This window comes from Ursus maritimus, unplaced genomic scaffold (genome assembly GCF_017311325.1).
Source record: "Ursus maritimus isolate PB19 unplaced genomic scaffold, ASM1731132v1 scaffold_23, whole genome shotgun sequence".
NCBI classification, from domain to species: Eukaryota; Metazoa; Chordata; class Mammalia; order Carnivora; family Ursidae; genus Ursus; species Ursus maritimus.
This window is the reverse complement of record NW_024424786.1, coordinates 19,325,166-19,469,344: the sequence shown is the minus strand read 5'-3', so window position 1 is coordinate 19,469,344 and position 144,179 is coordinate 19,325,166. Positions and strand designations below refer to the sequence as shown.

Sequence of the window (144,179 nt, the reverse complement as noted above, 5' to 3'; positions counted from 1 at the left end):
TAAATAAAATCTTTAAAAAATAAAATAAAATAAAGAGGTTGCCAAATTTTAAAATGAAGCTTCGATACTACTGGTTACTTAATTTGACCAAATGATTCTTCTTGGAGCCTCAGTATCTTATCTGTAAAATGAGGGAGATGGGTTAAATGATGGTCACCTGTCTACCCAGCATTTATTTTTGTTCATTTGCTTCGGGGGGAGTCTTCCCATGCTCCGATGCCTGGGAGTGTTTCTGTGACCAAGGTTCTCCCAGCCTGAGCCTAACCTGTTAGCGATGTTTATGACTCTGCCCTAACACCTGACAACCCCTCCAGATAGCTGGCTGCCAGCAAATGTTTGGGGGACAGCTGAGCGCTGATGGTCACCCAGAGGTGGTTAGCAGAGTCAGCGGAGAAACGGGCTGGACGAGAGGTGAGTGTCCAGGAGAGCACAGCCCTTGCACACAAGAGGCACTCAGTAATTATTGTTGAATAGATTGGTGATCTAAGAAATCTGGAAATTTTTTAACTGAGCATATAGATGCATGAAATTCTCAATACCCATCTCAGATCCAGTTCTCTGGTATAAATTTATGTGAATTCCATAAAAGGTAGCTGGAAACCAAAACATTATTTTCAATATTGCCGGCATAAGCCGAGCCCACAGTGGTCACCGAGGGCAGGGAAAATGACGAGTCCCCAGACAAAATCATAATTCACAGAGCTCAGAGGGCAAATTCAGAACCGTATCCCACGGCATCTAAATTTTATTTAGATGTGGCCACAGTGTGACTCACGCCTATGCGTTTTTTTAAGGGCTGAAACGAGACCAAAGGCACAAATGATTCAATCCCTACGTGTGAGCTGCGGAAATTTCTATAAAAATTCGTTTAGAATTCTTGCCAGTGTATTTGAATTTCAAGCACTAGGGGGTCAAAACCCAGTCTAGTCAGTTCTCATTATCCCCAATAATAAGAGCTTGGAAATAAATGCCATATAGTGTGTATCTGAAATCTGAAATCCGGAGACACAAACGTGGATATGCTTGCGGCCAGAGCCACGCTCATACCCGCTTTGTGGCCAAATCGTACTACAGAGATGGCGGATGTAAAAGCTCTCTGTAAAGCATTCAATATGCGCCTATCGGGTAAAACTGCTTTATTTTAATTTTGTTTGTATTTTATTCACACAATCACAGGGAGCACTCAGCAGAGCAGTGGACAGAGCATAGGTCCAACATCGTTATGCTCTGTGGTCCTGGCAAAAGTCACATTGTCCCTCTAAGCCTCAGCGTCCCCATCTGTAAAACAAGAATCATTATATTTCACGCGTCCCGTGAAATGGCTGTGAGGGTAAGATGCTGTAATACGCACGTCAGGCCCTCAGCACAGAGGCAGAAACACGGTAGGCGTTCCCAAGAGAAGCAGAAACCATTGCTGTCACTGGAAAGTCCGCATCGCAGAGTTGCGTAGTAAAAATATCCTACAGTTTCAGGTAATTCAAGTAAGAACAGTTTAAAGATAACTTTATTCCACAATTTCCACTGTGTCTTGTGGTCAGAAGTAAAATGCCAGCTTCTCTTTTAAAGATTCTGTTGCTGGTGCCTGATTCTCTAAGACTTGCTCTGGTAAAAATCAATAATTCGGAAGTTCCCAGAGGGCCTCTAGCACCATCCCAGACCGTGGGATCCCGGATCCCAGACACTCAGCAATCCTTGCTCTTTCAGACAGCTTCTCCACAGCAGGGACCCACCAGTCCATTCCTGTTGGAACCCAAAGCAAGGTAGATGGAAACTTGACAGCGCAGTCCATGAGGAATAAAAATGAGACAAATTCTTTTAATGTCCATTCTCCGCATCACTCACTTCGCATCTGAGTGCTTTATCTTCCATATTTAATGAACTATCTTCTTGCAACCATGTATGTCCTTGTGTATATTTCTTAAAAGCATTATTGGTACCACTTTGGAAACCTCCCCCTACACCGGCCTTCCTTAGCACATCGTGCGTGTTCTGCGAACATCTGATTGGTTGATTTCTACACATTTACAAATATCATTGACTCATGAAGATGTACTCTACCTAAAAAGCCAGAAACCAACAAGACTGCCAAAATCATTGTCAAAATAGATGACATTATGTCAAAATAATAGAAATTATTTTTCTACTAATTAATACTAAATTCAGACCAGATTATTAAACATCCTTCTTAAAGATGGCTTGAGATAAACAACTAACTAAATAGAAAATCAGTTTCCTATCAGCAGGTGGGGGATTAGCTCTTTCCAACAAGGGCCAGCTTTATGAAGCTACAAGCCAAAAAGCTGAGCCCACAGGCAAACGACCCACAACGAAGAGGAGCTGGAATGCCACAGCCTATGACAAAACCTGGCCACGTCCTCCTTCCTTCTTCATCTTTGTCACTCTGAATTACTAAAACTGAGTGAGTACAATTTGGAACCATTTCTGAGGCTTAGGAAGAGATTTTTAATGAATAAATAAATAAATAAATAAATAAATAAATAAGACCAAGGTGGGCACAGGTGACTCAGAAGAGATCGCATCCGTCAGCACGGAAAGCCAAAATAAACCCTGGGGTGGGGGAGAACAGATGGCCTGTGGGCAGTGGACAGAGCCAGGGGGATTCAGAACCATGGCCCTGTGGATGGCATTCCACCATGGGAGATGCCTGTTTGTAGGAGGTGATGACCATTTTCACCAGATGGCCCGCTCACCGCCTGCAGTCTCCACCACCAGGTAAGCTGGGTGACTTGCGAGGGTTTAACCTCACCTGAACAGAGAAAACCACCAGAGGACAGAAAACGCATCTTCTATAATCCTTGGGCTTAGTGAGAGTCAAATACTGCAAAGGTAAAGATGCCTGCATTATTGTCTAGCTGTTCTTGTCTGCATAAACCAAAAACATTTAGAACAGAGAGGAAAAATACCTTCTTCCCCTCACCCTCACAAAAATCTCAGGATGTTATAAACCTAACTGGAGCCAAAGCAGCTGAAAATTCCTTTAAAAGGAGACAATCAGGAGATTAAACTGATTACTAAATCATTAACTCAGACTATAGATGAATCACAAAAATGGCGCATGACGTCAACTAGGAACCCGCGTCCGAAGATGCAGACACCGTGATGGATGATGGTTACGATAATGGTGAAAGGTGTTCGAAGCGAAAGGATGAAAGGAAAGACAGCAATCCCGAGAATGGTTGTGTTCGACTGCTGGGATTAGGGGTGATTTTTCTTCTTCTTCTAACTAGACTATGAAGAGAAGAGTAAGTGATAACTTAATAGCAAGCGGTGTGGAACACTATCCATGCCGAAGCACTAGTGCTCTGTGTGTTCGTTGGTTAGTTGGCTGGGTGGTTGGTTTTCACTTTCTAGTCCATCACCTACAGCTCATCACATCTGCAACTCACCATGTGGGTTCGATCCCACCCAAACTGGACTAGTCCCTACACTGTGGGACAAGTCCAGCAATCACACACATCTGATGTCCCACAATGTCTAACTGCGACGTTTCTATACCTTTCGTCCCTGTTCCTGTCTCACCATTCACTGCTAAAAAGTCACGTGAAGCAGTAACTCTGGTGTAGAGAGGATGCTGGCCTGACATGAGTACCTCACAGCCGACCACCATATTGGAACTTTTAGTTTCCAACCAGATATCAATTGAGTCATTAATGCAAGGAATCTGTGAGTGATTTTTCCTTCTTTCAAAACATTCCTTTAATATTATTAAAAGGTTGCCTTGCAAAAAAAAAAAAATTTAAGGTTGCCTTGTGGTGCATTTTTTAATGGAAAAATGTACATTTTAATGGAAAAATAAGTTTTAACTTTTAAAGACATTATGATGAAATTTAGAAAGAGGAGGGAAGGCCTAAAACAAGCATTAATTCATTACTTGAAGCTTTTAAAAGAAAGGAAAAAGATAAAAAGTGAGTGCTAGTGGTAAGGCAGAGGGAGCAAAAAGAATGAGTGAGTTTGAGTGCCCTTTTCACTCAGGTTTTCCTGAGTTTCCCACTGTGGCCGGAAATCACTCAAGTCAAACTCCTCCCCTCAAAACTGTTGAAGGCCTTCCCTCCGATTAAGTCCACTTCTCAGACGTCCTCCCAGCACCACCCCGAGTCTTCCTCCTCTCACAATACTTCTGTAAATATCTAAACGGTCTACTTCTATGAGGTCTGTGTTCATGCATTTCTATTTTCACTGCATCCTTCCCACTTCTTATGGGCAGTGTTCTGGGAAAAGGGACTCGAGCAGAGTCTGGGAGACACAGGTACCTGCAGCCAAGCTGCTGCACCCCAGGGGCCCCTTAATAAACGGAAATACAGATTTCCAATAGCTTGATGGCCACGTGATAGGGTATACTTCATGCAAAGGGAACTACGCTTCCTGCTGCGCTGAACGCTGTGCCATCACCTTAAATTGCTCTGGCTGAGGGCTTCGGGCCGTAGGGTCCCATGATAACTGACAAAGATGCTGTGCCAGGGATAACAAGATGTGGAGGATTTTACCTGTACTCTTATGGGGAAAGAAAAAAATGCAATCAATTCTTTCTAGTTAGGCTCAGACTTCCTCCCAAATAAATCAGAAAGGTACAACAATGACAGCAACAAATTGGAATTTGTTACATACGGAAAGGAAAGTCTCCCTTGAAGTAGGAACCTCCTGTCTACCAAAGCTACGGAGGTTGAAAACAGCTGATCTGATACCCCAGCAATCAGTCAATAAGAAAATATGTTAAATTTTGTCATCAGTATCTAGATAGAGGGAATCCCAGAAAAACACTGAAAGTGGGAGAGAAGAGAAAATCACATTCACCCTTCATTCTACTTCTGTGGCCATAATTACTGTCCAAATCCCAGCACTCTTTTCCTGAGACAGCACCCAGCCTACCAACAGAATTAAGTACATAACAAGCACTAAGTAAATGGTAGCTATTATCACTGCTTGGGACAGAAAAGGGACTTGTTCATATAATCCACAAAGACCTGTTGAAACACCTTCTGTGCGCCAGGCACTGGGGATACAGCAGAGACCAAAACAGAGTAAGCCTCTGTCCTGCTAGAGCTGACGTTATAGTGACTTGACCCTAAGGTTCCTTGTTCCCACGGACTGCAAACTCAAATGCCTAAAGGGGCCAAGAAGGTAAATTAAATGAGTTGGATCAGAGACTACCTGGCTGTTCACCCAACCTCTTTTCTCTTCCTTCTGGGCCCACTCTTAGATTACATTTCCCAGCCTCTTTCTGCAGGTAGGTGTGGCCAAGTGATGGAGCCCTAATCCATGGAATGTGAGCAGAATGATGCATAGTCCTTTGGGTCCTGTTCCCCTTTCTCTTCCCCCTTCCATCTGATGGATGCAGACAAGCACAGTAGCCTCGGAAGCCACAGACTTAAGACGGCAAAATCACAAAAGAAGGTTCCTGGGTCCCTGAATCACTGCTGTGAGCTCCCCGCCAATCAGGTACGCTCATTGGGTCTTTACGCGCATGAAAAATAAACGCTATGGCTTTGAGCCATGATAGATTTGAGTATTGGATTAACTAACCCATATCAGCCAGTATGGGATTGAGGTGGGACAGGCAGGGGCCGTGACAGATGCCCCATAGATATCACTTTAGACTCCAGCTAATTGTTGCCATGCAAGAATGTAATTTACTTCACCAGTGTGGTCAACCTTCTGGTCGTTTCAAGAGAACCTAGAAATCCTGATTTTTATGGAAAAGCTCCTGATTTTTAAATGATTTTTATTTTTGTCTGACAAGTGTTTGATTTTTGAAAACACATCTGTAGACAGAAGTGAGTCCTCTGGGCTATGATCCCCACACACCATTCCACCACCAGTACTGCGCTATCCATAAGTAATTTTTGGCAGAATAGTCAAGAAAGGTTCTAAGAATAGAAATAACAGAACAGGATTTTATAAGTAGGGTGAGAATGTACTAGGAAATTCTCTTCCTGCCTTTATACATACCACGATTATCCCATATCTATTATGTATGTGTAAGACGCTGTGCTAAGACAAATAAGACATGATCCCAGCCTTTGTAACTTCAGAGGTTGTCTGCACACCTTCATCTGTAGAGCTGATGCTGACTTCACAGTTACCCCAGCTTTTAGCAGTTAAGTGGCATTGCTTCCTGCCCCGACAGCTCTGTCCACGGTCTTCTGTGTTCAGGAGCCCATATCTTGGTTGTCCCTTAGAACGGGCTTGACTTTGTTGTATATTCTTCCCTCTTGCTCTGAGCAAGTTGTCTTACTAACCACTGAGCTCACTGTTTCTCCGAATGGACATGGACTGTAATAGCATGTGTCCTCAGTTATCATGAAAATAGATTTTGCACACGGATCATAGTTGTTGTAAAAGCATTTCCAGGACCCCAGTGAACCTGAGACTACCTTTAGAAAATTGCTCAAAGGAGCGCAGTCTGAGATAGGAGCCAGATCAGTAGACCATCTCAGATGGGACAGGGGTTGGGAGTGGGGAGAATGGCTTCTAACTCCTGTGGAGGAGGGCAGACTGTGTGCCAGGAGAGGCTACTTGAAGGAGGCAGGACTTGGACTGGGTCTTCAAGCAAGTACAGCTGCTAACCAAGCAGACAGGGCTGAGAAGTGTTTCCCAGGCAGAAAGAAAAAAGGTAAGGGCTTTGGGGGAACTGCAAGTCTGGCTATGGTGGCAGGTAGGAGTTGGAGGCGGTTCATTCAGAAAGTACCCAGAGTGCTAAGCAATGCTGAACTGAGTTACAGGGCACCACTGGGTAGATTTATGCTTTATAAAAACCTCTGGCTGAAGGATGAGATGGGTTAGCAGGGGCCAAGACTAGAAGCAGAGTAGTCAGTTAGCAGGCATGGCTTTGACAAGAACACCAACCACACAAAGGGAAGGTCTGAAAAAAGGGCAGCAGAGACAGAAAAGGGACAGAAATATAACAGTTTTCAGAAATACAATAAAGAAGATTTAGTGGCCAACTAAATGAAGGGAAGGAGAAAAAGGAAAGAACCTAGAATGATTCTCGGATTTCTGGGTCCAAATCTCTGGTTGGTCAACCATTGAAATAGTAAATCCTGGTGAGGAGCAAGACTCCAGAGAAGATGAGCTCACTTTGAGGGAGAAATGCTGAAGTGTTGATAGGCAGGGTGGAGCTATCCAGTAAACAGCTGCACAGATGGGTCTCAACCTCGGGACAGAACGGAGAGTCTTTTACATCATCAGTACAAAGGTGGTTGTTAAATCCATGAGTTTGAAGGAGGCCACCCCGGGAGGGTCTACAGAATGACGGAGCAAACAGGATTAGACAACGGCTCCAGGATTTAAGCGATCAGGCAGTCACTGTGACTCTAGCAGGATCCAGTGGAGGGGAATTAGTTAAGGAGCGGAAGAGGCAACGAAATAGAGGCAGTGAGGGTGGAAGGTACAGGCAAACAAGAGCTCAAGGTACCGAGGATGTTTATCTCATGGTTATTACTGCCCAGGCAGGCAGACAGGTGAGGAAGAACACGATAAGGAATCCAAAGATCTCTGTAGGGTTCATAATGTGAATCATAAAGCTCCTAAAACTTGGAAATTTCATGCCTATACTATTTAATTTTTGTTATGATTCCAGAGCATATAGTCCATGTCTTCTCTTCATCCAACTCAACTGGTTGGGCAATTGAATGTCAAGGTCACACAATGGCTTCCTAATTTAAAAGCTAGAGTCTATGGCCCATCTCCTGTGTGATGTGGCCCCTGCCACCTCTCCTGCCTAGTCCAGCACTCACTATCCTCTTGATTCCTGCCCCCCCACCCTCCTTCTCTCTAGTTCCGGAATAAACCACGCTTCTTCCCAACACAGAGGACAGTACCCACACTTCCCTTTGCTCTAAATCTCTGCCTGGTTGTCTCCTACTCATTTTTTCTGATGTTGGCTCAAGTTTCACTTGAGGAAAGTCTTCCCTGACCACCCTCCTCCTTACTCACCCAGACTCCGCCGCACCTGAGGTTTCCCTTCACAACTCTCACCTCTGTTGGTAAGTGTATACTTATTCCTATGGAGAACTGACTGATGTCTCTCTCTCCCCTACAAACCAATGTCTGCTTCCTCCCCACTATATCCCTTACAGCCAGCACAGTGCCTGCCACATACCAGCTGCTCAATAAATACTGTCTGAATTAATACATATAAGGAAGAGTCCGTTTAGAAACAACAGGCATCATTATTTAAGACTAGTATTAAAATTAAAACATGGTGAAAAAAATCAAACCATGATGCCTGGGGAGAGGGTGGGTAGAGATGGGGAAGGAGGGAAATGTCTACAGAAGAGCAAGAGGAAACTGATTTCCTGGGGTGATGGTCATGTTCGAAATCCTAACAAGAATTTGGGTGCATTTGTCAAAACACAGAAATATACACTTAGGATTTCCATATTTCTCTGTACATAAAAGTTACCTAAAAAATTAAAAATAAACAAATACTGAAGTTTAATCAATAGCATGCATGCCAAAGTGTTTAGGGATAACATGTACTGATGTCTGCAACTTACTTGGAAATATATCCAAAAAAATAAGAGGACTTAATGGATGGACAGAAGTACAGACAAGATAGATGATAAAACAAATGTAACAAAATGTTAGCGGTATCATCCAGGTGATAGTAATGGCTGTCCACTGTACAGTACTTTGAACACTTGTGTATGCTTAAAAATTGACTAAGATGGGGGGGGGAAGCCTGCAGAGTAGAGCTGAAAACGGATTTACATTGTAGTCACTGGTTTCAAATCCCATCTTCACCACTTACAATGTGCCCTGAGGCAAGTTGGTTTCTTACATGTTCTCTCAATCCTGGCTTCCTCCAAGAAAAATGGGCAAGAATTACCTCACAGCGTCATCATGGGGGTTAAATAAGGTGGAATTCCTGATCCGGTGACTCGCACGAGAGCAGCTATTTCATCAATGTTAGTCCTCCTATTCAGAAGTCAACATAGCCACGAACTAGGACAAATCTCCAGTGAAACAAAAAAGAAGAATCTTGTCAAATTTTTCTCTCACACAACCCCTGGGAAATTAAAAGAATAAATTAACTGTGCTATTTTTATAGGTAAAGACGCTGACCTTCCATCAGTAGGACACTTGGAACTCCATGTCTAAAGGAGATCTACGCTGTCAACACTTCCTCATTCCATCTCCCGGCGGCCAACACCACTCTTTAGAGCTGGCCAGAGTTAGTGACATAGTCACATCAGGCAGAAGGACGGCGAACGTCGGCCGAACTCTAAGTAGTGTACAGAAGCCAAGACTCCCAGTCCCCTCCCAGATGTGCAAGGGAGAAGAGCCAACCAGACGAGCCTTAAGATCTGTGAAAGCATCTGACATGTCGTCAGGGGTGGCAGTCCCAAGACTGTCCTGGCTTTTAGCATAATTATATGAACTGAGAGATGGCCTTATGACCATAAATAAAAGCCTCCGGTCAAGAATAATAGTGTTGATTCTACTGGAAGACGTGTAACAGGCCACCACATGGCCTTCACCTCTCTAGGTCTGTAAGGTGGAAGAAAGGAATCCGTTGATGACGACCTGAAATGAGAAGGAATTGCTGACCTCGAGAACCAAGGAAAACAACAAAACCAATGCGCCTCCAAGAAAATGAGGCCTGACATCTTAAAATCGGTGGAAGTGTTAATTCTATGTCACAAGTGAGACATTACAGGCGGAGGAAATTGTGAGTTTTTAGAAAGCATCCCTGTGTGCCTACTAGATGGCACATTTAGGACTATATAATTCAAGCTATTTTAGGCTGTGCATGCCCAATCTAACTTCCACCCTCTCTTCCTTGAAATAGTATTTCCTTTTACATAACTCGAAACCCACCTAGTTCGTTAGCCTCTTAAGCCTAGACTTTAAACTTCTCGGAGACTTGCTGCATTTACTGGGTACACTGCATGGGTCGTGCATGGAGCCTACGGATGGATAGGATCCCATCGGCGCTGAGCCAACTGTGCACATCTCTTCCCGACTCCACCGTCACATTAGTAGTCCGAAATCAGCCATGGTGGGAGTATCTATACTATGGAAATTGGCCAACACTATAAATCAGGCCACTTATCCTTGATGTGTTTCATAGAGCCAGCTTACGAGAGCACATGAACTTGTTTTTCCCTGCTATGGAAGAGACAGATTTGGGGAAGCCCGCCCTATCCACACCACCTTATTGAAAACTGCCCTCTACGGTAGGCTGTGGCTAGAGGACGGGTCAGCCTAGGAAGTCATTTTTGTACTGCCTGCCCCTTCTCCCCTGGCCTCTGCTGATCAGACGAGGGGTACATTCCTCACCCCATTGGTCAGATGATGGCAGCCTGATTTTCCTTCCTGGGAAATATGGAAATGGGACAGAGACTGGACGGTAGGCCCTGAAACTGAAAAGTCTTGCCAACCCTAGCTGCGGTGAGCACCACAGCAAGAAAAAGCACACTGAAGATTTAGTTACAGGCGGATCGAGTGGCTGTGATAAGCAGAGAAAGCCAGTCTGCAGGAAGAGGCAGAGAAGGACAGACCCAGCCTGCGGGAAAAGCGAGAGGGGCCCTGAGACACAAGGCCAGTAACCTCTTAGTGTCGAGGAAGGCAATATCATGCAGCAGAGTGAGGGCTATGGAATCAAACTACCTGGGTTCAAATCCCACCTCTGACACTTACCCAGTGATACTGGATGAAAAACTATAAAGTTCCTCTGTGCCTCTGTTTCCTCATCTGAAACGGGGAGATTATAACAGAACCCACTTCCTAGGGTTGTTGTGAAAAGTGAAACGGGCTGATACAAACAGTAAACGCTCCAAAATGTTAGCTATTATTTCTATCAATTAATTATATAGTGCATACGGCCCAGTTATATTTTATTCCTAGTCTGAATCTGTCACGTGAGAGTCCCCTGTGGCCAGAGGCCCCATACTTGGGCTAGTTTTAGTTAAGTAGCTAGGTACTGTAATAGAGCAGTGTAATCGTCCAAGCAGAGAACAACACAGAATTCCTGAATCATAGAACGATGTAAAAATCCCTGGACCATTGTGTGACCTTTAGCAAACCGCTTCCTTAACCCTCTCAAGACTGATATGAGATTCAAAGAAGGGAGTGAGAACTTCAGCAAGTGTGAGGTGTGACGCCAAACTCCGGAGACTCTTATCCCTGTNGGGAAAAGTGAATGTATCACATTAGCCATAGGATGGGAAAATACTTGTTTAAAATGTTGTTTTTCTCGTTGGACTAGAGACAAGAAATTATTCTCCATCCCACTGCGAGGAAGGTTTTGTTCCTGCAGGATTTTCCGGGTTGACACGTGTGTTCACCTCCAGTGGTAAGTAACATAATAACAGGGAACTGGCAGAGACAGCTCTATGGCACTGATTTTTTAATACATTTCCATCTGGCTTAATTATATTCAAAATAATGCTCGTAATCCAGATCCTCCTATTCTTTTCAAAACAAAGACTCGTTATTTGATAATGAAGTACGTAGGTTTAGAGATATTTTTGCTCAGCTCTTTTAGACAAGGACTTACAAAGCAGCACCATTAATTTCAACACATTTTCTTCTCAGACTTCACATTTTTGCCAGTCCTCCTTGGTTTGCTGTTGACATTTGGTAAATAAAAAGACAAGTGACAGAGGCGCAGCATTCATTACCAGAAACCGAGGTAGAGGGGTAGGTCTGGGAGGCCTGGTTTCATTGTGGCACTTAATTCCATATTTCACGCTACAAGAGGAAAGTTAGAAATATTCTAGACCTTCCTATTTACTGGTACCGCATAAATAACAAAGCCATTTTGTGTTTCTGACGTCAAGGGATTTTATTTCGGGCTAAGAATAGATTTAACATATATAAATCAAAATCAAAATCAAATTCCCCTCTTGTGGTTAGGATGCATTAGGCGAAGACTCGCCTGAGTGGACAGATGGCAGGTGCAGCAATGTCCTTGGGCTAAATACTTGGGGCGGCCACTTGGCCTTATTTACATCCTCATTAGTTGGTTTAAACACAGTGTTTCTCCCTATTCTGTTTGGTGTTTCAGGGGGTTTGTGATTTTTCATCAGCATCTGTGGAAGTTTTTTCCAAGGAAGGAAGCCAAGGAGTAGAGAAAATAGGAGAAATGGTCTAAGGAGAGGTTTTAACTCTATAGGTTTGAATCCAATCGGTGGTTTTAAAACAGTTTTCTTTTATAGTAAAGGCTTTTCTATGTTTCAGGGAGAAGTCCAAATTCACTTGTGACAAAATTTACTTAACATGGAAAAAGGGTCATGATACAGTGTCAAGTTACAAAAATTCTGAATAGTACACCCTTAATCTTTTTAATTTTTTTCAGATTTTTTAAAATTTATTTATTTGAGAAAGAGAGAGAGAGCATCAGTGGAGGGAGGGGCAGAGGGAGAGAGAGAAGCAGACTCCCCGCTGAGCAGGGAGTCCAACCAAGGGCTCAATCCCAGGACCCTGGGATCATGACCTGAGCTTAAGGCAGACACTTAACTGACTGAGCCACCCAGGCGCCTCCACCCTTAATCTCTATAAAAAATTAAATGAGGATATGTGTATGGATATAAATATGGTATGAAAGAAAGGTCTGGAAAGACTCATCCTATTTGCTTGACAGCACCACTCTAGGAAATAGCAATGGGGCCAACAAGGCCTTTTGCATTTCACTGCATACACTTGTGTACTGTTTGAACTTAATAAAGTATATATGACTTTTACAATTTTTAAAAGCCAATGAAGATTAAAGATAAGCCAATGTTTATCTGGGCTTCAAGTTGGAACCATGAGAGCAAAATAAGGGAAAACTCTTCCCTTTTGAGAATGAGAGTCCTTGACTGGGCTCACCACTAATGTAGGAAGAGATAAGAAATGCAAATGGTCTAACCCACCAAAACATTTGCCCAGGGCTCATAAACACACAGCCCGGGGAATGCGGGGAAGAAGGGAGGAGCCTGAGGCTCTTACTTACTGATGAGAAGACTAAAGTCCTGAAAAGCGAAGTGAATTGATAAATAGCCAACAGCCAGCTAGGGGTGACCTGTCTCCTGAGTACATCCAACACAATTTCCCCTCACCCAGGCCACTCGCCCTAGACCTTAAACCAAATCAATGTCTTAATGTCTAAGAAGTGTCCCCTGTTAGCCCCCAGAATGAGGAAATGTACTAGAGGTACCTGATACTTCTTAATTTACTAAAGAAACCCTTAAGCAATCTTCAATCTCATCTATAAAACCATAGGCCCTAGGGGAGAAATAATACCAATTCTATCCAAACACTTAATATAAAATTGAAGAGAGAATGCTTTCCAACCATTTTAGAGATCAGCATTACCCTTATTCCAAAACCAGACAAAACATACCAGGAAAACAAAGCTACACACCACTCAATATTCTTCATGAACATAAGACTTTATAAATTTCCAATAAAAAGATTAGAAAATCAGGCCCAGCTGGAACATACATCATGACTAAGCTGGAGTTTATCCCGGGAATACAAGGTTGGTCCAACATTCTAAAATCAACCAATGTCTTTTTACAGACTGAAAAAGAGAAACCTTGTGGTGATTTCAACAGATAAAGAGAAAGCATTTGACAAAATTCACTACCCATTTATGATAAAACTTTCACAGCAAGTTGGGTATAGAAGGGCACTTCCTAAACCTGATAAAGGGCCTCTACAAAACAAAGCAAAACAAAACAAAACAAAACTACAACCAATATCATACTTAATAGTGAAAGACCGAACGAGATCAAGGCAAGGATGCCCACTCTCCCCATTCCTACTCAACAATGTACTTGAAGTTATAACCACTGCAATGAGGCAAGAAAAAGAAATAAAAGGCATAAAGATCTGAAATAAAGAAAAATCCCAAAGATTCTACAGAAAGCAGCTAGAACTACTGTGAGTTTGGAAGGGTCACATGATACAAGGTTAATCTTCTTAAAAACATATATCTATGTACTGACAAAGAATTTTTTAAAGTACTGCTTACCAAAGCATTGTAAAACATGAAATACATATGTACAAAATTTGTACGCTGAAAACTATAAAACACTCATGAAAGAAAAAGAAGACTACCTAAATAAATGGAGAGAAACATGTTCATGGACCAAAAATTTCAATATTGTTAAGATATCAGTCTTCTCCAATGAAATCCCAGTAGAAATTCCAGCAAGTCTTTTTTATACAGATTGCCAAAAAGATATTAAGCTCTCTAGGGAAAAACACAAGACCTAGAATACCCAAAAAGATTTTGAAAAAGAAGAAAAAATTTAGAGGATTCACACTATCTGATTTCAAGACTTACTAGAGAGGTCAATCAGGGGTAATTTTACTTCCCTAGGGGCCGTTTAGCAATGTCTGAAGACATTTTGGTTGTCACAACTGGGGAAGGAGGGAGCTACTGGCACCTACTGGGCACAGGCCAGAAATGGCACTAAACATCCTATAAGGCACAGGACAGTCCCCCACAACAAAGAATTATCTAACCTAGAATATCAGTAGTGCTGCGATTAAGAAACTCTGAGCTAGAGAAATCAAGACAGTGTTTTATTGACATAAGGAAAGAAGTATACATTAATAGAACAAGCTAGACTCCAGAAATAAGCCCATACATATAAAGCACCAGGTAATTCAACAGAACAAATACAATCTCTTTAATAAATGGAGCTGGAGCAATTAAACACCCATATGCAAAAGACATTAACCTCAACTCTTTCCCTGCCTCGTATATAAAAATTAACATGAAATGGACCACAGATCTAAAGGTAAAAATAAGACTATAAAACTTCTAGAAGAAATCATAGCTGTTTGTGACCTTGAATTAGGCAAGTATTTCTGTCCTCGGATATAAATAACTACAAATTTTTTATTTTAACGTGGAATGAAGCCTCCTTAATTTTATTTTTATTTATTTTATTTTAATTCCAATGTAGTTAATATACAGCGTTGAATTTGTTTCAGGTGTACAATATAGCAATGCAACAATTCCATGTATCACTCAGTGCTCGTCAAGGAAAGTGTACTCTTCGTCCCTTTCGCCTGTTTCACCCCACAACCACAAATCTTACATTTAAATGCTGGTAAACTAGAGTTAGCCAAAACCTGAAACTTCTGTTCTTTAGAAAATACTGTTAATGAAACAAGAAGCCACAGGCTGGGAGAAAATATCTGCAAAGAGCATATCTGATAAACACCCTGCATCCAGAATACATAAAGAAAGCTCAAAACTCAATAATAACGAAACAAATACTCTAATTTTTTAATGGGCAAAAGACTTAACAGACACTTCAAAATAGATACATATGCCAAGTAAGAAAATGAACACACACGTAGCGATGACATCATTAGTAGCCAGAGAAATGCAGACTAACACTACAGTGAGACACCACTAAAAACTTTTGGAATAGCTGGAATTTAAATTTAAAAAGAAAGCTGACAAAACCAAGTGCTAGGGAGGCTACCAGGGAACAACCAGAACACTCACACATTGCTTATGGGAATACAAAATTGTACAGCCACTTTGGAAAAGAATTTGGCAGTTTCTTTTTCTTTTTTGTAGAGGGTGGGGGAGGAAAAGGGAGAGAATTTTAAGTGGGCTCCACGCTCAGCACAGAGCCTGATGTGGGGCTCGATCTCACAACCCTGAGATCATGACCTGAGCCAATATCAAGAGTTGGACACTTAACTGACTGAGCCACCCAAGCGCCCCAAGAATTTGGCAGTTTCTTATAAGATTAAATACATATCTAATGTAAGATCCAGAAATTCCTCTCCTAGGTATTTACCCAAGAGCTGAAAGCTGCTCAGACAAAAATTTTTATGCTGAAAACTGGAAACAAGCCAAACATCTATCAACTGGTGAATGGGTAAGCAACCCGAGGTGCTTCCCAATAAAAATCGTACAGAAACAGAGATGCCTGCACGCAATACCATGTATGATTCTCAAGAGCATTGTGCTAAATCAAAGAAGCCGGACATAAAAATGTTACATACTGTACGATTCCATTTCTACGGGCCTCAGTTAAAGGCAAAATTATAGGGACAGAGAATAGATTAGTGCTTGTCAGGGACTGGATGTGTCGGGGGGAGAAGACTGACGACAAAGGAGCAGGAGGAAATTTTTGGAGGTGACAGAAACGTTCTATATCTGAATCGTGGTTGTGGATCCATGATTATATACTTCTGTCAAGACTACTCATGCAGTACACCTAAAAAGGGTGAACTTTACTGTATGTAAATTATACCTTAATAAACTTGACTTAAAAAAAGAGAAGAAGTGGTGGCTCATGGCTCATTTTCTTTGTACGGCATGACATTTCAAAAATGTGAATTAGTTGGTGACATTTGAAAACAAGATTTTACGTAAAGACGCAGCTTTTCTTGAGAAGTCAGAACTTTGGCGCCCTGGGCCCCATCCCCTCCCAGGCTGCAGGTAAGCGAGAGCTGCCTCTTTGCACAGAGCAAATACTTTACGTCTTGCTGCACCCCCCAACCTGAACCAACTCACATAGGTATTTCATTGACCTGCCACTCCACCCACTGAGTAAGGGCTGCTTACCCTTGGCCATAGACGGTTCGAGGCCAGAGGCCAGGCCTAGTAGTTCTGCAGCAGACCGCCAGTATCTGGTGAAGAGCTTGGCCCTGCCTATGCCAGGTGGTTGATAAACATTATCAAATCGTTGTGACGCACTTGCCACCTTCCCACCAGCTTCAATACTGATATTCACAATATCCAGATTGCCAACTGCTCCTTTGGACCTGCAGTCCCCAAAGGGTCACCATCCAAGGCAGCCATCTAGTGACCTAGAATAATGTGTCCCTCTGTGTGTTTAGAAATCCCCTGGAATATGTTGTCAAGCAACGAAAATGTTTTAGGATCATTCCAACTATTCATTTTTGTCTGCAGAAGAGTAGAGCTGTTGTTTGTTTTAAAAAAAAGAAAGAAAGAAAGAAAGAAAGAAAGAAAGAAAGAAAGAAAGAAAGAAAGAAAGAAAGAAAGAAAACCACAATACAGACTTCACGGGTAGTGAAAATGAAAAAGGAAGGGTGCACATTTGGAATATTCTCAGATCATATTCTAGTAATTTAAGACTTAAGATAAGTAGGCTTCTGTGAGATTCTCTGGTTGTCGTCAGAATGCAGTATCTCAAAGTTTTCACAGTGACGTTCAGTTGTCGGGAGGGGGTAGGGCAGGGAGGGGCTTCTGACTTCTGTCTGATGTCAATATTAAAAGTAGAGTGTTACTATTCCCCAAATCTTCTTTACTTGTGTGCTTCTTTCCCCAAAGAAGCAGCAGCAAGGTTTAGGACATCTTGCAAGTATCTCTGAAGCACTGATAATTAACAGAGAGAGTAAAAACCCAAATACATTTTATTGGATCGTCTATATCTGGGGGGAATAAACACCAAATCAAACACTCTTCCTTGTACTTCTTTAAAGTTAAAAAATGAGAAAGTACAAACGTAATACAATTATATCCCATCTTAACCCTCCCTTGACCCTCTCCTCTTACCCTGCTTTCCTTGACAGAAAAGACTTTTAAAGAGTTGTGGGGTTTCCTTACTATCTCTGATTTCTCTTTTTCCTTTCTCTCTTGAACCCACTGCAGTGAGACTTCCATTCCCTCTACTCTCAGGGCACCAAACACGTCCACAACTCCAAACCCAACGTCCACTGCTAGTCCCCCTTTCTCAGTCTCTTTTGCTGGTCCCGCTTCCCCCATGAACCCCTAAATGCTGCAGTATCCTACGGCTCATTGCTTGGATCACCCCTCTTCTCTATACTTACTCTCTAGGTTTCTCAACCAATCTCATGCTGATGGCTTCCAAATTTATATCTCTGGACCCAATATCTGCCTGGAATTCCAGACTACTGTGTTCACCTGGCTCCTGGACATCTCAGCTTAGATGTTTAATAAACATTTTCAGCTTAACATACCCCAAAGCAGCTCTTTATTTCCTCCCACAATCCTCAGCCTCTTGCAATCTTCTGCATCTCAACTGATGGTAACTTCATCTTCCTAGTTGCTCAAGCCAAAAATCTTGGCGCCATATTGGTTCCTCTCTTTTTCTCCCACACCACCTCCAGCTGATTAGAAAAGTGTATTAGCTCTATCTTCAAAAGACGTCCAAAATTTCACCACTCTCTAAGCCGCACTACCTGGTCTCCCTGTTTCTACCCTTGACCTTACAGTCTTTTCTCCCCACAATAGTGAAAGAGATTCTTTTAAAACTGAAGTCAGATCACATCACCTCTTACTTATTCTCATTCAAAATAAAACGCCAAGTTCTCACCATGCCAAAACGTCCTACACAATCTGGCCTCAGCCTGCTCAGCCAGCAATGGTCATATCTTACCACTGTCCCCTTGTTCACTCAATTTCACATGGCCTCCATGCTGGTCCTCAACCATCCCAAACACAATCTCTTCTCAAGGCCTTTGCACTTGCTTTCCCGTCTGCCTGGAATATCTTCCTCCAGATACCCACTTTTAGGTAGCTACGCAAATGTCATCTGATCATGGAGGTCTTCCGTCCCTGTTCTACCCATAAGCACATGCGTGAGGGCACACACATACACACCAACATCAGCCTCTTGCTATCCCCTTACCCTGATTTATGTGTTTTACCACCATCCAACCTACAGTCATTTCTGTCTTGCCACTTGCTACTTAACGTGGGGGTCAACGAACCCCCGGTGCTTGCAAGAAATACAGAACATCAGGCCTTATCCCAGACTTGCTGAATCAGAACCTGCATGCTAACAGGATCTTCAAGTAATTCACATCCGCAGTCAAGTTTGGAAAGCACGGGGCTTGTTCCATGAGAATGAGAGTTTCTTTTCGCTCATTTTGGTGACCTCAGAAAGCTGAGGCACTCAAGATACACCGAGTGAAGGAAAAAACAAGTGAGCGATTGCACCTGTTTCAAATGGAACTCCAAGTTGATGATGTGGTACAAGGTTGGAGAAGGACAAGAAAGACATCCTAGGTCAAAATTAACGCCCCTAAATTTTGTGCTAAACTAGAGATTCCCCGGGAACAGCAAACCCTCCTTCCAAAATGCAAAATACATTCCCCGGCTAAAGCAGTCATTCACAACTGACTGTGGGTTATTTAAATGAGATACTTACTCTAACAAAAACAGAATCAGCCAAACTGAGGGAACAGGAGTGTAAGAAGGCTGAAACTTTACTAAGTGCCTACTGTGTGTCGGGCATCATAACAGGCAAGAGGGAAACACAGATAAATCAGGGAACTTACAAGTAGGTGGGCGAGGCAGAGGGCCTTTCAGAGAAGGGCAAAGACGGTGTGGTGCCCTGGGAGGAGGGCTTGGGAAAGCCGCAGGGCACGGAGAAAGTCTGGAGAACTCCTCCCTGTGGGCATCCTGTGCTCCGGCCACAAAGAACCCTTTACTTTTGCTCAGCCGGAAATGCCACCATCAATCCTACCAACACCGACTCATGCTTTAAGGGGCCTCCCCGCTCCCCAGAATTAACTGTTCCTTCATTTTGTGAGCTCTGATCCCATAGCGTCAGGAATCAAGGGTGCCTATCACTCTCTCCATGGGGGGCTTCTACTACTGTCTTCTCCTTATTCACCTCTGCAGCCGCAGCCCCTGCACTAGCGCCGGACGCAGTAATATTCAGTCCATTTCTGCCATTTTGTAAGAACAGCTAGTATTCCTGGAGCATTTACTATGTGTACCAAGCACCGTTTGAAACACTTCACATGAATTAACTCATTCGAGCCTCATGACAACCCAATGAGATTAGAGCTATTATCTCCATTTTACAGATCAGAGAACTGAGGCCCAGAGAGGCAAGGTCACAGAAATGAATGAGCCCTGTACCTGCGCCCAACCGGCACACGGTGAAGGTTTACGGATGTGAACTGCAGGGAGGATCAGTAGTTAAGAAGGCTGGGAAGGCAAACTTGAACTTCACCATCCTGCCTGGAGCCCCTGAGGGCAGAAGAGGCTAGAGGAGGTCAGAGCCCGCTGTTCTAAAGAAACTCCTTTCCCACACCAGTCTCCCATGTCCAAAACAGAAGTTACTGCCTGGGAGCAAGAGCGCCGTGGAGATGGAAGTTAGGAGAGGAGGTCCAGGGGAGGACACTGAAGGCCTTTCCTTTATAGGACAAAGAGAAGGGGCTCCAATTCCCCAGGAATGTTAAAGCAAAAGCACTGGGAGGAATGGGTGGAGGGAGGCTAGAACAGACAGTAGGGGCTTGGGAACACAAAGGTTCTCAACCGCTGCTACAGATTTTCCTGAAACAAACTATTTTCACCCATTTTTCAACCCAGGGAAATGTTTACCTTGGCCGTGCTTAGAAAACAAAGCACAGCAAGGGCATGACTGCAGCAAACTAGCACCTTTAGTCAGATCTTAACATCATAGGTCTGGCTTCTCAGGCAACTCGGGATCAGACACATCGGGCAGCGAGTAACACCACCAAACTGCAGCTACCCCTCCCAGAAGTCCAAAACCAGGTTGTCGGGAAGTTACAGTTCCCAGAAAAGTGTCATCCAATCCCCTGCCTCCCTCCAGACACTGCTTCCTTACACAAATCCCTGAGGATGCCTTGCGTCAGTCCCAGGGCTCACCCACCCTGCAGTGGTGCTGCCTCAATCGGAAATCAGAGAACAAATGAAAGCAGGTAGGAGGCAGGACAGGGAGCCCAGGAATGACACTGAATCAGCAGCCAACTCACAGGAAACTGTGGAGCCCAGTGGTACACTCTGGATCCACAGGTGAGCTAGACCACAGGAAACTGGTCATCAAGGGTGACAGCAGAAAGGGCACCGCCAAAAAGCACAGAGGAAGCAACAAGTGATTCCAATGAGAGGGGAAGACAGGAGACTTTGGGGAACAGCATCCATTTTCATGATTTTACCATCATTTCAATCAAAGCACCTTTCTTACTCATCCCCGTGAACACCACACTAAGAAGAAAAAGAAAAAGGACATCAGGGCTAAAACTTAAAGATACAGATCAAAAGCCCCCTATGTCAGGCTCTGGCAGTCTGAAGGAAGAGCCAAGTCAAGTCGGGTCAGAAGGGTCAGCGGTCCGAAGGAAGAACAGAAATTCAAAACTGACCAGAGGGGCTCACGCGACATCAGGCTGAACAGGAACAATACGTAAACTCCAAACTGCACATATTCCAGATGGCTGAACAGTTTTTGGTACATGCGCTCAAATGAACAGCATCCAAAATTACCATCTCATAAACAGTTTACAAACCTACCAGAGATCTGATTTATTTTAAATGAAAACTCAAAGTGTGTTTCTGATCCAAGGAATACTAAGGTGTTTACATGTGTCTGACTCTGGACTTAACGTTTAACCATTATGCCAAATACACATCACCGAAAACTGCCAGAGGCATAAAAACTGGGGGCTAAAATTCTTCAAAGCTTTTTCTCGGGTCTCAGGCACCCATCCAAAGATTACCAAACTTTGTCACCACTATAATCGTAACAGAAAATTTCTGGACAGTAACTTGTACACATAGACACTTCATGTTAGGGACCCTTTAAATGAATCCCCCCCCAAAAAAATAAAATGGGCTTTGAATTAAGCTGTTGAAGACAGGCAATAATTTAACCTGAAACCCTCTTGCCTATATCCTTCATAATTAGGAAATTTAATCTAATTTGGGGGAAGGTGTACTCTGGGAAAAAAAGCAGTCTTCATTAGTCCTTGCTAGAAATCACATAACTACAGGATCCCATTTGCTAAAGTGAGAACTATAGTCCTTGATAAATGAAATGTACCAAGAGCCCAGAACTTCATCACAAACAAAAGCCTGACCTTTACAAGTGCCATAGTAATCATTCTTATTTCAAAGACCATTCCTGACCTCACAGTAAGTTTTGAAGCACATTAGCAAAATAACCCCCCCCCCCAAATAGTTACAAGAGATTTCTCAAAATCGTCCGAGGAATTACAGAAATCTATTTCCTGGGGTTCTTGGGAGTCTAAAAGACAAGCGGGATTATTTTTAACTACCCTCCTGCAAGCAGTGGGTTATATACTTGGTCAGTGACTGGATACCTTTGCGATGCAAGCAATTATTTTAGGTACCTCTATCCCAAAAGAAAATGGGTCTTCTGTCAACATGCAGGGAAAAACGCTATTTGGGAAGCAGGGAATTGCCTAAAACTCTCTGGCCATTTCATGCAGCTAAAACAAAGTGGACACCCAACAGGGAGCCCAAAATACAGTGGACGTCCCCACCCTGAAATGTGTCCTATTAAAACACATCCCTTTTAAGGTGCCTTTAACACACCATGTCTTTATCTAAATGAAGCGTGCCTGCCGGGACCACTGGGAAGGATCTGCAACTTGTCCAGAAAGAAGATACGAATGCACCTCTTTTTACTTCCCCGCCCAACGGTGCCTTCCCGGGAGACAGATTCCTGACAGTTCTCCTGCTGTGGCAGCAGCAAAGGGCGGAGAAAATCCCAGCGCCGGTGCTGCAAAGACCTCTCCATCCACCGCCACCCCGCCAGGTGCCGGCCCCGACGGGCGGCCCCGCTCCTCCAGAAACCTCCATGGGCGCAAAGCAGCCGCCAAGTGCTTACCGGTGTCGGCCAGGCAGTGCTCGGAGAGGGCCGCCAGCAGCAGGAGTCCCAGCAGCAGCGGCGGCGGCGGCGCATCCTGGGACGCGGCGGCCCGGGGACCCCGCGCCGGCCGCGAGCCCCTCACGCCCGGGCCGCGGGCTGTTCCCCCGCCGGCCCGGCCCCTGCGCCCCCGTGCCGCCGGCGCAGCTTCCCTCGGGCCCTCGGGCTTCGCCTCCTGCCGAGCCATGGGGACGCTTTACACATCCAGGCCGCAGCCTCGCTCCGCACCGCGCCGGGGAGCCCAGCCTTCGGCGCCCCGGTCCTCACCGGGCATCTCCGGCCATAGCCCGGGCGCCGGAGGGCGGGGGCGCCGGGCGGCGCGACTTGCTCGCTCGTCCTGCCGCGCCCGGGGCGGGCTCCGCGGAGCCGCGGCTTCACCCGCGCAGGGCCGGGGGCCGCATGGAGCCGCGGCAGGAGCCGGCCGAGATGCCCACGGTGCCTGTCGCCCCGCGCCGGCGCGCCCGGGCTGCGAGGGTGGGACGGGCGCCGCCCGGGGCCCCCACCCCGGGGCCGGCTCCTGCGGACTGAGGGGGCGAGGCGGCGAGGAGCGGGCGCTGGCGGCCGCGGGGCGCGCTCGGGACCCTCCCTCCCGCCGCCGGCTGCTGCCTCTCCGCGCGGCTCTCCTCGCTCGCTCGGGCTCGGGTTCCAGCTCCGGCTCCGGCTCCCGGGCCGAGAGTGTTACTGCAGCTCAGAGCGGCGCCTCATTGACAAAGAAAGCACGTAGCTACCGGAGCGGGCGAGGGAGGCGAGGCAGGCGCGCGCGCGCATCCCCGCGCGGAACCACCGCGCGCCCCCCGCTCTCGCGCGCCCCGCCGGCCCCTGCCCGGAGGGGGACCCCTCGCGGCCGTTCCCGCGCGCGGAGGTCCGGACCCGGGTGTGGAGGCGGCGGGAGACGCCGGAGGGGACTCACCTCTCCTCCCCCTCATTTCCCTGCTAGTCTCCCATCTAGAGGAGGGGAGATGGCCAGGAGAGCTCCTCCGGCCCCAAAGGGGGGGGGGGTAGATGGTCATGGTCAACGTACTGAAGAGGCCAGTAAGCTCCTCAGCCTGGATTTTGGAAACCCATGGCAGATAGGCGCGCGCGCTTTGTGCTGTTTGTTCACTGCTTCTCCTCCGAGGGGCCGGCGGACACCTGCATGTCCGGCTTACTACCCCTGAGGAACTAAAGCGACTATGGCCTAGTTGCAGTAACACGCTGGACTAAAACACATCCTGAATATTTACTGCAGCCATACTATGTGCAAAGGAAAATCTTTTCATGAAAGTCCCTTCCCGCAAGTAGAATTGGGCAGTCACTACCCAGTAGAACAAAAAGCCTCCGCCGAGTCAGCCGAATTGGCCTGCTTGCTTGTCCGCTTGCCAAGCTTGATGACCTTAGGCAAGTTACCTCGTTCATCAGAGCTTCGTGCTTCCCTCAGTCAATAAACATTGAGAGCCCACTGCCAGCCAGCTACTGTGTTAGGTACTGGGGATAGAAATGGTGAGCAAAAACACAGGTCCCTGACCTCAGGAAGCTCAAACTCTATTCATTCCACAGTACTTACTGATTGCCTATTGTGTGTCAGGCACTGTTCTAGACACTGAGGACAACAGCCACAAACAAAATCCCTGCCCTCCTGGAGCTGACCTTCTAGTGGAAATACAATGGCAATAAACAAATAAGTGATAGATAATCTGTCAGCCCATGATAAATGCTATGGAGAAAAATGAGTATAAAAGAATGAAAAGCAGGGAGGGAGTGTTGCAATTAGATGGGGTAAAGGAAAGCCTCACTGAGAAGGTGACATTTCAGCAAAGAGCTGGAGGAAGTGAGGGAATAAGGCGCACAGGGAGAGCATTCCAGGTAAAGGGACAGCAAGAGCAAAATCTCAGAAACAGAGTGTGCCTGGTGTGCCCAAAGCACTTCGAGCCAGCTAGTGGGTGTGGAAAAGTGTTATATCTCACTCATTGTGCATCAGTAGGATAGAAATAACACCATATTTCATCTAAGACACTCATCTTTTTTTACATATGAACTTCTCAGACGTCAGATGTGTTTTATAATGCATCTAAGATTTGTTGAAATACAGAATGCCTTCTTTGGGTCATTATTATTTAAGTTGCTGTTCAATTAAATTAGTTCTGCTGTTTTTAAGAAACTTAGTCTAGTTGAGGCAAGAAAACAGCTCAAAGAACCAGTTTGATCCACTGATGAGGAAGCCAGTTCATGGCCATGATTCAGGCAGCATCACAAGGCAGGAGGAATGGTCTTGGCAGCAAGTGGTGATCCCAGGGAGAGGGAGGGGGGCGTTGCTGGCCTGAGATAGAAAAGATCCAGAAAGGGAGAGGCTGTGGGCAAGAGATAAGATCAGAATACCGCTGGGTTCTCCATGAGCATTTAGAGAAAGAAGAGAGGGGCGCCTGAGTGGCTCAGTTGGTTAAGTGTCTGCCTTCAGATCAGGTCATGATCCTAGGGTTCTAGGATGGAGCCCTGCATTGGGCTCCCTGCTAAGCTCCCTGCTGGCCTCCCTGTCTCCCCCGCCCCCCCCAGCCTCTCTCATCCTCTGCCTGCGGCTCCCCCTGCTTGTGCTCTCTCTCTCTCTGTGTCAAATGATTAAATAAAATCTTTAATAAGAGAGAGAAAAGAGACATTTGGGGGGGCAAATTCCTTGGGGTTGAGATATAACAAACGTGTATCTCGAAAGCATGTCTTCTATGTGTTAATTGGGATTTTCCCTTCAAAATTACTTGCCAGACTTAGACAAGATATAAATTTCCTTTCAGTGATATCGGTTGTTAGACGTGTTTCTTTGAGTTTCTCTGCCAGATGAAGCTGGCGTCCAGAGCAGACACGATTCTTGTCCTTAGGAAGCCCGCAGTCTAGTGAAAGGAGCAGACGGGGCAGCATTAACTGTCGGGAGACAGGAGGGCACCCGGTGGAGGCACCCACCGCACCCCCATCATCGCGGCAACGTGGGGGAGGGGTGGCTCTTGGGGCCTGGAGGAGTTTGCCAGGCCCAGCAAATGGCAAGGTGGAAAGGCGGGAACAAATTTGTAGCGTTTTCAGAGGAAGAGCAAAGTACCCGGTGAGGGCCGCGCAGAGGGCACTTGGGGGGACCCGGCTTTCAGGCGGGAGATCCACGTTGGCGCCGAAGTGGAGAGGCCGAGTTTGTGCCTCATTCTCATCCAGTAGGAACAACTGCGGGAAGGTTTCCTGCCAAAGCAGGAAGCTTGATGAGATCCCTGTCCTTGCTTGATAATGAGCCAGAGCCCAGACTCCGAAACTCGACTCCTTGGATATGTAAATTCAGGCTCTGTCATCCACTAGGTGTGTAACTCTGGACAAGTCACGTATTCTTCATATAACTCGCCTATAACCCTGGCATGATAAGACTGCCTACCTCACTGGGTTGTTTTCAGGACTGAGTTGATATATGTCAGACATTTAGAAATTTACACACAGCAAGCCAGTCAATCTCAATCTTATATATTATGTAACAACTGCATCTCTCCTAACCCATAAACCCTTTAGTTAACTTTAGTCGGTTGAAACTAAGGCTCTGGGACTTTCCCTGTGTGGGATATTGCTACATAGCTTAAGAAGCCTGTGTCTCTATGCAAAGTGTTTTGTTGGTCCATGGGTAAAGATCAATCTCCAGATGGTGGTTTCTGGCCCTCAAAGGAGATTTCCGACATTGCCTTAGAGGGGAGGTACCTGGGCCTCTGTTTCGTTCTTTTTGCACTAAGCAGACCTCCCTGCTCTAGCCCTAATCTCTATCCCTGACACTCCTTGCTTGTTCAAAGCCCACGTCTACACTGAAGTCCTTCTTTTGTGTGCCCAGGATGATGCTAGGTCCTGCGGCTGCTACGTGCGCCGGGCCCTTGCCTCACTGTCCCTATCCTTTGAGTCAAGTGAGGGAGACACACAATTATGCCACGACCATATAACAATGTTATACGAAATGGACCATCAACGGGCCCCCTCCTGCATCTCAGTGTACCCCACCCTGAGAAAAGTGTTTGACTCACTAAGTGGGTTTCTGCAGACAAGAACCGCCCTGAAGGACAGGATGTGGTTGAATTAACTACGCCCGAGGGTAGTAGGGAGCTATGGGAGAGTTTGAAAGCAGAATGAGTGATCAATTGTATGTTTCAGGAATATCACTCTCCAGCTCACAGAATGAACTAGAAGAGGGATGAGAGGGGAGTGAGGAGCCCAGCTAAAAGTCTGTTGGAGAATTGTAGATCATCTTGTTTCCCTTTCTCTCTTCTCTCAACCTACTTTTCTGAAAGCAGCTTCCAAATCCTGCTCCAGGCCCCCACACAACGGGCCCCACGGCGTGGTGCCAGCAGCCACGAAGGCCAACTCCGAGGGCCCCGGTGGGCGAAGCTGATCTCAGACCTCACCTCGGCCCCACAGCAGCCTCGCAACTCAGTGCTTGTTGATTTGCACTGGTCTCCTGTTGACAACATTTCAACGTCCCAGGTTCTGCCTAATTATTCTCCAAATCCTCCAGTGGGAGAATGCAGTTCTTTAACCATGAAGGGCTAATTTGTCTTAATATTTCTGGGGCTCCTGGGGCTCATCTAATCACAGAGCGGGGGGTATGGTCCAGGCTTTGACACTATGGGACTAGCTCATTTTTACTGCATCTCTTTGCCTTCAAGTTCCACTTAGCTGTCTTAAGTCCTTTTCTCAGGCCCTTTGCAGGCTGGGAAGTAGGAGTGAAATCATTGAAAATCTCAGGGATTTACAACCTGGGTTCCAGTCCTAATCTATCACCTAATAACTGGAGACCTTAGGAAAAAAGTAAAACTCAGTATCCTGCTCTCAGAAAACCGGAGATGTCTACCCAAGATGCCAAGGTTATCTACCCAAGATAAACAAAAACATATGTCCACAGAAATACCTGGATATAAATATTTGGAGCAGCATTATTCACAACTGCCAAAAATGATAAAACCCAAATTTCCACTGACTGATGGGCAGATGAGTAAAACGTGCTACAACAGCCCATTATTCATCGACGAAAAGGAAACAGGCTACAATACGGGTGAGCCTTATGAATATCCTGCAGAGTGAAAGAGGCCGGTCACAAAAGGCCACATATCATATGATTCCATTTATACGAAATGTCCAGAAAAGGCAAACTCAGAGAGACAGAACGGGATTGTGGTTGCCCGAGGCTGGGGAGTAACAATGGGGACTGGCCGACTGTAGGTGGGCACAACGTTTCTTTTTCTGGTGATAAAAATATTCTAAATTCGATCATGGTTACGGATCTATAACTCTGTAAACACACTCAACTTCACTTTTTAAAGATTTATTTATTTTAGAGAGAGACAGAGAGCACCAGGGGAGGGGCAGAGGGAGAGGAAGAGAGAATCTCAAGCAGACTCCCCAGTGAGTACGGAGCCCAACGCGGGGCTCCCTCTCTCGACTCAGAGATCATGACCCTGAGACCCCAACCTGAGTAGAAACCAAGAGTCAGACACTTAACTGACTGACCCGTGCAGACGCCCCGTATACCAAACTTCATTTAAGTGAGTACCAAAAACTAGTGAGTTTTATGTTATGTACATCTTCTTTCAATGAAGGTGTTAAAAAAACTGAATCTGGCACAAAGTTCTCAATGAATCTTTGATGTTATTGTTATATATAGTGTTTTTCTTAAGCAGGTAAAGGATATTTATATTTAAATTTTCGTTTTAAAGGTCTATCACTTCTTGTAAAAAAGAAAACCCACAAAAGACTCAACAAAATTTGCATTGGAAAGGGAGGTGGGTGGGGGGATGGGGTAACTGGGTGATGGGCAGTAAGGAGGGCATGGGACGCAATGAGCGCAGGGTGTTATAGGCAACTAATAAATCATTGAACACTAAAAAAAATTGCATGGTTCATTGTAGCACTATTGGTAATAAAAGAACAAATGTTTGTGTGTTTTTACTTGAAAATCCTTCTCCTATTTCATTTGGGAAGATGAAAAAGGTCTGCGTCCTTCATTTTACTTCCCCTTCTGTTTTGGAAAGGCAGTTTTGCCAAGCTTAATGCAAGAATATCTGACTGTTTAGAAGAGAGATATGGCCACAATCTCTGGACGGTTTCCAGCGTTGCATTATTGCTGAGCTTCGTCTTTCCAGAATGGACAAAACACTGTCCGGTTTTTGTTATGACTTTGTAATAAATGTGCACATTTAAAAAATTTTTGGACATCACAGGAATAAAGGTATGTATGTACGAATGTGTATATATTATATATATGACATCTATTTTGGAAAATGTTTGCCCTGGTGTACCTCATTTTTAGGAGGTGTGCACGGGTGCAATATATGAAAATGGAACATTCTGGAACTGCTGGTCATGGGACTTTATCGCCCTGTGCACTAAAGGGCCAGATTTTCAGGAGCCAAGGACATCCATACCTACGTGAATATGATGGGACTTAAAGAAGTGAACTGAGAAGATTCCCTCTAGCTGTTGGAATGGCAGCGTTTCATAGGAAGAGAAAAAAGGATCAATCCTGTATTTTCTGACCACATAAAGGCTTCTTTTTGTGATAAAGTAGAAAAGCTGTCCTCAAAAAAATATAATAAAATAAATAAATGTCTATCATTTTTGAAAGTCTGTAAGACATGTAATATAAACAACATTCTATCAGGGGTTCAGCCCACCAGCAATAAATGCCAACCCTCCCAACCAATCAATGCCCCTTTTTGTTTGACAAAAACAGCGTTATTCTATTAGGAAGTCCAATCAAATGCATCTTTCCAATCAAATGATGAAACCGTCGCTCCTTTAGAGGCACCATGCACAATACTAAAAGCATCTTCCATTCCTACGTACCTGTTAGGTGCCCGAGTAGACTTTTTTTAATATAAATCCAATCCTATCTATCGTTTCTTCACAGTGTTGGGTTTAAGCCATTTTAATCTTTACTATTTCATTCGATAAACCTTTATTGAGCACCTACGATGTGCTCAACCCTGTGCTCACTGGGGCTATGAAGATGAGTGAGTCCTCAAGGGTCTCAGGATATAGCAGCAATGGAGATCTAAGATCATAAACCAATTACTCCTGCCGGAGGCGAAAATGACATAAGGAAGGAGAGAGTACATCTCTTCCTGAGCTAGGGGAAGCTGACGGAGGTGAGGACACCTGAGCTGGGACAGAACAGGCAGATGAGATGGAGGCAGGAGAGGGGGCATTTGAGCCACGCAAAAATGTGGAGTTACACATCAACACGTACCCTCTGCAGAGACCAAGTAGCTGATATGGCTGTTCAGTATGAGGAGAAAGGCAATGAGCGATTCCGCTGGTGAGTCAGACAATGGACATGTCATAGAGAGTTTAACATCCTCCCAGGAGATCTGGACATTTTCCTGAAAGTGATAGTAAATTTTAAAGCAGGCAAACATCCATTGGCTCCTGGAGACACCAGGGTTTCCACATGAGGAGCTTTGGGGAAACTGGTCTAAGACTTGCCTCGAAACTGAATAGGCTAGGCAGAGCTCTGCTTTCACTCGTGTGTTTACTTGCACTCCCTCCCCTGCCCCAAGCATCTCCTTGTCACCTCCACTGCGACGACGATCTTAATGGGAATTGAACTCTGGTAAGACCACAGGGCAAGTAAGAAGAAGGCTGGCTGGAGTTGGGAGTAGGGGTGGATGGGAGGCAAGGAAAGCAGACCGGAGCCTTAGTTTAGTTCCTAAGCTGAACCAAGACGGCACAGTGGGGATGGTGAGGACGAGACAGGAATGATGTCGAAGTGGGTCTGACAGGGGTGACGCGATAGGAGGGGGAGAAGTTGAGGACAACATTCAGTTTGGGGGTTGGGGTGAATGAGGATGCCGTTTCCCAAGATCCGGGAAGAAACAAAGGGAGTTTGGGGGATCAGGAAAACACAAGCTAGAAAGGGCATCTGGGGGGAGATGTCTGTTAGGCCTGAGCTTCACAAATTTTAATGTGTACGTGAATTTGTAGTCATTGTTAAAAAGAAGATTCTGGTTACGTTTGTGGTCATCTGAGTCTGCTTTTCTTTTTCTTTTTCAGGTTTATTTTAGAGAGACAGCAAGAGCATGCATGCGTGTGGAGGGAGGAGTGGAGGGCAGGGAGATTAGTGGGGGGAGAAGGAGAGAAGCAGACTCCCTGCTGCGCATGGAGCCCGATGTGGGGCTCAATCCCAACACCCTGAGATCATGACCTCATGATCATGAGCCAAAATCAAGAATCGGGTGCTCAACCCACTGAGCCACCCAGGCGCTCCCTGAGTTTCCTTTCCAAGAAAAAAAACTCCTAAGTGATGCTGATCCTGACTGATAGGCCACTCTTGGAGTAACAAGACATTAGGCCATCGACTACAGGGCTTTTTTCTTATCTCAATAACTGAATTTTTAAAAAATCAAGTCCCTGAGCTTTGGTAGTTTTTGAGAAGCTAGCTCTGTCCCTTCACAAGGAAAAACAAAGACCAGCTTTCTTTCCATTCTTCACTTCCCCCTGAAGATTATACTTCCCCACCCGTGACTGTGTGACTTGCAGTATTTTTCTGTCCGGGCTCTTTTTCCCTCCCCGCTGATATTTGGCACGGCCGTGTGACCTTTTTGGCTAACAGAATGTGACAGTAGAGACGGTGGGCCGGTTCCATTCATAAGCTTCAAGAACCATTGCAAAGTCTAACTCTGCGTCTTTTCCCTCCTCCATTAGGATGGCGTGTCCTATAGTTATTATTCCTTCAGTCCAGACATAAAAATGAAGGAGACCCATGGACTAGACGTGGCCTGTACCCAGGAGCAGAGCTGCCACCAACCTGGGACCGATATGGCACAAGAGCAAGAGATAAGGCTGTGTTGTTTGCAGCTACTGAGATGTGGGGGTCACTTGTGACTGCAGTGTAACCCAGCAAAAACTCACCATAGATTATCTCCGCTATTAACGAAAGAAATGAGGCGAGGAAGGAATCAGAGGAGCTAAAATAAATGTTGCATTCTTTTAAAATTAAGTGTTCTCAGAGATCCTCTTTCTGGATATTAGGAAGATCTAGAACAAGGGCTTATGGTCACTCTCGAGATGATTTGATTGAAAGCTATCAGGAAAGTTGAAGGAACATCATCAGCCTTGGAGTGATCGCTCTGGCCATGCCATTCTTCTGTGAGCTTGAACAATGCACGGCCCTCTGCTGTTCACAAAAATGAGGGACGTGAAAGTGTGAAACGCTTATGGGTGTGCGGGATCTGGCTTGTACCAGCTCATTAGAGTCCATTGTTAAATTTGCAGGAATTTTGTGAACCAGTTGTTTAAACACACTCATTATTAAAAATGGAATTACATAAAAGGGCGCCTCGGTGGCTCAGTCGGTTAAGCGTCTGCCTTGGTCTCAGGTCATGATCCTGGAGTCCGGGGATCAAGCCCCCAGTCAGGCTCCCTGCTCAGCGGGGAGTCTGCTTCTCCCTCTGTCCCTCACCCTGCTCGTTCTCTCTCTCTCGCTCTCACTCTCCCTCAAATAAACAAATAAAATCTTTAAAAAAAAGAGATTCTCTCTCCAAAAAAAAATTGAATTATACAGTTACAATTAGGGGCTCCTGGCTGGCTCAGCCTGTAGGACGTGCAGCTCTTGATCTCGGGGTTGTGAGTTTGAGCCCCACGTTGGGTGTGGAGATTAGTTAAATAAATAAACTTTAAAAAAGAAATAAAGTTACAATTAAATTGTGTTAAAAACTAAAGGTAGGCTCCCGGCTGGCTCAGTTGGTAGAGCATGGGGCTCTTGATCTCAGGGCTGTGACAAGCCTACTTTAAAAATAACAACTTCCCCTGCTGTGTTCCCTCTCTCGCTGGCTGTCTCTATGTCACATGGATAAATAAAATCTTTAAAAAAATAAAATAAATAAAATAAATTAAAAAAAATAAAAAAAATAAAAATAACAACAACAACAACAACAAACAAAAAACCCTTCTATTTGGGACGCCAGCTGCCAGTCGTTAAGCGTCTGCCTTCAGCTCAGGTCATGATCTCAGGGTCCTGGGATCGAGTCCGCATTGGGCTCCTTGCTCAGCAGGGAGTCTGCTTCTCCCTCTGCCTGCAGCTCCCCCTGCTGTGCTCTATCTCCCTCTCTCTTTCCCAATAAATAAAATCTGGGGGAAAAAAGGTAATAAATACAAGCAACTGTCACTTTACACAGTTGCAATATGCACGAATTTCAGTCACCACAGTTCAGTGAAATAACACAGTCCGCCGCCAACGTGGTTCAGCTTCTAGTTACCACAGTGTATTTGCCACGAGTGACGGCGTGAAGTTTGTGCTTTGCTGTCGGCTCTCCAGTCCATAAATCACCGTATGAATAATAGATGCGCTTCATCGTCAGTGACCGGTCACACCCGTCTTTCAAGGCCTGTTGGTGATTGATCACTGCTCATCTGTTAATAGTTCGTGCAGACGGGGCGCCTGGGTAGCTCAGCGGTTAAGCGTCTGCCTTCAGCTCAGGGCGTGATCCCGGCGTTCTGGGATCAAGCCCCACATCAGGCTCCTCCACTAAGAACCTGCTTCTTCCTCTCCCACTCCCCCTGCTTGTGTTCCCTCTCGCGCTGGCTGTCTCTCTGTGTCAAATAAATAAATAAAATCTTAAAAAAAAAAAAATAGTTCGTGCAGACACCAAAGCATGGACTTGGGTTCCCTACTTGTCTCTTGTGACAAACCCGTGTGGCATTTTACAAACATGGATGATGAAGAAAGGGAACTGTTCAACAAAGATGTAAGCGCGGCAGAGAAATGAAAATTGATAACGCTGGAAGGCACATCTGAATCAAAGGTGAAGACACTCGTGGAAGAAAGAGCTGGTTGTGGGGATGCTGACAGGCTGCGGTCTGAGAGACGGAACAGATAAAGCCAGGGGAAGTCAGCAAAGGCGAACGCGTCGGTGGAAGTGAGCAAAGTGTTCGTGACAGAAAGGATGAAGAGATCCAGAGACGTGATACCGGCAAAAAAAATAAAAACAAAATCACATTAGAAGGATTCTCAGAGATGCTTCACGACGTTCGAAGCACAAGGGATAAAATGTTAGAAGCTGATCCAAAGTGAGAAAGAGGCGTGACAATTCACCACGGTGTAGAAAAAAGGCATTGTACGTTAGACAACGAGAGGTATGCAAGCACCACTAAACCTTCGTTCTCGATGTTTCTAATGTCTAAAATTAGTATACTATCTAAGTATTAGCCTATTTTTTCATTTCCCTATATACATTTGTAACCAATAGCACGAAAGTTTGTAATGTCTTAACAAAAAATATTGAAAGTCATGCAACAACTGCGATTTTCCCCATTGATTATTAAGGTCATTTAGCATGGTTTCAGTTTGCACGGTCATTTTTATGGTCCCACAGTCCTATCCAAATGAGGCCTGCTTGTTCGCAAAGCTCACCACTCCCTAATTACTTTACTACATTTTATTATTACCTGTGCTCCTGCAGTTACTTCTGTCTATTGTATCGATACAGTGGAAATACTACATAATGGTACACGTCGCTTCCCAACTTTATGCTCACGGACACCATGTAAGTAGCATGAAATTGTCTGTGGTGGGAGCATTTACACCACAGAAACTGGAAACACTACAAATCAGAGTTTGGCTTATTGCTTTGTGGATTTTCTAGACTTAGGTGATGGAGAAAATGTTAATGCAAGTTTAAAGTGTTTCATGTCTGCAGCTGTCCACTGTAAGCAGCACAAAACAATTAAGAGAAGGCATGTTTTCCAATATTTGAAAACTATCATCAACTTGAGCAAAGAATTCACTCATGGCACTGGCAACAAGTGAAGTTCCAAGACCTGTCTTTGCTGTTTCACTTTGGTCTTAAATGTAAAAGAAAATAACAGCGAACGTTCAGGTCAGAACTGCCCTTGTTCATCAGTAACATAAGCAACTTCTTTGCTAAGTGAGATAGCGTTCGAGTATTCACAGCCTGATTTTGTCAAATTGTGATTTAACTAGAACCGTAGGTTGGCTATAGATACAAGAGTTTGGCAAAGCTCAATGAACGCATTCTGTGAGAATTAATTGGATATATGGAAATAATCATAAAAGTATTGTATATTTTACCATCATTTGTGTGCCACATTCTTTTTTCAAAAAAGATTTATTTATTTAAAAGCAAAAGAGGGGGGAGGGGCAGAGGGAGAAGAAGAGGAAGAGAAGCAGACTCCCCGCTGAGCACGGAGCCAGATGTAGGGCTCGATCTCATGACCCCGAGATGGGATCTGAGCCGAAATCAAGAGTTGGACACTTATCTCTCGCTGGCTCTCTCTCTCTGTCAAATAAATAAATAAAATCTTTAAAAAAAAATTAAAAAAAAAAAAAAGAGTTGGACACTTAACTGAGCCCCCCAGGCGCCCCTGTGTGCTACACTCTGTAATGAAATTTACAACAAACTCATGTAGGTACATATACATGCAGCCCTCTCCCCCTCCCACCCCCTCCCCTGCCCCACCTCCTTCCTCAGGCAGTTCTCAAACATTTACCAGTACTGGGTTTAGAGAAGGTGGGGAGGTGGAATTTTCACAATCTTTGGAGTCAAATGGGGCCTTGCATTTCAGCACTGCTCCTTTCTGTGTTATCTGAAGTAAATTATTGAGCCTCTCTAAGCCTTTTCTTCCGCAAAATTAAAAAATAGATAAATAAATAAAAAATCTTGGCACAGGAAGGGGTTGTTGCGAGGAGGATGCCATTTCCCTCCCCTTCCGGCTGCCAAATCCTCTGAAGTCTGATTTCCTTTGCTGGAGATGAAACGGCCCACACATTATTGGACTACACGGCGGGTCCTAGTGGCAGCAGAGGAATGGATGGATGAACGGATGTCCTCCTTTGATTCCATGGTAAACCAACCAGGCTAAGTAATCTAAAGATTTGCTGAGGCTTGGAATCCTCCCCCACTTTTTCAAAATCTATCTACAAAAGTTAGAAACTTCTCCCATTATATTATCAGTGTTCATGGGACACAGCCTCCCCTACCCACTTCTGATTTGTTAAAGTTATGGGACCAAACTTGAGAGAAAAATTAGAGAACACTTTCTCCCCCTGCTGGCCATACCACAATGAAGCAACACGGAAAGGAACAGAATTATTAAATGTCAAAACAGACAGGAAACTCAAAGAATAACTATTTCAGCAGACTGGCTACCCACAGACTAACTCTGGCCTACAGACAATTTGTATTTATTTATTTATTTATTTATTTATTTATTTATTTTATTAAAGATTTATTTATTTATTTATTTGACAGAGATAGAGACAGCCAGCGAGAGAGGGAACACAAGCAGGGGGAGTAGGAGAGGAAGCAGCAGTCTCATAGCGGAGGAGCCTGATGTGGGGCTCGATCCCAGAACGCCGGGATCACGCCCTGAGCCAAAGGCAGACGCTTAACGACTGAGCCACCCAGGTGCCCCGACAATTTGTATTTAAAATGAAAAAAAAAAAAACCAAACCTTTAATTAGTTGTATTTCACCAACATCCATTTTCTCAAAAATCTAGAAGTTGGTACACATTGGTCTATCATCCTGATGCATTTCCCACTCCCTTGACTCTCCGCTGGGCCACAGTCGCCACTCTAATTCACATACTTAGGTCGTTGGCCCAGCCCTTGCTGCTTGAGTTTGCACCCCCAAGCTCTCTCAATTTACCAGTGAATAAACTGAAGCCCAGACTTGCTCAAAACCATACCACCTAATTAGTACCAAGGCAGATGATAAAATTTGAGCCTCCTAAATTCTATTCAACAAATCTTTGTTCATTTCATTCATTTATTTTGCAAATGTTTTAGTGCTTACTATGGCCAGGCACATAGTAAGTGCCAAAGATACAGAGTATACAAGATAAAAATGGTCTTTGCATTCAGAGTTTAGTTGGTGGGAAAAGCAGCCAGGGAATTACAAGAAATATGGCAAAAGTGACATATGAAGGCAAGGACGGGGACTATGGTGTTGGGGCAACACAATCCCTGCTCCCATCGCCTCATCGCCGGGTTCAAGTCGATCAGCAGGGTGAACACAATGCAAATATTACCAAGACTTACCGAATAACGCCCTCCAAACCCAGGGTTCACATTTATTGCACATTCACTGGCACAACTGCTAACCATTGGGGAAACAGCTATAAACACAGCATTTATTAGATGAATCCTACTTACATGCACGCCCTCTAAATTGTCATTCATTCTTCTCTGCATTCATCCTGGCTTTGAATTACCATCTGCAATCAATGCACAAGGCCAAGAGGGAGTCAAGATCAGCAATAGTCACAAGATAGTTAACAGAGGTGGGCAGCAGCTGCTGGGCAAGCGGCATCTGTCCACAGAAAGAGCAGTCAGATTTGAGCTTCAGTAGTCAGATTTGGGGAGACAGGATGAAAGCTAAACTAAGAATTGGTCAGCAACACCCATGGCACCGTACAGGGACGGCACTCCGAAAGACAAGGAACTACCTTATGTGTAGGATAGAGCCATTACTCAAACTGGGTCCTTTGAAACCTGGGCTCTTTGGAGAAATGACCAATTCCAGATCCAAGGCCAGAAGAATACAAGATGAGCCTAAGACACCTTATTGGGCCAGAGAACAAGGAAATATTTGAGACTAATGCAGTGATATCAAAAGGATTCAGTGAATTAAAATTAACTTACTGAATAAAGCAAAATCCATGAATCCATAATGATGGGGGAGGGCAGGGTACAAGCAGGCTCAGGGAGAAAACCAAAAAAGTCTTTCTTTATAGAATGATGAATGATGCCAGGTAATGAATGTATAAGGAATGACAGAATTGAAAATCAGCATTTGTAACCCCAATGTAATAACTGATTCAGACGACATCAAGGGATGTTAACCCCACTGAGTAAGATGTTACTGATTCTGCCACAGCCTCCCCCCACAGATGACAACCTCTTTATCCCAGTGCCATTACTGATAATGGACAACCTGGAAACTATGTGCTTCTTGCCGTGATGCAATAAGGACACATCTCCTATAATTCTTGTGATGAACAAAGAACTCAATGAATAAACATTGAAATTAATCAAGCCATTAGACCCAACTTGTACTTTACAGAAAATATAGAGACGAACCAGTTAGCATGAAAAAACAGTGAGACAAATTCAGAATGTAGGACATTCCAGCCTAAATTCTTCAAAAATGTCATAAATATGGAGGACTGCTCTGAATTAAAAGTAGTCGAAGATGTATGTCAAAACCAAATGTAATGGGTGAATCTTGATGGGTTCCTGGAGTTGAGGGGAGAAGGGAAGAGGTATAAAAGATATTGAAACAACGGGGTAAATTTGAATATGGAATGGATGCTATAAAACCATTAATTTTGCTAGGTGTTATGAAGTTTTGTGGTTAGTTGAAGAATGTCATTCTTACAGATGCATGCTTAAGTATTTAGGGGCTATGATTATCCACAAACGGTTCAATTTAAAAATTATATGTAGAGATGAAGCGTTAACAACTAGTGAATCCAGGTTAAAGTTTTATGTGTGCTCATTGTACTATTCTTTTGTTCCTGTTCATATTTTCTTAAATTAAAAAACTGGCTTAAAAGAGTATAAAAATCTGATGTGGCAAGAAAGATAAGTGAATTCTTTGGATTCTCCAGGGTCACTGAGGAAACAAGCAATGATTAGATTACAGTTGATCATCTCCAAGTTTCACATTTTGGCATTTGAAATGCAAGATGCTCATGTTCCAAGTTGGAAGTAGAAACTATCAGGATCTAAAATTGCTTACAATGGGCACCTGGGTGACTCAGTTGGTTAAATGACTGCCTTCAGCTCAGGTCATGATCCTGGAGTTCCAGGATCGAATCCCACATCAGGGGGATTCTCCCCCTGACCTTCCCCCTGCTTGTGCTCACTCTCTCTCTCTCATTTTCTCTCTCTCAAATAAATAAAATCTAAAAAATAAAAAAACTAAAATTGCTTATGTTATTTTAACTATCTGAACACTTATATTTCAATGAGTTTTCAAAACCTGCTTTTCTGCATTTCCCAAATACATTGTAATAATGTATTATTCTTACAGTGGAAAAATACGAAACATTAACTTTTTTTCTATTTCAAATGACCAAACTTCTAATTAGGGAAAATACATGGGTTCTCATAGGATAAAATGATGTCGTAAAATAAAAAATTGACACAAAAATTAACATGAAATGAATCACAGACCTAATAAAGCTTAAACCATAAAACTTCTGGCAGAGAACAAAGAAGAAAAGTCTTTGCAACTTTGAGAAAGGCAAAAATTTCTTCGGACACAAAAGCACAAACCATAAAAGAATATACGGAGAAACTGGACTTTATCAAAGTTCAAAACCTTTGCTCTTCCAAACACCCTGTAAAGAAAATGAAAGGACAAGTCACAACCTGGGAGAAAATATTTGTAATACAAACGTCTTGACAAAGGACTGGTATCTGTCATCTCTCATCTGAACTATTGCAACAACCTTGTCCTATCTGGTCTTCCAGCTTCCCCTCTGGCCCTGCCTGTCTGCCTGCTTAAAATCTTCCCAAGGCGTCCCATAATGTCTGACATTAAATCTACACTCCTTTCTTTGGCAAAGGCCTGCATGCTCACCCCTCTAGTTCTATCTTCCAGCTTCTGCTCCCAATCGCACGCTTACTCTTCAGCCTTACGGGCCACTTTCTGGTTTGCCCATATTAAAAGCTCATTCCTGATCTAGGCCCATTGCCCCTGCTGCTCCCTCCACCAGACACTCTTTTCCTGCATAGCTGACCAGCATCCTCCTTGTCGCAACCCAAACGACATCTTCTCACTGTGGCACTCCCTGACCTGCCCTGTCCAGTCAGTACACCGTATTTATCCCATTCATCTAAGCAGACTTAATTGCTTTAAATCTTTCCCTCCCACTAATAGGAAAGATCGAGAAGAGCAAGAGAACCTTCTGTTTTGTCCACTGACATATGCCTAGTATATAGCGCTTGGAACATGGTAGATGCTTCAGGATGCTTCAGAAGTGTTATTGAATGACTCATGAGACATACTGTGTGCCCGGCACTGCGCTAAGTACTGACTGAATGGTTTATACATGTTGCTCAAAGACTTTTTTCACCTCTTTAAAAAACAATTTTGTTATGTCCCTTACTCCATGTAAAATGGCTGAGTACTTCTTGGTACAGGTATCCCCCATTTTTCAAAAAGTTTGGATTACGGCACTTCACTTTGAAGGCAGACTTGTATCAGTACCTGTTCTTACTAACCAAAAGAGGATTTCAGTTTTTATGAAGCAAAAAGCGAAAAGAGAGTTCAGCAGCGTTTGTTTTGCAGAAAGCCATTGCAGAGGCAGCGCACCCGGAGCAGAGAGAGCCGCCCCACCAAGCTCGTTCCTGGGGAGCTACACTCAGCATCCTAGCGCCAAGCAGCCATAGCTTTGAACTGTGTTTGTAAACGTCTGTGCTCTAGCTCCATTACTAGCTCCATTATTTTGTACGGCTGTGTCCTAAGGGATCGGAAAAACCTCAGAGAGCTTATTTTTGGTGTCTGGGAAAGCTCAAAAGCTTCTCCATTAAAATGAACGGTGATTGCTTCTTCACATCATTTGGCTTACGAAAGGTTTCACAGGAATGCCCTACTTTCACATAGTGGAGAAACTTGTCTTCTTAAGAAGCCAATCGACTCTCCTTTCAAGTAAATTGCAAAATCTGGATCTCATCTATATGTAGGATCAGTGCTTTGGGCTAAATGAAAATCTTCACATTACTTTGAAAAACTCACACCCACAAGAATGACTAAGATGAAAGAAAAAAATATAATGTGTGAGGACATAAAGTAACTGGAACTCTCATATTACTGCTATTGAGGGTAAATTGAACTTAACTACTTTGGAATATTGTTTTAGTATCTAATAATGTAGAACGTCTGTAAGACCCTATGATCCAGCTCCGTGGCTGCATATATGCCCACAGGAAATGCATACACGTGTTCTCCAAAAGATACAAACAAAACACCATCAAACAAAGTATTACATAAGCACACAAAAGAACAATCTACAGCAGTGGGAATAAATAAGCCACTGCTAAACACAATGTGGATGTATCTTACAGAAAAATGTCGAACAAGAGAAGCCAGCTACAAAAGTGCGTATGTTATACTTCAATTAAAAGTTTGCCGAGAGATTATGTATTCTCACTATTCTGGTAGAATATTCCTCCCAAAAACTCTCCTACTGATGTTCCTCTAAAGCTCAATCCTTGAAGTATGAGATGGTATCTGAGGACGTAACTTAACTTGGCCTACTACGACTACATTCTCCTGAGCTCTGTTTAGAGAGAGAGAGACAGAGACCGAGCATGAGCGAGCATGGGGGCGGGAGGGGCAGAGGGAGGAGGAGAGAGAATCTGAAGCAGGTTCCGTGCCCAGCACAGAGCACAACACGCCGCTAGATCTCACGACCCTGAGATCATGACCTGAGCTGAAATCAAGATTTGGATGCTTAACTGAGCCACCCAGATGCCCCTTGAAGTCTCATGTTTTGCATCTTAAAAATACTTGTGAATTCTCTACTCTTCATTCATCCATATTAAACAAGTATTTACCTCAAAAAATATTGAAGGAAACGATATTCAAGGAAAATAGGCTGTGGTTATCTTGTGGGTGCAGGACTTCTGACACACCGCCTCAGGCCTCAGTTTAAGAAGAACCAGTGGAGGGGCGCCGGCGTGCTCGGTCGGTTAAGCATCTGACTCTTGATTTTGGTTCAGGTCATGATCTCCCGGTCATGAGATCAAGCTCCACACTGGGCTCCATGCTCAGCAGGGAGTCTGCTGGACATTCTCTCTCTTCCTCTGCCCCTCCCCCTGCTCCCACACACGTTCTCCCCTCAAATAATCGTTAAAAACAAGCGAACAGAAGAACTGGTGAAAAGCAGAGGAGTTGTGATGAGACAGCCGAGTTCATAGATGAGATTCACCACTGAGCGGTGGGACTCTGGACAACTTCCCTAGATCTTTCGAACCTATTTCTTCACTTATCTCAGAGGTGGTTTTGAGAATTAAATGAGATGATGGATGTAAGTCAGGTGCTAAGTGTTACTAGCCTTTTCCTTCCCTCCCCTGTAAGAAGTCCTAGGGTGGAAAAAAAGCCAACAAGCTGTTTGCTGCAATATATATATTTTAATTCAAAGTGAATCGACAGTAATACACCATAAATTCTTATTTTGACACTCACCAAAATAGTCACCTGGAAAACCCGCTTTTTGTGACAAAGTACAGAAGGCTTGGTCACATTTAAATCACTGAGAACTAGAGAGAAATACTAGCGCAAACCGTAATAGACATTACATCCATAAAAATTTTCCCAGTCCTTATTGTAATATTGCACAGTGCAATTGCTACATGGCAAACTAGTGTAGCATAGAAGTAAAAGCAAAAACAAACCAAAGAAAGAAAGCCACAAGTCTAAAATTGTTAAACAGTTAACAGTTCAAACTCAGTAATCAAATCTATTATCATTGGGTTCATTAAAACAAATCTTCCTACACCTTGCAGTGTATGATTTAACTTTTACTTAAAACAAACCAAGATTAAAATTAGTAGTAGAGATTTGAAAAAGTGAAAACGCTTTGCTATTACAGTAACATATTTAAACACCCTGAAGGAAAAGGAAAAGTAAATATCAGGGTATTTGGTTAAAAAAAAAAAAATTGCAAATTAAAATAGTATGCAAATATGCAACTTGGAAGTCATGCAGTGTTTTATTTAAGAAAGCAGTAAAATCAAAGAAAACTGGTAAAATGGTTTTAAAGAGGGTATAAATCCAAATTCTTTTGTCAATAGGCCAAATTCAGAAGTTAGCAGGATTCTGACATTTTTAATTTTTAAACACATTAAAAAGCCCATGATTAGAATCGGTTAAGAGCAGTGTACTCGACTAGGGTACGCCTTTATCAAACTTTACTATTACGAAAACATTTACCGTCCACTTAACAAGACCATCTGAGTCTTGGAACTGAAATACAGAAAATACGACATTTCAGGGTAGTCAATATGGCCCTGAACGAAAATAAAACTGCGCCAGTTCTGTACCTGTGGTACAAACAGAAATCGATCCTTTGCACTTGGTGTTTCTGAAACATCCGCTGCCAGCACTGATTCTTTTCCAAGAGGCGAGCAGACACCGGGGATCTGCCGGACCGTATAAATAAAATTCGTAAGCTGTGGAGGGCAGCAAGTTTACTTAAATAGTGACTCCATAAATTTGCCATCTGTAAATAATCTTTTAAATTAATCTTAGGCTACTCCTTTTTTCTGTGTAATATATATATGTATATATATATTTCTATTTATATAAAATGCATAGAATTGATTACTAAAAACACTGAAACTTGTGGGGAAAATTAAGTCCTTCATTTTCAGTGTGACTAAAAATGTACTGCTGGTTTTTTATTTTATGATCTAATACTGTAATTTTAAAATCAATTTCAGGCACATTTATTTCATTGATGATTATTAAATAAAACACTGCTTGTGTTAATGGAGTAAAGAAAAGTTTATCCATTATTAGCTTATTGTCAACGCTGTATTAGAGCTGTACTAGTGGTATACAATTCATTTATCAAAGAAATGCTGTAAATCCAAAACATTTGGAGAGTTTTACACTCAAATGCTTTGTACTGCTTATTCCAGTAAATGCTGTAAGATTATATTCCAGATTTTTAAGGAAAAAAAGTTAAGTCAAGCCTGCAAGATACAGCTTTCTCAAGTGTCTACAATGCCAGTATGAAAATAAAAAATTAAGTTACATTGATACATCCAAGTTTTTTATATGCAGTGATGAGCACAAACATTAATAGAGATAAAATACTGATGCAAATAACACACCCCAAAATAACATATGCAATTATTTTCCATCATTTACAATACAGTAGTTACAATGACACTCCAAACAGAAAAGCAAAGTAAAAAATCAAAACCCCAACTTCTATTTCATGTAATTAGACTTATACAGAAATTAGAAGGCTAAATAACAACTAGTTAATCACCTAATTTCACAGCTATCTGAAGTGGCAATCGTTATATAGCAGCTTATCTATGATACATTCAAGATAAATGATACAATTTATTACTTGTCCATAAGCTAAAACACAGCCTGTTTAATACCTTTCCTTAAATTCCACCTCTACACTACAATATACTTGAGGTCTATGCAAAAAAGTAGCTACCTTTTATATAGGAAATGGATGATTAAGTCTTTGGTGCTGTAAAAGCAACTTCATTTAAACATAACCACCACCGCCACCAAAAAAAGAAAAAAAGAAAGAAAGAAAGAAAATTAGAAGGAAAAAAACCCAAGACACACTTCCTAGGAAAGAAAAAGCATGTAATTTCTGTCCCTGACGGAATGTATTAAATAAGCAAACACCACCAACAAGCAAAACAAGTACTACAATGTAAAAATACTTAAAAAAAAAAAACAAAAACCCCTCTCACATGCATAAATGAAAAATTGCACACAAAGAACTCACATCTTTTCAAGCTTCAATAGTAAATATTCCGCTACTATTTATTAAATACTGCATGGTTTGCCCAAGCTAAGATGAAACCACATCATGAATCAATGAGCATTTTGCATTTTCTTTCATTATCTACTCAAAGTCATGCCTACTGCACCTCTAAACATTTTATTAAATCCAATTATACAGCAAACACTCCCAAAATAAACTTAGATTGTATTGCAGTTTCACTTAACAGTATATAAAATGCTGTGTTGTGACAGATATCAACTATCCATTAGATACTGAATCAATTTTTCTTAAGCACTACGAACTGCTTGCTTTTCTTGAAGCTAGATCATTCGGAAAAATCAGACAGCAGAATTCAGCTATAGCAAACATGCTGCCCTCTTAGTAAGGAAAAAACAGCTACAACCTGAAATCATACCACACAAAACCAAAAATGAACATTACTCTATCAAAAGAAAACTAAAGAATAGATCTGAATTTTAAGTGCTGCAGTCCTCAACATTTATATATAGGTAATAACATTAACAACCTCAAATATTTAAGGCACTATGTGTGGGAACGGTTTACAATGCAGCTGAGATTATTAGAACAACATTTAAGAGCAAAGTCTAGGCAACATTTTGCCCATGCAAAGACACATGCAAATGTAAAGAACAATAGCTCAATTTCTTAGGTAAGTGACCCAACATTTATACACTAAGACACAGATAATACAATTCACTCGTATGCTGTAATTCTGACATATGTGCATCTGTTGCTCTAAGTCTGTACACAGAATGGCTTCCCAAATGTGGATGTGTCTTGCACTAGTTAGAAGGCAATTTTATAAAAAATAGCAGGAGCAAAACTGGACTTCTGCTCCCATAAGTCACCTGTCTAGAGTTACTACATAAGAAGATAACATGACCAAAGACAAGTTATACCAAATGTGCAAAACACATTAAAAGTGAGTTTTTTTTTTTAAAGCTCAAAGTTGTTTAAATTGCACCCAAGTCTACATGATTCAAAAATAATTTTCTTGTGCCATGGCTAATATTTATTAAATACCATGTTTTTATTTTTAATCAAATGTTTATATCATTGAGCTTCCTCAATATACTCTTTTTGAGTTTTCACATATATGGATACTGGCTGAGTTTTGTTGGACTCAATGGAAATCCAGTATATGCAGGTGATGCTGCAATGTAAGAATGTGGTGGGAAGATTGGTTTGTACGGAGTCTGATGAATGGTTGGGGATGGTAACAGACGGGGATTTATGCCCACTGGGACTTGGTGAACTATGCCACCGGGATGAGAGATATTGTAAGTTGGATGCTGTAACATAGGTCTTGAGGTACATGGAGAGGCTAAGAGGTGGGCCACTGGTGCAGCACTACTGAGGGTAGCTGATGATGGGTATGGAAGTAGAGTAGGCTGTCCTCCAAGATGCGCATTTCCGGCCAGATGGGCATGCACGGCTGTGTGATTGGGACTTCCATGAGAAAGAGTGAATGGATTACTGGTAACACTAGTAGGTATATAAGCTTGCTGTCTTCGATGTCCGAAGTTTCCATTCCACTCCTGATGCCCAGATCCAAAGTGCTGAGCCTATCCAAACACATAAATGAAAAAAGACTGAATGCATATTTTATAAGTTAAAAAAAAAAGGAAGACAGGGAAATGACAACACACTCTGGGACTGATCATCCACAGAGGACCTCTCCGATCTCCACTTCTACTCAACACACAGAATTCTGAGTAAAATATCAATTGTACGCATATTAACAGTAAATGTGTTGATATTTATTACTATGTATTATAATAATATTAACATTGCCACTACCACTGCTACTAGTATCACTATCCCCCCATCACTACTAATCACTACCATTTGTGGAGCATTTATTTTATGGAAAGCTAACGCCGTACATATGTGACATTATTTAATTCCAAAACAACCCTACAACATAGCTCTTATTCCCATTAACTATGGTCCAGATCTGTTGAAGAGATCTGGCCGAGGTAATATACATAGTACTTGGCAAAGGCAGGATTTGAACACAGGTCTGACTCCAATACCTGTGATCTTTTCTCTCCCAAACTGAAATACAACTGCTGAGCACAGTACTGACCAGATGGAAAGTACTCAGTAAGGTGTGACTATTACCACAACTGACACAACAAACGCAGCCACCAATCCATTAGTGTGCATTCTGAGTGGAAGAGTCTTAGACAACAGACACACTAGAAAATTATCTGAGAGAATCTAAAAGCTTAATCTTTCTGACAAACTCAGGTTCTGCTTCATTATCCTCTTACAAGGCGGATTTCTCCTTAGTCACATGGGATGATGAAAAGGGATACATTTTTCAAGACTGTGTACAGCATTAGAATCTTTCTTCCTCCAAATGAAACACTGCTGATATTGAATCCCAAAGACTCTTGTGACTTCACAAACATACCTGACTGAAATTCAAATGCTGCTGCTGGAATGCTGATGTCAGTTTCTGCTGACGATGACCCACCGTGGAAGGCTGGTTTAATCTCCCAGGAGCGGATCGGCCTTTTATTAATGGCTGGCATATAGAATCTGGTAACAAACAAAAGAGTAGACAGCTGACGCTTTTCCCTTCCCATATAAAAGTTAGAAAGGTCTTAGATATTTTACACAGTACTGATCTGACAACCTTAAAATTAAAGAGAAAAGACATCTCATGGTTTCCAGCACCAAATGACATTTGGAAAGATTTCCCTTCTAGGATAGGTTTGGCAGGATCAAGCTGGAATTTCAGAGATGACTTCTGGCAATGTTGTTCTCTAAGGTTCCCAAATTAAGACTTTTTGAAGGGCTAACAGGGAACTAAGGCAGACTCAGTTTACCTGTGTTTGCCATATGCTCGTCGGCATTTAATCCATTCTCCAGTCCCACTGGTGGCACCACGACAGTACAAACAGCTGGTTTGGTTTCCGTGCTGGCAGAGGTCACTAGTTCTGGGTTTTGATGAGCGTCCTCCACAAAGCTGCTCTCTGCAAAGGGACTGTCGTGTCCCGAAGAGTCTGATGTTGGAGAGCCATCCACGGTATCACAACCACTTTCCTGCTCTTCATCTGACATACTACAAGAAAGAATTTTTATGAAGAGTATGTTTTTCAACATTACATCCAAAGTTAAGTACTATCCAGGCTCCAGTACATTAATGAGAATCTTATTGTTATTTCACATCTAATTACAACTTCTTCCTTATCCAATAACATTTTTTTCATAGACTTTCTAGACTCTCACATTAATTCTCTATGCAGACTGTTAACCCTAATTCTATCCCGTTTAGGTACATCATTTTGGCACTTTATTTTCTCTCCTTTCCCTTCCCACTTGATTCTTAGTAGCGGTTCACAAAATTCCACTTTATAAACTCCAAAAAATCTCATCAAGACACTACAAAAGATCCACTATTCTGGATAATTTAAATGAAATGTAAAAACATATAATCATGTGACCTGGATATTTCAAATTAAGTTCTAATGTCAGGATTCATATCTTCAGTGGTAATTAGGGTCCTTTTAACTGGACAGTTATCTGAAAGGTCTTTCCCATCTCTCCAAAGGCCTAGCCAGAGTCCCATATTTCCCTTCTCTTCCTGGCCCCCTCAGGCCATGACAATCTCTCCCCTCTTGGAAAGAGCAGTGATGGTCTATTTCAATCATTCATTTCATACTTAACAACGTGAAGCATCTCTTTTTATATATGTACTTTTAGTTATGTTTCTTATTTGTACATTTATACATATACATACATATTTTATATAGACATATATATTTACATAGATGTATATATATGTCAACTGCCAAACCATATTATAAGCAATTCACAAAAAGATGTGTTAAAACCTCTTTACATCTTCCAAAGTATTCAATACCATATTTCCTGACTAAGGAAAAAAGAGAAAACAAATATATACAATTAAGACTTAAAGGATTTTTCAAATTCTGTTTCCACTAAAAAAAGGAATTTCTAAGAGTTGAAATCAAATGTATTTCACTGAGATCTTTACGGCTAATTCCCTTCATGTGTTGGTGTATCACAATGACGAGAAGCTCACTACTTTAGTGGCAACGCATGTCCCTGGCCCAAAAAAGAGCAGGAAAGGAAATATGGATAAAACCATGCAAATCAATCACCAATGAGAGAAAAAAATCATATTGGATACTTGACAGTGGGTTATTACTTTATTATGCAAAAATTCCTTTTATTTTGCCAAAATGTTTATTTTGCTCTATGTTCTTATTCCAAATTTAAGTAATGACTGTAGTCTATGGAGAACTTGAGGACATGGCTTTTTCTACCCTTTCAAAAACAAATCATTCTTTAAAAATCATTTATTAGAAGCTCAATTTTCCATTTAGATGTGTTCTACAACAATAGAAGAAAAGTATTACTTAAAACCCAAGTTTCTAAAAAGTGGTCTGGTTAAAAAATTATGTTCCAGAGAGAAGCCACTGTGGTAAATTGACAGGCACTTATTAACGTAAACAGCAAAAGAAATGACGGGCTTTTTAGCAGACCTAGTATTTACGGTATGCCACCACTGAAATGCCCTTACCTGTTCGGTCTCTTGCAAGGGGATGGGCTGGACTGCCCTGAGGAGCTGGTGCTCAGAGTACTGTCAGGACTACTTAATGAACACATCCGATCGATATTCAAAGTGCTCTGGCAAGCTTCACAATCTAGACTATCTTTACATCTAGTGAAAGAGGCACGGGAAAACCACAGGTCAAAAATGAGAAGGAGCCAAAATTTGCATTATTTAATTAAGGACATGAAGCAGTTCAGAGTGCCCCACATCAACCAAAATCTAAAGCTTACTAATACAGGAGAAACGCTGGTAATAAACATGTTAATTACTATTCAGGATGTTTCCTCCAAAGGTACACTGACAGGCCAGAGGTAAGTCCCAGGAAGGTGTTTTTCACACCAGAGGGCGCCCTCATTATTTAAGGATGTGCCACGAACACAAGGAAATGCTTCCGGCACTTACTCTCTGAGTGAGTGTCTCTGCGATGTCCCCTCGTCATCAGTGTCACTACTAATAGTGATCACACTCACTGCAGGGCTCGGGGAGTCAGCAATGATGATGGTTTGCCGCTGCTTGTCGGAAACTGAGGAATCAGACTCCTGCCGGACAGATGTTTCACAACAGTCTCTCGCCTCTCCTACTGAGTTATGATTGTCCTGTGTTTCTATACAACGTACTTCCTCGACATCTTTCCCATTTACTATCTTTGGAGAAATAAATGTTGAATGTGGGACATTCGTATTCTGCAACGAATTACTCCTGCAATCAAAGGAATAACGTGTCATTTCTATAATAAAAAAATGTACCTGACATTTTTCTAAGACAGCTTGTTAAAATGAACAATGTGAAACTTCACTTGTTTAAGATCACGTATATAACATACTAAACACATAGATCATTTTATAAATATATTATCTCTAGAAATATCAGTGTAGGCTGCAGTTATATACATTAAAATGGTCATTTCTTGGTAAATGTGATATCTGAGTATCTAAAATTGTCTAAAATTATATGTAGATAATAAATCAAAAGGGCAATAAAGACAATCTTACCAACTGAAAGCATTTATTTCCTCTCTTCCTGGCTCCCATTCCATTAGTTTTACCAAAATACCTCTGAGAAATTGAGAAGGGAGCTGGCTTAGTGTTTGTAACAAAGCTATCAAAGAGGTCATTTTGAATAAAACAGTGTGACCCTTTAGTGTACATGCAAAATTTACTTTAAAGACTAATCTTCAAAATGCAGAGGAAAGTTAAAATATTGATACCAACCTGTTCTGGCACAGTTTATTTTTCTTTGCAGTGGCAGGCTGAGGCCAGACAACATGCGCAATGCCCACACTAATTGGCTGTGGGGCCGATAAAGTTATCTGATTGGTTAGAAGAGGTTGTGGCATCACTGAGCTATAATGATTACTGTGCGAAATCATTTTCCTAGGGAGAAAGTTTAGAAAAATTGAATCCCTTCTACACCCAGCTCTATTTTGCAAACTTCACAAACTAGTATTTTTGTTTTTAACTTACCCCCAGTCTCCAAGCCTTTGGGAACCAGCCACCCCCTCAGAAGTTAATGCAGTAGTAGCAGGAGCCAGGGGTGTGACCTGCTGCCAGGCAGGTACGAGCATCTGCTGCGTTCTGCCAGACCATGTCTGCTGCACCAAAAGCAAAAGAAAAGCTAGGAAGTTACAGGTAATTCATCATCACTACATCTTAAAATCAAAAATACATTGCAGTAACAATCATTAATAATTACGTAAAAGTTAAAGCCAATAACTGCAAAAGATCAAATTCCCATCTAGATAATTTTTACTATTTCTCAACAGCACAGGCTGATATATTACAAGTGGATCAGTGCCTTACTTGAGAATGAGGAGGACGGCACATATGCAAAAGTAATAAATTATTACCAACCTGAGAGAGAACTCCCGGTCGGATCTGTAGTGGTTGTACAGCTGGGGCCTGAGTTACAAGTGGAACTGTATTATCTACTCTTATTGAATAACTAGTAGGTTTACCATGTGTTGCAGGAATACCTGTGAAAAAGAAAAACAGAACAAAAACAGTTCTTAAATCAAAACTATTTCTCTGAGTTAACTTACAAAACTCTTAAATTCAAAGAATTGCTAAAATTCTGATTAGGATTTTAAGACCAACTCCTACATAAAATGTTCATAACCTTAACAAAGCAATCTGTTAGGAAAGTGAGGTTCTTTCTATCTACCCTATTTACATCATTCTAAAAACATCTAGTGAAAGAGGCACGGGAAAACCACAGGTCAAAAATGAGAAGGAGCCAAAATTTGCATTATTTAATTAAGGACATGAAGCAGTTCAGAGTGCCCCACATCAACCAAAATCTAAAGCTTACTAATACAGGAGAAACGCTGGTAATAAACATGTTAATTACTATTCAGGATGTTTCCTCCAAAGGACACTGACAGGCCAGAGGTTTCCTCCAAAGGACACTGACAGGCCAGGATGTTTCCTCCAAAGGACACTGACAGACACTGATACAAAGCGACTCCTTCTACTGCTTTAAAATGCATACCACCAAGTTGAATCATTTATTTTTCTTGAAACCTCCCATTCCTTTTAAGGTTTGCTACTCTAGCTTTATTTCCTTCTCAAATAGTTTTGCCACTATGCTAAAGGACATGGAAGGTGAGGGGATCTAGCCCAACATCCTGATCTTCTAGCAGGCCACGTACATCTTCTCATACAAACTTAGCTATGCTTAGTATTCTCCTCTTTAAAAACTGTAACAGGATCTTAACACTTTTGGCACCGAAGGGGGGAATGTATCATAACTTCACACTTCAATGGCCATGATGGTTTACATGATTCAAGAAAATTCAGAGCTGACACACTCATTCCAACCTCCAAAGGAAAAGCAAAAATAACCTTTCATGCCTAGTCTGACACTACAGCTGAGCTTTGGCCAATGTGGCTTACTCTACTAGTACTCCTAGCAGAGAGCAAACACGCTCCACTTTGCTCATCCACTAGGAAAGTTTGAAAGTAGGACTGCCAGTCTTGTTAATCCTGTTAATACTTCTGTGTCATATACTGCAAAAGTACCTTGCAAATACTGTCTTGTATTAAACTCTGAGACAGTGAAATAGTATCACCCCAAATGAGAACTCTGACTCAACAAGATTTTAGGGATCCCCGAAGCTCAGAAAGCTCGGTTATGAGAATAAATTCACTACTTCACAGTTCAGGTCTCTTGCACTGACTTTCAATATATAGGCTGGCAGATTATTTAGGTACCATCAGTTTTTGCATAAAAGTGATCTTAGGTGTTTCTGATCAGCCATAAGAGAAAAATGTAACAATTTTTTTCTTTTACTATTTAAAAATAACCTTATAATTTTATTGCACAAATATATTACAAGTGTTAATCCTGAAGAGAATGTGAATTTGGTTGTGTTAATTTATCTTCATAGAGGCTTTTCTCCTACTACCGGGGTGTTCTACCCCCTGAACTCCACCTAAAAAGCTAGGATTAAGTTTAACAAAGATCTTCAGATTATTTTTTTAAAACTGACCTTCTTACCCTTCCAAAAAGCATGTCTTGATCAGCAAATTCCCCAAGAAATGGAATATAAGCACACCCAGGCAGTGCAGATGTATGGCAGCAACAGACAATCTCATCAGAGAAAAAAGTAGAATTCACTTTGACAAGGAGGAAAGGACAGAGCGAATTCTCAAATCCCAACAAAAATCAAGTTGCCCTTAAACTCTCCTCATAACTGATGTCTTATAATGAGACAAATTCTCCTATTATCTTCTCTCCTCGTGAGGTCCAATTTGTTTTTATCAAGTTCAAGGTGGTTAAGATCCCCATTTTCTATATAGCTATTAGATTAGCTAAAACTTCATCTTTGTTTGATTAGATTTGCTGTAATACCTGCACAGCAGGGCACAAAAGCTTACAGATTGTTCTAGTACAACAGGAGAATTTTGTTGAAACGTAGTTGATTCTGAAATAGCAGTTTTCAGCCAGAGGGGATGAATAACTAGCTCTTCAGATTGCCAAATAATGTTAAATGCTTGTTTAATACATACTCAAGTTTGTTAAATAAAAGCTTGGCAGTCTTTCTTAACCTAAAAAAGGTACAATGTCATGGCTACAGTACCTCTATTTCTATGTCTGCATGTTATATGTATAAGATGGAGAATGTATGAAAGGCATGACGAACCTATAGACACTGTAGCCCCAAAGTAAAAAGTGTAAAGTGGAACAGACATAAAAGTTATTCAAAAATACAAACTATAATGATGCCCTAACTGCTGCCCAACAGCTGCCCAATAACCACTTAAAATGTTTCTTCAGAATGGACTGGCAGCCCATTATGAGAGAAAGCAGTAAGAAGACCCACACTGGGATTTTCTACAGAGATACTGAAGCAGATTAGAGGGAGAGCTTTCATTTCCAAGCAGACACTATACTAAGACAAGAAACACTGAACCAACATATGCAGAGAGCCTACATGTCCTGCTACAGCTGTACCTGTTACATAAGCTAACAAGTGTTTTGCTTTGTCCGTTAACTCTAATTCCAAAATACTGTTCTTGACATTTAAAAGGTTAATGACTCTGAGGGTATCTCCTTTTTTTTTTGGTACCCTTATTATGAACCACTCATTAGCTGTTGGCTTATGTATGGAAAGGTTACTAATCTTTTATCAATTATAAGGCACATTCAAAGAGAAAAGATTTATCTGACGTCTCACTGTGTTTAAAAATGTGTCTTGCAAGCCTCAAATTTTTGCTACAAACAGATGATAGGCTCTGAAAAAAGAGCTGCTATTCTAAATCTTGATGAGATACACCACACTGTAGGTGAGTGACCCTCCAGCTGATTTGGTACACAGGTGGAAATTATTAGAAAAGAATCTGGGGCGCCCGGGTGGCTCAGATGGTTAAGTATCTGCCTCTTGGTCTCAGCTCAGGTCTTGATCTCAAGGCCATAAATTCAAACCCCACATTGGGCTCCACACTGAGTGTGGAGCCTACTTAAACAACGAAGAACTCAGATTAAGAATCTGTTAGTACAGAGTAAAAACTCATCTAAGTGCAAACGCATCTGTCAAGACCCCCCTTACATGATAACTGATTAAAAAACAAAAAAGCATCAGTCTTGCATGCTCAAGTATTTGGAAGTGAGATGTCTACCACTTACTATCAAGCAGCTATGCATGTTCGGACAGAAAGAGCAAATATGGCAAAATGTTAACACTTGCTGAATCTAGGGTAGAAGGCATTAGGTTATTCTTTGAACTTTTCTCTAGGTTTGAAATTTTTATAATTAACAAACAATTGAGGAAAAACAAAGAAATAAACACAACAGCATCTTTAAGAGCACTGACATCGTGATGACGTGGGTATTTTTATTACCCGCCGCCATGGGTTACCGTCACAGATAATTACAGACCACCTTGACCCACAAGTTCATCTTAAAAATCAACCATCTAAGCTGTTGTTTTTTATCTTAAGCGCTACAAATCTTTCTCTTGATGAAACCTTACGTGAAAACCCAATACATATAAAAGATGAAAATAAAGCTATGCTGGTAGAACAAAAGTGGCTGCAGAGTTGACATGTTTTCACATCTCTTACTACCAGTCAATCAAGTCAACAAACATACCTCAGTGCTTTATTAGGCACTGTCAGAGATATCAGAACTTTAGAAACGTTGCTCAAATCCTTAAACCACATAAAAAATTCAAATAACCTTCAGAATCCAGAAATATTAGAGCTAGAACTCACCAAGATATTATCTATTCAGCCCATTTCCTTTGACTAAGGCTGAAAACAGGTTAGCAGACTCATCTAGAATGACACCGCAAACGGCAGGGAACAGAATGCTATTCTAGGTGTCCTGACGGAGCATAAACTGTTTTCACCAACCGTATGCAGTACTACCACCACACTTTCAAGAGTCATTTAGGGCCTCATTTGCAATTAACCTCTTGCTTTGAGACAGAACTAGATGTTAAAGCCTAGCAAAGACAAAATGCTAGGAAAGGAAGGACCTAGAAAGTCAAGTTTTATTCTGGTTATTCCAGCCATAACGCTGGCTGCTACTGTCCTTTAGGAACCACTACCAAGTGCCCCGGTTTGAGAATTTATGGCCTCTTCAAAGGTTTTCTGCCATTCATCTCATTTGAGGTTTTAATTTGCTTTTTATCTAAATAAGGGACATAATCTAATTGAGTCAAAATCAATCTCTCTCTTTTTCTAATCCTAAGGTGTGGGCAAAGAACAAGACTCTAAAATTTGGGGACAGAATTCCTTTGACCAGTCATCAAAAAAAATGAAATCATGCCATTTGGAACAACATGGATGGAACTAGAGGGTATTACGCTAAGCGAAATAAATCAATCAGAGAAGACAATTGTTGTATGATCTCACTGATACGTGGAATTTAAGAAACAAGACAGAGTATCATAGAGGAAGAGAGGAAAAATGAAGCAAGATGAAACCAGAGAGGGAGACAAACCATAAGAGACTCTTTCTTAATCATAGGAAACAAACTGAAGGTTGCTGGAAGGATAGGGTGACGGGGTGATGGACATTGGGGAGGGTATGTGTTGTAATGAGCACTGGGTATTAAATAAGACTGATGAATCACAGACCTGCATCCCTGAAACAAATAATCATTACACGTTAATGACCTGAATTTAAATTTTTAAAAAATTTTAAAAATTAAAAAAAAAGAATTCCTTTGACCAAAATTTAAAGAACTGATCTCAGTCACTTTAATGTCTGGTAAGAACAGACAGATAAAAGGTACTTACCTAAACATCTGGAGCTGTGATAACCACTAAAGGACAACCCCACAGCTTTCCAAGCTGATTAATTTCTACTAAGGTATTTCATCATGCTAGACTCTACAGGAAATTTAATTATCATATTACCCATTTTGTTAGTGATGATTACAGTAGAGCTCCGGTCAAGAGAGGAGTGTCACTTGTCTAAAGGCTACCGACCAACTTAAATTAAATTCAAATGTAGCACCAAATATACCAAAAACTATGCAACATATTTAATTACTAGATGCCTAAATTTGTTTAAAAATAACTTCTGCCTAAGTTCAAAGTGTAATTTAAATCAAAGAGTACCTTGAATAGCTGGGGGACAGATAATCAGGGTCTGCTGAAAAGCATCACCACAACCAAAATGAGCACTTCCGGCCTGCAGAGGAATTCCATGGTGCACCACTGAATGAGCAGACGTGGTTAATGCCTGAAAGACCAGCACAGGCCGCATTATCCCGAGCAGTCTACCAACTGCTACATGCATGCTTTACAAATGCAATTCCAATATGCTTCTTAATATCACACATCTATTGATAAAAATGGACCCAGAAACTGATTTTACTCAACTTTACCTTTCGTAGAGCTGCTGCACAGAAGGGCAGATAGGGGATACTGAGAGTGAGAGGTGATAAAATAAATGAGCTTCAGTAGACATGCTCTGATTGTTACCCTGAAATACTCGAGGTTTCACAAAATAACCAGTGAGACCCTCACTAGCACGTGACTTTTAACTGCTGACATGAGGCTTCTATATACCTCAAAAGCAAAATGAGCAATCATAAAAAAAGAAGTATAAATTATTAAATACTCTAAGTTCTTACCTGATTTCTTAATGTGCCAATTTTAGTAAAATTCGCTGTCAGATTAGCAGTACTGCCTGAAGCAACTGGTCTTAAAAGTGAAGTTTTATTGTGATTATTTGTGTCACATGAATTTGGGTGGGACTTACAAATATCCATAATATGAAAACAGGACTTTACACTGCAAAAAAAAAAAAAAAAAAAGGGAGGAAAGGTGATTGTAATATTATTTTAAATGTTTACAGTAGTTAAAGTTCCCAAAAAGAAAAAAAGTTCTACCGGAAATTTCTACCAGAAAAACCTACAAAAGGTTGAATTTTAAAGCAAGTGAAAGTATCTTATATCTGCAATATTTTCTAAGACTTCAAAGCAACAGTAAGCATTTTTTGACTAGCACAATTAATTTTATGACCCCTGCCTGAAATAATTTTTCCTAAATTTCTAGATCTCTACATTCCTAAACTACTGGTACAAAGTATATAGCTATCATGTTATTTTCAAAGTGCTTATAAATGGAAATCATTAGATATTTTTAACCTTTGGGGATAGAAATGGGGAGAGTAGTTGGGCTTTATAAAAATACCAATTTCAAGGGTAATCCATAATAATGGATACTGGTTCATCCCTATACCTTCTTTACTCAGTCATCTACAAATATTAATATCAGTCATTAAATAATATTAAGTTGTATTAATATATAAAAAATACTGAAAATATTTTATAAAATATTATAAGGAAAGGTGTGGGGTTCAAAGAATTCATAAGATTTGTCTAAGGTAACTCTGATAAGACCTTCTCAATTTCAGAATATATTCTTCTCCGCTAACCCATAAAAACCCTCCTTTCCTTCCACAACACAGAGGAGAAGGTGTGAGCAGGGAAAGCAAAAGGTGTGAAGGCAAATTAAAGATGGAGTTTGCAGAACTCAAAGAGGGTGGAAAACCATTAACACTTTCTTTTATTATATATATGCCTGGTTATTAAGGTAAGAATGTCATGTAAAAACAAAATCGCTCAGTCATTTCAATATGGTATTTTGGGAAAAGAACACTGGAATGCAACTCAGATTTATATTCTAGTACTAGCTGCCACTTACTAGTCTACATGAATTTGGCCAAGTTAGCTTAACCTCTTCTGACTCCCTTTACTTAATAAATATACTGAATCATCTCTTTAACACACAACTTTTCTACAGACTTAGTATTATTTCTCTAGATCATTTTAAAAGATTTTAAAGTAACATACTGGTTGCTATGAGGGAAATCTAGAAGATGTTTCATGTTAACAAAAGGATGGTTCAAAGTCTCAGCTGGAGTAATTCTTAAATCTGCATCGATTAGCAACATTTTCTTCAACAGACTAACAAATTCTCTTCTATCAGCTTTCTCAGCCAAAAGATCACTTCCTTCCAAATCCATCACTGTGTTCACCTATAAGATCAAAATTTTAAATCATCAAAAAAAAAAAAAAAAGCCACAGAAAGTAGTATATGTTAAGGATTCACAGTTAAAAAAAAAATACAACAACACAGGAACAGGAAAGAACACAGAACTACAATTATTTTGAAACAAGAATGAATAACTGAATTTAACAAATTCGCAGAATGTTTCAAGGTACCAAATAGTATTCAAAGCAAGGGAAAAAAAATTTTAACAAATATCCACTTCTAACAAAATATAAGGAAAAGAAATTTGTACAGCTAGGATTTTCCCTCTTAAAGAAAATACTTTTTACTAAAGCACAGGATAGTATAAATTAAATATCTGATAAAGACAAATGCAAGTTAGTTCCTGAGAGGCTGAAGCATTAGAATCAATTTTGTTTGAAAAGCTTAAATCCAGCAAGTACTCTATAGTGCTTTAGAAGATGATTAACATGAACTGGCATCCTTGGCATTCAAGTCCATCATCGTAAGCAGAGGAGACTAACAACATGTCTGTGGTACTCACATGCACTATATCATCCAGACTGTTGAATATGTACTTTCTGGCTTCTTTAGACTTCATTCCTGTCTCTGCCTCATGCTCTTCTAGTGTCTTATTGGATATATCAAAGAGGGAAAATAATATATTATTACCCACCATTCGGAAATTCTTTATTTCTTTAGTTCTGGCACATTTAGTCAAATACACTGAATGTTCTAAGGCAAGGAATTCCGAAAGAGTAACTATCAAAAATGTACTTTTTAAAAGTACAAAAAAAAAAAAAAATGAGAGAGAGAGAGAAGTGCTTGGTTCAGGTTAAAAAAAAAATATATATATATATATATGTATGTATATATATATATAATACATGTTTTTTATAAAATATACATATATTTAAAAGTAACTGGCTATAAAGTTAATCACTGAGAATTTACTAATCTCCCAAAGAGCCTAGGAATAAATTAGGTACTTGGGTTATGGAGTAAATGGTGAAATTTAGTCCCTGTCCTATAAAGCTTAATAATGGGAAACTGGATAGAGAAGATGCAACACACAAAAGTAATTCATACATAAAATTTAAAAAACCATTTAAGATGAGTTAATAATTATGTTGCCAGGTTAGAGAATAAGCTAAGTTATTCAGAGAAGGCTTCCCCCCACCCCATTAAAAAGGGGGAAGGTCAAAAATGAAAATTCAAAAGAAGAAATACAATAAAATAAAAATAGGCATGGGGATATTATCCACATGATGCATCTTCAAAAAACTGTTTCTCTAAGTATTTTTTTAATGAATTACCTTTAATCTCCAACCAGAATGAGAAATATCTGTTTCTCTGCAAAAAAATCTTGTTGATTTCGTGCCCACATTTAACAACTGTTCTCCTGGTAAACCTTGAGTCTGAGAAATATATCGAATCTGAAAAATAATTTATAAAACAGATGAGTTTATTCTTTCATACAATAGATATTAATTGAACACCTATTCTGTATCAGACACAAAGCTAGATGTTAGGTCAAGAATTAAATGACGTAGTCTATGCCCTCAAGAAATTCTAGTGGGGAACATACAAGTTAACAATTATAATACAGGGTTGTAAGTACCAAAATAAATACATGCTTATGGAAAGACAGAGAAGGGACACCTAAAATAATTGTAGTCACATAAAGTTCCAGAAGAGGTGAGGCTCAAGCTGAGTTTGAAAGGACGTTAAGAGTTCTTTAGCCCTGGAGGAGTGGGGAAAACCTGATCACGATTTATGCTAAGGTTGTAATATGAGTAAATATGCAGAATCAGGAGAAAATACCCACACATTGCGATTGTGGAAGCACAGAGGTTCACTCAGTGAAAAATGACAAGGAGTAAAACTGAACTAGCAGGCAGAGGGCTTTATCAGTAAGGTAAGCAGTTTTATCTGTCCTCTTTCCCTCTATAAGCCCCAAGTGCCCATAGTTTTGTCTCTGAATCTGTATCTACATATGTCTCTCTAGCCCTGGAGCCGTAGACCCAACTGCTTACTGAAAGTCTCCACCTGGCTCGACCTGAGGCACCTCAAAGTGAACATCTCCTGAACTGAATGTTCCCTTAAATCTGTTAATACTTATGCATTTCCCAGCAACAAACACCAACACCAACTACCCAAACCAGAAACCTGAAAGGTAGACCAGACACATACTCTCTCCCTCATCTCTCTCCCACAACATCCAAAACCCTAACAATTTTACCTCATTAGTATTTTTCATAACTGTCCCTTCTCTCCATCCCTCTTTCCGGGTCTTCTTCAATTTCACAAGCCTCCTAACGTAGTTTATCTGCCTCCCTGATACTATCCATTCACCCTCAATTCATTATTCACACTGCTAACGGCCATTTTGGTAAAACCAACCGTGACTGTTACTCCCCTGTATAAAATCACTTTACCACCTACAGGATCAAATCCAAACCTCCGATCATGGCACGCAGGCCTTCTGGCTTTATCTCTTCCCTGCTCTTTACATGGTCCTGTAAAGAGCAGCCCCATCTAGCACCATGCTGAACTTCACATGGGCTGGTTTCTTCTTCGTAAACTGCTAACTCCTACTTAAAGTCCCTGTGCACCTCCCCACTCAACTTCACCAAGTCCTGTGACAAATCTTACCATTCCTTCTTCAAGACCCTGTTCAAGAACTTCTCCTCTGCAAAGCTATGACCAACCATCTCAAACAAAGGTTATCACTTTCCTGTTTCCATCACACCTAAAACATAACCATTTTAATGCATTTATAATACTATTTACAATTCTTTTTTACATGTCTGTTCTCCCTACTAGACTGCTGAGTCTCCTGACAACAAAGATGTTTATACATATTTGCATCCCCAATTTTACATGAAATAATATCTAAAATCACCACTTTACAAATCAGTTTCATTTCATTAAAATGTGGTGCCTTCCCCTCACTCCACATCCCTTAAGTGGCTGAGTTCCTTGTTTTACAGAAACAGAAAGTAAGAAGTACCAAGGGTCCAGTAACTAGATGCTACATCAGTCTCTCAGATGGCAGGAAAGGTGTTCAACAATTCAACAAACATACACGAAGCATTTATGTCAGATGCTAAAGATATGCAGATGAATAAAACATGGTGACAATCTCCAAAAGCAAATAATTCAGCAGAATAAATATGTAAGCACATAATATGCAATTAAGCTAGGAAGTGCCATTATGAAGAAAACAAAGTGCTAAAAGAACAGAGAATAGGGCAATTAATGTACCTATGAACCAGAGAGGTCACTGAAAACAAAACAAAACAAACAAAATGGCAAAAAAAAACTTGTGAGTTTATTTTTGGTCATAATGCCTGTCCTGTTTCCTGAAGAAAAACTGTTCCATCTGTACCCCCTAATACATGAAAGGACTCACCCTTTGCCTCCTCTGTCCCCAGTGAATGAAGGGTGAAAACCTGACTCCGAAACAATTAATTCATAAATTCATGTTGTCAACTTGACTAGAAATAAGTTAATAAGCAAATTAGACTTAAATGTCAGGAATGTGAATTAACAAATATCAATCACTGTTGAGGGATGAGCTAAAGGGTTATAAAATGGGGCTGGAGTTTGGTGGCCATGCTAATCTAACGAAAGTTCCAAGTGAGCAGAAACTCTCAGCAGCAAGTTGGAACGAGAACAAATACAAGCGCCTGAGCAAGAGCTAAGTCACACATACAATCCAACACCAAAGTGAAGTTCTGTCAATGTCCATTAATTCCGTAAGTGTTGCTTTGAATCCAAAAGCACCTTCAACTTCAGACTTCACAAAATCCAGTCATATTGCAGGTCCATTCTTGGATTTTTGTGACAGTCTACACCTAAGTACAGGAACTCTTACTTGAGCCAGCTTACTGGAGAAGGTCTCTACGTAACCCAAACAGACTGAAAAAAAACTTTAAAGATTCCCACTCCCTCATCACACACAGGAGCTGAAATAGTCAACTTTATTTTTCTTACATAGGATATGACTTGAAATTACCAAGTAAAATAATTTGAATACAATTTCAGACTTTTAGCTGTTCCGGATGAGATTCTATCTACACTCCAACAAACATTTTGCAAGAACAATGAACATTTACCAAGTTAATACTGTCCATCCACCCATAAAAATATTATTTAATTCCCTAGAACGTTTTTGATATTTCTCTGGTAAAAAGAAGTTAAATCCAATACACAGAACACTAGTAAGACAGTATACCTACAATTAAGACAGGAAGGGAGTCAAGCACAGTACTAATTTGCAGGGCAGCCCTCTCTAAACACACATACCATTCGTTTGTGTACGAATGGAAATGAAATGCACATATGAGAAAATATGACATGTAAGACATTCTCAACAAGGTCAGAGCCTAATTGTAGAATCTAAAATTCAAAGAGGAAACTGACTTGGAAAGGCTTTAAGAAATAGATGATAAAGATGATTAAAGAGCTAGAACACAAACCCCACAATAAAGAATTAAAATAATCTGCATATTTTTTCCTGGTGACTCAAATGTGGCTTTTAAGTATATAATAATTAATAAGTCTACTGTTAATTCTTTTTCACCTCCTTTGGGAAAAAGAAACCTGTTACTGCATTGCAGAAGGTTAAATAAAGGTTAGATACAAAACATACCAACAAGAGTAAAGAAAGAGGTAAGTTATATTTCTTAGAAAGTCTTTATTTTTGTAAATGTTCCATGTGCACTTGAAAAGTATGCATTCTGCAGTTCTGCACGTAGTACTGGATGTAGTACTCTATGCCTGTGTCATTAAATCACCTTAGTTAATCATGGGCTCAAAGCCTCTACACACTGATCATTTTTCTATTTTTGCTCCATCAATTATTGAAAGAAATGTGCTAAAATGTCTACCTATGATTGTGGTTTAATCTATTTCTCTTCTGGTTCTGTCAATTTTAGATTTATGTTATTTTAAAGTTATTACTACATGTATAAAATATAGAATTGTCATATGTTCGTGTTGAACTGAATTTCCTGAATTAATTGGCTAAGCTTCCCCTATTTATAAATAATGCTGATGTATCTGTAATATAAGAATACTTCTGTTGTTACAGCAATGTTATTAATAAAAGCAAAACAGAAAAAAAAAAAAGAATATCTTGTACAACATACATTCTGCAAGATAAACATTTGTACAAAGTATTATTACAGGACAAACTGATAAACTAAGCTCCTGGCTCCATCCCTAGAACTCAATCTGGAGAGAGAGAATACCGGTGGAGGTGGATGGATTTGAGAAACTAACATGAAGACCATGAAAACCCTCTTCCAGTGACAGCAGAGAGACAGTGGTAGGGGTCAAGGCACAGTCTGGAAGAGGGCTGGTGCCAGGATCTGACCAGAGACTGGAGCAGGGTTTAGTTGGGCCTTTTTAACTCTCCCCCATATTGCCTTGAAAGTATCATTATCCATAAGGTAGCGTAGAGGTGGTCCACTGCTAACAGCATAGATTCTGGATTCAGATTGCCTGTGCTGGATTCTTGGGGCAAGTTATTTAACCTCCCCCACACCCTGGTTTCCTCATCTGTAAAACAGAGGCAATAGCAGTATGTACCTCCAGCAGTACAGGGTTGCTGTGAGCATTAAATGAATTAATGACAGTGTAGGAACAGTTTCTGACACATAAAAGAGTTCAGTATGTATTAATTAATAACATTACCATTACCCACTGTACTGCCACTGTAAGAAAAAAAATAAGTTTAAAAATAAAGTAGCAACAGCACCCCAATTAGGTGTCCAAGTATATATCAGGGCAGCTGATCACTGGAACAGGGAAGAAATAACAGATAAAGGCATACCCTACTGATGGCCTCTTCACATCCTAAGTAGACAAACGTAATCTAGGAAGCTTGCGAAAATCTATGAAATCCAACCACATTAATAAACAGACTAAAGAAAAAACAACCCAAAAAACACTTACATGAACATTTTAATAGATGCATAAAGTATTTGAAAGTGCAAAACCAATTTAGGATAAAAAAAATAATTAGAAAATTAGGAATAGAGGGAATTCCCTAATCTTGAAAACAGACATTTATCAAAACACACACAGCACACATATTTGGAAATGAGTATATAAAGTCTAGGACTGAAACCAAAACAAGAATGCTTACATCCACTCTTATTCACTTCCACTCATATATTTGGGAAAATAACTTTTAAAATACCGAACTAATAATTATGCAACTATTGATGCTATACGCTAATATATTTTTTAATAATTATATTCTTTTGGAATTAAAGTAATATACATTCTGAAAATATTATTAATCTGGATCAGATTAACACCTGTTCCCAGTTTACAAAACAAAAAATCTATTACAGAATTTAGAAAAAGCTTTGATCAGGGCTTTATCTTAAATTACCACTGTGACTTTCGACAAGTCATTTCATTTTTCTGGGCCTCAGTTATCCCTTTTCTAAAATAGGAAGGAGTAGTAAATAATCTGTACTAATGTCAGGTGTCCAAGACTAGATCTGTATAAGTCCCATCCAAAGTACAGCAGCAAATCAATCTGAAGTTGCCACTAGATGGTGTCCTGCTCCAGAATGCCATCCATGTCATACCCTGTAGTTCACAAAACCAGAGGTGCACTTCTAGCATCTGACTGGGACTTCCGTCCTTCAGCAACTACGAGACTACCGGACTCTCCCAACTAGATCACCAACGCTTTCAAAACTAGCACCAGTCTAGCATCCGCATCAAAGTTAGTGGTTGGTATAAAGTTGAAGGAAACCAGGATGTATGGAAAATGTTACAGACACTACCTTCTAAGAGATATGCTAAACATGGAAGCTGAAAGGTAGAGACTATAGGAAGCCTGGCATAAAAGAGGAGGTTTATGGGTAGAAAGTCACTGTAAGAAGGTAAGAGATGAAAGTTAATGATAACATCTAATCTAATAATTAGTATTAAAAGACTTTTAGGCTCATCTCAGCAACAGGTAAATTATCAAATTCATAACTTCTCATATCTTTTTTAAAAAAAGATTTATCTACCCAAGAGAGAGACAGAGAGAGAGAAAGAGAGAGAGGAAGAGGGGGAGGGAAGGACAGAGGGAAAGAGAGAATCCTAAAGCAGACTCCACACTGAGCGCAGAGCCCAAAGCAGGGCTCAATCCCAGGACCCTGACTGAGGTCATGACCTGAGCCGAAACCAAGAGATGGCTGCTTAACTAACTGAACCACCCAGTAGCCCCCTCATACCCTTTTTGATACAGAAAGTTAAGCCCTGAAAATCAGAGATAAGGCACATTTTATTGTTACAACTGTGTCATGGCTGCATTAAAGTGTTCTATTTTCTATTTTTTCATTAAAAGTTAAATAGTATATCATTTAAATAAAAATATTTATCTATTAGAAACACAAAACTGATTTAAGCATTTTGTTAATTTTAACTAACGTTTTCCACTAAAATAGGATTATATATCTAATAAGGAAGATACTATGAAACTTTTTCAAATAATACTGATTAAATTACTCCAAAAAAGAACCTCAGTGTTAAAACACAACAAAACAAAAACACATGAAAATAGTAAACAACAATCATTGTCTAATAGCTTAGAGAGGCTAATGAACATAACTGAAAACTATCATGAAAAGTGTTTAAGGGGGGATCCGGGTGGCTCAGTCAGTTAAGCATCTGTCTTCAGCTGAGGTCATGATCTTGGGGACCTGGACTGAGCCCCGTGTCCAGCTCCCTGCTCTGCAGGGAGTCTGCTTGTCCCTCTGCCCCTTCCCCCTGCTCATGCTCTCTCTCTCTCTCTAAGAAATATAATCTTAAAAAAAAAAAAATGAATGAAAAGAAAAAAGTGTTTAATGAAGTAATCTGCTGGATTCTACTGAGAATCATTTAAATAGCGTTAAACTAGATTTCCAGTGTCATTCATAAACAGCTTAAAATACTGAAGAAGGCCCAGTAACGGTTGTTGATTTAAGATCAATAGTTACGATGCCTTTTATTCCTTGGGAGTGGCTGACATTTCATCCATCAACAAAGTTTGTCACCCAAGTGTAGCTTTATTACTTAAATGGACCGAATCCAGCTCTTTAAATGTCTACAGCATAAAAATGATACAAAAAGCGTTTTTGCAAAACTGGTTTTGGAGCCTGTGGACTGTAACTTTCTTTATGAAACCTTACTTCAGCTGTTACAAAAAGGTTTTTAAAAATCAATTACAGTTTTGAGATCTTGAATTTAAATTCCCTAAGATCTCAGGTTTTGTCATTTTATCTTAAAGGTTTTTTTTCTTTTCTTTTCTTTTTTGACAGACTGAGAGAACACAAGCAGGGGGATCGGGAGGCCGAGGGAGAGGCAGGATCCCCATTGAGCAGGGAGCCCAACGCAGGGCTCCCTCCCAGGATCACAACCTGAGCCCAAGGCAGATGGGTAACAATTGAGCCAACTAGGCACCCACTGTCATTTTATTTTTAAAAAGATTTTCACAGGTATTATATACCTGGGGAAATGTATTCCTATTAGTCTATTATTTTTCTTTACATTCTACCAATTCTTTACATCCTATCTAGATCTATCATGACAGTTTTGTTACCTGGTCATACTCCAAGGCTCCTGGGTAGAGCGGCCATCCAAGGAATAATTCTGCAATCACGCATCCCAATGACCACATGTCTATGGCTTCACAAAATGGCAACCCCAATATAATCTCTGGAGCTCTGAAATTAAAAAAACAAAACAAAACAAACCACAGTGATTTTCCTTTAAAATTATCTTATTTCATCTGACATTCTAAGAAAAGTTAGTAAAATACAGAGTAGTCCTTCTACTTATATTAACCCTTCACTTTTCAGAATTCTTTGAAGCTTAGACATAATCTTAAGCTTACAAGGGTATGAAGAGTACAACCATCACTAGGCTAAAATCTCTGTACTTAACCTTATAGAGAATTTTATTAACATATTAAAAAGAGGAAAAAGCACAGATCTTGTCTTTGAGACTACAACAGGTTAGAAATAATACACTAGAAAGACAACTGGCAAACTATGAAATATACGCACTGTTGGTATCAACAGAAATGAAAAGCAGACATTGAGAGGTAAGAGCAAAACAAAACAAGCCCAAAGGCTAAAAGTGGATCTAGACCTAGATATTACTTTAGAAAACAATAATAAATATTCACAAAATCAGGACTGTTTGTCATTGAAAGAGATAAGACCATGTGCAATGTATTCTGCTTTAAAAGACAGAAAAATACAAGGCATCAAGACAGATAGAAAGCATTTCAGCACTTGAAGAGCTTCGATTACATGGAAAATGTATTCCATGAAAAATATCATGCCCAGGCAAATTATGTGCTACTTCACATGACTTTCCATGAGAAAATTAAGATTCTGAGAGGCTTCACATACAGCTATGTAATTCCAAAGTGAGTCATACAATCATAGCTACCCTAAACAGTCTCAAATTTAAATAAGATCAATACAATGAATGGGTTTTTTCATGAACCACTTGAGAGTAATTTGCCAAATAACTGTATACTTTGTATTTTCTACAAAGAAGGCTATTCCCCCACATAACCACAATACAATCATCAAAATCAGGAAATGAACACTGATACATCTCTACCATCTAAGCCTCAGACTCCAAGTTTGGCCAATTATACTAATAATGAATGTCCTTTATGGCAAAGGGATCCAATCAGAACCATGCATCTCATTTAGTTGTCCTATCTTCTAGAATAGTTCCTCAAGTCCTTCCTTGATTTCTACGACCTTGGCACAAGATATTACAGGCTAGTTCTTTGTAGAATGTCTCTTAGTGTGGGTTTGCCTAATGTTTCCTCATAATTAGATCTGGGTTATAAATCTTTGGGAGGAGTATGACAGAAGTGATACTTTTTCTCATGATGTGCTGTCATGTGGCATATAATTTTGATTTGTTCCAGTACTGACAATGTTCACTTTGATTATTTAACATGGTGTCTGCTAGATACTTCCACTATTGAGTTCCTCCTTTTCCCTCTGTAATTAAGTACTTTGCAGGATTTCAATTTGAGACTACATGTGTAAGCCATTCCTTACCAAATTTTCAACTTCATTTATTTGCCTATGTGAGTATAAATTAATAGAATCCTATTTTATTCAACGAGTTATAATCCATTACTGTAATTATCTATTTTGATACTCTAATTTTCTCAGACTTGACCAGTCACAACTCCCTCAACGAGCTATGGGTCCTCATTAGTACCGGGATGGCACTGTTTCCAGGCTCTCTCAGTATTCGTATTATATACAGTTAGACAAAATAAGGCTTCTGCTAATTTCTTTAACTGAGACTGCTGATTGTCATTATCTCCTAAAGCAGCGGTTCTCAATCTTAGGCGCATATTACAATCACCTGGTCCTGGCCACACTCCATACCAATTAAATCAGAAACTCTGGGGGAGGGACTTGGGAATCAGTATTTTTGTAAAGCTCCCAGGGTGATTCCAATACATGGCCAAAGCTGAGAACCAAAGCCCCAGGCTCAAGTAGTTAGATCAATGGGAAGATTGCTCCACCTTCTCCCTATAGCTCTTCTGACCAAAATAAGTTCAAGGGGTAATAAAAAAGCTGTTTTTTTGTTGTGTTTTTTTTTTTTTACCACTGATTTAGGATCTGTCCAGTGAGTCCTCTCCTGGACATCTTTATTATAATTAATACTCAGGTTCAATACGCTCTTAATTCACTAGCATTTGTTAAAAACAAGTATGTGCTATGAGGCATAAAAAATCTTTAGAACAGGGGCGCCTGGGTGGCACAGTGGTTGAGCGCCTGCCTTCGGCTCAGGGCGTGATCCCGGCGTTATGGGATCGAGCCCCACATCAGGCTCCTCCACTGGGAGCCTGCTTCTTCCTCTCCCACTCCCCCTGCTGTGTTCCCTCTCTCACTGGCTGTCTCTATCTCTGTCAAATAAATAAATAAAATCTTTAAAAAAAAAAAATCTTTAGAACATAGTTACAAAAGGCTTTCATTCTTTTGACAAAATACTTAAGTATTAGTACAGATATAAACATGTGAATTATACTGATATAACCAAATGCTAAATTGTGTAGAAAGAAGGGAAAAAACAAGTTACACTAAGTTATCATTCTTAAATATTCACGATATCGTACAAAAAAAGAGGCGATCTTACCCTTTTTTGTTCACTATGGTATACACAGAACCGAGCAGAGAAAATGCACTCAGTAAACATTTCTCAAATAAATCATTCCTACACAGGTTGGGTCACACAAAGGAAAGCATCAGAGTTTTGAAAATATGGGTTTGAACTAAGCCTTGAGGAACAGAAGTCTAGGCAGAAAGAAAGAGAAATGGCCACAAGAGTTAATAAAGAGTATGTATTAACCATACTAAAAAAGATTCAAAGCAAAAAGTTTCAGAAGTATGGAATAAAAAGAGATTCACTAGTGATGTTTATTCATGTACTAATTTGAATTCTGAAGAATTATTAAGACTAACAGATCTACAACCATGTAGTAAGAGTTTTATGATTATTTTGAAATATTCACTATGAAAAAGTAATGGGGTTTGAAATTGGCTATTGGAAACTTCAATAGCGTATTTGGCAATGAAAGAAAAGTAACAGAATGATGGTGCCTAGGATATACAACTTAACGAGAATGAAATTCTCTGATACCTGATTAACAGTAAGAAAGGAGTTTCTGTCAACTAGACAAAGAGCAATGAATTCCTTCTGCCGTTTGCTACCATTTAATGAATGAGCCAAATTTCTAATTGATGGTGACAAAAATGTAAAGACATCTTTTCAAAATCTAGACCAGGAATTGCATAAAGCCACTTCAAGCATAAAACTTGAGATACAGAAGTTATACTCAAGGAAGCAAACTCAAATTTCTCATTTTAAAGTAAGAATTTTAACTGCAAGTTTTACACAAACTCACAGTGTATTATTGCGTCAGCTAGGGTCTTCAGAAAAGCAGATTAGATGTGCAAGAAATGTCTTGGGGGAAGGCAGGGAGAGGAGGCAGGAGCAGTGGAGACAGCCCTCAGACCCTGAGCAGTTCGGACATGCGCAAGGAGAGAGGCAAAGGGAGAGGCAGAGAAAACTTCCCCCTACAGCGCTGTTAGGAGAAAGTCTTGGCGGGGCCTCAGAGTCCCTAAGCAAAAAATGACCTGCTGGAGGAGCTCGCCATCAAGACAGTCCAGCTCTAGCACACCTACGGGGCTTGGTCACTGGCTAGAACAGCCGGGACGCATATCTGAAGATCAGCAGCAAGTGCGCTCCCCACAGGAGGTTCTCTTGAAGGGGAATCGGAGTGACACAATTCCATGCCTGCCACAACTATCCTCCCCCACCTTTTGTATTTTATTTTCAAATACATATATATCATCAAGAAAATACAACAGATTTCCTCACCAAATCCCATTTAAATGTGCCCAAACTCCCTCCAGTCTACCCTAGCATGCCACAGATACTACCATTTTCTCTGCGGATCAATGTAGAAGGTTGGGAAGCAATACCGTAAGGCATTCACAATCTAGATGAAGCTGCCAGAAATGTCAGAGCTCCACCAGCCAGTCTCACAAAAAAACTTTAAAAATTAATTATGCATGAAAGAAAAATATATCCATCTGTCAGTAATGAAGAAAGCTTAGTTTTCTGGTTATACCTTAATTGGCTCTCAAATTCTTCCCCTGGGCTAACTATACTTTTGGATAAAAATGATTGTAACAGGGATTCTAATATGTGGACCATTCTTAAAAAAAATCTGTCCTACTCCTAAAGGAAATTGTTCCACTTCTTTTTTCTCCTTTCTGAGCACCTATAACGTGGTGGTGTTAAGGATACAACAGGGAATAGATATCATTTGTACTTTTGGAGACCAGGCAAGTCACACATTAAACATGTCTATGGAATGGAGAGTATAACAAAACCTCTTGCTCACCACTCTATAAATAAAAACTCACAATTAGAAGTGTCAAACCCACAAACTAAAAACATTAGGTCATATGGTAACAAAGGCAATCTATATCTAAAATGCTATGCTTCTTTTCTGTTATTTTTTGTCATGTGCTTTTAATCAAATTTATCAATATTCATTAAGAATAAATCCTTTCTACTTTTCTGAAACCTTGAAACACTAATATAAAATATAGGGTAAAGTGGGTAAGATGAAAATAAAAAATTTTTTTAACTACATAAACTGAACTCTGGGGACTTTTGCCAGAGAAGAAGAGAACGTTGGCAGTCGATACTTCAAACAAGAACATAGTGAAATACTGTCATTCAGAAAAGATGACTATTAACGGAATATTTTATTTGCTTTACCTCATCTTTACTTACTTTTGTAAGTTGAAAATTCAATTACTGGCAGAAGAAACCCAGCCCCATTAGGAAAAAGGGTATCTCAATTTAAGAACTCAGTATGTCTAGCTCTAGGAACAACTGCATTTTTTTTAAAGGGGGGGGGCAGAGGGAGAGGGTGAGAGAATCTGTAGCAGACTCCCGCTGAGTGGGGAGCCACATGTGGGGTTCAATCTCACAAGCTTGAGATCAAGACCTGAGCAGAAATTAAGAGTTAAGACACTCAACCAACGGAGCCACACAGGCACCCTAACAATTACATTCTTATAATAGAGATGCCTTGGGTCATCACTGCAAATGCCACTAAACTATGAACTGAAGTGACGATTTCATGGCCATCAAGAAAATGTTGCTCATACTCCTAACTTACAGAGTTTTCTTTTTGACATAAAGAACACTGGTTAGGCCAGTGTGAATATCTAGTCTGCCTAACAGCTTCACTTCTCATTAAACTTAAAAAATTAGCATAATGCTGATACACTTCAGCCTCTGGTGAGTCTAGTGGCAGAACCACCCAGGTCTGGTCAAGTCTAGAACACTAATCAAAGAATTTCTGAAATGCCAAGCTAAGGGCCAGAAGCTGACGGTTCCGGTAGGTAACATCACTCACTGAGACTGAGAGGTACAGTCATTCAGGCTTCTCTTGATGATACTTCTATACCACGTATTTATCTACACACTTCTCTCTGCTTTTGACATTAAAAAAATACTAGAGAAATGCAGCACAAACTTGGAAAAGGTAAATAAATGGTAAATTCAATAAAGATAAAAATACTACAATGACAACAGTCTTTTCTGAGATAGAAGATGAAGACTGCATTGTTTAAAATAACAGTTTTATTAAGCTATGGTATGATTCAATGGTTTTTAGTGTGTTCACAGACTTGTGCAACCATCCCCACAATCAATTTCAGAACATTTTCATCATCCCAAAAAGAAAACCCTATAGCCATTAGCATTTACTCTCCATTCCTCCCAAACTTCTCCATCCTCGGCCACCACAACTCTACTTTTGGTCTTGTTAGATCTGCCTATTCTGGACATTTTGTACAAACAGAATCACAGAAAGGAATGTTTCGTGACTGGCTTCTTTCACTTGCATGTTTCGAGACTGTACCGTGTGCCAGTACATCACTCACTTCCACTGCTGAATAGTATTCCACTGCATGGATACACCACACTTACTTAGCCACTCATCATGTCATGGACACCTGAATTTCTTCCACTTCTGGCTATTATGAACAATATGAAGTTACCCAAGAGAGGCCGTGCACCAGCTCACCACGCTGCGGCGCAAGAATACACTGCAGTACCGAAGGAGGTCAGAGCAGAGGCCGCACACCAAAGACAAGCGCCACCTCAGATAGAACTAGCCAGTCCGGGACAGAAATGCCTCTGACCGAACAGAAAGTCACAATCGGAAAGGAGAGTGCTAGTGTTCAAAGAACTACTGATTTTTCTACTGTTTTCAATGCTGCAACATTTATAATCAAGTTAATATTGCGCTACCCCTTTTCAGACCCCTAGGGCACTAGAAGAACCTCCCGCCCATATACTGGCAATCCATTATACAACAGCGTGCGTCACAGGTGCAATTCCCTTCGGGTAAGTTTCATGAGAACATCATGCTATGCTGGTACTAAAAAACTGCGAATCTATGCACAAAAGCTCTGGGAAGACAAATTTTGGAGTCTGGTAAGGAGGCACTGATTTCAAACAATGAAAATCATCTAAAGAGAGCTATATTTTTAACACTCAAGAATAAGCACTTAGCTCTCCCTCCAACAGCAAGTAATTTACCTGAACCTTCATTTCATTTCTTCAAAGATGGGGTTCTACCAACCCTACATTCTCCGAGGATTATCTAAAGGACTAATCTTATACTTTTACCTATAAAACAATGTGTGTAAAATGTAAAACAGTATATACATTCCCCTAATTTATTCATCCTCCCACTGTCCGAATTCACACCTCCTCTCTTCTCAAGCCACCACCTCCTCCCCATCCTCATTCCGGACTGTTGTCCTTGCATCCTACTTTACTGAAAAAAATAGACAGAATTTGAAAGAAACTTCCACCTTCTCATCACCACATCTACTAGCCCACTTGCATCTGTCAGTGCTTCTATCTAAGGCACCCAGACTCACTCACTGCAGTATATCACTCCACCAATTTCCCACTCTCTCCCTCCACCCAGCCCTCTTCATCTCTCTCTCCTCCAGAACCATCTTGTTTATACACTGTTCATCAGTCATCACCCCTTTCCTTTTCCCCCTTATAACAGTCCTTGAAAGCACTAGAAAAGCTGCCTCCAATTCTGCCCCTGTATTCAATTTACTCTAATCAGGCTTTCATTACCCCACCATTCCACCAAAACAGCTCTTGTCAAGGTCGCCATCAGCCACTGCATTGCCACATCCTCGATTTACTGGACTTGCAGCATCTAACATGGCTGACTAGGCTCTCCTGCTTTAAACACTGTCTGCATCTGTCTTCCACAACACCACTCTTTGCTCTCCCCTTTACCTCACTAGCTAGCACTTCCTTCTCAGAATTCTAGTTCCATCTCACTTCCACAACCTTTAAATTCTGGAGGCTCTGTCTTTGGATATCCATCTTCTCTATCTACATTCACTTCCCTTAGGTGATCTCATCCAATCACAGAGTTTTAAATAGCATCTCTATTGTCAACACACTCAAATATGTATCTCCAACCCAGACCTCTCTCCTTACCCCCAGACTTAGGTATCCAACTGTCTACTCGACATCCCTTGAGTGTCTCTTAGATATAGCAAACTAAACACATTCAAAAAGAACTCCTTATTCCCCCCAATCCACTCCTTCTGCATCTCAGGAAATAAATTTATCCTTAGTTTCTCAGGCTCATAACATGGGCAAATCAAATTTGACTCTTCTTTCTCTCACTTCCCACATCTATCATCAGATCCCATGGACTCCATCTACAAAATAGATCCAGAATCTGACCATTTTGCTCCACCTTTACTGCTACCACCCCAATCCAAGCCTCCATCATCTCTCATCTGGATAATTGCAAAAGTTTCCTAACTGTTCTTCTTGCTTCTGCCCGTCTTCTACCATCTATTTTCAACTTCGCAGCCAGAGTGGTCCATTTAAAACACAAGTTAGACACATCACACTTCTCTTCAAAATCCCCCAATAGCTTCCTATCTCAGAGTAAAGTCAATTCCTTACAATGGCTTACAAGGTCATACATGATTCAGCCCTTCGCTACATCTAATATTTCCTATCACTATCTTACCTGCTTGCTCTGATCCACCCACACTAGCCTCCTTACTGTTTCTTTTCTTTCTCTTTTTTTTTTTTTTTAAAGATTTTATTTATTTATTTGACAGAGATAGCCAGCGAGAGAGGGAACACAAGCAGGGGGAGTGGGAGAGGAAGAAGCAGGCTCCCAGCGGAAGAGCCTGATGTGGGGCTCGATCCCAGAACACCGGGATCACGCCCTGAGCCGAAGGCACACGCTTAACGACTGCGCCACCCAGGCGCCCCCCTCCTTACTGTTTCTAACCACAGTTTCTGCCTCTAAACCTTTGCACTTATCTAGGAGAAGATTCCAGGCAGAAGGAATAGCATGACTTAACCTCTCTACTCTTACTTTGTGTTTCTGCTCAAGGACCATCTTATTAGAAAGGCCTTCCCTGACCACATTAAATAGAAAAGTAAGCCCCTGCCAACACATAAACTCACCTTTCCTCCTTTATCCTGCTTTATAGTTCTCTGTAGCATTTGCCACCAATATATATGTTTGATTATCTTTTCCCCTTCCCCACTAGAATGCGCTCCATAAGAGCAAGAGCTTTTTTTTCCCTAAGTAATCTCTATACCCAATATGGGGTTCAAACTCATGACCCTGAGATCAAGAGTTGCATGCTCTACTGATTCAGCCAGCCAAATGCCCCAAGGATAGGAACTTTAATTCTCTCAATGCTATATTCCCAGCACTGAGAAAACTGCCTGGCAGATAGTAGGCACTCAATCATTATTTGTGCAATGAACTGATCAACCAAAGGGAGCTATTAGCATACATTCATTAATTTGAAAAAGCTAAGAATATTTTTGTTACATCAAATGCATGAGCCAAACAGGTATCAACTGAGAGACTTTTAAGTGCCAGCCACTTTGCATAAGGGACAGCTGAAAAGTTTCGACTAGAGGGGAAAAAACCCACCATCTACTGAGCTTTAACAAAGGGCCAGGCATCATGGAAATAACTTTTAATGCATTATCTCATTTAATGAAGTGTTCTGAAAAACAGATTTCTGCATTGTTCTTCTGTCCAAGATTAAAAAAATGCTGGTAAACAAAATGTTCCACGTAAAACAGAAGAAGCCCTCAGTTGAGTACAGCCAGCCCACAGAATCATGAGAAATAATAAATCATTGTTTTTGAAGCAACTAAGTTTGGAGCTGCCACACAGCAACAGATAACTGATACGCTGCCCCAAGTTACCCAAAAGTGATGGAACTAAAGATTTCAAATGCCTGATTCAAAAGCCTTTCTCTATACTATACAACCTTAAATTATAAAATCTTGTGACTGAAAGAAACACAGAAAGTCAAATAGAAAACCTGGAAATTAACACCAAAGTCATTTTAGCAGTTCAATTAAAGTTATTCTCTAGCTGTATTTCCCACAGAATAGGAAAATACTAACTGATCTATGTTTCTAATAGTTACATAACATGAGAAAACATCTGTTTGTGCTTTTTTTTTTTTTTAACTGGTCTTTAGCTTTCCAAGACAATTTTAAAAAAAATATTTTGCTGCCATTTTTTAAACCAACTTTTCATTCTGTATAAATCCTTTAGGAAATACATAATAGTAATAACATCAAACAGTTACATAACACTATGAACCAGGCAATGCTCTAAATGCTTTGTAAGTATTAACCCATCTGATAGCGCTGCTAATCCGTTTAATAGATAAAGAAATAGACACTAGGATAAGTAATTTGCCTAAGAGCCACACAGTTAGTGCAAGATACAGTTGGGATTCGAACCCAGGTTTTATGACTTTGGAATCCACACTTTTAACTACTATACTTTAACATAAATAATTCTTAGGACTACTGAAACTATCACATTTTTGTCTTACTGGAAGTTCTCCCACTCGGATACTATATTTATCATTAAAAGTGTTCTTCTTTTCTCTTTAAACATATCACCTTTGATTTTAAGACTAACCAGGAAATGTGAAATATAAATACACTTACGTAAAGAACTTAGTTCACATTTTACTCCTTTGATCTTTAAGCATTTATTCATCTTAACCATAAATAATCTTTCACATTAAATACACAGTCATCTGCTAGATACATCTTAGTTAAAATAGGGCTCTCATTTTGGCAGATACTGTTTCCAAAGATGACTATAATATCCTTTTACAGAAACAATTAGGAAATGAGCTCAACAGTGGATCTGACCATCTACTCATAAGTATCAGTTCAACATCACGCACTCAATAAATTCTTACATGTCGAAGCCCCGTACCTAGCAAAAGACAGCAAAGACCCAAAGTAGTTATAAAATGCAAGCATCAGTAAACGTGCGTTTGTACAAGTACAATCACCTAGGAAAGGATACACACTCAAGTTTTACTGGCAATTAACTGTGACGAATCAACCTGACGAGGGGAGGGAAAAGTATACATTTCCACAATGTTTTGTTTTTGGGTTTTTAAAAAAGATTTTATTTATTTATTTATTTATTTATTTATTTAAGAGAAGGAAAGAACACGTGCGCAAGGGAAGGAGCAGAGGGAGAGGGAGAGAATCTCAAGCACAGAGCCCAAAGTGGCGCCCAATCTCACCATCCTGAGATCATGACCTGAACTGAAATCAAGTGTCGGAGGCTCAGCCGACTGAGCCAACCAGGAGCCCCTCACAATGTTCTGTTTTTAAAACAAGCACCTCATAATATACAATAAAAAACTAACGTTAAAAAAAATTGTCAGTCACCTGGACTTTACAGGATTTCTTGTTTCCAATATTATCATCAAGTTAGACTACATAATCAGTGTTAAGTGAACCTTGTTTCCTTTTATTGTAAGGAAGAATCTTCTAGTGAGAGTTTTTGAGGTAGGAATATACTGCCTCTGGAAAGAAAGAACACTGGAGGTGCATCTTAGAGCCTCTCTGTCCTTACGGAAGCCTGTGAAAGAGATTCTTGTAAGCACAACAGGGGAACTTACACTGGAGGGACCTCTAACGATCCTTCCAAATCAGAATGCTACTAAAATTTATGAAAATATCAAAGAGCATTTCTACAACTGGAACTTTAACAGAAGAATGACTGTTAAAATATACTAGTGAGTTAATTTCCAGCTTGATCAGCACTCTTTTCAGTATCCTGCAGTATGGTGCTTTTTTAAAACAACCAACAAAAAAACCTCAACACTCTGAGAAAGGCAAATAAATTTCCAAAGAGACAATCAACCACTTTTAGAAATACTTTCTAGGGGCACCTGGGTGGCACAGCGGTTAAGCGTCTGCCTTCGGCTCAGGGCGTGATCCCGGCGTTGTGGGATCGAGCCCCACATCAGGCTCCTCCACTATGAGCCTGCTTCTTCCTCTCCCACTCCCCCTGCTTGTGTTCCCGCTCTCGCTGGCTGTCTCTATCTCTGTCGAATAAATAAATAAATAAATAAATAAATAGATAGATAAATAAATAAATAAAAGAAATACTTTTCTAAGTTATGAATGTTTTTAACATGATAAAAAATTTGTTGCTGTAGGCAATAATACCACTATAGAATACTAGATAATCACGATGACTGTTTTTATGACTAGAACAGCAAACTATTCAATAACATGTTCAAGTGTAATCAAAGTACACACTCTCAGAATAGACACTCATTCAAATGTAGCTTAAGTCGTGGGCTAAAAATATCACAATTAAAAATATCCTTATTGCAAGGCCACTTAATCTTTTAAGCATGCAGGACAATGATCCAGATCAAAGCTCCAAGTACAAAGAACAGCAATAATAATAAATAATTTCAAAACCTATTAAATGTTAAACCTGAGAGGTAGAAGATAGGAGACAGCAAAGATTTAATATTCATCACCAATATGCCAAATAGCATTTAGAGCCCAATGTCCAAAAAGATGGATACATCAGTAATTTGCATATCTATGACTGATCAACAGCTGATATTTTGTAAAGATAGGTAAGGCTTAGAAACATAATCCATTTATAGACAGCACTATATCTTTCATGTTTTATCTACCAAGAAGAGTTGCAAGATGACCAAAAATTCTCATGATATGGAAGAGAAAACGGAGAATATTATTATTAACATATATCAAGACAGAGAAGCAAAGGAGCTGAATTGGGAGGGGAATATGAAAAATACTTGTAAAAAATAAAGGAAAAACAAAACAACTGAGTTTGAATGTGTCTGTTCTTTATATGTTTGGTTACATGCTATTGGATGAAAAAATCAATATGTAACTATCATATATATGAGTTATATTATTAATATCTAACATCTGTATTGCATTTGTATTTTACAACCTGTTCAAACATTTAATCTATGAGCTAACAAGATAAATGTTGTTATCCCCCTTCTACAGGTGATTAGGAGGGAAGTACAGAACAATCCCAAGATTTCCTAAATTTAACTATGAGATATATTTAAAATTATAGTGTGTCATCAGTATGTGCCAATAGAAGCTCATAATCTATAAGGTGTATTTAAACTAAATCAGACAACAAAAAATATTTAATTGCAATAAGTGGTTCAATTTTTAAGACTTTGACAGAGAGAGAGAACATGCAAGCACAAGTAGGGGGAGCAGTAGAGGGAGAGGGAGAAGCAGGCTCCCCGCTGAGCAGGGAGCCAGCCCAACTCGGGCTCAATTCCAGAATCCTGGGGTCATGACCTGAGCCGAAGGCAGATGCTTAACCAAATAAGGCACCCAGGGGCCCCAAATGATTCAATTTTATAATTTTATAATAATTACTGAAAATGACAAAAAATGTTTATTGAGCTCTATTAGGAGTTAGATTCTATGCTAAATGTTTTACACTTATCTCATTAAATCCTAACAAAACCCTCTGGGGTAGGTACTGTATTATCCCATTTTAGAGATGAGGAAATTGAAGTACAGAAGCAACTTTTTAAAGCCTCTGTGGGTAGTAGGGCTTGTAAACAAACCTATGCAGGCTGAGTGAGAGTCCAAGCTCCTCAACACCACATAGATAAATCATCTTTATTTTATGAACTATTGCAAATGCATTACTAATCATAGGACCATATACCTATGCATTAATAAGCAAGTAGAAGGTTAGGCATTGATTCATCAGATGATCTTACACAATCTGGTGGCACTCTGGAACATATCATTTCTTTCTCTTTTTTAAAAAGATGTATTTACTTACTTTTGAGAGAGTGCACGCATGAGGGGGTGTGTATGAGCAGGGGGTAGGTGCATGAATGAGGGGTAGGGCAGCAGAGAATCACAGGCAAATTCCCCACTTGGGGCTAGATCTCACAATCCTGAGATTATGACCTAAGCCAAAATCAACAGTCGGACGCTTGACTGACTGAGCCACCCAGATGCCCCTGGAGCATACCATCTCTTAGAGGCCAGTAAACTTTTAACAGTTAGGCAAATATAGTATTCCCCCCTTACCCATGAGGGTTATATTCTAAGACCCTCAGTGGATGCCTGAAACCATGGATAGTACCAAACCCTATACACACACATACCCACACACACATAACCAGTATGTATACATATATACCTGTTTTTTCCTATACATACATATGCTAAAGCTTAATTTATAAACTGGACACAGTAAGAGATTAACAATAACAACTAACAATAAAATAGAATAATTATAACAATATGCTATAATAAAAGTTAAGTCAATGTAGTCTCTTTCTCTCTCTCTCTCTCTAAATATCTTATTGTACCATACTCACCCTTCTTCTTGTGATGATGTGAGATAAAATGCCTATGTGATGAGATGAAGGGAAGTGAATGATGCAGGCATTATAACGTACTGACCCTCTGACAGTAAGTCAGGAGGGGGATCACTTCCTGCCGGATCGCAGAAACCGCAAAAAGCGAAACAGTGGAAAAGGGGTGAACTACTGAATATTACTATTTTTTCACACTTTTTTTTTTATATTGACATACTTCTAGACTCATAGAAAAGTTGCAAAATAATGCAAAGAATTCTTCAATCAGATTCCTCAAATGTTAACATTTTGCCACATTTGTATTATCTTCTCTTACACACATATACAAATACAATTGTTCTGAATCGTCTAAGCGTTAAGTTACAGACACTGCATCCCTTTACCCCTAAATACTTCATTGTGTATTTCCTAAAAACAAGGACAGTCTCTTACATAGCTACAATGTATTTGTAAAAATCAGGAAATTAATACTGATACAATACTATTATTCAGATTTTGCCAACTATCCCAATAATGCCTTCCTTTATATCAAACAATATTTTTAAAAATAAAGAAATCCCAGACCCATGTCTCTTTAGTTTCATTTATCTGAAATAGTTCCTCAACATTTTTTGTGGTTTTCATGATACTGTCATTTTTTAATACAGGCCAGGTATTTTCCAGAATGTCCCTCAATTTGTGTTTATTTAATGTTTCCTCACAAGGTTTAAGCTCTTTTCTGAGGGAATACCACAGGAGTGATGCTATCTTACACTTTATTTTTAAAAGCATATATTAGAAAACATATTGCTATCGTCAGTTTTTTCAAGGAATATTTATCAATACTTCTCAGAATAGATTGTTATGTGCTAGTATAATCAAGTAACAACAGACTCTGGAGTAACAAGAGAACAGAATTCAAATCCCAGCTCTGGTAGTTACATACAAAACTCTAGGCCTTAGGCAAGTTACAAATGTTACTGCCACCTCAACTCATTCATTTGCCAATGACGGATATACTTGCCTTCCCAGATTATTGTGACAATAAAACCAAGTAAAGTACTTGGCACATAATTAATATCCCTTCCCTCCAAAACCATCTGAAGTTGACTGCTTGAGTGATTTCTCCAAGGTCACAGAGTCAATCAATGGTGGTGCCAAACAGAAACTTCGGTTTAACCTTTAAATCCCTTAAGAAATAAAATGTGCCTTCTACAAGCAGTCCTGTTAACATGTGTCTTATCTTCTCTATTAAGAAGAACATAAGGTCTTTAATACCAGGAGCTGCCTCTCACTTGGTTTTATACTTCATACAGCCCCTGGCAGAGGATTTTATAAGCGGAAATCACTCCTTAAGGAAGTACAATGAACACAAAATATTCAATTAGACACAATGCTTCCCCAAATACATTCCATTTTAATATACATTTTAAATCCTCAGATATTTGATAACCTACAAAAATGGCCAACTACATTAAGCAATGTCTGTACCTAGAACAAGAGAATTTAAGGGAATATGAAAATATGAAACACCCACACATACATATTTTCCCCTACATACCTAACACTGTATACTTTCCTACCAGGACCATTAATCCCAAAAAATAAAAATTCCAAAGAATTGCCAGAAATCATTAAGAAGTTTTCAAATATATTGAGTTATATTCTACCTAGTAAAAGAAAATGGAAGGGTACTATTTGGCTGCTATCGCATTAATAGTCCCAGGGAGAACTACTACAAAAACTGGCCACACATACACACACACACACACACACACACACACACACACACAATAGCTGTGTATAGCAGTTTTTGGGTGATAGCTGTGTGTCACTGTAGGTTCATCAATTGTAACAAATTTACTGATGTGGCTGAGGGGGCAGGGCTGTCATACTGGGAGAGGTTGTATGTATGTGGAAGCAGGCGGGATATGGGAACACTGTATTTTCTGCTCAATTTCGCTGTGAACCTAAAATGGCTCTAAGAAATAAAGTCTATTATTAAAAAAAAAAAAAAGTAGTGTGAAGTCATCAGAGAGCAGACAAGACAGCTAGGACTTGAGGGAACAAAATCCCAGAGCAAAGAGAAAACTTTAAAATTAAAGTTGACCTTACATTTCCTTGAGGTAGTCACCAACTGACGGCGGGGGGAGGGGGTGCCACAGAAAACGGTGGCCTAAATTTAGCCTACAGCTATTCCACTGGGCTGGGAAAACAAAAACTGGAATTCAGAACCTACCAAGGAAGAGGGGCTTTGGTGAATACCCGAAGCTTTTCAAATGAAACCACAAAGGGCTATATCCTAGGAACAAGGGCAAACTGAAATAGACAATAACATGAACTACCTCCTCTACCTGGTTTCCAGAATAAAAAAGAACTATCTCTGGAAGAAGATTTTACCATCCAGAGTCACTAACACAGCACTGTCCAACTGAACTTGCTGCAGTGACAGGACTGGTCACATGCAGCTACTGAGCACTTGAGATGTAGCTAACGTGACTGAAGAAATGAATTTTTAAATTTATTTAATTTTAATTAATTTAAATTTAAACCTAAATAGTAATGAGTGATTAGGACTACCATATTGAACAGGAGAGCTCAAGAATTCTTCATACCTAAGACTGAATACTAAAGAAACAAGCAAGCAAGCAAGCAAACAAACAAAAAAGTACCAGACCAAGACGAAATGCAATCAAGTGTAAAGAAAGAAAAGAAAAAAATCAATAGAAACAGCCTCACATTTCCCTAGCCAGGGAAATTATAACAGGGATTTTAAAATAACAATAACAATGTTCAAGAAAATTTCACCAGAAAACTGAAATTTATTTTAAAATTAACAAATTCCTGATTTTAGCACATAACAACACACACGCGCGCGCACACACACACACACACACACACACACCCCCAGACACCTCAGAGTCAACTGCTTACACCAAAGAAAAAACATTAACTGCAGCCAAATAGGGGAAAAAGGACACACATCATCAAAAGAGCCAATTTTCTATGGAAATAATGGAAGCCAAAATATAACAGAATGACATCTTTAAAGTGCTAAAAGAAAATAATTCCCAAAGCATACCTGGGGAAAATATACTTCAGAAATTAAAATATAATTGAGACATTCTGAAATTCATCTAGAAATGCAAAGAACCAGAAACAATCCTCTGAAGGACAAGCAGGACTTACACTATCAGTTATGGTAATGACACTATGATACTGGTGCAAGAATAGACAAAATAGTGAAAGGACAGAACAAGAGAGTCCAAAAACAGACCCATACATATAAACGCACACCTGGTTTATGACAAAGTTGTTACTGCTGTGCAGCGGGATGATAAATGGTGTTCAGTTAAGGTGTATCTACGTAGGGGGAAATGTACCTTAATCCCTACCTCACACTATACACAAATATCAATTCCAGACAGATGGCAGATCTAACTTAATGTGAAAGGTAAAACAATAAAGCTTTTAAAAGAAAACATAGGAAAACAAACACCTTAGTGACCCTAGAGTAGATGAAGATTTCTTAAATAGGACACAAATGGTGTTAATCAGAAGTATTTTGAAAAATGAAACTACAGTTGACCCTTGAACGATGCAGAGGAGTTAGGGGCACCAACTCCCATACAATCAAAACTTCATGTATAACTTCTGACTCCCCAAAAACTCAACAACTAATAGTCTACTGCTGCCCAGAAGCCTTCACAATAACATAAAGAGTTAACAAATACATATTTTGTGTTTTATAGATACAAATTACACACATATATATACACATACACTGTATTCGCACAATAAAGTAAGTTGAAGAAAAGAAAATGTGGCGCCTGGCTGGCTCAGTCGGTAGAGCATGCGACTCTTAATCTCGGGGTTGCAAGTTCAAGCCCCACATTGGGTGCAGAGGTTACTTAAAGTCTTTTTTAAAAAATCATAAGGAACAGAAAATATATTTACAGTGCTGTAAATAAGAAAAAAGAAAGTCCACATAGAAGTGGACCCATGAAGTTCAAACCCATGTTGTTGAAGGGTCAACTACATATTAAAATGAAACCATGTATTAAATTTAGTCCATGCATTCACCTAAATCAGCTCTAAGAAAAGCCACAGAATGAAGAAGGGATTTCTCCAAAATATTTTATACTGAGAACAAACACTTTAAAAATCACAAATGAGTAAGACTGTCAAAGCAAACAGAAAGTTAGGCAAAAGAAACTTCACAAAATAGAACACCCAAATAGTCAATAACCTTGACTTGGGTAGTGGTTACAGGGTTAGTTCACACTGCAATTATGAAGCTGTAAACTTAAAATTTGTGTACTTTATACTATCTTATACTTTAAAAAACAGTTTACAAAAAATGGCTGCATTAGACATTATTAAAACAAATTCAGTTATTTCATGAAAGCTTTCAAAGGTTCTGCTCTGAAGAGGAACAGCAGCACATTATACACCACGCAGGCCACCAGGGAACAACTGGGTGACTCCTTATCCTCTTGCTACCACTGCATCATTTTCCTTTAAACCACACCTCCCCCTTTTTTTAATAGCTTCTATTTATAAAGCATATACAATGTCCCAAGACTGTACTAAGTGCTTTACATGCATTATGGAGTTTAATCTTTACAAGAAACTCTGAGGTGGCTATTAGCATCATTATTTTACAGATGAGTAAACTGAGGCTCAGAAAAGTTACACAATTTGTTCTAGTTGCCATATTAAGTGGCAGAACTGGAATTATGAGCCTGTGAATAAATACAATAGCATATGTATAAATATGAGCCTGTGAATAAATACAATAGCATAATGTTACCTGATGTTATTTAGCACCAACAGACGGTAAGTATACTGTTTTCTTTTTTCAGTTCTATCCTTCTTTGAAAATACTTTGTATTTAATGCCTCACATGAACCACTGAAAAGTCTAAGGTCTTCTTGCAAGCCCTAAAAAAGGAACACTATCATATTTTTGAATACTGCAGTGTTTAGAAGCTTCTTAGTAATTCAATGACATTTTCTCTGGAAGAGTAGTTATATGTTAATGAGAAGCAATTCAGAGCAAGCAAAACCTTTAAAAGATTCACACACATACTTCTTTCATGTTACATAGTTTCACCACCATATTACTCAAATACAAATTCTCTCAATGAGTTTACTCCTTCTAAACACTTCTGGAAGTATTTTGTTTGAAAATGAACATTCTGGAGGTGCCTGGGTGGCTCAGCTGGTTAAGCATCTGCCTTCAGCTCAGGTCATGATCTTGGTCCTGGGATAGAGCCCCATGTTGGGTTCCCTGCTCAGTCATGCTCCCTGCTCAGTGGAGAGTATGCTTCTCCCTCTGCCTCTCCCCCTCCCCCACCGCTCATGCACTGCACACGCTCGCGCTCTCTCTCTCAAATAAATAAAATCTTTAAAAAAAGAAAATGACATCCTGTTTTCAGGTAACTTTCACCAACCGACTGACTGATTGCCAAATTCTGCAATTATGTTTTACCATTTACAAAGAAGCTATATCCTTAGATTCAAAGGATAAGTTTATTATTACTTCGTTATTACTAAAAATCAAACATACCCATATGTATACATGTACAAATTAAAAGAGTTATTTATAAATGCTGATATACCAATTCTCATTTAGGTATACTGGATTTCAGTTGCCTCTTCTATAATGTAAGTTAGACTAAATGTCTATGTAAATGTTTCCAACTCTGAAATTATTTGCTTCTACATAACAGTATCTTTAGTACAAATATTTTATCTTTAGGAAATGCTAATGATTAATTTAGCCCTGAGGAAGGAAAGAGGAAAAAAACCCCACATTTACAATGCCAGAGAGCATTCTGTTACAATATGAAACAGCTCCATACCAAAGAAGAGAGAGGACAATCAGAGACACTCGTGACACAGGAAAAGAGATACAAGGGCTCGTGTTATCAAGGCATGTACTCGAAAATCTACTGAAAGCTACTAAAAGCTTCCTTAGCACAACATTCTACTCACACATTTTAAAGTATTTGAATCACTTTTTTGATTACTTTGTCAGCTTTTTCCAATTGTACAGGGCTATTTCAAGGCCAAAGTCATGCCATACTCTTGATACCACTGCAATTAGGTTTCTAAGAGGTCGCTAGTTTGTGACATTTGCTGATAAGTACACTCTGTATCAAGAACTGGGGGTAAGAAAGCACAAAGCAGTAAAAATAAAATTTCAGGTATTTATGTCTGTGTATAGTTCTGTGATTTCTTAAATCAATCCATAACACATACCTAACAATGCAGGATAAACTGCAAGAGGCAGAGACTATTAAAAAATGAATTTCTAACCTAGCATAGAAGTCTAGACCAGAATAAGGCAGTGTGAAGTATGGCAAAATTTACATGTGAGGCTATTTCAGAGATAAAAATCACTAGGATTTGGTCACACAATGACTAGATATATAACAGGGAAACAAAAACAAGCCAAAAACTCAGTTTCCCACACTGAGTAACAGGGAAATGGTTCTTCAATAATGTTTTGTTGTTTGTTTGTTTTTTTTAAAGAGAGAAAGCATGTGGGGAAGGCGAAGAGGGAGAGAGAGAATCCTAAGCAGGCTCTACCCCCAGCATGGAGCCTGACACGGAGCTCGATCTCACAACCCTGAGCCAAAACCACGAGCTGGATGCTTAATAATCTTAATACAGTAATATGAGAAGATGAGAAGATATAGCATCTTTGGAAGAAAGATGAATCATGAATATGAGTTAGTAATATCCAGAGACTGCTCAAGGAGATTCCAACCAGAAACAGAAATTAGGTGTTCAAAGGAAGGTCAGGGGTACAGGAAGGTGTCTAAAAGCTTACCATATTAAACAAACTGAAGTCATGGGACAGAGTAAGATCGCCAAGAGGGAAATATATTGAATGAGAAAAGGGCGCAGGACTGAATTCAGGAGAATGTATACATTTAAGAGGAGAGAAAAAGGACAAGAAGTCTGTCAGAGAAGTGAAAGAAAAAACTGAGAGTATAGTGTTTAGGAACCAACAAAGAAAGTTTCAGTAAAATAAACCACTAACAGTGCTGAACGACAGAAGTCCAGCCAGATGTGGGCTTAAAAAAAAAAAAATCCATCAAATCTGGTGATTAACAAACAAGTCACCAGTGTCCTTCGAGAGGAATTTCAAGAAGATGAGGGAAAATCCCTGGAGAAAGAGCATGGTAAAATGAAGAGGCAGAGCTGAGTTCAAATCACACCTCTCCAGCTTATGAGAAGCTATGTACCACCCTAGACAGGTTGCTTAACATATTGAATCTCAAATTCCCTGTTTGTAAAATGTAGTATTACCACTATTCATGGTTGTTGTAAGGGTAAGGGGTAATTATGAAAAGTTTCTAGCATAGTGGCTGTTACTATGCAGTCAACAAATGTTGTTATTATATGAACCCTGTTCATTTTCATTCCCCACATAAAAAAGAACAACCAGCAGTACGACATTATGACACTAGACCATTTTTCATGTACTGCAGGTGATAAAAAAAATTAAAACTTGATTTTGGCTTTTGCTTATTTAAAGCCAACAATTTGAAAAACCAGAAATATCCTTGTGATGACAAGAATGTGAAGAAAAGAGCATTTTCAAACACTATTGGTGATATTATAAGCCAAAGTAATGTTTCTAGAAGGAAATTTGGCAGTACCCATCAGCAAAATGTACATACCCTTTGGCCCAATTAATCTAGAAATGTCATGGAAATGTATCAAACAAGTGTCCAAGGACATACAAGAAGGTTTCCTGTGGCATTATGAGAAAACAAACAAAATATACATCATAGAGTACTGCTTAAAGTATAAAATATATTACAAAAAATTATGGTATAGAACGTCAACATTAAGGGGGGAAATTGCTCCTGCTTTGCTTCAGAGCCTTCTTGAATACTGCATTTTTTCCAATAGTGAGCATCTATTACTTTTATAATTAAAAAATCATTAATTGAATAATTTTTAATTTAGTATACTGGTTTTTAGATAAATATATTCAACATTTTTTTTTGTAATTCAGCATTTTCCTCACAAAAGAAACATATGTTGTTTTTAATGTCAAAGTTTAACATATTAGATCTCTCTCCTAAGTAATACAATCTTACCACACCAGCTGATGCCTGAATTATTCACTGGCCATCAAACTGGCACTCTTCTGTGGCAGCAGGCACTCTGTTAATAACATCCACGGTAATGGATTCCATTCATAAGAAAATGCTGAAGACTCAAAAACAGACAGGCACATACATTCGGAGGTGTGTGATGTCAGAAATGTTATCATTACATCCTATTATACAGTACATTCATGAGACAATATGCACCTTTAAAACAAAGCCCTAGAAACAAGGGGAAAAAAACTGATAACCTTTGAAATTAAAGGCTTTTATTCAAAATAATTTAAAAAATCACAAAAATAGAACTACCACATAATCAAAGCATCCCACTATTGGGTACACAGCTAAAAGAATTGAAAGCAAAGTCTTGAAGAGATATTTGTACACTCATGTTGATAGCAGCCCTATTCACAACAACTAAGAGGTAGAAGCAACCCAAATGTCCAGAGCTAAAGAATGGATAAACGAACTACGGAATATACAATGGAATTTTTCAGCCTTTTTTAAAAAGGAAGGAAATCCTGACACATGCTATAACATGGATAAACCTGAGGACATTATACTAAGTGAAAAAAGCTAGTCACCAAAAGAGAAGTTCTATATGATTCTCCTTCTATAAGATATTTCAAGTAGTCAAATTCATAGAAACAAAAAGTAGAATGGTGGTGACCAGGGGCTGGGGAGAGGGAAAAAAAGGGAGTTGTTTAATGGGTACAGATTTTCAAATGTACAAGATGAAAAAGTTCTAGAGATTTGTTTTAAAACAATGTGAACATCCTTAATACTAATGAACTGCATGCTTAAAAATGTTTAAGATGATACATATTATGTTATACTTTCTCATAATAAAAAAATGAAAAAAATTCTATATTAAAAGTAATTCTGGTCACCAAATTGATAGCTCAAGATGATAGTACAACTTACAAACTAGTCCAATTTGTTTTTCTAATATAGGGAGCAGTATGAACAAATGTTTTCAGAATGAAATATGTAAAGAAAGGGGTTAGTAAGTATAAAAATGCTCTAATATTATATAGCAATTTTTAGAAAGATAACATTCTTTTCTAAACATTAATATTAATATATCTAAAATTGTAATTTGATGAAATAATTTCAAAACAAAGTGTAAAAGGATGTTTTTCTTGAATCCCATTAATAATCAAGATTTCCATTTTTCACCCATTAGAAATAAAAGATTTCCGGGGCGCCTGGGTGGCTCAGTTGTTAAGCGTCTGCCTTCAGCTCAAGTCATGGCCCCAGCGTTCTGGGATCGAGCCCCACATCGGGCTCCCTGCTCAGCGGGAAGCCTGCTTCTCCCTCTCCCACTCCCCCTGCTTGTGTTCCCTCTCTCGCTGGCTGTCTCTATCTCTGTCGAATAAATAAATAAAATGTTAAAAAAAAAAAAAAGAAATAAAAGATTGCCTAAAACTCAGTAAAAAACAGAGCACCTGGGTGGCTCAGTTGGTTGAGCATCCAACTCTTGATTTCAGCTCAGGTCATGATCTCAGGGTCCTGGGATCAAGCCCCACATTGGGCTCTGCACTGAGCGTGGAGCTTGCTTAAGATTCTCTCTCCCCCTCTACCCCTCCCCTGCACTCTCAAAAAAAAAAAAAAAAAAAACCCCACAATGCTCTCCCCTCCCCCTACTCCCTCTCAAAAAAACCCCACAATGCTCTTATCACATAAAAAAATCAATAATTCCCTAATATCATCTGACATTCAAAAAAAAAATATCGTCTGACATTCAAATTTTCTCTATTGCCTTATAACTGTCTCTTTACAGTTAACCTGTTCAATTAGTATGTAAGTGAGTTCACACATGAAAATTCTATTTAACAGTTTCACAGAATAATCTACAGAATTTACATTGGAAGAAAAAAAAAAAGACCACAGGTATAGAATTAAACAAAAGCAAACTGCAAAACAGAATGTAATCTGTAAGCCTATTTTTATTTAAATGTTTATCTTTTTTTTTTTTTAAGATTTTATTTATTCATTTGTGGAGGGGTGGGAGAGAGCACAAGGCAGAGCGAGCAGCTGGCAGAGGGAGAAGCAGGCTCCCCGCTGAGCAAGGAGCCTCATGCGGACTGGATCCCAGGACCCTGGGATCATGACCTGAGCTGAAGGCAGACACTTAAGTGACTGAGCCACCCAGGTGTCCCTTAAATGTTTATCTTAATAAATGACAACAAAAAGTAGTCATTTTTAGAAGATAAATACTAACCACGATTTGGGGGAATTATAAAACAAATCAGCCTGAAATAACTGAACTGTAAAAACAAAATATGATTTAGCTTAAAGAAATTTCAAAGGCTATATTTCACTTCCTCTGATTCAGGTCTAAAATACCAGTAATAGAGAGTTTTCCAGGTTCTTTTGTTTGTCTTGTTTGTTTCTGTTTGGTTCTAATGTGGCTTTTAACACATGGTGTTAAATATATATTTAGATATAGATATTCATAGAAGTCAGGTGCATGTCTAAATTCACACATAATTTAAGTCAACAAATATCAACCGTAACAAAGCATCTTTCCCCAGGAGGGGGAGTATCCTAGTAAAAAGCAAAATAACCACACTAACACCAATCTATCCATTTCTTTCCACTGCCACCATGTCCTCTCTGTGCATTACCTTAATGCCTCTTTCCTAATGGTTTTCCTATCTCTACTCTCATTCTGGTCCTCTTCCCCCTCCAAATAGCAGCCAGAACGATTAAAACATAAACCATAGCGGCTACCCTCCAACCTCAAATCACACCCCTACTTTATCCGTTCCACTATGCCTAAGTCTCACTGGCAGGCTTTCAGATTCTTTATCAAACTCTTTCCAACCTCAGAGGCTTCACACAGGATCTTTCTTTGCCCAAGGCTCTCAGTCCACCCATTCTGGTTGGTGGTCTCCCTTCAGGCCCCAGTTTAATATACTATGTCCTTAAGAGATTTTTCCCTGTCCACCCAATCTAAAGTCCCTATAACTGATTAGCTACTTGAAAAAAAAAATAGATCCACATCTCACATAAATTCTAAGAATAAACTTAAAATAAGTTAGAGATCTAAATATTTAAAATGGTAATTCAGTAAGTACTAGAAGAAAACAGGGTGAATGCCTCTTTGAACTCAGCAATGGGAAGGCCTTCTAATTATGACTTAAAATCCAGAGGCAATGAAAGAAGAGACTGATAAAACCAACCACACACAGGGGGTGCCTGGGTGGTTCAGTCAGCTAAGCATCCAATTTCAGCTAAAATCATGATCTCAAGGTCACGAGATCGAACCCAGCATGGCTCTGTGCCGGGTGTAGAACCTGCTTAAGATTCTTTCTCTCTCCCTCTCCTTCTGCCCCTTCACCTGCCCCCCACAACCTTTCTTTCTCTCAAAAAACAAAACAAACAAAAAAAAACCACACACAAAAAACTTTGTACAAGGCAAATAAAAAAACCACAAAAAAGTCAAAATGAAAAAAAATTCGACATATATGACAAATAAAGGGCTAACACCCCATATGTATAAGAGATCTCTAAAACTGATGGACAAAAGACCAAACTCTTAATAGAAATATGGGCAAAAGACATGAACAGGCAATTCACATTTATACACACAATTTTTTTTTAAAGATTCATTTATTTATTTTAGAGAGCACGCACGTGAGCAGGGGGAGGGGCAGAGGGAGAAAAAAAAGGAGAGAAGCAGACTCCCCGCTTGAGCAGGGAGTCCAACACAGGGCTCAATCTAGAGACCCGAGCTAAAATCAAGAGTTGGATGCTTAACTGACTGAGCCACCCAGGCACCACTCATACACACAATTTAAAAATTACCCTTAAACATGAGATGTTTAACTTCACTCATAATGACACATGCAAAATAAAACTACACAGATTAACAATTTTGCCAATCAACTGGCAAAATTGTTAAAGAATAACAAATTCCGCTGGCAAGGCTATAGAGAAACAGGCACTACCGTATGTTGCTGCTGGGAATGCAAACTGGTACAGTTCTGACTGAGAGAAGTTCGGCAATATCTAACAAAACTATATATGCATTTACCTTTTGACTAAATAATCCCACTTCTGAAAATTTACCTTGAAGATACAACTTGAATACAAAAATATGTATGCACAAAACTATTCTTTGTAATTGTAATTGGGAAACACAATATCAATAATTAGGAAAGTGGCTGAATAAACTATGGTTATCCACATAATGTAGTACTATTCAGCAATAAAATAGAATGAGAAAGATCTCTATGAACTGACATGAAGTGATTTCCAGGAAACACTGTTAAGGGAAAACAGCCAAGTGCAAACAGGCATCTATAGTACCTTACCTTTCCTGTAAGAAGAGAAATTGAGAAAACAAACATTTATCTGTTTATATACCCCCCCCCAAACACACAGATACATATACACAGACACACGAAGAATAAAACAAAAACTAATGATAATGGTTACTAAAAGGGGTTAGAGAGGAAGGAGGTGGGAAGGATGGTGAGGAGGGAGTGTGACGCTTCTGATGGTTTTAGCATGCTTCTAATTTACAGAACCACATTAATGTTTCACATAGTCAAACAAACAAGGATATGGATGGGCCCAAAATGAAATACAAAGAAATGAACTTAAATATATTTCAAAAAAAAAAAAAACATAATCACACTTGAAGGTGGAGGTTTGGAGAAGAACCAAAGTAACTTAAAACAGTATTTTGACTACATGCTCCAAATCTATGGCTAAAGAAAAGAACTGTAAATAAATGTTGTACTCCAGTTAGTAAATTAGCAATGGTATGGGTAGCAATTCCAAAACTACATTAAATGTATTCTAGAACTGAGCTAATAAGTAACATATGGTAGATAAAGAGAGCCAAGTTTCCTGGTATCATAAAAGGGATTATAAATAAAGGAAGAAGGACAGAATGAACTCTTGAGGTGTCAGAACTGGACACAGCAGTATGAATTCATGGTTTTAATATATAAACAGATAGATACAGAACTACTAAAACACACACATGCCATTTTTTAGCTTTACCACTCAAAGGGCCTAAAAGCATAACACCTTAGTACTAATGAGCACATCCGGCACTAGCATCCATCTTGTTTTCAAAACACCATTCTCCAATAAAAGGAACCAGAGCTCCTTAGATAAATAGCCAATATCAGGGATGGGGCAGGAAGGTACAATGTCAGTCTGGAACATCTTGTGGTACCAGACGGTAAGCACTCAAGGGAGGAAGGGGCCATGGCAAAGGGGACACAGAACAAGCTTAAATCGGCTCCTGCTGGACAATTTAGGACAATTATTTAATAAGACAGTAACAAGTAACATTACAACCCAATGGATATGAATCCATGAGTCCATACAGAAACAAAAAGACTAGGGGCACCTGGTTGGCACAGTCATTAAGCGTCTGCCTTCGGCTCAGGGCGGGATCCCGGTGCTCTGGGATCGAGCCCCACATCAGGCTCCTCCGCTAGGAACCTGCTTATTCCTCTCCCACTCCCCCTGCTTGTGTTCCCTCTCTCGCTGGCTGTCTCTCTCTGTCATATAAATAAATAAAATCTTAAAAAAAAAAAAGAAACAAAAAGACTAAGTAAAGGAAAATTCTTCCTTATAAAGGAATTTCTTATACAGGAATGATTGAATTAGAAAATCATCATTTCACAACCCCATAGTTGTAATTGTTTAAGGCCATATTCACCAAGAGAGGCTAAAACTTGTTTGTGAAAATAAGATGAGAAAGCAGTATACTCTCAAAGTTCCTCTTCACAAGATACTTGTTAATTACAAAGAAAAAAAAACCCTACAGCGGAAAAATCTGACAGTCACCACCTCAACCAAGTGATCAAAAGTTAACCAGTAATGGGAAAAAATGACATCATGTTCCTCTGAATATGTTAGAATACAACAACACTTCTGTGCAGTTATTCTAAAAATGCATAACCTGAAAACATCAGACAAACTAAAATTGAGGAGCATTCTACAAAATAACTATCCAGTACTCTTTAAAAGTGTCAGGTTTGGGACATCTGGGTGGCTCAGTCGGTTAAGTGTCTGTCTGACTCTTGATCTCATCTCAGGTCTTCATCTTAGGGTTGTGAGTTCAAGCCTCACACTGGGTTCCACGGCTGGGCGTGGAGCCTACTTAAAAAAAAAAAAAAGTTCATGGTATGTGAATTATATCTTAATAAAGTTGTTTAAAAAAAACTTTAAGAGCCCTGTCAAAATTTTTATTTGAAAGCCATGTGTGTGTATATATATATATATATATATATATGCATATCATTAACATTAATATAGTATTATATATGTATTAAATAATCTATGTCTGTGACCACAATGTATGGTACAGAAAACCACTTCATTACAGACTTCTATTAAACTTTTTTCTTTCTTTTCTCTTTTAAGATTTTATTTATTTATTTGTCCAAGAGAAAGAGACAGCGAGTGTACAAGCAAGGGGAGCGACAGGCAGAGGGAGAAGCAGGCTCCCCACTGAGCAAGGAGCCTGATGTGGGACTCGATCTCAGGACACGGGGATCACGACCTGAGCTGAAGGCAGACGCTTAACCGACTGAGCCACCCAGGCATCCCTTCCCATTAAAACTTCTGTTAAAACGAGGGGCACCTAGGTGGTTCAGTCGGTTAAGCATCCGACTCCTGATTTTGGCTCAGATCATGATCTCGAGGTGGTGAGATTGAGCCCCATGGCAGGCTCCGTCCTCAGCAGGGGGTCTGCTTGAGATTGTCTCCCTCTCTCTCTCTCTGCCCCTCCCCACATTTGCACGCACTCTAAAACAATATCTTTAAAAATAAAAAAAACTTGTTAAAACACAAAACCCAGTTGACAACCTTTTGCCTAATAAGGATTCCCCGCAAAAATAACTATTTCATAATACAGAGAAGAAACTGTCAACAATTTCAGACAATACTGAGCTTTTTTGGATAAGGGTGGTTTAGAAACAGAGAACTTTAATACTCGTTGCTCGTAACTTCTTCTCTACTCTCAAGGCTCATTCAAGGGTCATCTCTCACCAGAAGCCTTCTTTGAACCCTCAAATGAAGCTAAGTGCTCTCCTCTGTGTTCCCATAGCACCCTGCACACACCTATACCCCAGGACTTCTTAAGACAAACTATTCTTCTCCTCCATTAAATGATGAAATCATGTTTTAATCACCTCTGCATCCCTCGCAGAGTGCCAGCACACAAAAAGGACTCAAGAAAAATTCAGTTAAATTTGCAGTGTGAATTTGGACCTGTTTAACTTCTATAAGCCTCAGTTTTCTGCTTATGCAATAGGAATTCTACCAATTGTCTTACCTAACTCATGGGGGTGAGACATGAGAAACAAACAAGGAAATATACATATAAAAGCACTTGAAAAAAATGTAGTATACATACACAGTCTTCTATTATTATAGAGTACCTTACATAAAGTATTGGCTATTATTGTATGGGTCATTCTATGTATCTTAATTTTGTTACAGGAACTCTGTCTTTGATACTTTTGAGTCTAGAAAGGCATAAGGGGATGTATTTGAATACCCTAAACAAAAAATGATAAGCCTAAATTAATTATCATTACATACCATTCGGTCAACCATTACAGGCAAAATAGAAAGCATTTTTTTACCTCAACAACAATTAATGCTAAATTACTCAGTAAACTTGAAATAAATACAACTGCTTTTCAGGTTACTTTACAGCCCACTTTCCTGTCTCTATGTTCTGAAATGACTCAAACCACAAGCTAGAATTCTACATTTAAAAGAAAAAGGAAAATATTCATGAACTGAATGTTGCCACCACACCTCATAAACACAGCACCTTCTGCTGCTAAAACCTTTTATGCATTCAAGAGCCCTGCGTGTTCTTGACAGAAACCATACTCATGCAGCTGAATTTAGAACATGCTGACCTTGAGCAAATCAATGCCCTTAGCATGTACTTCTGGCTTATATCACTACAAGAGGTAGACAGCCTCACCATCTATAGTAGTCAACAATTTCTGGCCACTGTCCCCTGTCTATTTTAAGATATCCCTACTACATTTCTGTGTTGCACAGTTCAAAGAAACAGAATAACACATGAACCTGTGTTTAAACACAAATCGTTTACCTTGGAACTTGTGGTATGTGTGTTCATACTGTGATTAGCTCAAAAATATTTAATTTGGTAAGTTTCCACTTCCTGCTTTCGTTTTTTAAATACAACGTATTTTTAACAAAGAGTTAAAAATCAAGTTTAAGACACTTCTGCTTACTGTCTAATCAAATTTTAAGTAACCTTAGTCAAAAACTAAGCCAAAATTGGTGAACAAATATTGAAAAAGATTAAGTTACCTGCTATTTTCATGCAAAACTACACTAGATATTAAAACAGTACATAATTAAGGACTATAAGACATTTTCACCAGTCTACCTTAATACTTACTAACTCTAACTCCTGAATCTAATTCACATAAAGTCCTTTTTAAATGTTTTTACCCAAGCAACAGCAACCAAAATGCTACTAGCGCGAGCCCCTGTTTACAAATAAGAATCTCATTTTTTTTACTCTAAACACAAAACCTGTAAGGTAGCAATTGTATACCCTGTGAAATTCAGATTATCTACTTGAAATTTATACAGAAAAACAAATTAGAAACTTAGTAATTGTACTTAGCAATTATTCATAGCTTTTTTTTCCACTCCCAACAGAGGCTAGTATTTGTGCAAAGGCCTAATACTAGAAATAAACACTGTAAAACATTTAGCATTTGATTGGTTTTTAAAGGATTTCCTCTACTTTCTTGAAACATTTAATAAATGTTTAATAAATGTTCAAGTATAAAAAATAAAGTTTTTTTTTTTTAACTCTCATCCAAAATATTTCAAATAAAAAAAAAGGAGTCTAGGTATCACACAGAGCTAAATCTGATACGCAGTATAATGCAGGACCCAAATAAAATGAAGTCATTTACTAACAAGTGAACTAAATATAGAGCCCAAGCAGCTGGAGCCTGGGGGTTTATATAATATGCTAGCTGACAACTAAAAGCTCTTAAGACAGAATCCATAGAACACAAAGTGAAGGAAAAAACCACTTTTCTTCTCATGCTGTTAAATAATATTTTAAAATAAATTTTCTGGGAAAAATGAACTAAAAGCTAATCCTGTATTCCATTATATTAAATAAATCTGTCAGGAGTACAGAGGATCAAATAAATGTAATTATATGATATATTAAATAAGACTACCCTGACACAACTATAGTTTTTTGTTTTTGTTTTGTTTTGTTTTGTTTTTGAGAGAGAGAGAGAACGAGCAGTGGGAAGGGTCAGAGGGAGAGAGAGCAGCAGCAGACTCCCTCCTGAGCAGGAAGCCCACTGTGGGGCTTGATTCCAGGACCCCGAGATCATGACCTGAGCCGAAGGCAGATGCTTAACTGACTGAGCCACCTAGGTGCCCCTACAATATCTTTTAAACCATTTAAAAGGAATAGTACCTCAGCACTCTAGTACTAAAAATCTTACAATCAGGGATATACTAAACAATAAATTAGGCTATGTTCCTGATTTCTAACACATTTTTTTTAAAGATTTTATTTATTTATTTGACAGAGAGAGACAGCCAGCGAGAGAGGGAATGCAAGCAGGGGGAGTGGGAGAGGAAGAAGCAGGCTCCCAGCAGAGAAGCCTGATGTGGGGCTTGATCCCAGGACTCCGGGATCATGCCCTGAGGCAAAGGCAGACACTTAAAGACTGAGCCACCCAGGCGCTCCTCTAATACGTATTTTAATAAATTATCACTAACTGACATAAATGTGGGACTCCTAATGACCTACTAATGGCAAGGCATATATGTGGAGTTGGTTTTTGTAGTAGCTAATTAATTTCTCCTAGATCTTGTCCTGGATACTAAGGCATGTATTTGCAAGAAACTAATCAGAGTGAGAGGTATTGTACAAAGGTAGATACAATACCAGAAGATAGGGGCGCCTGGGTGGCTCAGCGGGTTGAGCATCCGACTCTTGATTTTGGCTCAGGTTACAATCTCAGGGTCCTAGGATCAAGCCCCGCATCTGACTCCACGCTCAGCACAGATCTGGTTGTCCCTCTCCCTCTGCCCCTCCCCGCCACTCATGCTCACAAGTACTCATGCTCACAAGTGCTCATGCTCACGTGTGCTCTCTCTCTAAAAATAAGTAAATAAATCTTCAAAAAAAATACCAGAAAATACCCCTTGCCAGGTCTAAATTTATAATCCTCAAATTCTAACAATCTCCAACAATAAACTGCATGTATCTGTCTATTCACTAACTTCTTAACGGCCAATATTGGCAGCTTCTGTATTTGTCCACTGTGTTGGGGCTCTAGAGTTCACCAAGACCATAAATTCATTCTAGCTGAAATGAAAACAATTTCTCAAAATGATAGAGCTATGAATCCAAAACAATTTTACCTACTCAAGAAGATATTTTGAATCTTGGTAATCATTAGTCCTTAAGACTACCAATATACGCCAGGCTAGCACAATATTAATCATGACACTATAGCACTTTATCAGTATTTACATGGAAGTTATTTTCTTCTTTAAATTCTACCCATAGCACCAACACCAAAATAACATTACCCATAACATATAGATGAAAAGAGTATAATCAAACTTGTTATGGAAAAGTCTCTTGAACATTTATGGCAGCCATGGAAGTGTGTCTGAATCTTCTGAATCTTAAAATCGCTAATCAGAATAACTTTCTGAGTTCTCATATATAACTTTTCTAAGTATTCAGTTACATCTGATTGTCTTTAATAAACTAGTTCTCTTAAATGCCAAAATGCCCAAAGATATATACAAAAATTACTAAAAACCTCTCCCAACATTTGAAGACTTCTGTTTGATCATCATTAATCACCTACCATTCCTTCAGGTCTTCTATTAACAATAAAAATAACCGACCCAATGTCTTTGGCTCAGAACTGCAGCAGAGATTTCTATCCTGTTTGGGCAGATTTTATGCCTAAATTTTAAAAATTTTTAACACCTCAAACCTAAACTGATCTTGATTACTTTACTTATCCAAGCTGTCTTTTTCACCATGTATGCACACAAACTTATTTCATTTAGCCAAAATTCAACATTTACTAAAGAGCCAAAAAGTAGCTGTCACCTACCTGTAGTACCGAGACTGTAGGTATGTTGAACAAACAGTCTTTGATACATGACTGGCCGACCCAAAGTCTATCACCTTAACCCTGTATGGCTGCCGAACAGGATCCACCAACATAATATTCTCTGGTTTGAGGTCAGCATGAATTAAACCAAGACTTTTCAATTTTTTCAGTGCAGTGGCCACTTGTTGAAGAATGGGTCGAATTACTTTTAGTGGCAGGGGACTGAACTTATTTTGTTTCAGAAAGTCATACAAGTTTTGTTCCAGCATCTCAAAGACTAGACAAGTATGGTTACGGTGCTGAAAGCATTCATAAGCTCGTACAAAGTTATATTCATCAGCATTTTCAGTACTGAGCCTTGCTAATATGCTCACTTCTATTTGACCTTGACGTGCATAAGAAGGGTGATTCTTCAAAATTTTGATTGCTACAATTTCATTTGTCCCTCTTTTCCAGCATTTCACTACCTGGCCAAAAGTGCCTCGACCAAGAAAATCAAGGACTTCGTAAGTATTTTTCAAGGAGCATAAGACTTCATGCTGTACTAACTGATAGTCACCTTCTCCAGTGGTACAATTCTGTTTTGTTCCTGTGGTAGTTGTCACAACTGTCACTGGATTTCCCATGTTGGTTTGCAACATTGCAGGAAGTATGGACAATTCATCGACAATCTGCATTGCGCTGCTATGATTATCCAACTCCTCACTCTTGCGCTTCAATCCACATCGCTGGGGGCCTTCTAGGAAATTTAACCTGTGTCGCCACGCCCCAATCGGAGGTGCCTCCACTTGAGCTTGCTGCGCCTGAGCTGCTATGACCTTTGTAGCACCCACAGTGTTTTTTAAAACAACAGCACTTGTCTGCAATGAAAAGTTGTGTCCTCGAGGTCTGTTAAATGGTATCTTTGTCTGAAAAACACTACCCTTCGTGGGAGGATGAGAATTTCCAACGTTTTTACCATTCACATAGGTCCGTGGATAGTTTCTTTCCTGGAATACACAACTGCTTGGCTCTACTTTGAGTTTCTTCACACTACAAAAGGCACTTGACTGAGTTTGATAAACATACGGTGGGTAGACCAAGACTTGTGAGGCCATACCTGGGTGGGGAGAGAGGAAAGAAAAACGACATATTAACTACAAAAATTTGTCTTTAATTTTAAAAATCATGTAAGAAAACTTTCAAGGGTCAAGTCCATAATTTGTAAATATAATTTAACTCCATTAAGATTTTTTTCCCTGAAGAAGGTAAGTATTTCAGTATCTCCTAGCTAATTAGTGCTTCAGCTATTTTGAGTATTGCATAAAAGACTGGAAATAAAGAGCTGAGTGCATTCATTTAATCAAAAAATATTTACCAAGCAGTTGCAATCACCAAGATATGCCCTAAGAACTGTACCAACCATTTTTCCCCCAAAAGGAAAAGTACAGACCCCTAAACTATACACATTTGGCAAAGGTAAAGCATTCTATCACCAAATTATCATTTATGAACCAATGACAATGAAAGAAAACATCCATTACATATTACAGTCACAATCCTTAAATCTAAAACTCAAGAATCGCCTCAGGAAAAATAATCAATCGTAAAAATAAGTATAGAAGCCAGATGTAGGTCCCTTTGCATGATGTTCTCTTACTGTCTTTTTCCACATCCACCCTTGTACCCTTAAGCAGACTTCTTTACATTCAGATCAACGTGTGAACACCTTCTTGCTGAGGATTTTCTTGGGACACACGCTCGCCACTCACCCTGTAGGCCAGAGCTGGGTGTTCAGTGCTCTCATTAAAGCTTCTATGTTCTTCTAATTAGCATTGACATGACATGACATTACATTGTAATTTTCACACTAGATCTGAAACAAAGTTCCCAGGATTTAGAGTCGATGTTCAAGAAACGTGAGCAGGTCAGATTAATTGTAAAATATTTCCACTCTCTGCAATTTAAAAATCTGTATTGTATTAACTGGGCAATCTCCTACTGTTTTAACGAATCAAACATCAATTCTCCAATTCAAAAATAACAGACTACCATCATAACATGAAACACATATAATATTTAAAATAATGAGTCACCACCTATTGAAGGACTTACTATACAAAGAATTTTAACAAATGCTTTATTTGTAATATTTTTTTAAAAAGATGTTATTTATTTGAGAGAGAGAGAGCACGAGCAAGGGGAGGGGCAGAGGTAGAAAGAGACTCCCCAGTAATTGGGGAGCCCAATTCAGGGCTTGGTCGCAGGACCCCAAGATCACGACCTGCGCAGAAGGCAGATGCTTAATGAACAAAGCCACCCAGGTGGCCCTGCGATATTTTATTTAATCATATTAATATCTTCCCAATTTGCTGTTAAGAAAACTAAAACTCAAAGGAACTAGGAAACTGTCCAAGGTCACATAGCTGGGGTATAGTAAAAGGAACAGGAAAATACATTGCCCTTCAGATAAAAGGCATAAATTTATGCCTCCTTCAACTTCCTAAACTTCTTTTTTTTTTTTTTTAAGATTCTATTTTTAAGTAATCTCTACACCCAACACAGGGCTCAAACTCATAAACCCCAGATCAAGAGTCCCATGCTCTACCAACTGAGCCAGCCAGGCACCCCCTAAACATTTCTTGTTAACTACCTACCACATTCCTAAACTGACCTGGCTCTGGTAAGAAATAAGCAATAAAACTTTATTAGACAAATTAAGATTTGATGTTCAATGTGTAAGAGGAAATCATAAATTAAAATCCTGGAGTTCCAAACCATTTCATCCAGCATCAGAAGAGGTTTCAATATTCCACCAATTAATCTCCTTTTAATGAAGCAAAGCCACACTGAAAACTCCATCTAACCATTCCGAACCCATCTGCTAATTCACTTAATGCTGTTTGTGAGGACCCCCAACCTTATCTTCAATAATTTAGCATTATCACGATTCTCATTTCAAACCACTTCTGTGACCCCACACCCACAGAAACAGACTCAGAGAGACAGATGATGAAACTCACAGATAAAAATTTCAAAAACAGCTATTATAAATATACTTGTGGATTTAAAGAAAAGCTTGAACATAAATAGGAGAGACATGAAAAACATTTTTAAAATGGAACTGGTGGGCCTAGAAAACCTTACATACCATACACATTCAGCAGAAAAGCAATTTGGCCTTGTCTAACAAAACTAACATACAATCAGGCAACTCAAATACAGTAAACGAATATTTGTGCAGTACTGTGTAAAGAAACACAGTACTGGAAATAGCCTAAATATCCATTCGAAAACTGGGTAAACACACCTTGATATACAGACCACCTACAGTCTTTAAAAAGAATGGAAACAGGGACACCCGGGTGGCTCAGTAGGTTGAGCAACCCACTCTTGGTTTCGGCTCAGGCCATGATCTCAGTGTCATGAGATCAAGCCTGCATGGGGCTCTGTGCTCAAGCAGACTCCCTGCTTGAGATTCCCTGCCCCCCTTCTCTGCCCCTCCCCCAATTTGTGTGCGTGTGCACACTAACGCACGCTCTCCCCCCCCACCTTTCTCTCTCTAAAATAAGAATTTTTTTAAAAAAAGAACGAAAACAATCTACCCTGTTATGGACTGATTCCCATATCATTATATAAAAAGCGAGATTCAGAAAAATGTGTACAATAGATACCACCATGTGTAATAAAAAAGAATTACGTATGTATATAATTGCACATACACTGAAGTATCTGTACCTACATAAAGACACTGTTGGTTTCTTTGTCTCAGGGAAGAGTAACAAGAATACTGGGGGCAGTGACAAAGACTTACTTTTCACTGTATATCCTTTTCACAACACTTTAATTTTTACTATGTACCTGTACTGCCTGTTCAAAATACATTTTTGAATCATCTGAGAAACCTATTAAAATAGATAAATTTCCTATTTAGAAATGAACCAATACATCCGGGATTCGCTTCAAAATAATAAAGAGAAAATGGATGGGGATATGAATAAAATGAGATTAGCCATAAATCGTTCGTTATAGGACCTTAATAGTAAAAAGGGGTTCTACTTTTGAATATGTTTATTTATATCTTTCCTTAATAAAAAGTTAAATAAGTAAATATATATTTAAAATTCCACCCAGAAAGATTCTGATTCAGTAAGTCTGTGGTGCAGTCCAGGCATCTTCATGTGCACAAGCTTTCAAGGCCATTTCGATTCACACTAAGATCTGAGAAAGAAAGTGATCTAGTCTGTACGAAAACCGTAGCAAATTCAAGTTCTACCAATTCAGGGACCTTGAGTCTGAAAAAATCGGGATGAAGTCCTAGAGAATAGAACACATACCACTCTTGGCCAATCCAAGCCATTTTTTTTTAAAGATTTTATTTATTTATTTATTTGTCAGAGAGAGAGACAGAGAGCACACAAGTAGGGGGAGCAGCAGACAGAGGGAGAAGCAGACTCCCTGCTGAGCAAGGAGCTCAATGCAGGACTCAATCCCAGGACCCTGGGATCGTGAACTGAGCTGAAGGCAGATGCTTAACCAACTGCACCACCCAGGCATCTCAATCCACACCATTTTAAATCACGGTGTTATGTGGATGACAGCTGAGATCCACGTAACTGAACCTAGAGATATTTAAGAATCTACTACAATTTCTGAATCCTGCGGTTCTTACCTTTTCTTTCCCAACATGCCAAACTAGAAAGCAAACAGTTAAGCCAAGGGCCCAACCAAGGTCACCTAAAGGAGGCTTAGAAAATCACCCCTCACCAACCACTGCGCTATTTGGGGCCAATCTCAAAGGGGACTTTAAAAAAATAAACACAGATAGGAATGTCACATAACATACATAGCATCTAAGAAGGGGATGGGGCGCTGCTGGAGATAACGGTTATAAAAGACCAAAAGGAAAGAACTCCAAATTATTAATTAACCTAGCCACTGTGATTCCCTGCCATATCCAGGTATTAAGTCTTTCCTTCTACCAACCCTCCACCAGATAAACTCATGACCTGGTAAGAGTATCTTCTGCTCGGAGTTTATGGATTTTATATAGTAAGCTGAGTACGGGAGCTGCTTAAGTCCATGGAGTCCAAAATACTCAGTACAATACTATTATTTCTTATTATTTTTCATTGCAATTCAAACTACGTTATACCTCTGTAGCTGTATTATTCATGACTTTGTCATTTGTTCTTATCAACTGACTAAGAAATGAAGTTTTGAAATACCCCTTCGTAAGCTGGGGCTGCCTATAATATATCACTCAGAGGATCGTGAAGACTACTGTTAGAAAAACCATTAAGCTTCCATTCCTCAAGCTTAATAATCTCAAGTACTTTAACTTTGATTAATAGGTCTTTTTTTTTTTCCAACCCTCTAAAAGACTTTAAGACCCATCTGAATTCTATCCAAATTCTTCACATCCTTTTACAATTACCAAAACAGCAATGTAACCAATACTGACACCCGCAAGCATGTGTCTGACTACCACTAGCCAAAACGTTTTCTTCTTTCCTTTTGAGGCTTCCTGAAGAGGGAGGGAGGAAGCAAAAATAAAAATACTTTATTATCTTACATACAAATTACTAGCCAATATGAAAATTGTGAATAATTCTGCCAAACTTATACAAAGCCCATATGTAACTGGGTTCTTCTTTAAAATATACTGTGACATCACAAATAGATGAGTAAAGGCAATGATGCCTTGCATTCTCCTTACTCAACTTTCTCCTTCTAGTTGTTCAAACCTCAATTTTTAAATTTCTCTTTAAAAATTATGATAAAATATGCATAACAAAAAAATTTACCATTTTGAAGTGTACAGTTCAGGGGCATAAACACATTCACACTGTTGTGCAACCATCACCACTATCCATCTCCAGAACTTTCTTCCTCTTCCGAAACTGAAACTCTACCCATTAAACAATTGTCCACTGCCCCCACCCCCAGCCCCTGGCAATCACCATTCTATGCTCTGGAAGAACTTAACTATTCTAGGTACCCCATATTATGAAATTATACAGTATTTGCTCTTTTAAGACTTATTTCACTCAGCATAATGTATTCAAAGTTCATCCATGTTGCAGTATGTGTCAGAATTTCCTTCCTTTTTGAGACTAAATAATATTTCATTGTATGAATATGCCACATTTTGTATATTCATTCAGCCACCAAAAGATATTTGGGGGTAGTACATGGCTGACTTAGTGGAGCATGCAACTCCTGATCTTGGGGTTGTAAGTTTGAGCTCCACACTGGGTGTAGAGATTACTTAAAAATAAAATCTTTAGGGGTGCCCAAGTAGCTCAGTTGGTTAAGCATCCAACTCTTCATTTCGGCTCAGGTCATGATCTCAGGGTCCTGGGATCAAGCCCCACATAGGGCTCTGCACTGAGCGTGGAGCCCGCATAAGATTCTCTCTCTCTCTACCTCCCCCTCTACCCCTCCCCCAACTCACATATGCATGCTCTCTCTCAAAAAATAAATTAATTAAATCTTCTAAAAAAAAAGATATTTGGGTTGCTTCCACCTTTTGACTACTGTGAATAATACTGCTACGAACATGGATGTACAAATTTCTCTTCAAGACCCTACTTTCAGTTCTTTTGTGTATATATACCCATAAGTGCAATTACTGGGTTATATGGAAATTCTATTTTTAATTTGAGGAATCACTATACTATTTCCCATAGCAACTATACCATTTTACATTTCAACCAGTATTGCACAAGGTTACGATTTCTCTACATCCTCACCAACACTTCTTATTTTTTTCTTCTTTAATAGCCACCCTAGTGGGTGTGAAGTGGTATCTCATTTGTGATTTTTAAATCTAATTCATCAATACTGGCTGTACTAACATCCAGAGCTTGACATCATCAGTAGCTGTAACAAGTAAGCCTTCTATTTTTTCATTTGAGTTCTTGACAAATATTAAACATTACACTTTAAACTCTACAGAAACCCACATTATTAGCTGGGCATTCCCAAACAACTACTGAATAATCCCCAGTTTTTTCAGACTATCAGTGGAAAGTACAGAAATTATTATATAACTAAAAGAATCAAGTTTTAAATTAAGATATAAATATGAAAATGATCAGCATTTCTAAATACCAACAAGAAGAAATAAATGAAAAGAACAAGTAGGGGGCGCCTGGGTGGCACAGTCGTTAAGCATCTGCCTTCGGCTCAGGGCGTGATCCCAGCATTCTGGGATCGAGCCCCACATCAGGCTCCTCCACTAGGAGACTGCTTCTTCCTCTCCCACTCCCCCTGCTTGTGTTCCCTCTCTCGCTGGCTGTCTCTGTCAAATAAATAAATAAAATCTTAAAAAAAAAAAAAAAGAACAAGTAAAACAAAAACCTTAAGACAAATTTGTTTTTTAACATAAAGAGGAGCTCAGGGCACTAAGAGATTATCTCATAATAAAATGGGTTAAGAAAGCAAAGTATTAAATTTGTAGCCAATATTCTACAATTAAAAAAAAAAACCAAAAAACAAAAGCAATACAACCACCAATTTAAAAAGGCACCTCTATGCAAGTTACCTTAGAGAATATTTTCATTCAACTGGAAATAAGCATATAGCTATACTAGATCAAAGTAAACCTTTGATTCTGTTTACACGAAAACCCTGCATTCAGAGTTCTCTTCTCAACACACCTATCAATTGTTTCCAGGATATATATTAAAATAAGGTAGACACAAGTGCAGTTCATTTTCAAAAGTGAACCTATTACCAAACTCTGTAAAGGGAGACAGATGGAACAGGAAATGAAAAATACAGTTAAGATTGCTTTATCAGGTACAATGTACCAATGTACCTTTAATCTGATGTCCTCAAAACTAACAGAGCTAGACAATTATCCTATGTGAAAAGAGTAATGATATGTTCTACACGGTTAGTATACTAAGTTCACTAACAGAATGATGTGTCTTCATTCAAATCACCAAACACACATTACAGATTATAAGTGCCTTTCAGCATACTACGATCAGCACCAGATACAAGAAGATTTAAAAAGCACTATGTAAAAATCACTGAAAATGCTAAAAAACAAAGCAAAACCACCACCTACCCTACACAAGCAGTCCCCTACACCAAATCCCCATCATTCTTGTCTTTACCTGGATCCAAACATTTCTTCTAGCCTTCTTTCTCTCCCTCATCTCAATTAAACATCAAGATCTGACCTGTCCCATGTCAACACAGTACTTCACATCCTGTCCTTAAAATATTATCTATCTCTTCCTGTGATCTACCATCTCTTTCTGATTATCTATCTCCCACCACACAAATTCCCAATACTCTTTGCTAAATTCTAGTTCCTCTCCTTCTAGTACAATAGATTCAAAATTAACACTTCTCTTATGTAACACAAAAGGTATTTTTAAAGATTCTTAGCAGCAAATGAATCCAAAATTCTAAATCTGAATTCTCTCAATCTTTTTCCTGACACACTTCAGGTATGATGAACTTCTAAGAAGTGAAACACTTTAGGAGAGGCAATATTCAAAAGCAAAACTTTCTCACAGAAGTAAAAGCACTTTAGGGAAGGTGGTCTTTACCAAAGCATTTTTATATGCAAATTAGTAATTTAGTCATTTCAAGAAAGGAGCTTTGTGCATCACTCTAATAATGACTTTCAACACTGCAAAATGCCTTTTTGAAAATAACAGAGTCAACCTAATTCACCCAGCTAGTGGACCAAAGAAAAATTAACACTGTTCTTTTTTTTTTTTTTTTTTTTTTTAGATTTTATTATTTACTTATTTGAGAGAGCACTCACATGCACTCAGGGGAGGGACAGAGGGACAGGGAAAAAGAGAATCTTAAGCAGGCTCCATCCCCAGTACGAGGCTGACACAGGGCTCAATCTCAGGACCCTGAGCCAGTCATGAGCCAAAGGGAAGAGTCCACATCACTTAACCAACTGAGTCACCCAGACACCCTGAAATAACACTGTTCTTAAACTACATTTGCATTCCTCAAAGTCTAGAACAGAGCTAAATGAGTAAAAGCCTCGAGCTATGCTAGAGCCTTACATCATTTCAAACTTTTTTTTATAAAGATTTTATTTTTTAATCTTTACACCCAACGTGGGGCTCAAACTCACAACCCCAAGATAAAAAGTCACATGCTCCACTGACTGAGCCAGCCAAGTGCCTTTCAAGTTTATTTTTTAATAAGATATTGCAAACATCAGTTTTATCAGAACTTTAAGTTTTATACAAATGCCTGTCTTGATTTCACAAAGTCTGACAAAGAGATCAAAGGAGATAGAATGGTAGCAATATGGTCTATAATCTAGTTTCATGTAAATAATAGATTATTCCAGCTTGGTTTATCCATAAAGACTTTGCTTTCATGAATATACCTAGGAAAAAGATATACCTTGGAAATATGTTTCAACTGAAAATTTGTCAACATTTCATGGGGTAGATAAAGGGACATTTTTCTTAGGAGCTTTATAACTCAAAGATAAGGTATTAAATACAGAGAAGAACATTAAAAACAAATATTACACTATTTTAATGACACAGTGACTGATTAAAGCCGTGAGTTGAACAATTTGTTATTGCAATGGTATTTCTTAAAGATTTATTTATCTGAGAGAGAGAGAGAGAGAGAGAGAACAGGCACCAGGAGGAGCAGAGGGAGACACAGAGAAACTTCAAGCAGGCTCCCCACTGAGTACAGAGCCCGACATCGGACTTGATCCCAGGACCCTGAAATCATGACCTGAGCCAAAATCAAGAGTTGGACACCCAAACAACTGAGCCACCTAGGCAGCCCAGCAATGGTATTTTGGCTTTATTTTGGATTATCTCATAAACATAATATTTTTATTACTATTAACTTGTTGTATGTACTCAAAAAAATACGTTAACAGCCCCTGAAATACTTAGGATACCACAAATGGAAATCATTAGCCAAAAGCTGTACTATTTGAGTTGAAGTTTAAATTTCTGCTAATTAACCTAATTTAAACTTACTTTTCAAATGATAAATGAGTTAGTAATTTATGAAAATTATATTGAACTTTTTATTTTTTTAAAAAATTTTATTTATTTATTTGACACAGAGAGAGAGGGCGCACAAGCAGGGGAAGCAGCAGAGGGAGAGGGAGAAGCAGGTTCTCCGCTGAGCAGGGAGCCCGATACAGGGCTCGATCCCAGGACTCTGGGATCATGACCTGAGTTAAAGGCAGACACTTAACAAACTGAGCCACCCAGGCACCCCTTGAACTCACTTTTTAAATGTCTTATAGCTATATTGACTATAAATATTATCAAATAATGTTTTAATATTATTTTAATTCTACCTTTACCGTACTTATATCTGACAACAGGCAGTTGGCCTATTCTCAGTGTTACAAGTTTGAAGTTTAAAGATTCAATCACTTGAAGCAAAAGAAAATTTAGCTTCCTTCATTAGTACCCAAACTCTAATTTGTGACAATAAAATATACTGAACCTATCAGTGTTTTTTAGGACATCAAAATGAATCATACTTTGTGGAAGAAATGAAAAAACAGCTAATTTAATCCTATGGAAAACTCTTCTATAAATTCTTTTTTTTAAGATTTTATTCATTTGTCAGAGAAAGAGAGAACACAAGCAGTCTCCTGCAGGCACAGCATGCAGAGGGAGTAGCAGGCTCGCCAGTGAGCAAGAAGCCCAATGCAGGACTTGATCCCAGGACTCTGGGATCATGACCCAAGCCAAAGGTAGACAATTAACCGACTGAGCCACCCAGGCGTCCCTCTATAAATTATTTTCATTTGTAAATTCAAATTTGGGGTATTACTTTTTTTTAAATAATCAAGTTAATTTACCTGAAATGTAATCACTCCCGCCTTTTTTCTTTAACATGTACTAACTACAAAGGTAAAGCACTTTATAAACTCCTTTTATATCTTGTATGGAATGAACAGGTAATAACCATGTGCTTCATTTTGGAACAGCTACCCACCTCACCCTATCCCATCCAAAAAGAGAGAAAGATCTTCACTGCTTTATTTTTTTTTATATCTCCAGTTAGTGATTTCCCAAATTTTTATCATATAATGACCACCTGTGAATTTATGTGAGGTTTACGGTGCTGTATTTGTCCTTCATTAAATGGTTTCATATCCACATGCTCTAATTATTCTCCAACTAAAGTGCTAGAATTTCCTTTAAGAGGATAAATATAAAAGGGAAGGAAATCTTCCCCAAATTATAGATATTTCTACCTTTCCATTACAAAGAACATTAAAAGAAGGGGAAAAAACCCTGCACCTATAAATGTCTCACAACACAAAACATATCCTGGTCAGCCTAAATAGAGGTTTATATTTTTATGCCTTTCAGTTTAAAATTAATGTTATGTTTTTAACAAATCATAAACCTCTGAAAGAAGAAAGGTTTTCTTTACACAAGATAGAAAAAGCATAAAAAGAAGATTGGAAAATCTGACTTTATTAAAAACTACAACTTGTATGCACTTATCAAATGATTCCAAAAACAAAAATAAGCCATAGAAACAAAGAAGATACTGGAAACACACAGAATAAAAGATCCGAAGAAATCACACTGTATTTAGCAAAATTCAGTAGAAAAATGGGTAAAAGATATGAACGAGCAATTCACAGAAAAGGAAATGGCATGCCAAAAGACTCACTCTCAGCCTCATGAGTGATAAGGACAACACTAATTAAAACTACAGTCAGATGCCATTTTATACCCATCAGACTGACAAAAAGTAGGGCAATACCCAATCTTAAAGACTTGTAGGTCAACAAAGACTCTTACTGCCTAAGAAGTACAATCACTTCTGAGAGCAAAGCTGAAAACGGACCTAGACCATAATCTAGCAATTGTTCCAGGTATACATCCTGCCAATGGAAACTTACATACATTAAGTACAAAAAGAAAAAAACAAAAACAAAAGCACAGAGGTAAAATAATGTTCACTGCTGCTCTGCACATAGTAGCAAAATTCTGAAAAAAAAAAAAAACAAAAACCCCGATTGTCAAAAAAAGAATAAAGTATGGCTTTTTCATACAACACATACAATACAAGTGTGTCCTATACCACAATCATCATATGTTTATGTACCACAAAAAAAGAAAAAAACCCCACCAATTTTAAGGGTAAAACACCACTGATTTTAAGATGTATCACAATTTCAAAGATGTTAAAATGTGGGGTAAATTGTGTATGTTAGAATTAACAACATGCAGCAAAATGAATTAATGGAAATTATATGTATGACCATGGATAAATCTCAAAACAACAATGCAGAACAAAAACAAGTTGCAGAAGTGCATTATCTTATATTTAAGAGCTAACAGCAGACAAACCTATACTGTATTTATATATATTAAGTATGTGGTCAAAGTATAAAAACACACGTGGAAATGATAAACCTGCCAGGAAGAAAGGGAAAGAAGGACTTCAGCTACACAACCTGTTTGATTTTGCACCCAGGGTAACCACTGCACAGGAAATGATTCTATTACTCTCTATACTTTCACAGCCTACCTTCACATTAACTTTTAAATGAAGAGGAAAAATATATACCAGAGAAGAAAATTAATTGATTGTATTTTTTAAAGTAAAAACAAAAAAAAAAACCCACTACAGATATATTTTATTAGCATATTCAATAGCCATATACTATATCAGGTTTTTTTTTCAACTTTTCTTTCAATTCAAATCAAGTAAAGCCACTTACAAGCAGGATGACACAGCAATGAAGAACACATATTTTTTTCATCAATGAGCTGTTTCTAGCAAAAGGCAAACACATGTATCCACATACCTACATCACTAATAAGGGTAGTAACAGATGTGTGAGACAAGCAGGTAGCAGGGAGAACAGAAATGATCAAAGTATGCTCCAGAAGGAGCACAAAAAGATTCAGTAAGTTAACCTATGAGCTAATTTTTGAAAGATCATGGGAAGAAGTCTCCCATGTAGAAAAGAATATTCCATGCAATACAAACCAACAGCACATACAAAGGCAGAGACTAATGAAAATTAGCTTTCTTTGGCTAGAAAAAGGTCCACAAATTGTGGCTGGCCAAATCTGACTCGGCCTATTTTTGTATGGTCCACAAGCTAAGAACGGTTTTTACATTTCTAAAAGGTTGTTTTTTTGTTTTTTTTTAAGTATGCAACAGAGACCATATGTGGCTTGCAAAACTAAACTATTTGCCGTCTAGCCCTTAAATAAAGTTTGCTAACCTCCACACTAGAATTTAACTTGCCAGGGGAGTGGGCCACTGGAGAAAAAGATGATCCTTGAGAAGAAAGACAACTGTAAATAGAAAGAGCACAGATCATGAAGAACCTTGTCTTCCATGCTAAGGAGCTATAAGATGATGGGGGCCTCTGAAGGATTTTAAACAGAAAATCAACATAATCATATCTGTATTACAGAAAGATTACTCAGGCAAAGTTCTAAAGGATAAACTGGACAGAAACAATAATGGAAACAGCTGAAAGACTAGTGTAATAGTCCAGGTAACAGCTGATCAGAGCCTCAGCAAAGGCAGTACCCAAGGAATGAAACTGGGTACCGATTACCAATAGGTAGCTAGGAGGAAGAACCAGAGAGCTCAGTGAAGCGGGAAGAAGGAAATGACACAAGACGTTTCTGGCTTGAAAAACTGATAGCCAAATGATAATAGAAAACATTTTTTTTTTTTAAATAGGAAAATTGAGAGGAAAAACTGGATTTTAGACATGATGAGTTTGAGATGCCCTGTGACGCAGCCCAAGTTCCCCTACATATAGATTCTTTTAGAAAGGCCTGTATTGCAGGCAGTTTACTTGGGAAGTTACCATCCCAGGGGGCAGGAGTGAAGGACATGGGGAATAAGTCAGGAAAAAGGGAAAAACAATTCATAAAATCCACCATTTGGCAACAATCATCATCACTGATTCAAACAAGAATTATCTCAAGATGCAAATCATAGTGGGAGAAAGCTTTAAAAGTAACAGAATATTACTGTTGGGAGACAATTCACCATAAGTTTCTCGTGTTCCTCCCTGTCTTGCAAGAAAGGGCACTGACTGCCTTTGTTCCAGAGTATCTCTTCAAGGGGTATTTGTATATCCCTGAACATCCCTGGAAGGTAGAGATAGTATAGTGCCTTCCTCCAGGGCAAAGGACAGGTTGTTTAATGTCCACGATAAGAAAGATGACTCCCTCTTGGTCCAGTGCAGGCAGGCTCACTGCCCCTTATGAAGATTCAAGTTTCCTAAACCTAGGGTTCCTCTCTAGCAACGCAACTGTTTTTGTTCAGAAGTCACCTGGCTGGCCCTGTTCTCATCATCCTGTGGGGAATTCAGTTGGGGACTCAGGGCAAATACTGACACAATGTCTACTGCTATTGCTATGAGTAAGAAAGTCCTTTATCTCTGACCTAATAGTCTCCTATCTTCTGCCAGCTTCTATGGCTAATTTGTTAGCTTGCAAGACCCTTCACAGCTCTCAAACAATTTCACAGCTTCGGGGCACCTGGGTGGCTCAGTCGGTTAAGTGCCTGCCTTCAGCTAAGGTCATGATCTTCAGGTCCTAGGATCGATTCCTGCATCAGGCTTCCTGCTCAGCAGGGAGTCTGCATCTCTCTCTCTCTCTCTGCCCCTCTTCCCCCCTCCCTCTTGCTCATTCTCTCTCTCTCTCTCTCTCTCTCAAATAAATAAAAACAATTACATACTTCCAAAATATATCCTCATAAGACTCATACTAATCAACAGAAAGTAATCAGCAGGTGCCACCTTAAGAGATCAAGGTTAAAATAACTAGTAATGGGACATATCAACATCATGTGCCTCCTGATATGAATGTACTAAGAGGAACACATTTTACTATGAAATTTCTAAGTACAAGAAAATAAATCCAAACTGAGGGCCATTCTACAAAATAACTGGCAGTATTCTTCAAAATCTCAATGTCAGAAAACAACACAAAGACTGAGAAACTTTTCAGATTACAGATAACTAAAGAGACATAAAAACTGAATAGTCTTTGCTTTTAGGAAAAATATTAGGGGTAAAAATATAGATATATTAGGGGTAAAGGGACATTATGCCTGCAACTCAAAAAAAGTTCAGGAAAAAAAATACAGATATGTAGAGAAAAGGTAAACACAAATGGAATAAAATATTAACACCTGAAGAATCAAGGTGAAAGACACATAAGAATTCTTTGTACTACCGTAACTTTTCCATAGGTCTGAATTTGTCAAGTGATAAATTAAACAGAAGAAAAAGAATATGAGTGACAGGCATAAAACGATGTGTTTGGTTTTGGGGGGCTTTTGTTTTTGTTTTGTTTTTTGTTTTTTGGGTTTTTTTGCACAAGGCAACTCTTCAAGAGTTACTCATTTGGGAATGAACTGTTGAGTATTTTAGGCATGAGTGACAGGCATAAAACGATGTGTTTGGTTTTGGGGGGCTTTTATTTTTGTTTTTTGTTTTGTTTTTTTGCACAAGGCAACTCTTCAAGAGTTACTCATTTGGGAATGAACTGTTGAGTATTTTAGGCATGACCCAGATCACCTAAAATCTAGAATGGTCAGACACACAATGAGTCCCTGGGATCATCTGCCAACTTTAATAAAAAAGTATTCGTATGCAGCAAGAAGAAATCTTCTCATTTAAAAGTATTACTTAATTCACAGTAGTTTTGGAGCTTTTGGTCATTATGTAATTTCTTCAATGGAGACTAAAAGTAGAATTGCACTATGTGGTCCAATAAATTTGACAAAAAGGCCTTTTCATTCTTGAAAAAGACAGAGAACCCTAGTACTAGTCTATACAAGGCTCTGCAATAGGAATTAGAAAATAGAACCACATAACTAGCAATATTCAGACAATAAAACGTAGTTTCTAGTCACACTGTTTCGTTTCTCAATTACCTTGTTTGAAGTGCATATTTATAGAAGACAAAACAATATGTCTTCTTAGAAAAAATACCCCAGAAATTTAACCCTCTTCAATGGCCATTTAAATATCAGTATTTTAAACACCTGTATCATTAACAGATTATTTTATCAGTATTCTGTCCAGGAAATTACTTAACACTGAAACATTTCACGTAAGAAACATTTTCACATAAATGAACTGCCACATATTATAAAGCTTCATAAAATAAACCTGTTCTCTGAGGTGTCTACAAAACATTTATTTGAAAACACTGAAGTCTTGGGTATTTTCCAGCAGTATTGTGAACAAAGCATCTAGAGAATGTGTTGACTATAACACAAACCAGCATGTTAAATAACAAGCTTCATCTGACTTAGCAAAACATTCCAACTTTTGGAACACAAAATGACCTGCTGGACATTTCACAGCTGCTAGAAATCACCCTGCAATACCAATTTACTTTAGAAAGGCTAGAGAAGAGTTAATTAAAATAGTACTTAAGGACTACACTTACTAAAGCATATAATTCTCCAGATTTTTTAAAGCTATCTAAATTCAAAACCCCAGGCGTGCCTGGCTGGCTTAGTCAGTGAAGCATACAACTCTTGATCTCGGGATCGTGAGTTCAAGCCCTACACTGGGCACAGAGCTGACTTTACCAAAAAATAAATAAATAAAAAATAATAAATAAAATATAAATTAAATTTTAAAAAACAAAATAAAAACCCAAAATTGAAATATTGATAGGAAAATTGACTAAAGATAAAAAGTTCACCTGAAGCACTCTCTTCCTTAAAGAAAACTTTAAGACTAACAATGCAAATCTAGTTTATAAAACTTAAGTACAAAGAAAACTTTCATTGGTCATCCAGTATCTGTCAATAGCTGTATGATGGCTTGCTAGGAAATGCAAACAGTCCTATAACTCTGGGTTATGAACAACTCCCTTAAGAGAAAGCCAAATGAATTACTTTCTATTTTATAGGAAATCTGTCCCAGAAGAACCACCACAAAATTTTTATTTTGTATTAAAAAAAAATCTATGTAACTAACTTTTACGCAAAGATGAGTATGTGATATTAAAAACTAAAAAAATAAAAGTCCTGACCAGAATACCTCCTAACGCAATCTACCTCTGAAACAACTCAAATCAACAGAGGAAGCTGAATCCTAGATTAATAATTTGATCTCATGTCCACTGCTGACAAAGCACTGTAAAGGAAAAAATTCTGCTGTTCTTTTAAGAAATAATGACTCAAAGTTCTAAATGAACATTCATAGAATCAAAGGTCCTGTTTTATAAAACTTTTCAAAATTACAGGCTATCCTAAATAAACGACTTTAATATTCTCATTTTGTACTTCCAATAGTACAGCATTCTACATTGATAACTGAAAGAGAATTATCACTCCAGACTAACATATATCACAAGAACTAAAAGTCTAAAAACCAGTAAAGTGAGAACAGTAGCTGCTCCCCACCCCACACACCAATACAAATAACAGTTGTGCATTTGGAAAAGCTGAAAAGACAAATATTGACAGCAGTATAAGCTTGATTATAGTACTTTCAATTTTGAACAATATTTATGAACAACATTTTAGGGCTTGAAAAAATAAACTGAAACAAAAAAATCAGTGACTATTCTTTCCAAATTCTGTTAAGATCCTACACGCCCCTAGGTGACCTACACTGCTAATTCAAACTTGTTGGGTTTTTTCCTACAATTACATTCTTTCCCTACTCATATTTTAGTTGCCAGATATGCTACTTTATAAAAATGTCCTTTTTTAGAAATTTAGTGAAGTACATTCAAAAACCTTTCTAATGTAGAAACACTTTTTTAAGTTTCAATTTTAACTGTCATATATATCTTGTGAACTGGGGTCTCTCACAATGGCTTCAGGAAATCCTGTGCTTCAGGAAATTCTCTATGGTATCTAATTAGAAACAATAGAAGGAACAGAAATGAAAATATGTTAAGAAAAATAAAGATCTCTTTCTTATCCTCATGACAAATGTGAGGAAGGGAAAAGACAGAGATTTACAACAAGCCTCCCTATGAAAGCCAAAAAGAAACTAAAGAACAATGTAAATTCATAAAGACCTAAGGAAGAAAGAAAACAAGCAGCTTCTGAAAAGAGTACTTTCAAAGAAAGGACGCTGAATTCTTAGAAACCTATTAGAACTGCTTATGTTTGGCTCCGACTACCTCTAATCATTAACTTTTTAAAATGACACACATTGTTGGAGCGCCTAGCTGGCTCACTTGGTAGAGCATGCAACTCTTGAGCTCAGGGTTGTGAGTTTGAGCCCCACGTTGGGTACAGAGATTACTTTAAAAAATTAATTCAAAAAAATAAAAATTAAAAATTAATAAAAAAAATAAAATGACACATTGTTGGGTTGCTTATAATAAGCTGTGCACTAAACTGTAGATTTATATGGGCTTAGCAAGGGTCACATAAATATTTCTTTCTTCTACTAGCAGCCCCACAGAAATACTGAAAAAAAATTTTTCACATTAGTGTAAGAAGTCACACTGCCATGCATGATACTATAAAGTTATATGTATCAGAACTACAACTGTAAGAAAATCACATTCAGATCTATCAGCCGAAGAGATTTTTTAAATGCCATCAACATATTAAAAAGATTAAAAGATGATTACAAAAGTTTAATTCCTTTTGAAAATGTGTAAGTGATAGGTAACACATTTAAAGTTCAAAAATGAAGGCCAGCTATTGATCCCAGGGGATAAAATAAAGTATGTTAAATCATTTGACTGAAAATGGTCACACAACAGTTAACAGTTTACTGATGAGAAATTTGTTCTCAGATAATAACTAAAAATCTCATACTGGCCAAAATAACTTCATGTCATTTTTCTGCCATTTGCATAAGAAGCTAGATAGAATCTCAGATAGAAAGTAATGATTACATATCAATTACACATGATGAATATGCCAAAACAATTATTTTATAGCAATGTTAAAAGTTAAGGGGCACCTGGGTGGTTCAGTCAAATAAGCCTCTGCCTTTGGCTCAGGTCATGATCCTGGGAACGAGCCCCACGTCAGGCTCCAACCCCACATCCAGAGGCCCACAGCTGGCTCCCTGCTCAGCGGGGAGTCTGCTTCTTCCCCTCCCCTTGCTCCTTCTCTCTCTCAAATAAATAAAATCTTCACAAAAAAAAAAAAAAAACAACCTTAAAATGTTATTTGTTCATAGTAACCTTGCAAGTTGAAAGGACAAAAATGATCACTAAGCCATTACCATTACCTGGAATCAGACTGCTAGAATATGGGTAGAGTACACTAATATGTGAAATTTAACTATTTTGCCATAAAAACATGAAAACATACACATTGTTCACTCCAGGAAGAGGTGGAATTTCAGTACGAAAATTATTTTTAAATTATTCAATTATTATAAATCACAAAATATTCAGGAAAAAGAACCTATTTCCTCCTAGTCATTCTAACATGTTTTATTATATGTTTACAATCATAATACATGTATAACTTGATATGCCAACTTGTTCTCTCTAGGATATCTTAGATGTGTTCTATTTAGGATCTTTTGAGAGCAGCATAATATTCTATCACGTGTGCATACTATAATTTGTTGAACTGCTTTTTTTTTTCAATTTTTTCACTACATTTATATAAAGTTGTGATGAACATTTTCATATAAATAGCTTTTATACATTTTTAATTTTCTTAGTATGTATTTCCAAAAAGGAAACTTGATAAACACTATCAAATTTTGCTTTGCAAAGTGCAAATTTTGCTGGGTTTTTTTAATGCATCGACCAGAAATAAATATTTTAAGATTTGAAGTTTCAAACATAGGGGCGCCTGGCTGGCTCAGTCAGCAGAGTATGTGACTCTTGATCTCGGGGTTGTGAGTTCAAGCCCCATGTTGGGTGTAGAGATGACTTAAAATCTTTAAAAACAAAATAAGTAAAATAAAAGTTTCAAACATAAACTGTAATAGAAATGAGTGAAGATACCAAAGAGGAAACACAGAAAAAGAAACAATGTGGAAATAAGATAATTCAATCTGAGCTACCTGTGAGGGAAAAATATGGAGCTCAATAGTTCAAAAGATGAGCTGAAAGCTAAGAATAGGGTACACTATAAATGCAATCATCCAGAGGAATACATAAACTGTGGATAAAAGAAACTACTGGAGAGCTTAGTGGGAGTAATCACTGGAGTGGCATGGACAGAACTATACTGCCAAGGGCTAAGAAGTGAATACAAATTCAGATAGATGCTCAAGTACACATTTAAGAAGTTTGGATGAGGGGCGCCTGGGTGGCTCAGTCATTAAGCATCTGCCTTCGGCTCAGGCGTGACCCCGGCGTTATAAGATCGAGCCCCACATCAGGCTCCTCTGCTGGGAGCCTCCTTCTTCCTCTCCCACTCCCCCTGCTTGTGTTCCCTCTCTCGCTGGCTGTCTCTCTGTCAAATAAATAAATAAAATCTTAAAAAAAAAAAAAAGTTTGGAAGAAATAAAGAGGAAGACAGGTCCAAAGATTGGAGGAGGCACAATTAAAAGATGGCTGCTTAAGATGATCTCAGGTATCTGATCATTTTTAAAGGCTGAAGAAAAATGGCCCACAAAAGTGTCGGACAGGCTCAAGATTCTGAAAAACACATTTCAGGATGAAATCCACAGTAGAGAATAGGAAATAATCTTGGAGGGAAGATGTTTCAGTCCTTGACAGAGTAGTGAAAACACAAAGCGTGTACTGGTATAAGTTACATTCAGAGGCAGAGGGTTGGAAATCTGGAGGAAGTTCATACCTATTGACTTCTACACGGGAAACAGACTCATCTGCTAGAATTAAAGAAGTGAGGGATATAGTAGGGATTTGAGAAGTAAAGTGTGTATATGACACCTTCTCAAGTGCTTGGGCAGGTATCTGTGAAGCCGCTTAGTAAAGGCACTATACTTTGACTAAAGGATATAGGTAGAGCATAGCATGCCTATATTTGATTACTTTTATGATAATCATGTATTTGATTCCCCAATGTCTATTAGACATTTTATATCCATGAAAACCTTTAAGACATGGTCTCTGACCCAAACAGTTCATATACTATTTTATATTTTGAAATGTAAAAATTTCCCAAAATGTAATATTAGATTACCTACTAACAGGTTATAAATTGATGTATTTCATTTTCTTCCAATCAGATTAGCAAGAAACAATTTCAATATACCTTCAGATGTGAGATACTTAAGAGAGATTTTAGAAGTTACAGAGTAGCCACTAGAAATACTTTCAGAAATGCCACACTAGGAGGTCTTAGGGCAACTCACAAGGCAAACATCCCAATTGTTTTCTACTCAAAAGTACTGGCAAAACCAATTATATTATAATCCCTAACACCCTAAGTAAGTTTCCACACAGAATTCACTTTTAAATACACACGTATAATAAATATCAAAATGTCACCAAATTGTCAAATTTCATTAAGAATGTGTCATAAGTAATTATAATGGGGCAATATAATTCTTGCCCTTTGCATGACCAGGCGTCAAGGAGCCCAAATTAAACGTACTTCTGATTTACATAAATTAAGTACACAAATAATATCCCTTCTGTATAGTGGTTTCAGCTAGCAATTTCAATCTTCTTAAAAGTACCTTAAAATGGAATTCTATCTATACCCTGTTTTCACCTTCTATTTTCTTTCTACCAGTTGGCACAGGAATGAGGTTTGGAGAGCAACACATTCCAAATTTAGAAGGTAATAATATAGTTAGAAAAGGCAAACCTATTAGAATTTTCTCAAGCAATGCAAGAATTGTGCATGTCCAAAAGGAAAAACCATGAGAATAAGAGAACTAGATTAACCATACTTAAGAAATAGGAGCTTCCACTTGATTTAAATTAACATACAACATGTCTCTATAAAAATGAGACTATGAAACTGGTTAGACTTGATGGAAAGCCTGTAACAGAAATTAAACTCATAGACTGTTTTCATATTTTTTTAAAGATTAATTTATTTATTTTACAGAGAGCATGAGTACAAGCAGAGGTAGGGACAGGAAGAGGGAAAGAAATCCTCAAGGAGACTCCCTACTGAGCACAGAGCCCAAAACGGGGCTCTATCCCAGGACCCTGAGATCATGACTTGAGCTAAAACCAAGAGTTGGCCAAATAATCAACTGAGCCACCCAAGCGCCCCCAATTTTTTTCATATTTTTAAATGACTTTTTTGGCTTTAAACATTACAAGGAGTAACAAGTATTAATACACAACTTTCAGAAGCCGAACCATTCCTGATATTTTAAACATTATTTATTTCAATAAACAGTTTTTTAAAAACTTGAACATGCTATATATAAATCACTATTTTTCTCAGGCAGTGTTTTCCAGCTCACATACGCATGCACACGTATAAAAGAAAATTTACAGTACTTGGCCAATTTCAGCTACTACTTGCTCAAAGCAAGAACCATGTCTTACTCTCTTCATAGCAGAGTACTTTGCACTTAGTGGACACCCAAATATATACCAGGTAAAAGAGTTTCCACACACATATTTTATCACTGTTTTACCTGACGTAATAAAATTTCATTTAACTGTGGTGAGAGTCTGTGATCCAGCCACAAAAAATATTTAAAGAAGAGTAACCAGATTAAAATCCTAATATTTTTGAAGTCAATACTATTCTTATCTAACTTTAAACACAAAACTACCATTAATATGCTGCAGAGATACTTGTACTGTCTCCACTGAAACTGATTACAAGTTGGCCCAAAACATGTTTTGAGAATGTAGTGAAGCGTAACATCGTAGCTATAGGCTATATAGCTCATAACCTGCAATTTTCATTGTGGTTTTATGTCACTTACCCTACTTAATCTCAATATAAGTTGTCATAAATTACATATTTAAAATCCTCTGAAGTATTAATTTAAATTTTACTTTAGAAGAAATATCTCTAGAAAGGCAGGTTCAATTTTCAATATGTTATCACTCTATCTAACTTATTAACTATTTAAGACTATACATTACATATCTAAAGTCGTATAGTTTACCAAACCTACAAGACTCTCATTGTATTATTAAACAGGTAACACACAGTCAAAATATACACAAATGATATCTTTAGGTGTTTAACCGCTTTATAGGGTATGAAATATTTTCTAAGCAAGTTATTTTCTACAAATGTTTCAAAGTTAAAAAACTGTAAGATATTTTAATTTATGAATAATATGCAACAAAAGCAGGGGGAAGCTGAAGAATTTGAAGTTAATAAACATTTTTTGTAAGTCACATGCTTTTTTTTTTTAATTTCTAAAATGGAATACAGATCTTCCTCAACTTAAATGGGGTTACAACCCAATAAACCCATCATAAGTTAAAAATACCAAATAGAAAACGCATTTAATATACCTAACCTACCGGACATCATAGTTTAGCCTTGTCCACCTTAAACCCACTCAAAACACATTAGTCTACAGTTGGGCAAAGTCATCTAACACAAAGCCTATTTTATAATAAAGTGGTAAATATCTCATGTGATGTATTCAATAGTGTACTGAAAGTGAAAAAAGGAATGGCTGTGTGGGTGGGTACAGAATGGTTTTAAGTAGATCATTATTGACCCTCATGATCAGGTGGCTGACTGGAACTGTGGCTTGCTGCTTCCACCCAGCATCAAAGGAAGAGTATCAGACCCCACACTGCTAACCTGGGAAAAGATCAAAATTCAAAATTCCAAGTACTGAATGTGTGTGACTTTCACACTATGGTAAAGTCAAGAAATCCTAAGTCAAACCATGGTAAATAGGGGATCATCTGTAATTGGCTAGTCAAATGCAGCCAAGTTTTACAGTTTCTATCAAATTTTATAAAGGCAATGTTCTTGGTAAGCCATATGTAATCAAATGTAATTTATAATACATGGCTCCAAAATTCTAAAGGGGGGAGGAAATGACTCATTCTGTTCATCTAATTATTACAATATCAAATCTAAACAATTTTTTTTCCAATTAGAAAAGATGCTCCAGCATTAACAATATGCAAAATAAAACAATTTATCTGGCAGCCTCTGGCAATCCTTTATTTTCAATGAGACCAAGAATCCGTCTTTCACAATTTAGATCCTAACCTAAAGGATAAAGTACAGCTCAAAAGAACAATGTACTTGATTACGCTTTTCTAAATCTCCACTTCTTTTAGGTGTAATCTTTTTATTAAAGAAAAAAAAAGGCAAAACAGCAAAGAAAACGCAACATGAAAAGCCTACCTGGAAATCTAATTTTTAAAAGGAGATGTTAATCTCAGAAATTAAAATTGGACTGAGTGACAGATAACAGAGAAATTGGGTTTTAATTCAGTTTGAAAAACCTACATTCATTTATTATGCACCTTAGTTTTAAGTATCTCTAAAAACTAAAAAAAAAAAGTTATTCTATAAATGAAGCTCATTTTAATAGCAATAATATGTTCTATGCTCTTCACACTTCTGATTTCAAATTAGGCATTTAACGTAAGATTTTTGTAATTGTACAGAAAGTTTATCTTCCCTAAATTTACATTAAGGAAAAGTAGTTTAGATTGAAGAAACAAAAGGCACAAAAAGGAAGGTGGTAGTGGTTTTAAAAACTGGTCAGGGATGATACACAGATATTAACTTCACAACTCTGACCTTTTAACAGGTGTTACAGTGTATTCTTAATCTTTCCCCCAAGCTACCACGTATTTCACTGATTTTATAACTAAGTGAACTCTGGTCTCTAGCAACTCGAACATTTAAGTCAAAACAGATTTCTAAGTTTCCCAGATTGAATTAAATCAACCTCTTCCCCCAACTTAAGAAGCCCAGCTTCCTCTACCTTACCTGTCCACTAGCTTCCCTCCCGCTCAGTCTTACCCAGCAAGGAAAAATTCTCACTTTCTTAGAAAATTAAAGAAATTGTTTGGGTCAAAGTTACAAAATACATTTAACGTAAAACATAATGTCCTTGGCTTGTTTCAGTTCAAAGACTTCCTTCCAAGTTATGACTTGGCCATAACTACTAAATACAAAAGATAAATCAGTTTAATGACTTAACTGTCCCCAAATCACAAATGCCATCCCTAAAAATACAGTTATTTCCAATACTCAACCAGTTGTTTTTTTTTTTAATTTCCACACAAGTCCTAAGATTGGAGGCTCTAGGTCCCCAGCATAACAGTGTGCATCTCAGAATTCAGACAATATGTAGCTTTTGTGTAATAGCATCTGGCCCAAGTATCAACTGAGAGCAGAATGCTCTGCCAAATAGGTCAAGGTCTAATTTAACGGACATTTAGGTAAAATGAATAACATACATCTTCCAAATATCTATTCTAGCATGGTCCTAACGGTGATTAAGATAAGGTCCAAAGGAACAGCTATGACAAAACTACAGAAGCAACACACAAATATTAAGTTGTTTCTCCCCAAATCACTCCTAATCCAACCAAAAGAAGTGGACTGTATTTTGTTAGGTCAGCCACATAAGTGCTTTGGCTACCTGGAAAACTTACACTGATTCAAAACTTCAATTCCTGGGACACCTGGGTGGCTCAGTCATTTAAGTGTCGGCTCACGTCATGATCCCAGGATCCTGGGATCAGAGTCCCGCATCAGGCTCCTTGCTTAGCGGGGAGCCTGTTCTCCCTCTGCCTCTCACCTCAGCTTGTTCTCTCTAATACATAAATAAAATCTAGAGGCGCCTGGGTGGCGCAGTCGTTAAGCGTCTGCCTTTGGCTCAGGGCGTTATCCCAGCGTTCTGGGATCGAGCCCCACATCAGGCTCCTCTGCTGGGAGCCTGCTTCTTCCTCTCCCACTCCCCCTGCTTGTGTTCCCTCTCTCGCTGGCTGTCTCTGTCAAATAAATAAAATAAAAATCTTAAAAAAATCTAAAAAAATAAAAACAAAACAACAACAAACTTCGACTCCAAATATATATCCCTATTCAACTTATGTTAAGTGAGTGTTTAAAGATACAAGTTATTTTTTAAGCAGCTGGATCCAGAACCAGTAAAGACATTCAAAACAATTCCTTTAGACTTACATTTGTATCATACAGAAAGGGTTCCCATAACAAAGCTTTCAGAAAGTTGGAGGGCGGGGAGGGAGGGACACCTTTAAAGAAGTAATAAAATAGGGGCGCCTGGGTGGCACAGCGGTTGAGTGTCTGCCTTCGGCTCAGGGCATGATCCCGGCGTTATGGGATCGAGCCCCACATCAGGCTCTTCCGCTATGAGCCTGCTTCGTCCTCTCCCACTCCCCCTGCTTGTGTTCCCTCTCTCACTGGCTGTCTCTATCTCTGTTGAATAAATAAATAAAATCTTTAAAAAAAAAAAAAAAAGAAGTAATAAAATAGACTGGTAGATTCCTCCATTTTAACAAAATTCTAGTAGTTTGTCTCAGAAGTAAACCTTGCAAGATAAACATACCACACTGGAAGTCTCAACCTCAGACATTAGAAAATTAGGACAGCTGCAAACCCAGAAATTTTACATGAACTTTTTTTTTTTTTTAGCAGCAACAGTATAATCATATAGCAAGTTATTTTGCGTCCTCTAATAGTTAAGAGGCAAGAATTACTGAAGGAGTATTTTAAATACAGAGAACTTCAAAGTTCCTTAGATCTAAATATCGCCATGACATCTTTATCTCCAAACTCAAACATAAATGGAATGCAATGGAAACTACATTACTTAGGCCTTTTAATTAACTACCAATAACACAATTCTAATCTACCATATCACCACCTTTGGTGAACTACTGCAGAAAGAACATAGAAAACTAAGTCACCAGAATACGTCATTGTAACACTCCAATGGAAAATAACATGCAACCAAGTATTCCATTCAATGGATGTGAAACAGATTTAGGAAAGAGTATTTCAGCATTCTGAAATCCACATTTTCTCTTTCCTACCTATAAATGCCTTCAGTGTTCATGTATCAAATATTTAAAACAAAAGCTCAATCAGAAAGTTCATTTGATGGCTGTTGCTATTTTAAGTTGCAAGAAAAAAAAAAGCTTTCAATATCTTACAATAAACAAATATTTATGTGACCTGCCATACTAGCTACAGCAGCCTACCTCTGTAATTTGCACCTTATTTTATGATACTCTATGACGGAACATCCAAAAAATTAAAACAGTATGATCTGAAGCTTCTTTTCAAGCATGTTTACAAGAAGAATTATCTCATAAAAACCATCTACTTTTATGTGACTCTAAAACTGCATGCCCAGAAGCCAATGACTGGTTTATAAGCAAGATAATGAGTAGTTCAATGGAAAAGGTATTATGACAATAAACGAAGACTGGCTCACCATGTTATGATCTGCTTGCCTAATATGTGTTTAGCTACTGTAGTCAGCAATGTCCAAATATAAATTTGAAACATTTAATGACTGGTTCTGTTCTAGATTTCAAGCTCATCTTACCTTTTTAAAACATAGTTTTAATCTAAGGCTCTCCACAAAAAAATTCTTTTTTAGAAAATATATTCCCTCGAGTAGAGAAAAATTTCAGGAACAAATTGTTATTCAATTTTACGGTAAGTACAAAAAAAACTCCACAGTGAAATGTGCAAAATCTCAACTATTTCAACACATTTCTATCTTAACACAAATTAAAATCAAGTAAGTTTCAAAAGTAAAAGAAAAATAAGCCTCAAACAGGTTGAGCACTATATTTTATAAATAAAGAGTTGTCCACACTTTATGAATGGACCCATATATATACCAAGAAAACCTTAATTTAAAAGTACTCTATCTGGTTGGTTACATTTCAATTACTGTTAAGTGGCATGCAGGCATAAGGCAGCCAATAAAACTATAAAAACTTTTTTTTAAAAAAAGGCCGGTTTTATTTTGTTGACTAAGTTTACTAAGTTTAATACTAAGTTTAATCATGACCTATCAAACCTTATCATAGCTCACTGTATAAAATTAGCACTGTACTTGCAAACATAAGCAGAATCTAGACTTATCAAACATATGGTGAGGCTTGCCCAGCTTCTAAAAAATTAAATGAGAAAGCAGGATTAAAATGTTTTAACTGGGTAACAAACAAAGCCCACCGATCCTGCTCAAAAGTTTTCAACAAAAATTTGATCTAAAAGGGCACCTCTTAAAAATTTTAAGGCACCAAGAAATTAAAACTTTGAAATAATCTTAAATGGTGTGAATTTAAGCGATTCCACGCCAGAAGCTACAACTAACAAGCAAATACCTAGAAGGGGGAGGGGGGCGGGGGGAATTCAGCTGATCTCCAAACTACTACAAGGTACACATAAACTAAGCACAAGCACAGGCCGGTTTACCAGCTAACTTTCCCGGCCCAGGCCCAGGGAGACACAAAGTTGACGATAGAATCAACCATGAGCTTTCCCTGTAAACCGGACGATAATCTGAAAAACTTCACTGCTGCTAATAGAAGCGCCTTATAATTAGAAGCAGCGACCTGACAGGTGGAAAAATAAATTCTAACAGGGCAGCAAGAGGTTGTGAAAACACAGTTTCAAGGACTGAACGTGTTATGACTACTCTGTAACAGGTCCAAGGTAATTTACGCACACACCCTTTAGCGCAATTCCTCAAGCCTAGATAAGATTGGGAAACAGGCTTCGCAGAGAGCCACATACCATTTTAAAACAGCCGTCTCCCTCCCGACAGGAAAACAGACATTCCCATCCGAAGTCTTTCCGAGAGTTCTCCACGAAGGGAAGCGGGCGGCCGCCACCGTAACGAGAGAAGCCGGCAACAGCCCCGTCGCGCGGCCGCCACGCCTTCCTCCGGCCGCGGCAGGGGACGCGGAGCGGCGGGTCACATTTCTCCTCCCCAACAATCACACGCACTCACGTCTCCAGAGTTGACACCCTCTAAACCTGCCGCTCGGCGACGCTGGTGACTGGGCCACAAAGCCAGGGACGCAGCCATGGGCTGGGGCGCTCAAGTTGCGTGCGTGCGTGTGTTTGTGTTTGTTCCCCTTAATGAAAGACAAGAGGTCTCCGTAGTTACGGCCTAGGGTTGCGGTGGGGAAAGAGGCCCCCTGTGGGACTAAACAAAACTTCGGTTGCTGGGAAGAGCCGTTGCGCAACCCTGGCAGGGGAAGGCCGGGGCCGCCCAGCCCGGCCCCAGCGCCGCTTCCCGGAGGCTGCGCCACCGCTCGCACCAACCACGCGCGGCCCCCGCGTCCCGCGGCCTTCGGCCCCGAGCGGCCCCCGGACCCGCCACCCCGCGGGAAGCCGCGCGGAAACGCCGGAGCACCGGAGCGCAGGGGATCGGCAGGGGATGTAGGACGCGCGACGGGTGCGGGCCGCTCCGGAGGGGTTGGGCCCGGCCGGGGTCCGGCTGAGGGGCCCGGAGGCCCAGCGAACGAAGCTAGTCCCCCCACCCTGAGGCGGGGGCGCCCCTCGCCCTCCTCCCTTACCTTCCTAGAGGCCTGAGCTCTCCCCTCTTCGGGCGGCCGCAGCCCTGAGCATGTCCGGAGTGGGGTGCGGGGCCGTGCCGGGGACAGGGAGCCAGGCGCTTCAGCAGGCGGCACCACCCAGCCCGGGCTCAGCCCCTCTCCGCGGCCGCTGCCATCTTGTCCGGGCGGCTGAGAGGAAACGGCGAAACACCCTCCCCCGACCGCTGCTGCTGCTGCTCTCGCTGCTCTGGCTGCTGAGCGCCGGGCCCGTCTCCCTCATCTTCCTTCCCGGGGATTTGGGGTGGGGGCAGCAGGGCTGGGGCGAGGGGTGGCGAGAGGCCGGCCGGCCGGCCTCCGACTGCTGGGGCCTACGGGCGGCGCAGGGTGCGGGGCCCGCGGCGGCTGGGGCCCATTCCTGACGCCCCTGCCGCGAGAGGAGAAGAAGGAGACAGCCAAGAGAGGCGGCGACGCCGGGGCCCAGGGCTCGGTCTCCTCAGGCTGCCGCGCTGCCGGCAGTCGTCACGGAGGCAGCTGCCGCCGGCCGCCCGAGTCTCGGGCCCCTCCTCCGCGCCCGCCGGCCTCGGCCGCCGCCTCCGCAGCGCCACCGCCCGCCGGGCCGCGCTGCGCGCCGAGCCCGGGCGGCCCCGCTCGCCTCGGGCCGAGGCGCCTCCGCGAAGCCCCTCCCCGGGGCCCGCCCGCAGCCGCGCCCTTGTAGCTCCGAGCCCGCCTGGCGGCCGGCGTGGACCCGACCCGGAGCTCCCTCCCGCCGGCCCGCCCGCAGAAGCAGCATCCGTCAGCGCCCCCTCTGCTGTTCTGAACCTCACTCGAGGCCCACTCTGACAAAAATACACATTTAAAAAAAGATCCTAACCCCCCAAAGAAAGGATTAAAATGAGGAAGCAGGATTTTACAGGCCTTTCGAGATGCCGTAATCACAATTTCCCCTTCCACCCCTTAGGATCTGTTTCTTGGCAGCTTGTTGTTTTTTTTAAGGGTCCAAAAATAAGGAAAGGGGAAATGCTTGGTCAAGTGAACAGTCCCTGTCTAAAATAGGTCCTTCCCGCTCCCCATCCCAAAGAGAAGCGAACTGTAAAATCGGGTTGAAGAACGGGGGAAAGGCCTTCTTGCACGTTTTCCAAGAGCACCTCCAAGGTCCCAAACCCCATAATTGTGAAGTATGCCCACCTCTGCGTTGGTAACTCTCCATCGAGTTAGTTCCACTCCCAGAGACTAGTTACCTCTCTCCTGGAGACTAGGAAATCAACAGAATGGCCCATCTCAACGTAATCATAGAACTATAGAATTTTAGAGATGAAAGAAACTAAGAGATCCTTGGTCCAAACTCTTAAGCTAGGACAGGGCTTCAAAGAAGCTTCTGTGACCTGCCCAAGATTATACAGCAAAGCCCTGGTCCACATGCCCTGTCCCCTTCTTTTCCCTAAGAAACAACTGACCTTCTAGTATCTATCATTCAGAGTTAAAATTTTTTAATACTTATTTCCTTTTGTTCTTAATCAATGTTTAATTGGGGGGAGAACTGAACACCTTTCTCTAAGGATGTGTCCTTTGTTTCTTTCATCATCTTTACTGGGAGGTTTGACTCTACCACGTTCTGTATTTATCCCCAGACATTTTCTCGTGCAGTAACTGGGGCAGGGCAAAGGGAGTGGCAAATTGCTGCATATTTAATACTACACATTTATTCCCTGCCGCTTTTCAAATGCAGAGGAGTAATTCTGAGAATTCGTTTTAAAAAGAGAAGAGGATAATACGCCCGTGAAGCAGTTGGAAGTATTTTCGAATGACAGTTGTTTTCTTTAAGTTAGGGAGGATAATCAGTGGAAAAGGCTTCCAAAATAGAAAACAAAACAATGTCTCAGAGAGATAGCAGCATATTAGCCATTCCTTTTTACTTAGTATTTAGTTACTTTTCATTTATTTATTTAAAAAAAAGCAATAGTTAAAAGAACCAAAAAAGGATAAAAACACTATTCACAGGAGAAAGTTACAATAATAATAATAATAATAATAAAATCTTAGTGAAACAGGGGAACTATTCCACTAGAACTTCAAACTTCCAGAATTTTTGTGAAATATTTCTCTGAATCACTTCTTTTTTTTTTAAGTATTTTTTTTAAAGATTTTATTTATTTATTTGACAGAGAGATAGACAGCCAGCGAGAAGGAACACAAGCAGGGGGAGTGGGAGAGGAAGAAGCAGGCTCATGGCAGAGGAGCCTGATGTGGGGCTCGATCCCATAACGCCGGGATCACGCCCTGAGCCGAAGGCAGACGCCTAACTGCTGTGCCACCCAGGTGCCCGTCTCTGAATCACTTCTAATAGGAGCTTCCATTCTCCCTATTTTGTGGCATTACTACATTTATGGAAAAGCTGAAAAGGAGGAGGATTTGTTTTCCTTTCTATCCCTGACATTGGTATTCATTGCACTGTAAGTTCCAGGAGGGGATTCTGTCTTTTTTTTTTTTTTTTTTTGGTAAACAATTGGATTGCCGGTGCTTACAGTGCCTGATTTATAGTAAATGTTGCTAAATTAAGTCAATAAACACTATTATTTCAAGTCCTCCTCCGCTCTATACCTATTGTCTCTTAGCTTAATCTCTTTACTTCCAATCTCTTACCTCTCCAATCCATTCAGAACACCAACATCCAGATAGCTTTTAAAAGCCCCTGACTTAGCCATTTTATGAAGTTTGTAAGAAGAAAAATGGAAAACTTCCAGCGTTCTTTTTAAAAATGCAGACTACTAAATTGTATATGAAAAAGTTAATTGTGTGTAAAAAGATGATAACCAAAAAACTCAATAATCTCTTCATTCAGGGAGCGCCTGGGTGGTTCGGTTGGCTAACCTTCTGCCTTCAGCTCAGGTCATGATCCCAGGGTCCTGGGATGGAGCCCTGCCTCTGGGTCCCTGCTCAGTGGGGAGCCTGCTTCTCCCCTTCCCTCTCCCTCTGCCCCCCCCCCACTGTGCTCTCTCTGTCTCTCAAATGAATAAAATCTTTCAAAAAGAATCTTCTCATTCAGAATTACCACTTAAATACTGTGTACCAGACACTGGGCTGTAATCTGAGGATACAAGGAAAAGGGAAACAACTTGTGAGTTTATACTCTCTCTAGAAAGTTGGTTATTATACAGATAACTAATTATAATATTAATGAGCATTATAAAAAAGCACAGCCTGCAATGAGAGGGTAGACTCTACTCAAATGAGAGGCGGAGAAGCCATAACAAACTTCGTTCATTTCTCACTCTCCAGGACTCAGCTAAGTCCTTAACTTCCTCAGAAAGAACCTCCTGATTTCTCTAAGCCACATCCCCATATACCCTTCATGGGTAGCGTTTTTCTCAGTTTTCATTTCCTCAGTTGTTTATTTTCTGTTTGTTCTACCCCTACCACCAATCTGAAAAGTCTGCAAAAGTAGCAAGCCCATCTTTCTTTTTTTTTTTTTTTTTTAAGATTTTATGTATTTATTTGACAGAGAGAGACAGCCAGCGAGAGAGGGAACACAAGCAGGGGGAGTGGGAGAGGAAGAAGCAGGCTCCCAGGAGAGGAGCCTGACGTGGGGCTCGATCCTGGGATTCCGGGATCAGGCCCTGAGCCGAAGGCAGACGCCTAACGACTGCGCCACCCAGGCGCCCCGCAAGCCCATCTTTCTGTACATCATTGTATGCCCAACTCCAAGACAGCAAGGCAGACAAGTTACATTCGGGGCCCAGTGGAAAATGAAAAGGTGGGGTGCCTTGTTCAAAATCATGAAGGATTTCAAGATGGTAACAGCAGAGGATCGAGCCCATCACGGGGGCCCTTGAAGCACGGGACTGTGCGCAACTACATAGGTCGAATGAATGAACAAAAGCTGAGGTCTGAAAAGATGTGTGCAAAGTAGCCCAAGCAGAGAACACTTAAGACAAAAGACATATGCAAAAGCCATGTAGAAAAGGGCAAGAGAGAACAGAAATTTTGAGAAACTGGAAGACAGTTTTGAGTCAGAGTGAGAGGACAAATCCAAGCAGATGAAGGTAGAGGAAGAAGCAAAGTCCAGGTTGGGATTTACGACCTTATTCTACCTGCAACGGAAGCTATTGAAGGATTTAAGGAGGGACGCGATATGATCAAAAAAGCCATTGGCTTTGGGTATGGGAACTATCTATTTTTCTTCTTTGTACTTTTCTGTATTGTTTAAGTGTTCCCTCCAATAATTTCCAATTTCATTCAGAGTAAAAGCTAAAAACCTGATAACAGACCTAAAATGGTAAGATTTTGCATAGAACTGGTCCACAAGGAACACACCTCCTACTTTTTGTGACCCTACTGTATACTCTTCCTCAAAGACTTCAGTCATTCTTCCTCCTCAGGTCCTTGCCCAAATGTTACCTTCTCAATGACAACTTCCTCAGTGATAACCACCCATACATACACACAAACGCCCTGGGTTTTGTTTTGTTTTTTAAGTTTATTTACTTATTTACTAATTTATTTGTTAATTAGTAACCTCTACATCCAACGTGGGGCTCAAATTCATGACCCCAACATCAGGAGTCACATGCTCTTCTGACTGAGCCAGCCAGGTGCCCCAGACTCCCTGTTTTTATTTTTATCCTTAGGACTTACCACCATCAAAGGTACTACGGTATAGATTTTCCGTCCCTCCTCATCACCTCCCTGCAAAGGTAAGCTCCCTGGCAGCAGAATTTTTGGTCTGTTTTGTTGGTTGCTCTATCCCCAGAGGGTAGGTCACTTCCTGGCATACAAAGGAACTCAATAAATACCTTGAACAACTCCAGGGTTAGGAATGCAGACCCCCTACTCCCGCAGTCAAAAATCTGCATGTAGGGGCGCCTGGGTAGCGCAGTCATTAGGCGGCTGTCTTCCGCTCAGGGCGTGATCACGGCATTCTGGGATCGAGTCCCACATCGGGCTCTTCTGCTGGGAGCCTGCTTCTTCCTCTCCCACTCCCCCTGCTTGTGTTCCCTCTCTCGCTGGCTGTCTCTCTGTCACATAAATAAATAAAATCTTTAAAAAAAAAAATTTGCATGTAACTTTTAACTCCCCGAACTCCTAACTACTAATAGCCTACTGTTGACCAGAAGCCTTACTGAGAACATACTCGATGAATACACATGTTGTATGTTATACATATTACGTAGTGTATTCTTACAAGAAAGTAAGCCAGAAAAAAGAAAATGTTAAGAAAATCACAGGGGCGCCTGGCTGGCTCAGTTGAGAGCATATGACTCTTGATTTCAAGGTCATGAGTTTGAGCCCCACGTTGGGGATAGAGATTACTTCTTTAAAAATAATTAATTTGAAGAACAAGAAAATCACAAGAAAGAGCTATACATTAACAGTACTATATTTATTGAGAAAAATCCACATATAAGTGGAACTGTGCAGGTCAAACCCATGTTGTTCGAGACGAACTTGTATTTGTACAATGAAAGAATGGATTTTCCGTGTTAGCAGTATAAAACTCCATAAATGCATATGCTGCAGTCACAATGGCGTAATTTCACCCAGACATGAAATCTAAGACCTCTCTCTCTCTCTTCGGTCTTTCCCCAACCCCCAAACCCCAAAATTACTCCTGCCAAAGGAAGCCAGTTCTCCTTGCACTTACCTTGTGTTCATCATTGCCCTCGTGCCCCACCGTACCACATCTACGGGTCAGTAGAGAGAAGGGTCCTTCCACAGCCTTAGCGACCGTGCGATGCTGGTACTTCTCCAAAGCAAAACCTTGCAATTTGTCACAGAGCCTGGAGCATCAACGCGCACTCTCCTTCCTCAAGTTAGGGGTTCATTATTGTTTTTTTCCTCCAGACCCTAGGTATCCTTTCCCACCACTGGGGGTTTGGGAGGGTGTGAGGAGGACCTAGTCAGCCAGAAAGAGCTCCCTAACTACAAGTCTGAGGCAGGAGAGGTCGGGAGGGGGCTTCTGCCTTTTAGTCCCTCCCAAAAGTCCTGGCCTCCTTATGCAAATAATTTACCTCCTGCTAGAGATCAGTTTTGTATACCTGGGCCTCAGGGAGGGGCAGCTGGAATGGAAAACACGTTCAGGAGTGTCTCCTACCTACATTTGCATAGCTGAGAGGCCCACTCAAGTAACTCCTTGCAGCCCAAAGATCCATTTCTCTTCCTTGAAAAAAGGTAACTGTTCCACTAAATTCAAACAGATGGGGGCATCGGGGTGGCTCAGTCGGTTAAGCATCTGACTTCCGCTCAGGTCCTGATCTCAGAGTCCTGGGATGGAGTCCTGAGTTGAGTTCCCTGCCGAGCCGGGAGTCTGCTTGTCCTTCTTTCTCCCTTTTCCCCTTCTCCGACCCCGCTCGTGATCTTTCTCTCTCTTTTTCTCTCTCTCTAATAAATAAATAAAATATTTTTAAAAAATAAAAATAGGGAGGGGCGCCTGGGTGGCTCAGTCGTTAAGCGTCTGCCTTCGGCTCAGGGCGTGATCCCGGTGTTCTGGGATCGAGCCCCACATCAGGCTCCTCCGCTATGAGCCTGCTTCTTCCTCTCCCACTCCCCCTGCTGTGTTCCCTCTCTCGCTGGCTGTCTCTCTCTGTCAAATAAATAAATAAAATCTTTTAAATAAATAAATAAATAAATAAATAAATAAAATAAAAAATAAAAATAGGGGCACCCAGATGGCTCAGTCCGTTAAGCTTCTGACTCTTGATTTCGTCTCAGGTCATGATCTCACAGTCCTGGGATCAAGCCCCAAGTTGGGCTGCGCACTCTTCAAGGGGTCTGCTTGAGGATTCTCTCTCTCTCTCTCTGCCCCTCCTCTTGCTCACGCACTCTCTATTTCTCGCTCTCTCTCTCAAATAAATAGATAAATCCTAAAAAAACACACAGTTTTTAAAATAAATAAATAATAATTCAAACAGATAAAAATAATCTTTTCTTAAACTGGAAGTTCACAAATCTTATCTGAATCTGAGTTCAGTATTACAGTCAGCAGAAAGCAAAAATCTCATGTAGTAAAATTTATCCTTGAAAATTATCCAAATTGCTCATAAAGTACAGTGTACATTGTTTTATGTATATAACCTTGTGCAAATAATATGTCCTTCTAAATGGTCTCTTCCTGGTAATTAGTCATAAAGTCAATTTTTCACCTGTTCTGCCTCTGAGAGCACTTCAGAAATTTTATGAAGATGATAACTTGTTCACTTTACCAGTTTCATCCTCTTCTTAAGATGGAATCTACCAATTACTCCCTTTGTTTAAGTTTTTCTAAAGCTTTCAGTTAAATCCTTAATTTCTTCCTCCAAGATGGTAAAAACACTGACACACCCACTCACATGCAACCTAAACGATAGCTCCATGGTTGGAGAATCCTTATAATCCTTGGCACATTATTTCCATAGGTTTTGCCAAAATGTAAGGCTCTCTTTCAGGTCTGATTGAATTCATTGCCCACAGGCACCAGCTCATGGAGTGAAAAGGCCTGTCAGCACCCACACTGTTTACCTTGTTCTCTCTCTCCAGAGCTTCTGAATTTCATCCCTGGAAGTTAAATGTACTTTAATGCAATATAATGGACTAGCATAGGTTTTATATTAGAAAAAAAAAATGTTTGGGGCGCCTGGGTGGCTCAGTCGTTAAGCGTCTGCCTTTGGCTCAGGGCGTGATCCCAGAGTCCTGGGATCGAGCCCCACATCGGGCTCCTCCGCTGGGAGCCTGCTTCTTCCTCTCCCACTCTCCCTGCTTGTGTTCCCTCTCTCGCTCTCTGTCTCTCTCTCTGTCAAATAAATAAATAAAATCTTTAAAATAAAAAAAAGGAAAAAAATGTTTAAACCAAGGAACTGCAAAACGGATGAATAAATCCTACACCTTATTTTCTTCTTTTTTTTCTTAACTTTTTTTAATTGAAGTGTAGTTGATACACAATATTAGTTTCAGGTGTACCACGTAATGATTCAACATTTACATACATCGCTAAGTGATAAATCTAGCTACCATCTGCCACCATATAAAGTTCTTACACCATTATTAACTATATTCCTTATGCTGCACATTATATCCCGGTGTCTCAGTCCATCTCAGTCCATCTCGTTTTGATCTTTACAGGTCCCTGCTCACAAACCTTCAGACTGTTTCAGTTACTAAAAATGTTCATATTTTTTAGTTTGGCTATTGAGGCACATTATAGTTGGATCCATAAAACCTTTTTCGCTGTGTTCCTATAGGCCCTATGACCCCACCAAAGTGTGCTTTTCTCTCTTGCCAATGGTACCTTTTATTTCTCCACCCTTGTGACATTTCTGTCATCAATAGTGCCTTCTCTCATTGAGATCCCACCTGTCCTTCAAAGTAAGACAAATGCTCCCTCCTCCAAAAAGCTTTGAGTGAACATACCATTCCTAAGTGATATTCATGCATCCCACAAATACTTTTTAGGTCCCACCATATGCCACACACTGTTCTGAATGTTTTTATTTAATAACTCAAGGATAACTGTTACTATTCTCATTTCACAGGTGAAGGAACTGAAGCACAGAGATTAAGAAACTTGTCCAAGTTTGCACAGTAAATAACAGAGCTGGATTTGTGCCCAAGCTGTGTGACCTTAAGCGTCTGCCCCAAATCAAAAATTTTCATGAAATGCATTCTTGAAAATGTTTTTATAAAACATGTAGTCATAGAGGAGATTATATTCCCTCTTGGGAAGAGTTTAAATTAAAGCATGTGTTCATATGGCTCCCTGGTTCAGTCAGTAGAGCATGCGACTCTTGATCGTGGGGTCTTGAGTTCAAGCCCAATAATATTCATGGAGCCCACTTAAAAAAAAAAAATTAAAAATTAAAAAAAAAGATCGTATTCCTGACAGGTCTCAGCATCAAATCATGGATATAACAAACATTAAGCTCTAAAAGGAAAGTAGAATTTTATAATCCTCTAAAATGGTACATGGAGGAGAGTCATCCAAGCTTGTCAGGTCCCACCTTCTCCTTTTACAGATGAAGGAACCAAGATTCTGATAAGTGAGAATAGAGACTCCGGCGGCTTTCATTCCTTATCCAAGACCATACACACCCTGTCTTCTTGCCTCAGTCATTCCATCTGATTCATCAAAATGACTGTCCCAAAATAGGAACTCCCTGATCTGTTCCCAAATTCCTTCCTTCCTCCCTTTATACCTGAACTAGGAAAACAGCCAGTCCCTCCATATGCAGTATCGACTACCTGACTCCCGGTAGTAAATTGCCCTCCCTATTTTCTGAGATCCTGTGCCATAGTGGAATATATGAGGACGTATGCAAGGATCATCCAGAAGAAACTGTGCTCACCTGACAAAAGTGAGGTGTTCAGTCATGCAGAGCCATGTAACAACTATGACAAGTGACAACCACAACAAAAACTCTGCCTGCTAACACAGAGTCCTCTGGGTTAGTGAAATTTCAGGCATTTAAGGAGAAATCCTCTAGGTGAGGGTCTGTTCTCATATCACATCACAACCTACTCTGTATCCGTGTCAATCCAGGGGTTCTGGGTGACAGAAAATAGGGAGCTGCTCCCGGCTTGCTAGTGTGGGGGAGGCGGGGGAATGACCTGAGAATACCCATGCCTTTAAGACTTTCAGAACAGACAACAAAGGCAGTCTGGGTAAGGTTGTGATGTTTGGATCGGTACTCTCCTTTTTCTTCTTTGGTGCTTTTTTCCTATCTACTTGTGATGCCCCTCATATTCCATTCCCCCTACATACCTGGTTTTCTCCCTCTGTTGATCAAAGCCACTCCCTTCAGACTGCTTCAAATGATGCTCTGGCAGCCAAAAGTGTCCCCCTGTGACACTCTGGTTCCCACCTAGTACCCAGATATTCTTAACATCAAAATTGCTTCTGTTTTTGCTCATTCCCCAAGTAAATTCAAGTTTAATCTTAGGAAAAGTACAGTGGTCCCCCATCCTCCATGATCTTGCTTTCCCTGGTTTCTGTTACCCACAGTGAACTGCAATGCAGAAGCACACAATCTTCCCTCTGAGGTACCTTCAGGTCAGTGATGGCCTGATGCTACATCATCCTTATGTCACGCTTAAGTCCCTCACCTCACCTCATTCATCAGGTAAGCCTTTTATCATCTCACATCATCACAGGAAAAGAAGGTGAGTACAGTACAATAAAATATTTTAAGAGAGAGACCACCTTCACATAACTTTTATTATAGTGTATGGTTATAATTATTTTATTTTATTACCAGTTATTGTCATTAATCTTTTTATGTGCTTAATTTATAAATTAAACTTTACCATAACTGTACGTGTGTATAGGAAAAAACATAATGTATATAAGGTTCAGTACTATCTGCGAATTCAGGCATCCACTGGGGCCTTGGAATGTATCCCCTATGGATAAGGGAGGACTACTCTATCCTGTTTAAAACATGCTTTTTAATTTTATGTTTTAAAATAGCCAAAGCAGCCAATAACTCAGAGACAATGTTGGAATTGGAAAAGGCACTTTTCATGAGGCTTTGCTTCCATCTGTCAGAAAATTGTCCTAATATATCAATTTTGTTAAGGCAACACACTTTCCTGCCATATGTCTGAAAAGTGTCTTAATAAAAACACAGATCTGAGATGTCTGCAGTGTGAATCATACCCTCCCATCCCCCTACGCCTCACAGCAGCCCTGATGATACAGCCTTCCTTTTTGGTCCTTTGACTCACCTAGAAAGTGGTCGAAGGAAACTGGACAAGGAGGAATCAGGAGACTCTTGAGTCGATGTGTGACTTTGAGCACATTTCGCACCTTCCTCAATCTTTTTCTTTATCTTCGTAGTCCATGAACACCTACCTTGCAAAGAAGCTAAGGATTAAATGAGATCACTTATGCTAACCTGATGTATAGTAGGCTCAATGTAAAGCTTAGGTGAATCAAAATGTTTAAGAATGTCTAATTAGTAAAATTTCAGGCTAATTGGAGAAGATATTCAGGGTCACATTGTCCCCTTTGAAGAACATGTCCCTTCTGAGATCAGCCCCATGTCCCTTCTGAGATCAGCCCCATGTCCCTTCTGAGATCAGCCCCATGTCCCTTCTGAGATCAGCCCCAGAAGTTAGAGAAGGGGAAGGTTGGAGCTACAAAAAGAAACATTTGGTTTTCCTCATGATTTCCCTTCTCTGCTTTTCTTCCGCCTCTTCTCTTCTCCTGAAAGAAGGAATCAGTCACTCACAAGCTTAAACCTCTCTTCCTACCTCTACTACATTCAGCTGTATGTCTAGACCACCCTTTCTAGTTTTTGTCCCACTTTGAAAGGGACAATGTTCCTTGAGAGAAGAGAATTCATCGTGTTGCCCTCAATACCAAAGTCTATCCTGTGGCTGTGCCCCAACCAGAAATTTTGGAGTCCCAACTGTCTGGATTCCAGTCGGTTAATAACCTATTATCTACTGAAATTTCTGCTCGGACCAAGTTCACATTTCCTCTTTCCCCAACTGACCCCCCAAATTCCTGATTTGCCTTCATTAAATATAAGTATAGTTATCTGTGTCACCTGCTTACTACCCATTTATCTAAATTACTATGTAGCACAATGATTATGTATGTTATTAGATATCCATGAGATTAATGCTGTGGTACATTTTGTTTGTTTCTTTAAACACTGAGCCCTATTCAAGCACGGTCAGTCTTCACAGTTTGTTTTTCATATAGCACAGAAATCTGCTCACTCCTTTGAAATAATAGAAGAAACATTATTCATAAAACTGCTATTGGGATTAATGCAGGAATACATTTTTCTTTTCTAGTAGGGTTGAAGCATATTTGCAGAAAAAAATGCAAAACAAAAAAGAATGATGGTGGTATCATAAAGGGCCTATGAGATGATGGGAGAAGCAATCAACTTATGAAAGCAAAATAAAAATGACATATTTTCCTGTGCACGGTACAATTAGTTCACATTGCCGTAAAATGAAATAAAATATGCAACAAAATCTAAACAAACACTTTCTTTAATCAACACCATAAGGATTACAGTGTAAAGGTCATGTTTGATCTGTAGGCAGCCTACAGAATTTCATTTAAAATAAGGAAGACTCTTCATTCATTCTGTGCATGACAAGCAGTAGAATGTATCAAAACTGTGTAAAGGTAAATCTAATCTGTTTACATGTAGCTTATTTTATTTAAAATACAAATTATACAATGAGCTAAAATAATGGTATATTAACGTAGATATTATACAGTTGATATAATAGGAAAATATTATTTCTTGCTTACATCACCTAGATTCAGAAAAAAATTATTCCATTGCGTGGCAATTACACATTAAGTTCTGAGGCTGAAGATATACTTATGCAAATACTCGAAAAAACAAAATAAATTTGTTTTGTAAAACCTACAAGAGGATAAATACACTCATGACTGTCACTGTGTTTATAAATCTGTTATTTCTTGCCCCAGAAACATATAAAATAAAATTTAAACCTCATGGTTTTACTCTTATCATAACTATATACTTCTATTACTGAAAACAAGAGATAGACCATGGACTACTCTAGAATCATTGGAAGAAATTTAAAATCTATAGTACATATTTATGAGTGTATTATCTTGCATAGCTGTGGTATTATCTTCAATTAATTTAGAGATTTCTATAATACCTTGTGCTAACTTTGATGAATTGGGGTCATAAATTGGAGAACATAAAGGCATTTGAAACATTCCGGATCAGAGCTGTTGTATCAGATCATCTTTCACCTACACTGCTGTTTTTTCATGTCTCTGTGCTCGGCTTCCTCACCTATAAAATGCAGACAATAGAACGATGCATGCCTCATAAGGTTGTTCTAAGGATTAAGCGAGTTAATAGCTGTCAAGTGCTTCCACCAGTTCCTGGCACAGAAAATGAATTAATAAATGTTGGCCACCATCAGCATCAGCGTCAGCGTCAGTCTCATTGGTTCTGTTTTGCCCCCCAGAGTCAATTCTCCACACAGCAGCCAGTGATTGTTTAAAGATATAACCCAATTCATACAACTCTCTGTTTGTTTTTAAAATATGTCCACAAATTCTGTAATACTCCTCCCATTAAGAAATGGACCTTCATTCCCTACCCGTTGAGTGTGGGCTGGGCTTAGTGACATGTTTTTAGCAAATAGAATGATGAAGAAATGATGGTGCGCAACTTCACAATAGGTCATAACAAGGTACCGTGGCTTTCACCTTAATTGCTCTCTCGCTCTCTCATCCTTTCAACATAACTGGCTATGTTGAGAGCAGCCCTATGGAGAAACCAAGGAACTGAGGCCTGTGACCAACAATCACATGAAAGAGCTTGGAAGCCAACCCTCCAACCTCAGGCAGCTTTCAGATGACTGCAGGCTCGGCCAGCATTGACGACAATGTCGAAGACCCTGAGCCACAACCAGCCAGCTTAGCCGCTCCTGATCCATAGAAACTGTGAGATAAATGCTTATGGTTTTAAGCCACTAAGTTTTGTGTAATATGTTGCATAGAATAGATAACTAATAACATCACCGTCTATGTTCCAGACAATGTTCTAGGCACTGGGGATACAACGTTGTACAGAGCAGACAAATCCATGCCCTTACGAGCGTTTCCTTTCTAGCGGAGCCGACAGAATTCAAACAAGTAAAGAAATAAATAAAGTCAGGGGGCAGTAAATGCTCCAAAGAAAAACTAAGCAAAGGAAAGATATAGAGAGTTCCTAGGGATTAGAACAGAGACATCATGATGGGGGTGGGGGTAGGGAGGAAGCATTTTTAGATAGGACGTACAAGGGGAGACCTCAGTGATAGGAATGAGGGAGCCGCACCAGTACATGGAGAAATAGTGCTTTGGTTTGTTGTTGTTGTTTCTAGGCTGATCAAATAAGAAATGTAAAGGTCCCAAAGCAGAATAGAGCTTGACATGTTCCAGGAAGAGTCAGAAGTCCAGTGTGGCTAGGGAGGAGGGACCAGGGAAAGAGTGGTGTAAGAGGTAAGGCAGGTGAGTGGCCAGGAACACGTTGAAGCTTTCCAGCCAGAGCCCTCCCAAAGCTAGCCAGTGAAATGCAGATAACGCTGGCGCTTCCTTCCGTGGACCAGGAGGCGTACCTCTCTGACTTCAGCCCCTCAATTACTGCATTCTAGTCACACTGGCCTTTGGCTAGCATTTAACATCCTCTAAAAAAGTCTTGTTCGCTTGCTAGCATGCTTGTTTATTTTGTATCTTCCTTTTAGAGTGTAAGGGCAGCTGAAGAGGTGGACTCTAATAAAACTTTGTTGCATGAAAGAAAGGAGTGGCTTCCTTGAAGACTCTGACAATGAAATTGCAGCCTGACAGACTGTACTGTAACTCTCACAGGGGGTTTGGATAAGTAACTGGTACAGCCATATAATGGAATACATTTCAGGATTACAAAGCATAAAATCTAAAAAAAAAAAAAATAAGCATAAAATCTATTCTTTTTAATTCCAGTATAGTTCACACAGTTATGTTAATTTCAGGCACACAATATAGTGATTCAACAATTCTATATATTACTCAGTGCTCACCATGATTTAGTGTACTCTTCAATCCCCTTCACCTCTTTCACCCAAAATCTATTTTTATTCACAGAAAAAGATATCAAAGACATTGTTTAAAAATGTTAATATGATCTATTTCTGTACAATAAACATATATTGATGTTAATATATGCTAAAATATACATATATACCTAATTATTTTATATATATATATACACATTTTATATATATATATACCCACACCCACTTAATTGTTACTGAGAGGTGGGATTACAGCAAACTTTAACTTTGTTTTGTTTGGATTCATAAAAATAAACATGTTTTACTCACATAATCAGTAAAATATATAAACAATCAGGAGGAAAAAAATCCTTATGGCAAATCTTTGAATAAAGTTAATGATTATCCACTGAACAGTTCTAGATGTTTCCCATACATTCTCTCTAAAAACAACAACTAAAAAACCTGATTAACCACTTACCACAGATTTTATAAGGGAAATTTCCACATACAATAGAATTTTGAGCTAGATACATACAATTATTTTTAGTACACTTATAAAATGATGATAGGCAACTACTAGTATCTAAAAGACCCTACTAATGTGTAACTCATCTTAAAAGACCATTTTAGGAAATACCATGCTCCGATAAAAATATACTTATTAATGAATCCTAACTCAAGGATTTAAAGATCAGAAAAATACTATTAAGAGGAATAATTAAGGAAATGTGTGTTTGGTCTCTCTGTGGGTCACAAGTGTTTAAAAAAATGAATTGACATGCAAACTGATTTTCTTTTTTTTTTTTTTAAGATTATTTATTTATTTATTTGACAGAGAGAGAGAGACAGCCAGCGAGAGAGGGAACACAGCAGGGGGAGTGGGAGAGGAAGAAGCAGGCTCCCAGCAGAGACGCCCGATGTGGGGCTCGATCCCATAACGCCGGGATCACGCCCTGAGCCGAAGGCAGACGCTTAACCGCTGTGCCACCCAGGCGCCCCCATACTGATTTTCTAAAATCCTCTACCACGTTACTAATACACAGTCACACCACAGACACACATGGACGTCCAC

The 144,179-nt window shown here is 39.6% G+C and overlaps 1 protein-coding gene across 5 annotated transcripts; it reads right to left on the bottom strand.

The window, feature by feature from the left end:
- Positions 1-41,730: 41,730 nt before the first annotated feature.
- On the bottom strand, positions 41,731-129,116 carry HIPK3 (homeodomain interacting protein kinase 3). 5 transcript variants are annotated; one of them, XM_040638926.1, is made up of 17 exons: positions 128,633-129,116; positions 99,276-100,374; positions 66,278-66,401; positions 58,998-59,117; positions 58,226-58,312; positions 57,522-57,706; positions 56,298-56,457; positions 55,780-55,903; positions 50,564-50,685; positions 50,177-50,304; positions 49,925-50,086; positions 49,706-49,768; positions 49,116-49,412; positions 48,681-48,821; positions 46,960-47,195; positions 46,542-46,669; positions 41,731-45,687 (listed from the first exon to the last, which is right to left on the bottom strand). In XM_040638926.1, the coding sequence occupies exons 2-17, from the start codon at positions 100,370-100,372 to the stop codon at positions 45,211-45,213; spliced, it is 3,651 nt and encodes a 1,216-aa protein (XP_040494860.1). In that variant the 5' UTR covers positions 100,373-100,374; positions 128,633-129,116; the 3' UTR covers positions 41,731-45,210. The 5 variants fall into 5 exon arrangements, with proteins under 5 accessions (XP_040494860.1, XP_040494862.1, XP_008685051.1 ...); XM_040638928.1 differs by having other exon boundaries at positions 50,177-50,301; positions 128,633-129,114; XM_008686829.2 differs by lacking the exon at positions 128,633-129,116 and adding an exon at positions 127,845-128,138.
- Between the last annotated feature and the right edge of the window lie 15,063 nt (positions 129,117-144,179).

Coding starts and splice junctions, on each gene's coding strand:
- HIPK3 (XM_040638926.1), bottom strand. CDS start 100,372: ATGGCCTCACAAGTCTTGGTCTACCCACCGTATGTTTATCAAACTCAG. Junction 56,458..57,521: donor GATTTCCCTCATAGCAACCA/GTATGTTACTTT, acceptor TTTTTTTTGCAG/TGTAAAGTCCTGTTTTCATA. Junction 45,688..46,541: donor AGCATTTGAATTTCAGTCAG/GTATGTTTGTGA, acceptor GTGTTTGGATAG/GCTCAGCACTTTGGATCTGG.